The sequence below is a fragment of the Argiope bruennichi genome, chromosome 5 (assembly GCF_947563725.1).
Source record: "Argiope bruennichi chromosome 5, qqArgBrue1.1, whole genome shotgun sequence".
NCBI lineage: Eukaryota > Metazoa > Arthropoda > Arachnida > Araneae > Araneidae > Argiope > Argiope bruennichi.
Genome location: NC_079155.1, coordinates 68,935,860 through 69,080,038, shown reverse-complemented (window position 1 = coordinate 69,080,038; position 144,179 = coordinate 68,935,860). Strand labels below are relative to the sequence as shown.

The window sequence follows — 144,179 nt, the reverse complement described above, 5'->3', positions numbered from 1 at the left end:
TTTGTTCCGCAAAAAAAGACATCATTATTTATTTACTTCCTTAGAAAAATGGATCATTTTAATGCAAATGATTCCAGTGATTAATTAATATTTATAAAATAAAATTGTCAATCGAACACCCTTTCCATCCTATATTATCATTACCATATGCCGTTATAATCACAATAAAATCAGTTTTGATTTCCAAAAATGATTAATTTGTCATGGATGGAGTCATTAAAACTGGATAATTTTTTTTCTCATATTTTAGAAATATTTTCATGAAGAATAAAAAACATTATAAATTATTTATTTTATCTTATTTTTTTCTCTAAAAGAAAATTCGTTTATTTTATCATTGGATCATTTCATTAAAATATATTAAAAATCTTAACCTTATGAAATTGCTCTTACATCATTTAAAACTTTACAACCCAGTTATAAAATTTAATAATAATACACATGACACTCATACATACTTTAATACACTCGATATTCATTAATGGCAAATAAAAAGAAATTATAACCTCGCAGACAGGGAAGAATGTCATTAAAACTGGATAATTTTTTTTTTCACATTTTAGAAATATTTTCATGAAGAATAAAAAAAATTACAAATTATTTGTTTTATCTTATTTTTTTCTCTAAAAGAAAATTCGTTTATTTTATCATTGGATCATTTCATTAAAATATATTAAAAATCTTAACCTTATGAAATTGCTCTTACATCATTTAAAACTTTACAACCCAGTTATAAAATTTAATAATAATACACATGACACTCATACATACTTTAATACACTCGATATTCATTAATGGCAAATAAAAAGAAATTATAACCTCGCAGACAGGGAAGAATGTCATTAAAACTGGATAATTTTTTTTTCAAATTTTAGAAATATTTTCATGAAGAATAAAAAAAATTACAAATTATTTGTTTTATCTTATTTTTTTCTCTAAAAGAAAATTCGTTTATTTTATCATTGGATCATTTCATTAAAATATATTAAAAATCTTAACCTTATGAAATTGCTCTTACATCATTTAAAACTTTACAACCCAGTTATAAAATTTAATAATAATACACATGACACTCATACATACTTTAATACACTCGATATTCATTAATGGCAAATAAAAAGAAATTATAACCTCGCAGACAGGGAAGAATGTCATTAAAACTGGATAATTTTTTTTTTCACATTTTAGAAATATTTTCATGAAGAATAAAAAAAATTACAAATTATTTGTTTTATCTTATTTTTTTCTCTAAAAGAAAATTCGTTTATTTTATCATTGGATCATTTCATTAAAATATATTAAAAATCTTAACCTTATGAAATTGCTCTTACATCATTTAAAACTTTATAACCCAGTCATAAAATTTAATAATAATACACATGACACTCATACATACTTTAATACACTCGATATTCATTAATTTCAAATAAAAAGAAATTATAACCTCGCCGACAGGAAAGAAAGAAAAAACTTACTTTTTCCCCTGAAAGAAATATCATCACTTTCCGACTTAATTCAAATATTGATTCATACATTACAAATTATTCACATCTTAGAACTAAATTGATTTAAAATATTTGAAACATATAAAAGATATTCAAACAAATGATATCTTCAGAAAGATAAAATACGAAAAGTAATAACTGCAAATGAAAAAGAAAAATAAGAAATTCAATATTTGAGAGCATTTAACTTCATTATGATTCCCTTTGAACGACATTAAAGGAAAGGAAAATCAATTTTATTCATTGCAAACTCTTTAATTTCATTTTATAGATGGATTGTGCAAACAATTTTGGAATAAATATATTGCTTTACGAGGATTAAAACGAAATGTTTGAATAAAATATTTACTTTCTGTCAGAGGGTAAAAGTAATTGCTCAAACGACAATGTTTGGTTATAATTATATATTAAAATGATCAGAAGATGGTATACTATCTGTAAATTGTGGAACATATAATTTAAAAATCATTAAAAGTGCTCTGTGGAATAAGCATTCTACAGAGATTACAAATTTGGAATGTAGCTCTTCTTATTTACAGGTACTCACAGTGCGAAGTTATTAAATTTTACAGCCATAGGCAGCGCACATTATAAAGCATTTTGCTTTCGAATTTGGTCAGTTTAGTTGCATATTTCAATACGATTATATTAACCCACACTTTAATTATGTTGTATTATTTAATTACATTATTATTAATTACATTTTAACTACCTATAATTAAATTACATTTTAACATAAAAATGATCAGAAGATGGCATGGCATACTTTTTATAAATTGTGGCATATATAATTAGATATAGCTCAAAATGGTTTGCGGGATAAACCTCACAGTAACAAATGGAAATGTAGCTTTTCTTATTTACAGGTGCTCATAGTACGAAATTATTAATTTTACTGCCATAAGCAGCTCTCATTATAAGGCATTTCGCTGAATGCCTTGATTAGTTAGTTTCCCATTTCAATAAAGTCTTATATTACTCTATATTTCAATTATTTTATGGATGTTGTTTTTTTTTACTTTAATAACAGCAAAAATCCATATTTATTTATTTTTTATTACGAATAATGACTTTTCAGTATGCAAGTTTGTACCTGATATTATTTAAGGAATATTTTATAAATAATATTGTTTATAGATAATACTATTTTTAGAATTATTTGTAGGCATTAGTGCTCAGAATTACTGTAATAACTAACTGTTATTGAAGACTGTAATAACAGTTAGAGGATGGATTAACCTATACTTAGTACTCTTATAATTATTCCAATATTCATTAATTTTTAGAATTTAAATTTTTTTCGCAGCCATCTAATTGTTAAATATTTTAATAAAAAAATTTTACTGTCTTCTTCAATTCAAATCTTTAAGAAGCAGATGAAACCTACCCTGTCGAATATCCATCATTAAATGTTAATTAAAAAAGTGCTAATAAAAATTTTAAATTTTTTCGCAATAACTTCAGAACTATGCAGTGCTTTTAAGTATATTTTATAGCTATTATTTTCATTTTTTTCTAGCTGTTTTTATAATCTCGCACTTTGAGTAAATATTTAAACATTTCTTGTGTGCACGCTGTTGCTGTTAATGAGTTTTAATATTTTTTTTATTAAAGTAAAATATCTATTTCATTTCACAAGAAATTATGTTTTCAAAATATTCTATATATATATATATATATATATATATATATATATATATATATATATATATATATATATATATATATATATATATATATATATATATATATATATATATATATATATATATATATATATATATATATATATATATATATATATATATATATATATATATATATATATATATATATGAAATTCTAAAATGTTGCTATAATTTGAATAGAAAATTAGATATATGAATTACGCAAAAGTTACCATAGTTTGGATATAAAATTAGATATGATTTGAAAAAAAAAAAAATATTTGCAATTCGGAAAAGTTAGATGGAAAATAATAATTTAGAATTAATATAATAGAAACAATAATTTAGATGGAAAATCAGATATGATTTGAAAAAAAAATGTATGACTATGCCAAAAGCAATGAGAACCGAAGCTAAATATGAAATAAATACGCAAAATGTAGCTTACAAATGGTTTTGATTTTCTGAACCCTTTAATGTATTTTAATGACATTATAATCAAATAGCACTTATCAAAGACCTGCAGTAATTAACGACGGTGACATTTTATAAAAGAGAATAAGCTTGTTTTAATAATTTAAAAGTTAACCCTTATTATTCACAGAATATGTAATTATATGGTTCATATCTCAATAAATGCATTGACAATTACATAATTGTTATCTCTACTTATGTTGTAATTAACAATAAATTCACAAAAATATTTATCGAATGTTTAATGTTGGCAATATTCTTAATAAACTCATATGAAATAAAAATACAAATAAAAATACAAATTAAATTAAAATTTATCTAATTTTAGATACAGAAGCTATAAATATTCATCCTTATCTATAATCTAGGTGAATATGTTACTGTCATCCATTGCAACTTTGAATGTTATTCCTTATTCTAAAGAACATGTATAATAAGTTAATTGGCGAAGCTTGGCACGTTTTATTTTTTTCATAGCCATGCAAGGACTTTACAACAATAAAAGCATTTTAATCAGAATATATTCATTACAACTTGAATTATAGGTTGGGTCCATTTATGTGAATATATCTTTAAGGCAGCAAAGTGAATGTAAAAAGATTGAAATGACCTTATTAGCTTTACAAATTTAAATATGAATACCAGAAACATTACGAAAATGTTAATCTTTAATTATGACGATTTTCTTGTTTATTAATACTTTTAAAATTTATCATTTAATTCTAAAATATTATAGGGTAAAATATCAAATTATATTGATTTAACATAAGTACACATATTTTACTTTACATATCCCTAATGTAAATTTCAAATTTTTATTATCAAGTTTATTAAAAGTTTGGTTTTATGAACCTTTAATATTTATATAACTACTTTATAATTTTCATATAACCTTAATATTTTTCATAACATCATCCGATAACTTCTTTTCTCATTGTCTTATACGGAATACCTGAACAACAAGCATTGTACTTATGAATTTTTAACAATTACGATTAATATCTTAGATAGTTATTCATATTTAATATGCTATGTTTAAATTTTAATTTAATTAAATTTGATAAAGTTAATTTTAATTTAAAATTTTAATCCAATATTTTCAATAATTTCAAATTTTTAAAAAAATTAAAATTAGAAATATTTCACAATTTTAGAAAATGCTTCAAAATTTTGGAAATCGTTTCAACATTTTGAAAAATATTTCAAAATTTTCGGAAATATTTCAAAATTTTAGAAAACATTTCAAAATTTTAGAAAACATTTCAAAATTTTAGAAAATATTTCAAAATTATAAATATATTTCAAAATTATAAATATATTTCAAAATTTTAGAAAATATTTCAAAAATTGAAATATATTTCCAAAATTTAAATATATTTCAAAATCTTAGAAAATATTTCAAAATTTTCAAAAAAAATTAATAAAAAACTTTTGGAAGATTTTGATTTTAAAATATTAAGGAATTGTCAAAATATAATCTTCTTACTTATTAAAGTATTATAAAATTCTTTATATTGGGACGCAAATTTACTTAAAAGTAACAAACATGTTGTCAGTATAAAACCGCAAGTATCCTGATTAAATGCCTAGAAGCGCGTTATGAATAGAGCTAATAAAGTTCTGAATGTTTGTAGAAAAGCAACTGTGATTTAATTTATGCGCCCGACCTGTCTATATGCCTGTTTGAGCTGGATTCATTGGCAATTCTGTACTTTTCTGTTGTTGCACAGCTAAGATCATTGACACCGCTCATCTTGACACGTTCCTAGTTTTGAAGGTTGATTAATTATTGATTTCCTGACCAAATTCTTGGTTATTTGTAAATAACACTTCGTTATGAATCCTACAACTACATTTTTTATATAAGAATAATAATGAGATTAACATCTTGATGTGTGAAACAGTTTTGAATACTCAATAATTAGATGCTAATAAATTCAACTCTTCTTTCGTATATATTATTCTACTTTAGAATTTTAAAGTAACTAAAAAAAGAATAAATAACTGAGATATTAAGATTACATTAATGAGAATTACAATAGCTGATCTTAAATTTATTCGTAATTTATAATTTACAAATTTAATAAAAACAATTTAATGTTATTAAATTTACTTTAACTTTAAGGAAGTTGAATAGTTATTCATCTACGCATGAAATTACGTTGTAATTTAAAGCTATTGATGAATTAATCTTTCGGAAATAATCACCCCCAAGTGAATTTTATTATCCTACAAAACAATAGGCTATTAGATAGAATTTCAAAAATATAGAAATTCTCAACATTTTTGAGATTTATCCATTCTAAATACATACGACAAACAATGGATTGTAATTGTTATATAAAGTTATTGTGCATGCAAAATACAAAGTAAACGTTATCTTTGTTCACCTAACAAGTAGTTTAGAATAATAATAGCATATGATTAAAAGCGCAATTGTTTTTAAAGAAAATGCGTTTAAGTACTTTATTGTCTCTTTCAGGTATCAAAGCTCAGCTATTCTATGAAATCAATTTGTCTAATATTAGAAGAATTTTATTCTTAAATATTAATGTTTAGGTGATGCTTTCATTGCGGAATATCTTTTCAGTCTGAATTTGTTATAAAATCTAAACAACAGAACTAGTTAGATTTCGGTGATATTATACCGAAATTTATTTCGTTTAAAATTTACTTCCTTTTTCTTTAACAATTTACAGCTTTATCATATCTTATTGAGCTCATTGTTTTCTAATCGAATCTGTTATAAAATTTTAGTCAGAAACAACTTTATTGTTTCTCAGATTACAACACTGAATTTATATCATTAAGTCTTCTTGATGAGCATAAATGTTTATCTTTGTATAATATTTGTAAATATAATGTTTATCCTTATTAAATATGCTACATTAGCGCGTTTAATGCGATTTAAAAATTCTTTTATAATTAATGCTGTTATTTATTAATTCACTAAGCGACCGAATTAGCAATTGTCGTTTTCCATATTAAATTCAATGTCAGATAATTCATGAGTATAAATTCATCTGGTAAACATAAAGATATTAGGAATGTTATTGAATAAAAAATGGTTTAGTCACTTTAAAAACTAATTTTTAAAATCTTAAAACTATTATATAAAAAAGAAACTGAGTAGCAACCGTACCAAGAGAAAGGGAAGTTGTATAAATGAGTAAATTTCCAATTACCTTGGTGGAATAATAATGGGACTGTAATTGACTAAGAATCCTATCACCAATGACATACTATATCTCATTTAAATGATAGAACGCATGTAACTTTTGTCTATTCTGTGTGTTTTACAGAATTCATATTATTGTGAATATAGATATGGACTTTTAACAGCATCGTGTTTTCAAAGAAAGTAGAGATGTTTTACTATTGCCACCTATTACATTGATTACATATTTGAATTTTTATCAAATAGGGCACCAAGTAAATTACATAATTTGATAATTCGTATCTTTTATTAGGGAAAAGTTCCCGAAATAGGAGTGTTTTATATATATGTTACGGCCAAAGCCAGAAATCGGCCAGTTCACGAATTGGCCAACGGTGCTGTAAACTTACTGGCTAATGTCCGATCTTTTCTTGATTTCGGCCAATTCGCGAAGTGGCTTGGGACGATCGGCCAAAGTAGGAAGAAAGAAATCAAGAGCAGATTATTTTACACACTGTTAAAAATGAAGTATTTAAAAGTGAGTACTTCTGTGTACTGTTTTGGTTTTTTTAGTACAATTATTTCAGAAATGAGTTCAAATATAACTGACACCTCTGAGTTAGAAATATGATCTCGTGTTATTCTGTTCTTATATTAAAGCCATAATAAAAATTATTCGGTGAACGTATATGCTGTAACAACGTGATACCGTGAAGAAGATTAGATTTGCGCCCTTCAAAATGACGAATTATATATTGAACGAATGCAATATGTATGAATACAAAGGCAAATTGAGAACTCAATTTGTCAACTACCTTTAAGGGCGATCCTTAGTCTTTTTTTGCTCCATAGACCTAATATTAAAGATCCCAGATCACATTGCCTCACGAAATATCGCTTCAAAAAATACGAAATTTTTTCAAAGGCAAATAGCAAATATAATGGCTAATTAAAATAAATATGAAGGAAAAATAGTTTTGTTAATATTATTTAAAGACATTTCTATGTGGGTGCCATCTGTCGAATTTCGCCTACAACATGTCATTATTAATATTTTATACATAAATGTCATTATATTTATTTTAATTTACTTTTAATATTGTTTTTTCCTTTGTCTACCAAGCCAGCCAAAGTAGAATATACAATATTAATTGCAAGTACTTCGAGCCTTGGCCAAAACGCGAATCGGCCAGCCATTTCGCGAACTGGCCGAACTTCGGGTTTTGGCAGTAATATATATAAAAACCAATTCAAATGGGCTAATATGTAAACTATTTTCCGAAGGGCCTCGTAACTCTGAAACACGGCCATATGATGAGAACTACACCTGAGCTGATTATCCCTCCTCTAGATTCTGTACCACATCAGCAGGATGTCATTTATCCGCAATGGATTTAACGTGTACTTGAATCATTTACATGGCGGTGTTTTGGGTGGAATGAGGTCTGAAACTTGCAATTAACCCTCTAGTCATGAAGACGAGACATTACCACCTTGCCATCGCGGCTAATCTTTCCGAGAAGTTTCAGTTTAGGAAGTATAATTCGTAGATGTATATATTGTCATCTGCGACTTCATATTAAGGGGCACCCATTCTAGATATTCATTCATTTCCTTGTGGACCGGTTTAGAGATGAGAATGAAAAATCTTCCGAAATAATGAACCAATCTCTTACACTTGAGCACGTGTGCGTCAGTGCGTGTAAGTGTAGGTATGTGTGCGTGTGTATGCGCGTGAGTGTGAGTGTGTGTGCCTATGTATGTGTGCGTATGTGTCTGATTGTGCTGATTTTTTGGAGCAATGTAAAAATATGTATCTCAAATAGTTTAGTCAAACTAATTAAATCAGTATTGAAATATTGAATCCGTTTCGAATCCAGATCCATTAATTTATTTGATAGTTGCGGAGATGCATATCTTTAGCAAAAAAACACATGCTATCTCAGAAAGCAGTTACTCATGTAGCATTTAGAGTTTATGTGTAAAAGTAACAAATACGTAAAAAGCTAAGTTGTGTTTTCTTGCAGAGAGATCGAAAGCCTGTTGAGATAATGGATTTAAACTCATTTGGATTGTTTTCATTTTTTTCTACATATTTTTGTTCCTTCTGAAGTTGACTAAAGCACTTCGAATATGGTCACATTCATGTCGACCATAAATTAATTTTTTCATTAAACTTTTTTTATTAAAAAAATGACTATGAAATTATTAAAAATGATAATAATTGAGGGAGTTTTTTAATGAGAATGACTTCTTACGCATTTTTCACTTTTGTAAAAAATGTATACATAAAATATAAAAAAGAATAAAAATATAAAATAATGATAGCATTGATTAATATATCTATCTAAATATCATTCCATAAACTCTAATAAGAATCTTTAGATATCAATGTTAAATTCAAATTATTCTTCTAATACGAACACTAAAATGTTTTACCATATCTAATTAAAACTAGTATCTTCTGCTTATCAACATTATGATCGCATACAATTATTTTTAATACTCATGTGGGGGTAATTCGTAATTCTAAACAAGCATTCCTAATCCTAACAAATATCTAATTAAAACTACTGTCGCCTCTTGTAATGAATCATGAAAATAATACGAGATTAGAAACGTTATGATCACATACAGTTTATTTTTAGCACTCACGTTGGGTGAAATTCGTAATCCTAAACAAACAGAGAAATTTGTGGAGTTGTTCAACAACAAACTGCGCACAAATTTTCTGGCGTAACCTTGTGGTTAGCTCCGCAGCTAAGAAGAATGCGGGTGTTTTCCATGAAAAGCCACCCGCAGATGCACGTAAATAATTCCTGTTCGGACTTTTTGGAAGGCTGGTAAAGAAAACGGGAGAAATTAGTATGTGAGATATCTGCAGGTGGTTTAAATCATTAAGCTTCGAAAACAGAATATAGCTGAGTATATTTTAGATTTATTTTAGTTTTTGTCACTTTTTTGGATTGTCTCTAGCTTGATGCTCGAAAAAAGTGTAAGTTATTTGCAGGAAAAAGTTTCAGAATTTACCGTAAATGGTTCCAGAACATTTTAAATTTAGTTAATCAATGTTTACTTGCTTAAGGTCACTATGTCAATATATGGCATATAAGAGAAGTAACGTTAAAAACGTATTTACTGTATCCTAATTTCAAAAATCGCAAATTGTTTAATACATTCAATAATTTTAAATACAGTACGAATTCAAATTAAAGTTTAAAGAAACTCAAACAGTTTTACTAATTTACAAGAGTTGGTTAACTTTTTAAAATATGTATATAAAGCGTTTTAATATAAAAATTTGAAATAATAATGAAATTAATAAATATCTGAAAACATATGTAAAACTTTTTGATTTGGTTAATTTGTAAATGAAACCTTATCTACAGCAACTGAATTTAAAAAGCTTTATATTGTTTCAAAAATTTAAAATACAACACAAATTCAAAGGTGTTCTTTTTTCTAGTTTGCAAGAGTTGTTTAACTTTTTAAAAATGTATGAATAGCTTTTTTATATAAAAATTTTAAATATGATGATGAATAAATAAACTTCTAAAAACATATGTAAAACATTTTGAATTATCAAAATTTTTTATGTAAAAATTTGAACAATGTAACAAATGATTTGATTTGATTTCATAAAAAATGTTAAAATTTAAAGATTTTTTTTTTTTTTTTTTTTTTTTTTTTTTTTGCATTTTGAAAAGATTTGCTTTGTGATGATCCTAGTGATTCTAGTGAGTTGAAAAAGACTAAATGATGCCATTTCTACTGATTCCATATAAGGTGTTTACGATTATCAATAATGGTTTGAAATCACTGCAATAAAAATGTAAGGTATATGATATATTTGTATATTCTGTATTACGCTACTTTGCTATAGAAATTGCTTCCCGTCATGCGGAGAAAAGGCGCAACTCTAAACTAAGAATAATGCTAATTTGATCGACTTTTTTAACAAAAATTGTTGCATTAAATTGTTTTATTTAAATATGTGACTTAAATGCAAATGGAAATCGACGCCGAATTATAGATCGCATACATTAGTGCGTTAATAAACTCATCGATATTCCATATATATTTTTAAGGAGAAACATGAAATAGATAAAAATTAATTTATCCAAAGATTACACACTGTAAAGGAAATTAAATGAAATGTTAAAAAAAAAGAGAAAGACAAAATAAATTACTTTGCTTCAAGAAAAGAAAGAGAGAGAGAGAGAAAATTAAAAAGCCACAAAATGAAATTCCTCTCGAAATCACCTGCATGTTACGATCCCTCATCGGAAAAAAAAAAAAAAAATGCCTTTACTGAGCGCTTTACGGACATAATGTACCCTGAAACACAAGGTCACTAATGGACGACGGCGACGTTTCAAAAGAGACCGTCCTGCAGTTAACATCAGGCATAAAAAAAAAAAACCACCGAAATGCCAACGAGAAATCTCTAATCAGCATTTTCAAGGCTCGTCGTTATACTCACTACGACATCTACCACACCCAAGCTCAGACGATAATGCGAATAATAAAACAAAGAACTCCTTGGAACAAACAGGCTTGTCACCCGCCTCAAAGCGTCCTCCCCGAAAGCCGCTTCCATCAAGCTGGCAGAAGACTTCGGGAACCTCCCCTTCTTAGAACGCCAGACCGACCCTTCCCCCAATACATATGCAGCACATTACCCGAATCGGCATACATACCCAATACCTTTAATCATACATTTATGCATGATACTCTTAGTAAGGCACCGAATTTAATGTTTACCCTAGATGCCATAACTTGCCTCTAATTGCCAGCTTTGCTCTACCGGCAGATGGTGAGGTAATGGAATCTTAAGGATAAATCACGAGTTATCTTTGTTTGTTAAGTTCTTTTTCGGACCTTAGAGTAAGGTTTTTATAACGTACCCTTGGGCCAGAGAACATAGTGTCGCCATGGTTTTTCTTCGGTGCTTTTATTAAGGCTTGGATGGTGTGGTACATCACATGTGCCCCTAAGATAGGTAATTACTATAAGCCAAGTCAGATTAATAAGGGGTTGTATACTAAGCTAAAGATACTCATAATAAATGGGTCAATGGATTTATTTCTGATATAGATAGTGCACACCATAAATGAATTTCAGTATAACTATGAAAAATTCTTCAGTTTGAAAATATTTGCGGAAAGGAATTATTTGCCTATTGGAATTGTTTCATATACATCTGTGTGTTTTTATTTTGAATTATAAATCAATTGTAAAAATCGGTTTTGTCATATTATAAATGTTGTAAAATAATTTATCAATGATAATTCTTCTGCTTTTGATGAGCAATTCAGAAATGTATAAATATTAGTTTCCTAAAATTTCAATTAAAAAACTTCCGTTAAAATTTAGAACAAATCCCCAGCTCCCGAGTCTATTCGTTAAAGAAGTTAAATCATTTTTAACGATAAAACAATGATAAATGTTCTATAATTATAATGGAATCTATTCATGATCATATGGAGAAAATTGGAAGCAACTTTGTTAAGCTATCTTTTGTATCTTTCATTAATTTTGGAATTTGTTTCGTGTTTTGAAGAAAGACAAAGGAACATGAATTTTACAACTATAAGGCAAAGTGTGATTAGATACCATACTCAGCGACCGTTGCCTTGTGACATTAATCGCGTGAATTTATTAATCTTTCTACTTGGATTCATTTATGAGTTCGGAAGACTGCAGTTAATTATAAATTATAAGATTATAGTATATATTTTTTTGCAAATAAAGAAATTCAGTATTTTGTGGGTAATACTGTTGCAATTAAAAGAAACCACATAAAGTAACTTGTATATACATAAATAAATACTTCTTTTTCAATCTTTCCTTGAATCAGACAAAGTGATAATCCAAAGTGATCTCCAATAAAAATCTTATCCTTTTCTCCTCGTATAAAATCCTGAACCTTGAATGAAACTATGAATGCCTTGCGTAACATTGAGAAAAACTGTTACGATATGCGAGTGTGTATTTTGGACTCATTTTTGCAAACCAAAATTTGACACAGAGTTGCAGTTATAGCCACAAGAAAACATGCCAAATTCCAATGATTTGAGTCATTGCATTTGATAAGTTATGCATTACATGTACGCGAAAATCCAGAACGGCAGACAGTAAACTTTTAATAGATACCGTTCTTAATTTGGAAAAAGTAAAATATTTTCATTTGTAATCCCAGCATTTGTTTTGAATAGCCACACATTTTCAGATCAATGTAATCAGTAATGATATTTCACAATTCAATATTATCTTTTATCATTTAGTAAGATACTAGATATCTAATTTTATCTTTAAATATCTTAGATATAGGAACAATGTTACTCTAGCTCGATGGCGACCGATCATTTAAGAAATGTTTCCAAGAAGATCAGACAAAAAGGACATCGATGTATCGATTTAAACTCAAGTACGGTCATGAAATCGTTACTAATCACATAAAACTGTTTTAAGAAATAATATATGCGATAACTTTTTTCCCTCTCTTTGTTAATTGTAGATCTTTCAGTTTAATTCAATGAACACGAACGAAAACTTTCTTTCCCGAAAACGAAGAAAAAAAGGCTCGGACAAATTCTTGAAAGGAAAAAATTATCTCTAAAAGGAAAAAGACCAGAAGAAACTTTTTTTCTGCAGGAAAAACTTTTCCACTAAAAGGCCGGTAGACAACTAGAAGAAGAAAAAAAATGGTGAGAATTTGTAGTGAAAGTCGGGAAACCCAACCAACCGATTAATTTTATTGAGGTCTATCCTAACCACAGATAGAAAGTATTAAAAAGCTTTTTTACTGCTCTTCTGGGTATTTCAGTGGCGAATCTGAAAGAGAAAGATTGCATTTTGTAACAAAGTTTGTACTTTGCAATTTGCGATTTTGTTACAGTCTAAGTATTTTGTATTGAGTTATCCACAATTAACTTTTTCATTATCGGATTTAGAAGGAATGAGATATTGAAGAAATTCAGCTGTATCGAAACTAGCATTAGTATTATAGTTACAGTGTATTAAAATGCAAAGATATAATAAAATTAAATATAATTATTCTTAATTAGAGATGCGTCTGGGGGGCATCACGAATACGTGATTGAAGGATAAGTAAGTGAGTAAGTCGGATAAGAAAACGAGTTCTGCCTTCCTCAGAGCGTATAGCAATGATGGTGAACAAGTCGCGCTATCTACATGGCGATGTTGGGTCATACTTCTTGCTGTTTGGTCCTGTTATGGTTATTTTGTAATCACCTTAGGACAGTGTTACAATTTTCAAAGTCAGGTCATTAACATGCATGCACCCGACTGCTCAAAACTAGGTTGCCATGCTATTTTTTTTTTTTTTTTTTTTGACTTACTGAAATAAAAAAAAAAAAAAATTATAACATGATGAGTCCATGGCATTTTAAAACTTTTAAAGTCTACTTCTAGCATTGATGGTTTTATTGCAAGAAAGCAAATAAAGTAAACTGTTTCCAAAAGGCTCTACAAATATTATACTGGTAAGACTTCTTAGATTTCCAGTTGGGACAATAAAGCTAATGCTTGAGGTTCAGACAGTAAAGGCATGAATCAGAAGAATGGAATGAATTGGATGAAGACGGTATCTACCATATCTATTCCCCCTCCACTCGTCTATCCTATGATGTCTATTATTTTACATTATTTTAGAGCCATTTGAAGTATGCGCGCTTCAGCAATTAATTGCTTGCTATATTCTGACTGTTCGTTACAAAAGTTTATGGTTTTTCTACCAAGCAAGCCATAAAACTGGATTAATTTTCATTTTAAATCCCCTACAATGGTAATCATTCCCTTTTTTTTTTTTTTTTTTTTGACCAACAGGAGATGTTAATCTATCCTTTTATCACAAGTCCATGATTAGAGAATTTGGTTAAAATCTACTTTTGACTGCTCTTTAACTTCTCCAAGGACGCCAACAACGCCAAATTGCCAAAATCATAAATCCAGGCGACTGACAATGATTGTTTTACAATATTGTTTATTTGTGCAGCCATCTGGATTGGCCAATCGACAATATTGTTATCCTTGATGAGATGAAGGAGCATCCTAAATTAGATCTCTACAAAGAATTTGGTCCTATTTGCTGTACAAAGATGATTGTAATCTATTGGAATAGCGACTAGGCAGCAAGGGGTGTACTGATGTCATGAGTGGCAGTCATAGGAGGAGCCAAGGTTAGTTCTTTCATTAGTGCGAAAATGTCTTACTTCAAAGAAAAATATAAGAAAAAGTCTAAAAAAATAATACCATGCGTTGGGCACCGCGTGCACTTGCAAAGTTACTTAAGAGGATTAGGAGCATAAAAGTCAATTTTCACCTCTGTTAGAACTCCTTTTCCTAACTACAATAGAACAACTAAGCCCTTAAAATTCTATTCTTCGCCTATATTTGATTTGTAGTTTCTAATAACATCCAAATTAATTTTACTCTTTTGTTTTCTTTTATAATGATACGAGCGATGAATGGGTTATTGTAAATCTATAATGGCAAACATAATTTTCTTCAAGAACGGATCAAAGCGACAAAAATCTTTTTTATGAACTTCTTGGGAAAAAGAAAAGAGAGCTATTTTCTATTTTTTGCCACAATTAGCAGCTTACGAATCAAAATTTTATATTTCGATCAAATCCTCTGTTTTAAAATCACTATTTTGTTCGAACTCCTATTTTGAAGAGACGAAATCTATTTTTAACTGGAAATTAACCAATTTTCCAAGAGTTAGCTATAATAAAAAAGAAAAAAATGTATATTTAATACATGCGTTAGATAATTTTTTTTGAATATTTAAATCATAACAAGTTTTTTTTTGTTACTTACTGTTTAATATAAGGATTGCAAAACAAATGGAAAGTCCAAAATTCGGCATTTAAATTAAATTTTAACATTTAAATAATTAACACATTTAATTGTTGTATAGATTTATTTAATGTTCAAAAGCCAGTCTACGCTTGCCATCTATCAATAGTAATAATTCAGTCATATCACATACAATTATAATCAAATCAACCAGCTGTTGATTTGATGATAACGAAATCACATAATTTTTATTTGATTTGATTTTGATTGATTAACGGCTTAAAGTGAATCTATCCACAGATTGATTTGGGACAGAAATAAGAATTTTGGGATATTTTTAAACAACATGGAGGACAGATAATGCAGTAATTCTTCAAAGTTCTAATACATACAATATAAAGTAATCTGACGTACGATGGTAGGATTGGTATGTGTGCTGCACAATAGACGAAATTTTATAATTTTCCATGAAATCGACTGTTAATTCCTTAAATTTCTGATTGTAGAACCGAAAATCAACCATCAACCTATCGAGGCCAAATTTATCTCACAGTAGTAATACTAATTTTTTTTTAAATGCAAAGTAAAAATTTGCAAACAGTTTTTCACAAAATAATTAATTTTAAAATTAAGTGAATTATTGTGAAAGAAATAAAATTAATACAGAAAAATTATAATTGTAGAACAAAATTTGTTTCAGGTGACCTCACGTGATATTTCCAAATATATTTGAGAAATGAGTTTAAATATATCCCACTGACCTTTAAATATTCTTAAACCTATTAAATGGCCAAACACTTTTTATTTTATTAATTCTTTATACTTATATTAATAATTTTTTTTATTTTGTTTTTCGTTGCAATTTGCAAGCCGATGATACCATATAAAAAAAAACGTCTCATTGAATATCGATCATCGAAGTAATGAACTGGAAAAATATTGATAAGATATATTAATTTGTATCTTTCTATACCTGTATTCGAATTCCGTTTTAATGATCGATGACTTAGGACAAAAAAAATGAATTCATAATTCAAGTTCTAAATTGTCACATAGTATTATACAGTGCTGCGAAGGATATCTAGTAGTTTATTTTTTTCTTCATTGTCCAATCGAATACTTCCTGTTGGAACAACATACTTCTAGACTAACATCTACGAAAGGGTCTAGTTTAAAAAAATAATAATAAAGAAAAGATGAAACATGCGCTTAGTTATCTCGACTGGCTTCTAGCGATCGATCGATCAATACCAATGAACATCCAAGAATGCGATCACTCATGAAATAATATGTTAATAATAATCACTACAGAAATAGAATCAAGTGACAGTTGTTTCAAAAACTAGTGGACTATTAATAATAATTCAATAATTTCAAATACTATTCTTTCTCATTCGCTGGATTTGTTTTAGTCTAATGATCATTGGAAATAACTTCGCAATTCAACCTAAATAAAGCATATTCCTTAGAAAAATTATTTCTCTAATGTTGTTTCATAATGCTTCTATTCGTGATACTTTTTAGTCGAAATATTTCTCTCAAACACCACCGTTGACAAATTTTATACGTAAATGTAGCGAACAATTTTAAGTATATTTCGTTTCAATATTCTAGAGAAGATATTTATTTACTCTATATTCTACAGCAGACTTATTTTCTCTATGGAATGATTATATATACAAAAAGGGTAATCAATGCTTCTTTTCATAACATTCTTTCTCCCGAACGTTTCTCTCTGATTTCATCGTTTACAAATAAATATGTAATTGTAACGTATTCAAAATAGCGTTGCAAATTTTAAGTACATTTCGTTTCAATATTCTGGAGAAAATATTTATGTACTCTATATTCTACAGCACACTTATTTTCTCTATGGAATGATTATATATACAAAAAGGGTAATCAATGCTTCTTTTCATAACATTCTTTCGCCCGAACGTTTCTCTCTGATTTCATCGTTTACAAATAAATATGTAATTGTAACGTATTCAAAATAGCGTTGCAAATTTTAAGTACATTTCGTTTCAATATTCTGGAGAAAATATTTATGTACTCTATATTCTACAGCACGCTTATTTACTCTATGGAATGATTATATATACAAAAATGGTAATCAATGCTTCTATTCATAACATTCTTTCTCCCGAACGTTTCTCTCTGATTTCATCGTTTACAAATAAATATGTAATTGTAACGTATTCAAAATAGCGTTGCAAATTTTAAGTACATTTCGTTTCAATATTCTGGAGAAAATATTTATGTACTCTATATTCTACAGCACACTTATTTTCTCTATGGAATGATTATATATACAAAAAGGGTAATAAATGCTTCTTTTCATAACATTCTTTCGCCCGAACGTTTCTCTCTGATTTCATCGTTTACAAATAAATATGTAATTGTAACGTATTCAAAATAGCGTTGCAAATTTTAAGTACATTTCGTTTCAATATTCTGGAGAAAATATTTATGTACTCTATATTCTACAGCACGCTTATTTACTCTATGGAATGATTATATATACAAAAATGGTAATCAATGCTTCTTTTCATAGCCTTCTTACGCCCGAACGTTTCTCTCTGATTCCATCGTTTACAAATAAATATGTAATTGTAACGTATTCAAAATAGCGTTGCAAATTTTAAGTACATTTCGTTTCAATATTCTGGAGAAAATATTTATTTACTCTATATTCTACAGCACACTTATTTACTCTATGGAAGGATTATATATATACAAAGGGTAACTGATTACATACCCCAAAAGTAAAAAAACAAATCATAGCTTTATGGTTTCTCAACATATGTTTTGTTAGAGTTTTTTCAAGAATCCATTTGAGGATTTCAGTGCCTAAAAAAGGAATCTTCGAACATCAGGGACAATGTTCGAATCCTTAAATATATATTCAATATGTCTCCAAATACGTGTAGTCTTTGACTGCCATTAGTTTCTTTTACTTCTGGTCCGCCTCTAAAAAGCATTCAAAAAATTAATTTATATAATTTTCTCACCTATTGGAATCTAATAACTGACTACTTTACAGTAACAAAGGTAGCTAAAAAACTTAAATAAAAATAATTATTAAATTGCTTTGATAATCTGTATTATTTTCTTTATTTTCAAGTATTAATGGCATGAAAGCAGAAAAAGCTGTGGGTATTTAAACAACTCGCTTTTTTTCTCTTCATAATCTCCCTCCATCCGCTGAATAAGAAGTTTTGCTTCAACCTTTTATTAGTTGTAGTCATTTTCAGTTATTTACTAGTTATAGCTATTTTGTATCATCATTTACTATGTATAATTATGAATGACAATCTATACAAAGCATTCAAATCAAATGTTCAGTTTTTATTTACTGTACCTAAATCACTCATTTCTATAACTTATTATTTAAAAATAAATCATTTTTGAGTGTATTATTTTATTTTCAAAATGTTTCAAAATTATTTCCATTTTTTTATAATTTTTTTGTAACAAAGACTGCGTAGAAATAATATCGGTATTTATTTTCTTGATTTCAGTCATTAATCAGTAATCTATGAAATAAATTCATTCTGTTAAATTATTAAAACTAAACCGCTTTATAATATATATAAAAAAAGAAAAAGAACTGAAACACAGTGATATGAGATTGTGATTTCCTACGTTTGATATTGGATGATAGAAATAGGAATTCTTCGATCATCATTCATAAAATTGTTTTTTTTTTTTAAGTGAGGCGAACAATTCCAATTTAATAGTTTAAAGTTTAATATAAGTTGGTAGATTCTAGAAGAATCAATATATCTTTGGAATCATCTGCTCATAATTTCAGTTTAATAATCATGTTTTCGCCATGAGTTTGAACAATAATTTAATTTTTTATTGAAGTTATTCATTTCTCATAACTTTGAATTTTATAAAAATCAAAATATATATTTTTTTTTTAAATTATTTTTCTACGAGTTCTAATTTTCTAGTATTACTATTTTTCACTAACGTCTCTTGTTTGGTATTTCGAAGAGCACAGGATAAATGAAACAGTTGCGGCTCCAGTTTCGCGCCTGAGTGACCTGAGTAATCTGCGAGTGACCTGAGTGACCTGCTGAGTGACCTTTTCTTTGGTGTTTTCCTACCAGATGGCTTGCTTTGGCATGGTCCAATTTTTCCCTTTTGGTTATGGCATGGGCAAATTTTGGAATTTGGATTTATTTGAAATTGATTCATGCAATAAAGTTAATATTTCTGGCAACTGAACGTACTCTCAATGGTCCGTAATAAAGTAGCTGTTGTTGAATTAATTTGTCCTTTAATAATGAAAATAAATACAGAACGCAACATTTTCTATCAAAAAACTACATTAAATAAAAAAGGAATTTAAATAATTATTTTGATTGAATTGACTAATTTGATTATTTTGATTGAATTGATTGAATGATTGTTTGATGAAATTGACTAATTTTTATTTTGATTGTTCGTATAATTTCTGGATTTTTCAATGATTTCATTATTGTGTTTCAAATTCATAAGCAAGATCCTTTTGCTGCGAATTTTGTCTATTCTTCTATTCTTTTCTTTAAGAAGTTGTTAGAGGATGTTGAAACTCATTTTATAGATTTTTTTCCTTATTTCAAACTTCAGATTAATGTAGATTTGGGAACATCAATGTCATGAGCTACTTGAAAAATCATCAGAAATTTTAATACTTATCCAATTTTAAGTAAAATTGGTTAAATATTTAAATGTTACATTATTAAATATTTTAAGAATGAGTAAAATGAAGGATTACTTTAAATCATGTCGTAATTCAGCAGAAAATAAGTCATTAGTAAAAAAAAAATATTTTTGCCAATTGAAAAGAAAACAGTTTATCAAAAACCTTAATATCTTTTTTAAAAATTATTATAATTATTATTATTTTGGTAAATATTAAAAAAATAATTATTATAATCCCCAGGGAAATGAGAAATTATTAAATGCCATAATTAAGTAAAAAATAATTCATTAATAAAAAATTATTTTTCCTTAGAAATAAAAGATATACTTTTATCCTCCTATAAAATAAAAAAAATTGATGTAGTAAGTGACATGAAATAAAAAGTAACAATTTTTGCTTCACCTATAAGCAATCCAGACTTATTTGCCTAAAAATTTTGCTGTGGAATAATTTGTTGATCAATAAATTGCACTTTTCTTATTTTTTAATCCCAAATGGGTAAATAGATGTAAATACATATTGTAAAAACAGTTTTTAATAATCAAAAAGACAGCAAATTTACATTTTTGATCCTTGATTTTAAAGACTAACTTGAACTCTTATTTTCTTATTTAATGGAATTATCTAGCATTTCATATTATTCTGCTATAATTAAGTGAATTTGTAAATTTTATTTCGAAATGATGGTTAATTCAATTGTAAAAACGCAAATAATAAATTAACGTTTTTATAACAAGCCTTATTAATTGCAGTATTAAGGCATCTGCGTATTTAAAATAATTTGAGATATTAAAAGAACAGCCCCATTCACTGATTTCATTTCGCCAATTTTCTATTTATACGAAACCTCATTCCTAGATGAGCTATCAGTTGCCATCCTTTTCGCATGAAAGCTCATGACTCCTAGGTAAGTCATCAAACGTCGCAACCATTCTATTTTCGACTGAAATCCCAAAGCTTGAACTATACATTCTCTTTGGGAAATAAAGCATCACAAGTTATCCAGTGCCAACCACCTCACCACTTTCGGCAGTTTTTTATTTCTTATTTATTTATTTTGGAATTTTATAACATCTAAATATATCACAAGTGGTCCTAAATATATTGCCATCATCTGTCCTTTTTTTTTAGAGATATCATATAACAAAAACTTGACGCAACGACCAGACTCAACAGCTGATAGCAATAAACTTTCATGCATAATTAAACAATCAGAATACTCTATGCTTACTGTTTTAAGGAATTTCATAAGGAATATTATTGAAATAATTAAAATATACTTTTATTTGGCGGTATTAGATGTAATTGATTGGCATTATTAAATTAATGCTATTAGAATTACTCATTTATTAAATTAAATAAATTATTAAATTATTCAAAGCTCATTTATTAAAATAAATTTATCCTTTATAGAATATGCTCCCATTTATATACTTCTATAAACAGCATCCTACAACGCAAAATGATGAACGGATTACAACGAAATTTGGTGTATAGACTATACACGAGATACACTCACAGAATTTCGGGGAAAAAAAATAGTTCCAAAATTTCCACCAGAGGACGCCTTTTCCGGAAAAACATTAATTTTAACACAATAAACGATCAAAACGGAATGCAGAAACAATTTTAACCTTTATTGACTAGTTTCTGATCACTTTGTCATCGAACCATATAAAATAAAGGTAAGAAAAAAGATAACAGTACGCTGTTTGATAATAACAGTTCAATTTGCAGAAACAGGAACAGATTAGAACGAAATTGAACAAGATGAGCAGTTGTTACTCATGCCCAGGACGATGTAGGGAAAGGTGCTCCATGTGACCACCCTCATTCACCTGCAAAATTTCAAATCGATGGATAATGTGTTCAACAGCAGATCGTAACTGATCAGTTGTGATGCTTCGCACATAAAGTCATAAACGTCGCAACAAGATACCGTCATCATTACAGCCGGAAACATTGACATAAAACATGACAACGACTGCTAACGTTTCTTACCCTAACCTGTTTTGCATAAAGCTTTCTCATCTTCAAAAGCATGCAAATCTCGACATTTTTTTCCTAGAACTGACAGCTTTTACCGCTTTTACATTTTATTACTCATAATTCTTGTTCTGGATTATTAATATTGTTTCTGTATACCGTTTTAGTAGTTGATTTTGTTAAATTAATGTTTTTCCTGAAAAGGCGCCCTCTGGTGGACAGTAGGAACCTTTTTTTCCGAAATTCCATGAGCGTATTTCGTGTATAGTCTATACACCAAATTTCGTTGCAATCCGTTCATCCATTTGCGTTGTAGGATGCTGTTTATAGGGGAAGTTTAATTATAACCACCCTGTATATAAATTATGCTATTTAGATACCGTATTCAAGACATTATGCCTGTACTGTAAATTTTCTTAGTTCATTATTATTATTTATTTTGCTTATGATTTTGTTTTCTTTTATCTTCTTGTCTTTTATTCATTTTTTCCCTTTTAATTTTCTGCGCATTTGTTTTCTCTTTCTTTCATGTATCATCGCATATTCATAAACAAATAACTTGTAAACCTATATATAGCAGAAAAAGATTAAATATGCTGTAAGTCATATTAATTATCCATTTGTAAAACTGAGCTTAGCCTAAAAATGAAAAAAAAATTTTAAAATGTTGTTGATATTGCTTTAAAAATTTACTTTTTATCTTAAAACTTCATTTAAAACAATCATTTGGCACTATAATGGTGAATCATAAATCGTACGCAAAACATCACTTAACAGTTGAGTATATTTCTCTAGGTTCAAAAGTTTCAAGCATTTTTCACAAACATTTAATCGACGCAATTTTGTGGGGAAGAATATTTATTAATAATGCTGCAAGGCAATGGTTATTAAAATATACAAATCTGCACCCCGTGGAATTTCGACACCCTCATAGGGAAACAAGGTATGAGAGATATTATACAAGAGCTGACTCTCAGAAAATTTAAATCCATTTAAAATTAACACATTTAAAATTTCTTATATGGACAAAACTGGAATTCTGGTAGAAATTGTCATATTATCAAAATATTGCATGAAAATCGATGTAGAAAAAGATATGATGTTGGTTATATCCAGTGTAATTGTAAGATTTGAGAAAATGTGTAGTAATCAGACGGCTCTTGTTGCCAATAATTATATTGTTTATTAAAATCTATCCAATAAGATTTAATGCGAATTAAAAAATGTGCCTTGTTCACTTTAATCTAATAAATATTAGATTCTCTATTTTGCAAACACTATTCTCAAGTGTTTTATATATGATACATAGGAAAAATCTGGGTTCTCGAGAACACGTCGAAAATCGAAAACTTTTGTATAAGCAAGCAATTTTTGGCAAGATAAATACTTTCCTTTCTTCTTTTGTTTATTTCAACGGAGGTTCGTACATTCCTATAAAATAATTTACTCTACTACTCTTTGAAGTTTTTCACATGAATTTTGGCTCATTCTGTATTTTCAGAAATATGTTTAGAACTATAATTCTCCTTTGTTCTCGTCATTGTTGAATTTTTTTTAATCAGTGGAACTAAGCACTATCTAAAGTTTATTTTAAAAAATCATGTTAGCAAATGGATATTTTTACCAAAATATACCTTGAATTCGTTGAATCTCTGAAATAAGAACTTAACATTGCAGTATTAAAATATGCCCTGAATTTGCCAAGACCTTAAAATTAAATTCAGCATAGAATATTGTTAACGAAATCAGCAAGGCAAACCAAGAAATTATTAAAATATATTACAAATTAGCTAAAGTTTTTTAACAAAGTAAGATTAAGTTTGTAAGAAAACGAGTTAACCAAATCAGATTGGCAAAAATGAGACAGTCCCTGATCCCTGCAATCGGTGACACAGAGCTATTCTGGAAGAGGCCAGCCCATGCATTGCCTGCAGCGTCGGAAGTTGCCAGGTTCTAAATGAAAATGCTTTATTCGCAACCCAAACACGCAATGCCTCTTATATGAAAACGATCCATTCAAACCACCGTCAATCCCTGGACATCTGCCTCATTTAAAAAAGGAACCATTAGTTATTTTTTTAACCTCTCTCGTCGTAATTTTATTTCCTTTGCTGATTTTTTAAGATCGCTTTCTGAGCAGGTACAAACGACGCTTTTTATCGTGCCTCAACTGATTGTTAAAACTTTACGAGTTTTCATTTTCATTGTTTTTAGTGCGCGAAGCAATTATGTGCTGGAAACTATGAATATCCGAAAGATGATTTTTCTTTTTGATTACGTTCAATCTTCGGAAGCGCACGGGGGGGGGGTAGTATTATAAATCTTTAGATCAGATTTTCAACAGTAGAGTTTTAGTTGTTTAGTTTGAATTTAACCTTGAAGTTAGTGTAGGCTAATGACGTAATCTGGATTAATCTTAGAGCATTTTCAAGGGCAAAGGGAAGTTATTCTTTTGTTAATTGTTATCGTCCACCTGCTACTTTCACTTTTTAGCGATTTATTCTATTCTTACTTGTTTATATTTTACCATTTAAGTTATAAATAGGATGCGTTTACTTATTTTAATATCTTATAATTCATTCAGATACAAAATATGTGAGTATCCTTTGTATACATAATGAATTAAATTCCTATTGTGTATTGTTTTCGCTACTCATTGAGGTAAATAAGGATTCTTATTTTAGGTAAATTTAATGACCCTACAGTATTGATTCTTATTTTTAATGACCCTACAGCATTGATAATTATAAGTTTAATATAATTTATTACTGTTATTAAACTGAACTGTTATGTGTAGAAACCAGCAATTTAACATTCATTTATATCAAATAATGAACTGATTTCTGTTTTTATTTATCTTGAAATCTGAAATGTTGGAAAAAATAGGACCTGAAAGGATTCCATCAAATGTTAAGGAACTTCAACAGAACAATTCAGTCTCAAGAAATAATACATCAATGGAAATGCCGTGTGCACGCAGTCAGCATTAACCCTTTGGATAAACATTTATTTGAAAATATTTTTTAGATTCGGAATACAGCTAATTTTTTGAGTATATCATAAATTTATTACTTCGACCTACCTTAAGGCACACGGGAAAAAAAACTCAATGACCGGACCGCCGTTACAGCAACACTGGTAGGAACTATTGTTGAGTTCTAAGGGCCATCACCGACCACGGTACAACCCTTCCCGTCAGAAAGAGATGAAGGGCTTCCCGTTATCGATAGGGGATAGCCACCCTCACCATTTCTGTACCCATCAGGGTGTCGAGAATCAACTACCATACTGGAAGCTTCTCATCCTCATCTCTATATTACCACTGGTGGGATTTTTTTTCGAGCATTTAAAAGCAGTAGATTTTAGGCAATACTTTTATTTCATATTATTTATAATATATATTCCTACTTGAAATTATGATAATTAAAGGCAATTACAGTTACAAAAAAAATTCAAACCAATACATTTAAATAAATACGAGACACTCTGATACATCAAAATACTTCTAAATGATCCCCCCCCCCTTCTGAGAAATATAAATCTAAAAAAATCTCATCTTCGACTAACAATACTGTATTTACATTTTTAAAAAAAGACTCATATAAAAATATACCTTAAAAATAATATCAAGTAATTCTTAGAACAATTTACATAATATTAATACCTACATAAACAACAACAAATGCACTGCTTTACAATAGATATCATAAAATAAATTCAAGAAAAATAAATTTTTTGGGGGGGAGAATAAAATTTCTAAACGCAATCCTGTCCTACCATAAATTGTTTACGCTTGCTCAGAAGACTGTCTAAGATTGGGACACTAACCAATAGTAGTTACTGTAGACAAGTACCACTTGCAATATTTTGTATTTATTCATTAATAATTACGCAATTTTTAGAGCAATTTACATAACATTAACACCACATAAACAATAACAAAATTAACACTTATATAAACAACATTGCACTGCTTTACAATAGATATCGCAAAATAAATTCGTGAAAAATATGGGGACTGGATAAAATTTCCAGAGTCTAGCCCTACCATAAATTGCTTACGCTTGCCCAGAAGATTGTCTAAGATTGGGGCACTAACCAATAGTAATTACTGTAGACGAGGATCACTTGCAATTTTTTGTATTTATTCATTAATAATTACTCAATTTTTAGAGCAATTTATATAACATTAACACCTACATAAACAGCAACAGCATTAACACTTACATAAAAAACAATGCATTGCTTTACAATAGATATCACAAAACAAATTCATGAAAAATATGGGAGCTGGATAAAATTTCCAGAGTCTAGCCCTATCATAAATTGCTTACGCTTGCGCAGAAATCATTTTTTAAGGTTGGGACATTAACCAATAGCAGTAACTGCAGACGAGTACCACTTGTAATAATTATATTTATTGATTAATAAATTTTCCAGGAAGTTAGGTCTACGATATCTAAAATTATTATTCCATGCACAAATTCATGACGATTTTTACATTTGTTTTCCTATGCAAAATTGGTTTAATTAGGTTTGTCTGATCTGTCTCTTCGTGGTTAAGTGTTGCTAAGGGCATTTAGAATATTATTTTATGAGGGTAACTTTATTATTAGTTAATATTAATCCAAAATGACTCTAGAGAGTAGACTAGAAAAAAAATATTGGCATATTTTTAGAATGTTTTATTTGAAATCAGATCGGCAATAATTCTTTCATCATGAAGAAACACATTAATTGTTGAATCAATTTATTTGTTTATCATGTAACATGAGATTTCAATCAAATGCAAGCTTACAAGTTTTATTACTTTTAAATCTTAAAAAAAAAATGGAATTGTCTTAAAAAGTAATTTATTTTTAATTGGTTGTTAGAAAAAGAGGCTAATTAAAATATTAGCATGCCTTTCATTCACTGATTTTATAAATAATAGTTTATACTTATATAACTTGATTGTTTTAATAGTAAATGTATTTAGAAAATCATTTATTAAGAGATTTCAAAAATAAAAACTGATGTATATCTATTGTTAAAAAGGTTTTTAACCTTCATTCAGTCATGTTTTGATTTCAGTTCTGAAACATTTCTTATTTCTATTGAGCTCAAAGGATCTAAATATCTTCTGCAATATCCATTAATTTAAATTATATATTATAGATAATTATTTAATTAACAAAATGTGAAATTTTGGAAAAGTTTTGAAAAAGATAGTTGTAAAAATAGTTCATCTATTGATTCAATTTTTTTCTAATTTTTTCAATTTTTTGTTTACAATAATAATAATTCAAATACAATTTTTTTCTTTAATTCTTATACATTCAAAGCGATAATTTATTTCAAATATCTTCACTTTTAACATGAAATTGCACATAATAACTTATGTAATAAGTTAGTTTATGTATAAGTTATGTTTAGTTATGTATAAGTTGTTAATATGTTAGATTAATAACATTTTAAGAGTTGAAATCCTAAAAAATTCCAATTTTAACATTTTGAACAGTATTCAAAGCACGATTGCTAATGTACAGCAATTCTATTCTATAGATCTGCATCAAACAGGTATTTACTACAGTTAAAAACTATTTTTAATTAAATTACAATGAATCAATAGGTAAAAATAAAATTAAAATATCATCTTTTTGTGTAACATTCATAGTGGGAACTCAATCCCTTACTTCTTCTGGTTTACCAAATGCAAACACATACTAAAAATGCATGCTTTCAGAAAACAGTACTTTAAGAAAATTATTTGCTTTCAGATATGCAAAATTTATGAAGAGTTAATATTGAATTCCTCAAAGAGTTGAAATTCCCCCCCCCAATAAAAAACATTGTGGAAAATATGCATTTTTTGTAAATATAATGACTTACTCTATTAGCCTTAAAAACCCAAAATTATTGCTGTAACAACGTTACAATATCGAAATATCGAAGTGAAGATATCGTATAATATTTTATGCTAAAAAGGTGAAAATCGGAGTGACAAGCAAGAATAAAATGTGATATGTGATTTCACCGTCATAAACTTAGATTAATATCAATTTTGGACAAAACCTTTATTGTGAAATATCTCTATTTGCATGCATGTGATCACGAAAAGGAACCTTGACCTTGGAAGATAACATTTTACTTATGTTTTTATCAATAATATAATAATATTACTAGTAAGCGATAATTATTATTTACCAATAGTACAATAATTAGGGTATGTATAACCAATATTAATGTTTCTATTTTTGTATAAATTTAAACCTAATTTAACAATTAATTACTAATCTTTTACATGCATGTGATCACGAAAAGGAACCTTGAACTTGGAAGGTAACATTTGGCATATGTTTTTACCAATACCTTGAAGCAATCTAATCGTTTATACGGGAGTACGAGAGATAAATTTCAGTATGTGATCTCACTGTCCAAATTGCAGATCTATGCCAGAATTTGGTCATACCTAGTTACAGAGAAGAATTAAAAATGTTTGTTCAATGATAATTACTTTACAAAAACGTTTTTTTTAATTATTATTTGAAAAAACATGCCACATTCTAAAGATACTTAAAAATATTGAGGAGACATTACACTAGATGTTTTCATTGATTATTAAATTAAAATTAGACTTATTTTTGCAACGAAATATTTATTTGTTAGTACTTGCTAATATTCAGAATCGTTGCAGTATTTTAGTAGCATTCACTGGTAGCAAACCAGTGGTTCATCGTTGCATTGTACAGGCCGCGGTGGCCTGGTGGTAAGGTCTCGGCTCTTGAGCCGTTAAGTTTCAGGTTGGAGACCCGATTCCACCGAAGAACCGTCGTGTAAGGGGGTCTGTTGCACGCTAAATCCATCAGGCCAAACGTCCTCCCGCTGGTGTGGTGTGGTGTGGTGTGGTGTGGTGTGGAGAAGGGGGTGCCAGCTCAGGTGTCGTTCTTGTCATCTGACCGTGGTTCAAAATTACGAGGTCCGTCCCTAAATAGCCCTAGTGTTGCTTTACAACGGGGCATTAATATAACTAAACTAAATTTGCATTATATCGATTCCATACGCGACATTTAACCACACTTCATTCTACGCCATGCTTTGACATAATGTCTTTATTTTTTGTAAGAAGGATAAAAGATTCCATAATAATTATTGTGCATTTGAAGCAAATTAAATCCATAGTTGCTTAAGAACATCGAAACCGTAATCAAATATCGATATCTCTATTTCAGACGATTTTAGGCCATTTCAAAAGCCACTTTGAAAAAGAATAGATAATGAATGCCTGCATTTCCTCTATGTGGATATTGATTGATTTCAAATAATTTAATTCGAAGCTTCATAACTCAGTCAGCTTTTATCTCAAGATTAAGGAGGAAACCCTGAAAATTTCATTGTTGTTCATTTTTCAATCCTATTCTGATTTCATATAAGCATATATGCAAGATATAATTTTTGGAGTTATAAGCAGATGCGAAAATTTCTTTAAATCATAGCTTTCCATTCGCCATTAGATTTCCATTTCCATTTGTCACTACATTCAAATTGCATAACGTTCCATTTTTAAGCAGCTTTAGAAAATTCCTTGTAAAATCTTGACTGGAGAGTTAAATGGCACTCAGAAATCATAAAAATAAAAAAACAATATATGGAAACATTCAGATCTTATATATTTTCAAGAAGGAAATTAAAAGGAATTTGGCCAAGTATTTATTTTAATCGCGTTAGTTTCACATGATATTGTAGCTTAAAAACTAGGAGTTACAAATACAAAAATTAGACGCTGAAAAGCGAAAATAAATCAGAAATCCGCACAATTCTGAAATTGAAATAAAGTTTGAATTCGGATAATTAGAAAATGATTAATTTTTAGAGCCCAGTCATCTGTATATAATTTCTAAATTACTTTTTTTTAAATTTCTTCAAATTTCTTATAAATTTTAAGAGAGTATTTATGTATTTTTCTTTGTTGCATTTCCTTTTTATACTAGATGAAAAAAGTTATTCAAATGAAATTCATGACTTAGAGAATAATTTTGTAGGCGAGGCAAAGATTAAGTAAAAGAATACGAAGTTCTTATGCAAAGTTCTGGGATTTTTTTAGTTAGTCATTCATTTCAAAGAGAAATTCTTGATTATTTTAAATCTAAATAGTTTTAAGTAAGGCACGCCCGTCTTCAAGTATATTCATTTTTTTTTTTCTCTCTCTCTCTTTCAACATAAGATCAACATCATGGTGAATGATGACAAATGTAAAGTCAATACAACTGGAAGGAACAAAAATATAGAAGGAGTGTTTCGCATTTAAGAAAAATTATTATTAATAAAAAAATTATTTTATGCTAAATAGTAAAAATTATTTAATGATGATGAATAGGATCTAAATGTGATAAATAAAATAGATGACGAATGCAGAAGAAATAATTGATATAAGATTTCTCATAATGAAATATTTCCTGACTCCTGTTTTAAAATTAATCATTGGATCATCCGCGGTAGAAACAGTCAGTGATGAACTGATAAATATCTTTTAATGATGATTGATACACATTTAGAATGATAAATATCAAGATAATTAGAAGAAGCGATGAAGATAGGTCAAAGAGTTATGGAAGAAATATGTCATATAAATATCTTTTATGAAGAGGGAAAAAAGTTTCGTTAAATTTTTCCAGATCATGCACAAAATTGGACCACTTTAATGATTTTTTTTAATATTTTTTTTAACATAGAGAAATTTTGCAATTATATTTTCATCTAATTTTTTTCCTAGCAAAAACAAAAAAACTATTTCAAAAAACGAAATTAGAAAATTGAAAATTAATCAGTGATGAACGATGAAAACAGATGACGTCGAAGAGTTAAAAATAATTTTCCGTTATTTAACAATAGGAAATGTTGATCCCGGTGAATAAATAAAATCATTTAATAGTAACAGGATGGATTTTTCCAACATCATGTACGGAGAAATGCAGCTCAGAGCAATCGTTCCTCTAGAGTTTTACTTTGAGATCTCACTTAGAGTTGCGATCTATAGCAACCGAAACTTTGCACAAAGTGCTGAAATTACAATTCTCAGTAGCAGATACTAGAATTTGAGAGGGAAAAATTAATTAATTAATTAATAATAAAAACAGGAAGATTTATTTTTAAAAATAAAAATGAAAAGCTAAACTTTTCAAACGTGAAATGAAGTATAGAGTTTAAAACGTCATAATAAAACTGAAACAATAATAAGCAAGTACAAGCAATAACATGCTTTAATATAAATAATGAAAATCAACAAAACTCATTGAAGGAGAGTTAAAAATAATAAAACTCATTTAAAAAGTTTCAATTAAAATTATTTTCTGAAGTTAAATAAAAATTTGAGAACTGTTAAAAATACTTTTCATTTGTGTAAGTCAACAAAAAGAATAAAACGGAAGGTTTTGATTTGTATAACAGAGTTTTCATGTAACACTTGCCACAAAATAAATATTTAAAAATTCTATTTTTTTTTCAAAACATTTTAAATATTGCTCTGAAATTAGATAAATTCATGCTATTGCATTAAATAAATTTTGATACCGATCATTTAAATTTTCATTATCAGTTTTATTTTCGGAGAATTCAAAAATCGCCAGTGGTTCTAAAATAAATGATACAAAAATTAACATAACAAGTTGTTGACAATTTTTATAATAAATTTTGTTATAGATAATTAATTAAAAGAATAAGAAGGAATATTTTGATCTCTAATACACTGTTTATTCCATAAGCCCAACTAAAAAAAAAAAAAAAATCGAAACTGTATAGAAACTAAAAGAATTCTAAATTTCACAGGCAAAAATATGTTAATGCATACGATATTCATATGAATTTTATAATAACGGGAAATAAAAAAAAAATCATCCCAAACAGGCCTGAATATTACAATATCATTAAAAAGGCTCGAATATTACAATATCATTAAAAAGGCCTAAATATTACAATATCATTAAACAGGCCTAAATATTACAATATCATTAAAAAGGGCCGAATATTACAATATCATTAAACTGTGTGTCTGAATATTACAATATCATTAAACAGGCCTGAATATTACAATATCATTAAAAAGGGCCGAATATTACAATATCATTAAACTGTGGGACTGAATATTACAATATCATTAAAAAGGCCCGAATATTACAATATCATTAAAAAGGGCCGAATATTACAATATCATTAAACTGTGGGACTGAATATTACAATATCATTAAAAAGGCCCGAATATTACAATATCATTAAAAAGAGGTGCAACTAGAATTACTTAATATATTTGATTATTAAATATTGAGACAATTGACCTGACATTTAATTCCTATCACTTATTCAAAAAATAAAGCGAAAAGCTCCTATTATATATATATATATATATATATATATATATATATATATATCGGAAAAACACAACGCCATATTTCCAGTGGGTCAAGCCCCCACCCCTCCCAACACATCCCATAACAACCCTCACACACCTTTCGTTTGCGGCAAGAATGAGAAGAAAAAAAGGAAGCGAAGAAAAACAGTAAAAGAAAACCGAAAAGAAGAAATAAAAGAAAAACCGAGGAAAAACAAAAAAGAAAACTTGGGCACGTAAAAAGAAAAAGAAGAGACCGGCTACTGCTCCATCTCTACACGCGAGCGACAAAGACGGACCAACGAGAGCATCCCGCCACGCCCCTCCCTCGGTAGACCTCTGGCCACTAGCGCCACCTGGTGGGGAGGCACCTGTTGAACAAGGTGTTGCTACAGCCTGAGTGAAGGATAGGTAGCTGGCAGGGGGGAGGAGAAGAGGAACGACAGAATGAAGAGAAACAGTTTTCGGGATGGCCTGTAAACTGTTCAGTAAGAAGTTTAATGAAGGGAAGGAAAGCACGTGTTCTAGAGGTGCTCTCATCACAGCCCATCGGGGGTAGATAGCCCTGCATTTGATTTTTTTTGAACATCGATTTTTTTTCATTAGGACTTCGAGTTTTGACTAATTTTGTGTCTGAGCTACAGGCAAATTGTTACTTTTTGACTATTTTGGATGATTTTTGATAAATGAGATTTTTCGGCATGGCAAGAAAAAAGTTTGTTTGGATTTCTTAATGATTAAAGTTTACCGATTTGGACATAAGTAACTTTTGGTTGGTGTATCAAACGATATATTAGAGAACTGTCTTTATTTCTTCTTCTTCAGAGATAAAGTTTTCTTTAAATTATTTGAAACAAAAAAGATTTAAAAGAAGAGACTCTAAGAAAAAAAATTCGTATTTTGAGGACTATATAAATCTATGGTTTCTTTTTACATATTGGAATGTTCGAATAATATAAAGAACTTTGGATATTTTTAAACAAAATACCAAAAGTCATCAAATATGAATTAAATTTCATCCTTTACCTGCTCAAAATTTTAATTCCCTAAAACATTTGGTCTTAAATCAGCAGTTTCCACAAACGAAAAGAATTGAATACAAACGTTAATTTTGCATTCTGTATTGAATCAAAAGGTGTGCCTTATGGACTGAAAGCAGTGTAGAAGACAATGTGATTTACCTGATATGTATTTTTATAAACACACTTCAATCAAAGTTTTTGACGATAAAATTGAAAGTCAATCAATTAAGCAATACATTCAATCAAAATCTTCAAGCTTCTTGGAGCAGCATCCAATGGAATGCAATTTTGCAAACTACTGAATATCAGTCAGTACCCTAAAAACTAGTCATATGCTTCAAAAATAGGACTTGTTAAATTATTTGTTGAACAGTTCTGATACCGAACAGCTATGGAGACCTGTGTTTTGATTCCTGCTGAAATGAGCTTAGTTTTGACAACATCTCCAACAGCAAAGAAACCATATACTGGTGCGTCAGTTTATGCAAATCAAAGAATACCCAGAGGATCACGATTTTTGCCATTCCAAGGAACAGTGAGGTTGGACAAGCTAGAAATCTATTCCAATTTGGATGACAATGATGTGAGTATCTATTTTTAAGTCATCATTGAACCTAACGATGTTTAAAACTTTAAAATTAAATTTAAAAGTTTAACTTTCGAATTTTTAACCATTTAAGACGGCGAATATTTACTTTTTATGAACAAGCGAATTAAAGTAAAGAAGTTCGAATGCCGATACATAAATTAGGTAAACTGAACACTCATTCATAATTCAGTCTCAAAATTCTTTGATAGAAATTTAAAGGAGAATTTTTGAAAAATGACTCATGGAATAATTTTTAAGGTTAATGCCAAAAGTTTAATGTCAAAATACAATGCAAATCATTTAAAAATACTGTTAAAATTCAGTGACATTAAGTTATTGACTTATTCATAGTATTTTAACATTCAGATAACTCTTTCCTTAAAATAAATATGATAAGTATATCAGCACAGATAATGTCGAAACTAATAATTGTTCATGGAAGTTAATTTGGAAATTGTATAAAATATTTTAAACTTTACTCACAGTAAATTGGAGAACATTATCTGAGAAGTATTTTATTCTTTTCAAGGAAACGTTTTAATAAGATTTCATGCAAATTTTACTAAAACTTATTCATTAATAATTTGCTCTAATTTATATTAAATTAAACTCATTCAAAAACTAACTTTATTCGAAACTATTTTAAATTCCTATTTATTTATTTTTCAAATTCTAGCATAAGTTAATTAGTGTTACCTGCATCAAATTTTCACATGATTGCTTTGAAATATTAATTCAGTTCAGTTTAATATATTCAAATAAATTTATTACAATTTTATTTTAAAAGACTGCTGAATAGAAAATACTAGATTGATTTTTTAATGAGGCATTTTATGGTATTTCCTCATTTTCTTTGGCATGCCTTTTTTATGGTAAAACCTAAGATAATTTTATAACAAGAATACACTTTCCATATAAGAATAATATATAATAAAAATGTTTGACAAAGATTACTTTAAGATAAAAAATCTTTTCGAATTATCATTATGCAAGGCAGATCTTATTTCAATACATATTGAAATGGTTTAATCTTCAAATTTTAAAAACTGACAGATCTATTAGAGCTTTATAATCGTATTTTCTAAAATAAACCTCGATTTATTGAGTCTTAACTCTCGAACTCTTAAGTTTATTTTTTATTCAATCAGTACTACTAATAATTCTAATGTGATAAAAAATACTGAAAAACGTTGGAATAATTTGCGATTCTAAGTAATACTTAAAAAAGATTATGTATTATCATCATAATATATATAAGATATATTTAAACATTTTCATCCTATAAACTTCATATCTCCATACTATTTTAATGCCATTGCTACGTATTTTATCCTAAACACACATTGTTATTTTTATAATTAATAAATAATAAGTGTTTAAAGTTAATTAATAATATATATTTAAAATTAATTAATTAAATATTTAAAATCAATTATTCGAGACTCTGTAAAGTTTCTAAGAATTAAAAAATAAACTTTAAAATGATGTATAGGCAAATGATACAATGTTTTGGAAGTTTGAAAGAATTTATTTAATTTTTTTTCAGAAACAAGTTAGTGAAATAATTATGGTTAGCATTAGTATAAAAATATTTAGAAGTTAAATAAGAATTATTTAATTCATAGCAAATTGCGATTCATTATTTATTCAATTCTCGATTCTGTGCACTAGAACTGAAGTTCTGTCTTCATGCGCAGAACAGATTTTAATTATTACTATATAAAAATAGAAAATAAGAAAAGCCATCTTTGTATGCTGTAACGTTCTGCTTTCTAATTTGTTTATTTTTGCCTGCTTTTTTTATATTATGGAGAACCTGATTCCGAATTACTCAATAAATTTCTGTTATTTTTATTTATTTATTTATTTATTTGCTAGTTAATGCTTAATGCGTATATTATTTTTAATTACTTAACGCTTTTAAGTTCCATTCTTTTAAAAAGCGCATACGATTAATTTAAAAATCAATACTCATAATTCTTAGTTCCCTTTATTTTACTTTATTAATAAACTGTTTTAAGACATTATAAATATTGCTTTTGAAATTTATAAGTACATTTTTAAATTAAATGATTAAATGATTTTGATTGTCTATAAGGAAGTGCAAGTAAATGAAATAGGCGAGTTAACATAATTATTACTATTACGTGCTAGACATTAAATAAAATATATGAAAAATTCTAAAAGTCAAACTTGAAAATTTTAAAATTTATAACTAAAATACCTATTATGTATTGTTTTTTAAATATATATTTCACGAAGATATTTATCTTAAGAACGCGTTTAACACAAAATACACTTAAAAACAGATAATTATTATAGTATGATTTTTTCAAAACAAGATATAAATCTTATTTATATTTTCAAAGTTGGAAACCACTTCATGCATAGGTAATGAGGTGGTTTTGAACCTTATGCCCTGTTACTGAAATCCTTCGTTGTTGCAATACCACACCCTTATTCTATGCTCAAAGAAACAAAAAAAGAAAACTTTTATTTCTAAGATTATTGGAAATAAGAAAAAAAAAACTGATCGAATAAAATTGTCAGTATTTCACTTGTCACGCTTGCCTACGCAGTGTGCATAATTAACCTTCATAATGATCACAACTCTCGATTTTTACCAAACTAGACTAGTCAGGTAATATTGAGTTCGTTTTAATTAAACTAACCTTGGCAATGTCACATGAAATAAACCTATCTATGATGTCAATTTTTGATTTGTTTTGGCATAGTTTTGATAAGGAACTTCATCATTTTCCATAAAGTAGTCAAATGGGTTCGGTGGGTTTCAAGTTGGGTCATCAATAACATTTCTTTTATTTCGGTTGATGAATTTTTGTGTTTCTTAATGATCTCTTTATCAGATTTGAAGCATTATTGGTCACTAGTTGCGGTAATTAAGTTGTTTATTGGCTCCAAAATTCATTTGCATACGCCAAGAGATTAGAATCGTCGCGAGTTTCGACGGTTGAAATGCCGTGAAAATGTAATTATGTAATTAGTATCTGGAGAAAAAATAATCAGGATTTCAGCAGTAGTTATTTTAAAAGTCATTTGTTTCATTTCAAGTCTAGAACTGAGTCTTTTTTTTATTATTATATTTCTTTAAACCAATAACCATCAAGGAATTATTCGTTCTCATTTATGTTAAAATAAATACAAGCGAAGTAACTACAATACTTAGTTATTTTAAAAGTCATTTGTTTCATTTCAAGTCTAGAACTGAGTCTTTTTTTTATTATTATATTTCTTTAAACCAATAACCATCAAGGAATTATTCGTTCTCATTTATGTTACAATAAATACACGCGAAGTAACTAAAATAATTAAATATAATAAACCAATTATTGGAAGCAAAAAAAAAAAAAAAAAAGAGGAAAGCATTCCGCTAGTTTAAGAATAAGGTGAATATTTTAAAATATATATATTATTTAAGTGTTATAGGATGATAAAGTTCAAAAATATTACACTTTTCTGTCACTTCAAAATTTCAATTAAAATGCACATAAATATCATTTTAGATTTATTAACCCTCTGACTGCGTAATATTTTAAAATCATTATTTAGATGCGTTGTTTGCAAATAAGCTCAAATATTTTTCAAAGTATATGTTACAAGATAATAATATGTTGTAATAAAACTCTGTAATCTTAAAAACAAATACACAAAACTGAGAAAAACGTTGGATGCGATAGAAAATGGACTGATTGCCAACCCGCGGAAATCGCGGAATAAATAGCTGAAGAGTTAAAATTTTTAACGAAGACTTACTTTAACGTCTTAAAATCATTTCTCAGTCTTCACTTAGATGTTTGTCTGATTGATATGCATCAGATCAGAGATTCAGGAATTGGTCTGTCGCATCTGATCAGAGATTCAGAAAATTGTTTGGCGCATCAGGTCACAGATTCAGAAAATTGTTTGGAGCATCAGGTCAAAGATTCAGAAATTTGTTTGGAGCATTAAAACCAGATTTGGCTCTTCCACTACAAAAAAAAAAATATTAATGACTGAAAAAATTTTTAAATTCAATTGAAGATAGGGAAAAAATACAGTAAATGAGTACAATTTAAATCACGAATTTTGTACAGCAACACATTAAAAAAACTTCTTTATTTCAGATAATAAGGCCTCGCTTTAAAAGAAAAAAAAGCAACTTTTCTTTCTAAGATATAATTATCGTTTGGATTGCAAAAGTTAAAGTTTTGACTCATATTAAATAACTATTAGTCCTTTTTATAATATATATATATAGCTTATTAAGTTTTGATAAACTTTCAGAACACGAGGATGATGGCATTATAACGAGCGGAAAGATCTTTTTTTTTTTTCGGAAAAAATCAAATACCGCGTGATAGTATTTTAATGAATAACTTATATGTATGTTATAAAGTTATTTGCATTTTCAATATTCGCTTCTAAAGTCGCTTAAAAGACGTAGAGATTTTAATATTTCACCTTCAAAAAATAAAATAATTATAACATGCATAAAAATAAGCGGAATTTAAGCATAAAAAGAAATGCGTAGAGACTGATCTAAAGTTTCTTTTTTATGCAATTAATTGTGCTATTTCTCATTATTCTGGATTTTTAAAGTTCATGTTAATTTATTTAAAATTATTTGATAAAAGAAATTTCCTTTCACAAATTTTAAATTCTTAAATTTCTTTTTTATTAAACAATACTGGTTACCAATTTAGAGCTTTCAGCTCCGATTAAAGTCAATTTTCGGTTTATAATTTGCGACTTTTAATTTTTAATTTTTTTTGAATTTGTAGTCTTAAATTTTAAATTGTACTAGATTCTTTTTATCACATATTATGATTTCCAATAATTGCTAATGCTCAATCCTGTTTATACTGCTTCTGCGGGATGATCAGCTGTACACAAGTAGAAGAAGAAGAATTATTAATGTATTTGAAGAATTTTATCAATGTCTGTATCGAAACGAAAGAATCACTGTTTAACTATGCTTTCAAAAATTTACTATCTACTTTCAAAAAAAAAATTACTGCCATTTTATTGTTGTAGGAAATGAATGTAATTTTCTAAATTGTCTATTGTGGTCTTCATATTGAAATCCATTTGTAATGTTCCAAATAAAATAATTTAATTTCAAAATATCTAATCAAGAATCCCATTCCCACTTAATCATAGCATTTCTATTTATTCATAGCTATTTGAAACTGCATCATTACCATTTCTATAATGACATTCAGACACTCTGTCTGTGGCAATTATTGTGAAGATATATTATAAAAAAGGGATATACGAAATAAGATTGAAATCATCACTCCAAAAATACTTTAATTTAGGATCCTTCGTACCAAACTTTTGTCTCACAGTATTCATAAAATGAGCACAAATTTTAATCTGCATTTGCATTTATGACTATTTTTAATGATTTGGTGATGTTGTTGGGGTTTGTGAAGAAATCCGCGCATCTGGATCCAACAGCTGCAAAGGAAATATTCTAATTTTATTTTTATTTTTAAATTTCCTTTATAAACTAGAAGTGGGCAATTAGAGAATAATGGCGGAATTTCTAATAAAGTTAAAATGATAACGATAAAACGTGAATCAATACTTTACTCTCTAAGCTGCCGAGCTTATCAGTGTCAGTTTGCTTCATTCAAAACCGGTGACAATTTTTATGAGTGCCCTTTATTAGACAATAATGAGTTTGTGGATCTGTGGTTCTAAATTCTCTACTGACTGTATCTTAAACCCTTATCTTAAAACGCAGAGAGCAAATTGGCCAAGACGGCCTTAACTTCTCCTCCTTATTTCTGCATATTAGAATACGAAGCAGAAGGATTAATAAAAATTGTATACAGAATAAAAATTGTAATATAGAATTATTACGATCTAAATCTCGCTTAAAAAGGGAGGAAGATGCCACCGATCTTTTACTAGTATTTTCCTCTCTTTCTGTGTTCTTTTATTATTCTTGTATCATTAATCTATCATTTCTATTCCCCCTTGAATTGGTATCCAGATGTTATATCAGGGTACGTTTCTTCCATTCTGCAAAAGAAGTTTGTATCATTTCTGCATCACTTAGACATCGGTGTCTTATTCCTCTCTCGCATTGAAATTATGGTTCTCTAATATCTTATTTATAATCTCATTCCTGTCTCCAATGTCTCAAAAAACTTGTGAAGATTAGGTCTCTAACCAATGGGAGCGGACTAAAATAATTCAGCGAAGGTGAATAGTAAAATACATTGAAGAACATTCTACTTTCTACATCTCTAAGACATCAGAGTTTTACTCCTGTCTCGCATCGAAATCATGGTCTCTAATATCTTGTTTATAATTATGGTTTTTATAGTTCTCTAATATCTTATTTATAATCTCATTCCTGCCTCCAATGTCTCGCAAAATTTGTGAAGATTAGGTCTCTAACCAATGGAAGCGGACTAAAGTAATTCAGCGACGGTGAATAGTAAAAGACATCGAAGAACATTCTACTTTCTACATCTCTAAGACATCAGAGTTTTACTACTGTCTCGCATCGAAATCGTGGTCTCTAATATCTTGTTTATAATTTTATTCATGTCTCCAATGTCTCACAAAATTTGTGAAGATATAGTCTCTGACTAATTGAAAAAAACTAAAGTAACTCAGTTACAGAGAAAAGCAAAAGACATCCACTGACATAAAAACGGGAAAATTCTCTTCCTATTTCTATGAAGAAATCCTTATTATAAAAATATGTTAAAGAATCCGATTGCTCGCAATATCAAGATTTAAGGGTTTCATTAAATTCGTTAATTTAAGAATTTATTTAAAGTCTTAATTAAATATTTTATTCCACGAGGAATATTTATTATTGTTTAATCCAGATATAAAAGTAACAAATGTATCAGCCTAAAAGATTTTTGTCTTTTAAATTTTTATTCTAAATTGAAAACGCAAAAATACATACTACAAATATCCTACATAAATTAGACACGTCATTATGGGCAAAGAAGTTAACATGTAGATTGCTCATGTATCATTGAGTAATTTTGATTACCAACCAACGAAAGTTACCAAACTTTTGAAAAAATATATACATTTCCAATTTTTTAAAAGAATGTTACTCTGCAGAAAAAAAAATCGAAGTAAGAAACTAACTTGATTATGTTTAAATGAAATTTTCACATCTATGTAATATTGAATTAGTATTTATTATAAATATATATAAGTCAAAGAAATTACAATTATTTGAGATAGAAACAGTAATTTATTCGTTTAAAGCACTTCATTATCATTTTCTGGTTGACAATCATGAACTTCCTCACTCCATAAGGTGTCCAAAGTACTGATTTTTAATTAAGAAAGCCCTCTCCTGACTCTTAAATAATTATCGGAAAACGATTAATGGACCACAAAGAAATGATGAATTAATAACAGATTGACAACTCCCATTCTTGAATTCCGCCGCGTTATTATTATGATAGATTAATTAAGAAATTTGATCCTAATCCAGTGATGATCATTTATTTCATTATTGTGGTTCTGATGTTTCCCATAATTTGTTTGTTCGGTACCAAAGTGCTGTCGACAGTAGCATCTCGAGTTCTAATTTGTAGATTTGTTATATTGATGACTAGATGAAATGATTTGATATTTTAATTTGATGTGAGCTTCAAATGATACATGCAGTATAAATTTATTAAAGGTATGGAGTTTGTTTGTTTTTTGCGAAATTCTTTGAGGAAATTCGGATAAGTTAAATAGTTGATAAGGAGAGCAAACATAATAACTATGATATAATATTGATATGCCTTTTTATTTAATTACATAATTTCATAAATGTCTAACTTCTATTTAAAATAATAATTTTTAAAGACTAGCGCACGAACTGTGAAGTGCGACAGGAATTGTAAAAAGTCCTTGAAAACGATCTACAAAGCCAAGTCTAGACTGTTGAATCTAGAGCTAACGAATTTGGTACGTAGTTATTTCTTGAGTAGCAAATGTTCATTAAAATGTTGCTTCCGAAATTTCAAAAGAAATTTTTACCAAGCATTAATTGAATTTTTAACATATTCCTTTGAGAATTTTAAAACATTTTATTCTAAAACAAATTTTACATCACATTAGTACTTTTTTTAAGAAATTTTCTCCGTTATACTAGTTTTATTTCCGCTTTTCTCTGATTTTCATGATATTTTAAGGTTTCTAACTATATTTTACAACAATACTTTTTAGATGTATTATAACGCACGTTGCAATTATATGAAATAATTTGTTGTGCTTACGTTATCACTATTGTAAAAGCCTTTCAGATTACTTTTTTTCCATTAAACTTGATTGCATTTCATTTTTTTAAATAAATTTATTATTTTCCACTCACGTTTAGAACGCTAAAAACTCGTACAGATAGCATTGAACTTATTTCAAATCGAAAATAGCATATGAAATTGCGTCTTATCTACTGAGATATCTAAGGTAAATCAAAATATTGGTTACAGAAATTTTCTTATATTTTATGTGTTCAATTCATTCTTTTCATAGGCATATTTCTGGGAAAGGACCATAGCTAATTTGATTGATTAACAATTCGTTTCGTAGCTATAAAATCGCAATGGAGATAAATACAATTCAAAGACTATCAAATAAGGAGATAAATTTCGTTAAGACGCATTTGACTGAAGCTTCACTTAAGCTTGCTCTGAAGCAACTTGAACGGATAACATAGACTTTAAAGAAAGGCAAGCAACTTTGACGTAAAAGTCATATTTATGTATTAATTATGAGTTAAATGTTACAATCAACAAGCTATATTTTATGATTCGTCAGTTCCATAGAGGTGAAAATTTGATCCACAGTGCAAATTTTTGTGCCTAATCATTAATATCTTAAGCTTGAGCCTAAAGGTTCAAGGATTATACGGTTGAAATGTGATTCCACACACATTAGCAGTATGTGTTTGAACCTAGCGCAGAATTGTATTTACCATCATAGGTCAAATGCTATCATTTTGGTATGGCTTGAATGAAAAGACAGACGTCGCTAAAATTATTTCTTGCCGCATGTTTATGCTTCGAAGTTACAAAATTCATTTGAAAATAACTTTAATATTGCTTGAAAATGATATATTAACATAACAAATGCATTCATGAAACCCTAAAACCCATTTCAACGCAATAAAAACAAAGGAGGATTTTAAAACAATTGCCATGAGCAAAAATGCTGAATTTTATTTCAATTATTGAAAATCTTTAAAGTTAGCAAAAAATGCTCATCTCCAACTGTGGTGTAGATACGGGTTGTCAGGTGCTTTGCGTATTAAGTATCTACGCAGTTAGGTTCGGTTATAAGAAAGATGTGCTGTTCTTAAAATCAGAAGTCAAAAGTGCCCTACTTAAAGTTATTTTTGATTAAAAAATTGTTGATATTGCATGTTTTATTTCTTTACTTTTTCGTATATAAATGTACAGAGAAATTATTGTAATCGTCAAAAATTTGAACTCGAGACTTTGAAGAGTCTTTACATTTCAGATCTTTCTGAGTCCGAAAAGCACATTTTAGTATTGTCTGCCTGTGAAACGATAACTCAAAAACGCTTTATTATAGATATCAAATATTTTGTATAAGGAATTAGGTCGAAATTTGTAGATTTCTGCCAAATTTTGAACGAAATATATTCATGGGAAGTCAGTCATTCTGACTGTTTGAGTACAAGGCATTTCAGTAACAACAAGATGAAAAGAACTAGCTAAAATTTTGTACACAAGTTTAGTGTCTAAAATATAGATACTTTCCTAATTTTTGAACCACATTAATCAAAGGGTTGAATGTCTATCTGTCTTTACTTTCGCATGCATGTAAACGCTAGCACTTGAAACAATGAAATTATCGGTATGTTATCTTGTAACTATGTGTGTAGCTTTGTCTCAGATTTTGGTATCAATTGGTCTTCAAAATGGCATCAAATATACAATTCTAGCGATTGGTTTAATGCTAGATAAACGCTAAAGATCTATATTTCGTAATTATCATTTACCAATGCCATGTTATGTAGTTGCGACTTCACTAAGGTCCACAATTTTCTGCGAACAAATTGAGATAAGATATTTATGAGAGAATATGGTAGAAAATTTCGGAGACTTTCTGTTTTTGGACCGCTTTGATAACTGGAAGATTTAGTAAGTTCTACAGTTTTTGTAACGCATTACCAAGATGTTCTAGAAAGAACAAAGTCAAAACGTTTTGGCTGATGCTGCTCTAGCTTCATAAGTTCCAAAGTATATGGTTCAACTGAATTCTTTTCATTGCTTTTTGCTCTATTATCTCATAACAGCACTAGAAAATCTTAACTTTTGATTCTTTTTCCTTATTTCATCAAAGCACCCAACCAACGTTGAAAACCTTCGCATTTCTCTCAGTTTAACGAAGTTAAGGTGAAGAGGGCGATCCCTAAGTAAGATTTGCAGATGGCAATAAAACAGGCATTTAGGCAGACATACTAAAACCAGTTGCATGCTTTCCAATTATTTGTATGCTAATGCGCCACTACCGCATAGACCACCTGCCCCAAGCTTATTTTATAATGCCTTCTTCATAAATTTATAACCCGGACACGGAGTTTTTAGTTTCATATTTGTGCGCAAAACTAAAGGGGAGATAATGAAAAGATTTCTTGTTAAAAGAGCCTGGGGCAAAGTTAAAGACAGTAGCCGTGAAGGATGATTTTTCATCATTAAAAGTGTTAGCGGAGTCGTGATTTTGAGCAAAAAGAATCGTGGTCGCACAAAAGAACCATTCGCAGAATCCAGTAGCGCTCTTGACTGGTGAAGTAATTGCCTTCTTTTTAAAAGGGGAAGGAAATATTATTTGTTCATTTGCATAAGGATGTGTTTAGTCTTTTATTGTCAAGGTTTATGTTAATTATTTTGTCTAGGGCCTTTTGAATACGGTAGCATTAATACTTCTGCCGTTTCATTCAGAAAGTTTGTGGTTGTTATTGTAACATAAAAGTTTTATTCACTTTTCCACATTCAGTTTCTCATTAGTTGAAGTTGATGTCTTAAGTTTAAGGCAAGCATTCTTTTATGGCTGGTTGGTTTTGCTACGTTTCGTGGAACAAGAGTTAAATGTGAATATACTATATAAAGCATATGATTTGAAAAGATTTCTTTTAAAAAGTGCAGTGAGTGATTTAGAAGGCAAAAATCTGTAACGTTTTTCTTTGATTTTTAAAGTGAATATAATTTTTAACAAACAATTATTAATTTGCATTGATGGAAAATCATGTATGGAAAGTTTTAGATATAATTATTTTTTATCGTCAATATAACTAACATATAATATACTCTGTTGGTAGCCATATACGGAAAGGTTTTTGATGCATTAATTTTTTATCATTTGTTTGTCGCCAACATAATTAACATATAATATATTACAATCACAGCTATGTACAATATTATCATATAGATTTGAATTAACTACCAACACATAAGTGAAAATGCTTCATATGGTAGCAAATGAAAATATATATCAATATTTCTTTCTGAAAACTTTTGATATATTCTTAATATTTTGTTTTACTTTTACTTTTTCTAGAATACAAATCAATGTCAAATAATTCTGTTTCGAAATTTTGATGATATTGGGGTTTTAAATGTCTATGATTTCGTAAAAAATTGTGTTATACAAGTTGAGAAAAACGCAAAATTTATTTCATAAATTTAATTAATAAAAAAATTTAAAGTAAATTAATTAATTTCTAAATATCAGACATTTTTATTTTAATTATTTTCTACTTTTAGTATAAGATGTAAGGGCTTTTTTTCCAAATTCGACAGAGGTGGCGCCACTGGTACGGAAAAGAAATTTAATTTCTTTATTGATCAACGGATAATTGCTCTGAAAATTATAAAATAACGTTTTGCCTTTGAATAAGTAGAAGTTTACAAAACTTCAATCTGATAGAAAGATAGATTAATACGACATATCAATGTGATAGAAAGTGAGTAATTGCAATAGTTCAATTCACAACATGAAACAAGTCAAATTAAAGAAATGATATTAAAAATAAAATCAGGCTGACTAATGAAATAGGGTTTCGTGTCTTCACACGAAAATTGAAGTTATTTTTATTAATTCTGGAAGAATTCATTTAAGGGAATTTCGTCCATGTGTCCGTGGAGTGAAAAATTCAAGTACAAAAAGTAACTAGGTAAATTATTGAAATCGAAATTTTTTTATTAATAAATTCATAAATATTCTTTTAACTTTCACACTAAATTCGTTTATTGGTTGAGTGTCTGTTGATATGCATATTCGTGCTTGATTGAAAACAATAATTAAAAAATGTAATCCAGATCAATAAAATTTGATATGCCATCTTGATATTAAAATTTTAGATTTATATGAAATTTCACATTCAAAAGAAAGAAAACCAAAATGAATACTTATTTTTCGTTACTAATCAACGAAATTAATCATAAGATGTAAAATAAAATGGAAATAAAATAAAGAAATAAACTCTTCTGCTATTTTTTTTATTTATTATATTAAGAAAAATGGCACATTATCAGGGATGTACTGTAAGAAAAAAGGGATTTTTTTATGATATTTTCAAAAGAAATTAATCATTTCAAAGTTCGATGAAATTTAACAACGGCGAAATAAAAAATAATTTTCAAAAGATTGGCTTGTTCCAATTTTTCCTTTTAAAAGCAAATAAAAAATTATAAATTACATATAAATCAAATTTAATGATTGCGCACCGATTAACAGATAATTGAAACAACCCTAAAGATACAGAAATTCGCAATGTCAAAAATTATATCTATTAATTTTCATTACGCGCTTGGAGGTAATAAATCTCCACAGATGCTCTATAGGACTTTTAACCTAAAGTACATTTCCAAGGATCATTTGTAATAAAGTCAGGCTGGATATTACCCCTTGGCAAACTCCTTTGCTAAAATATTCTGTCATCATTTTGTGTCTAAAACTGTTCTGCTTGTTTGACACAATGACGATGGAGAACTAGCAATTAAAACCTAATGAGAATGGATAAACATGCTTATTATACACTAGGAAACAAGATTTACAATTAATAAACATAACAGATTCATATTTCACTGTAACCTTATTTTCTTACGAATTCCACTCCACCTTAAAAAGCCCGGTTTTAAGACGGACTACAACAGGGTGGCTGAGACTGACGTGATTGGAAATCATAGAGCATTCCAACTGGCGTTAGCCCCATTACGATTCTGAATGAATTTTTTTTAAAGTGATGTATATTGTCGAAAGAAAAGCTTTTAAGTGATTACTGTTCGCGTTTCTCTGTGACAAATGATTGAATTATTGCTTAAATGTAAAAAGTAAACTTGTTATTTTGACAATCAAAAACGAGTTTTGATCAATGTTGTTCGGAAGTCTTTAGTGTTTATTTTTATATTTAACCTTCTATTTATTTATTGCTAACTCCAGTTGTGAAATATTTAATGGTGTTTTTAAAACTACTAGATCTTCTGTGTAACATAATAGAGCTTTTCCTGGTATAGATGATTGCAAAAAGCATGCATTAAACTAAAATGGTATTCTCAGAACCTACAACACGGTTATGGTTTATTTTTTAAGAGCAATTTATTTAGTCGTAACTGATTAATAACATTTTTCATAAGCTCCTTGTTTCTAAAGCTCCTATAATGATGTTTAATATCGGCATAATTTTTCAAATTTCTTTAAATTCAAACATGAATTTCAGTATTTTTTGAAAATTATTTGCTCTTTAACAAAAACGTGTAATCATTCTGAATCATGAATTTAAACATTATGAAATATATGATCAGGAATTTTAGTTATAGGAAATATTTTTATTAAATGCAATTTTAAAATAAAGTTTATATTTTTCATCATTGCTATTTTGACTCGGTGCAGAATTATGTAATTTATAATTTTGGATAGAGTCTGGGTCTTGCTTTCTTAACGAACAGTACATGTTTACTGGGTTTCAATTTCTTGTGCCTTTGAAATTCAAATTGCATCAAATATTTTCGAAAATATAATATAACTTCAATTTGATTCTCACATTTCTGTGAGAAAGCAAAATAGCTCTTTTAGCTTTTACTATAAAAGAAAAATGCATTAAAATAAACTTCATGTAAATGTTATTTTACTTTTTGTATCATAAATAACATAGCAATTAATTCTTTTTTAAAAGTATTTTGTTGTGTTCATAGTTGCATATATTTAATCAGTGATCTTATGCTTTGGTTGCGCCCTCCTATACTATGTACGAGTTAAATAAAAGTTACATCAGATTCATAAGAAAAAGACAAAACTCTTATAAAAATTATAAATAAAGTCAACTACTTAAAAGAGGACGCATTTATTTCATTTAAATATTAAATGATGGTGTTGGTTGGACTAAATTCAGTATTTGGGCTGGCATATTAAATGTCTTTGAATCCATATACTTTACAAAATAGATGAAATGCAAAGTACCTGACGTAGCCGATTCAGGGAAGAATTGAGTATTCAAAAGAAGATATTAGGGATGGAAGGCATTGTAATAATTTACTTTAGTTCAGCTAGTTATATTAAAGGTATGCTTTGGAGCAACTCTTGGGATACTTTGGAATGAATCTCTCGATTTTTAACCGCGATCAAATAACCTGAAGAACAACGTCAATGAGCTCCAAACTTCAATCCCACGTGAGTGGATGGACATTTTGATATGCTGATTGGATGCAATATATATATATAACGAGTTTGATGTGTATCATTTTCAAAATTCCTTTAAAAGCCAGAGAAACGAGAAACTAAGCAGAATTTTGCTGGAATAGGTATGAAAAGACTGTTTATAACCGTTGAAGCATGTATAATTGCTTGCCAAATGAATTCAGTTTAATTCAATACAAATAAAAATAAATAAATAATAATAATAAATATAGAGCTAAGTTTGTTTAGAGTATCCGAGAATTTCCAGAAATTCTTTTTTAAAAATGTTAATATTTCCTTCCTACATCAGTAATCGCCAAATTGATCAAATTTCAGATACCGCCAGAAAATCACTTATATGTAAACAATAAAGAGCACGATCAACTAGATAATAGCATACAGGCGATTAAAATACCAGGTGTCGTTTTCCTATTAATTAATAACCTTCATACCGCTGACATGATAAATTGCACGGCTCGAATAACAATAGCTCAACAACAAATCGATATCTTATGCTAGGCTAGGTCATAGCAATATTTAACAAGTTTTTAAGAAAGATATACTCTTTATTGACTTTGATGGTTGTGTTGAGACGTGGCGTTACACCCATCATAATTGTTATTTATTAGTAAAGAATTTTTTTGCTTGTTATTCGTTTCACATATTGCTCGAGTATTTTTTGATGATATTTTGTTGGCAATATTACTTCCCACACAAAAAGTAATGTACTGTTGATAAGTAATTTGGCTAAAATCAATTTGAGAAAAGAGCCGATGAAATAGACATTTGTTTTGAGTAATTTTGTTGACGGTTTACTCAGTTCAGTTTATTGACATGATTACTTGTTAATGACACTTTGTTGTTGACTAATATATGCAGAAGTTGATTAAACTGCTATCCGTAACTACACCTATTATGAAGTGTGCAAAAAAAATGATTGTTTATGTTTACATTTTTTTTTCTAAGTATGATTTATTGAAGAGTTGATTTTTAAAAATTGTGACATTATTGTATATTTTAATTACTAATCTTTTAAATTAAATAAATTAATTAAATAAATCGGGGAACTAAAAGATTTATAAATGTTAAAATTATGCAAAATTATTCTTATTTAAAAAATGTATAAATTAAATCGTTTCAAAGAAACTGGAACAATCTTTGATTTCTTCTTTAAGATGGCTTAAATTATTTTTGTAAGAAATTTTTATTTATTTATACAAATTAGAAATTGCAAAGCTTTTATTTTTCTTTGTTGAGGTCAATGAGAAAAAAAAATCACTGGCATGACCAAATGCAATTTTGTCAGAATTCATTTTGTGCATTTAAAATATTAAAAATTCAAGTATTTCCAAAATTTAATTTTTTTTTTCATTTTTATACTCATTTATCTAATTTAGTAATAAATTATTCCCATTGCAACCAAGTTATCTACTTCAGTATATATTTATGATTTGTAATGGATTAAAAGATTGTGTCCTATTAAGAAACTAAGTAAACATATAACCTCTTATAATTACGCAGTTCCGAGATTGTATATCTTGGAAAATAATATGCAATCTCATCTCCTTTAATTTGAATTAGTTATTTAAACTTTTTCTAAATAATCGTTAAAAATAGCTACTTAATCAGTTTAAGAAGTAACATTTTGATAACGAGATATAAGATTCTGAATTAGTATTATTAACAAAACTACCTTGAAGAAAATGAAGTTTTCCTTAATATACACTAATATTGTAATCAATGAATCAAAATATATTAAAATACTATTTTCTACATCTCTGTTTTATCTTTTTCATTATTGATTACAATAACCAATATATTTTTCCACAGTCTTATTGGGCATAAAGAAATCACTACATTAAGGGCATATTTAGAGTGATCACATATCTCTTTAAACGCTGTTACTAAAATAACCAAAATTCGTTAAAACTATTAATCAACCTCTGCTTTACCTTTTACGTAATTGATCATAGATAGCCCTGTCAAAATCGTCAAAAAAGTCTTTCATATTCCTACCGGAACTTCATAAAGATAAATTTATTATTATGTAGATGGAATTAGAATCACCATCTGTCCCTGAAGCATACTGATTCTTCTTCGTAACCACCGGTAACCGACAACTGCGGAAACCCTGAACGAATCGGTGTCTTCCATATCTTGTATTATGAAGGACTGGTAGGAGGGAACAAAGGAAAAATCTTGCATCTGCCATGGAGAAAATATGTAATGACAGAATATCATACAATCGCAGCGGGAAATCGGTCATTAATACTTATTCCATAACCATGTTTTTCCAGCAGGTGTGAATTGCCCATACGCCAAGCCCTGTTTCGGAATAAATAGATGCAATGTTCCATCCTAAATATCCAGCTGATAAATTATGCTGTATAGAACGTACGAGAAACCTTAATTAAACTTTAAAAAAAACTATATATTTATGGATTAATATAACCAGTAGTGAAATGATGAAGTTTTAGGAAATTAATGATTCATAATAGAAGGGAAATTGTTTTTGAAAATTGAAACACAATTCTTTTTTTAGAAGCAACTATGAGATATTCATAACCTGAACGTTTCTATCATTTTGAATCATGAATTATAATAATGAACATTATTTTTGAGATGTTGAATGCGGTTAGCATTAGCATGCGGTATTGCTTCCATAAAATTTTACATTTCATTTATTTTCAATTAATTATGATATTATTCATTGATTAAAATATATTTCGGGGAGATATATTTGAGATTTTATACTTCATCGAATATGAAGATAATTGAGGCAGTTTCATGTCATTAATTTTTTTTAATCTTTTTCTTATAGACTTTAGAGGAATTCATAAAAAGAAGTATCGAAAGTAAATTAATAATGAACATTTTTCCCCGAAAAACGATACATTAGCATTTATAAATAAATAACGATAAAAGTACATTAGCATTTTATAAGCGGAATACATATCTATCTGTAACTTTTGTGTCATACCTTTTGAATGAATTACGAGATTCCTGCCTGCGTCCTGGCATAAGGGAAGCGCGTCTTTTTTTGTGATCTGGACGTTTCGGGTTCGAGTCGTGGTTCGGGCATGGTTGTTTCTCATGTTGTTGTTGAGGTATGTGAATGTGCATCCCCCCTCATGTAAAAAGGGGCTGTGCAAGCGAATGTGAAACGTGAAGTAACTAAGTCATGCTCTTGGTCCTAGTTTGCGATGCTGAAGAAACAAGAGGCACACATTCGGCTTATATCGCTGACAGATAACTGTCAGTGGGCTTGTAAAGTGACATGCGTCACGACAACGCAACAGTAAAATTCGAATTTAAATGAACAATTAAATCTAAGCAGAGCATTGTATTTTTTTTTTTTGGTTAAAATATCGTATGTTAGCCAACTATATTTTTTTAATATTAAAATTTGAATTACATACCAAAACTTGAATAAGCTGATTAGAATTCAATGTATAAAAAATACTTCAAATTTGCCAATCATTGAATACTTTTTTTGATACGATTCTGAATTGCTTCGAGTTCAAAAGCCAATACAGAATATGTTCAATGATTCTATTCTTCGAGTTCACAAAGCTCCATTTTTGTCCATTAAATTACCATTATTAAAAACATTCTCTTTCAATTACCCTATCAGTCAAAAAAAATCAGCCATACAAAAAGAACAATTTAAATAACACCTGACTGAATAGATTCTCTTTCTATTTCGACTCGCTTGGATTCCTTCACTGGCATAAACTGCCCCTTGTTTCTGAATAGCAAGTCTGTACATCATTACTTAATTATGTATTGAACGACTCCTTTCATTTACGCTCCCTTTATCAATTTGGCGACGTGCGCAATCGCCAAAACGAAACACAATTACTCTCTCCCTTCATCGAAATGTAATCTGCAATGTACGAAAACCATTTACAGATCACAAAGGATTCGCCACAATGGAAAACGCACGCTCTACCAACTATGAAATGGGGCCTTTTTGTCCGCCGTCCAAGCATGTCCGTGACAATAGTTCAAGGGCCAACACCATGTCAGACACGCGACCAGCAATATCCCAATTGACCGGCCACCACCAACAGTTGAAAAGCCAAGTATCCGTGACGGTCGGCAATGATCTTGAAAATGCTGTTTGGTGCAACGTGAGATGCTATCACTTGAGAGAAAGAAGATTATTGGTTCGAAAAGGAATAATAAATCATGTCATTAAGAGCTATTTGTAACTCGACATTTTTGTCCTCAAGTCAGGTTGAAACGTTTTTCAGAGGTTAAATTGTAGATAAGTGACCAGATGGTTTCCGGTGTTGATCTCAAGATTGATCAAGCTTGGCTTATCTACTCTTGAACTCGAAATTTCATTGATGCAGAAAGTCTTTGTTAATGAACGGATCTTTGTTACTTTGTTGCCACGGGCAAAAACTGGAAGCTGTGATTTTTCAAGAGATCAATGAATCCATTTCTAGATTAGTTAAGAATTCTAACATTCAGCAAACGTTTTGTTCATTGAAAAAAATTTCTAGTAATCAACTTAATTGGGGTTTTTTTTTTCTCGCAATAAATGCATATTTGCTTCATTGCTCCAAAGACATGTTCTTGCTTATTTACTTTCAGTTGGTTCATTCGCACGATAAGGCTCAATATCTTACAAAGATTAAAAATGTAAAATTAAAAGAATATTTTAATTCCTTCGTATTTTGAATGCAAAAAGGTTCAAATTATGTTATTATTAAAATAAATTTTGTGGCTTTCGCATTCTTTCTTCAACATCCATTAAAAATATCGATTATCTTTGAATAGCAGTAATGGATGGCTAATTAGCAGCGTATTACAAAAACAATATCAATTTCCAAAGAATTGAAATCAGTCTTACCGCAAAAGTAGTGAAGTAAAATTTTAAAGATAATAAATGAAAGCAATCTCATTTGTTTTTCGAGCTTCTTTATTTTTCAAATAATTATTTGATAAAATAAATTTCCATTTTCTTTTTTAAATTATAAATTTTATCAAGAATTTATTTTCGGTCATAATAAAATCAACTACTACACAATTCCTTTTTCTCAGTAAGAAAAATATTTTTCAAAAACAAATTAAAAAAAGCAGTGATCCTATGATCATCACAGACAAGATCAACAACAACAATACTTTAGTGTTTTCAGTATTTAAGTGAGAATTCTATTACTAGATACTAATATATGTATAGAGAGTGTAATGACATTCCGATAATTATATATAACTCATGTAAACGCTACAGAGCATCTTAAGACCTGAACCACGTTTTTTCAATTAATTCTCTAAGTCTCTTAATATCTGTAATATGATACTGTTTTTTCATTTTGTAAAAATATAAGTGTTAAAGATTTAATATTGCCAAACTTAAAAACATAATAATAATTACTCAAATTTCTTATTGTCATTCACCGGACAACTATTCTGTGTAAATAATATATAAATAAAAGTACTGATAATGAATTCAGGTAGTCGTTAAAAGCAGTTTAGTTGATGCAATGGAAATTTTAAAAGTCGTTAATAATATCAAAACCGTTAACACTTAATGTTTAATAGCAGTTACACATTTTTCCCAAGTTTTTCTTTAAATAAACGTTGCAAAATATCAATGACGTATGTTTATACTTCCGTCACCAGACAACAATCAAGCTGGCAACGACTACTTTAACGGTTTTCGCGAAAATATTTTCCCATGCCAGGAAAGTGACGCTCAAATCATTTAGATTAATCTCCAACAATGCCAATGAAGCCCGTTAGAACTAATGTATTCTAATGAACCGTTATATAAGGAATGTTACAACGTTATTAGAAGTATGTAATTCCGACCAGCCAACCATGGAAAAAGATGATTCGGAACGTGTTGATTCGTGTTTAACCTTCGCATAACTTAACGCCATCTAAACGTGGGAAACCAAAATTTGCCGCTCATGGAATGCTTTGTTTTATTCACTGATTAAACATAAGAATTGAAATCAGTTATGTTTGATGATTAGAGGGACATCTAGAAATTACCCATGCTATGTAAATTGCCTAGTCTTTGACCAAAAGTCATTGGAAAGCCATAGGCTAAGAGGAACAATTAATTTGCGTTGTGGAAAAAATTCTAGCGAACTTAAATTTTCATCTTACTGAAAAAAAAATTGTGTATGAATCTATTCATGAATCTTGCATGTGTTTTCATTTATGGGCAATCTGATTGAAGGTTTCATTGGGAATGTACAAAATAGAGCTGTTTGCCTTATCCATCTATAGAAAATTGGCACATAAATGGGAACATTAATAATGAATTATAAATAAGAGTTTGTTTGTTTGTTTTGAAAAGCCGTTAAAATTGTCTTCACTAGCTTTATCGTTGTCTGGTAACGTAAGTATAAACGAATTAAAAATGTCCATGTCCACTTCTTTTACTTCAAAATTTATGTCTCTTTTGAAATCCAATTAAAAAAATCTGGTTATGAGATTTATTCTCAAAATTATTTAACTATTTATATACATATATATTTAATTTTTCTAGTATTAACAGATCCTCCCTTTCTACAGTTTGCATTCGTCTATCCAAAAACCATTCTTTAATTTAATAAACAGATCCTCCCTTTATACAGTCTGTATTCGTATATTCAAAAACCATTCTTTAATTTAATGAATTTATACCATTTGTTCTTCACAAATGGATGCACTATTGTATCTTCAACGTTTTCTTTTCATGTTTCAACAGAGTAAATCTTGAGTCAAACGAAATATATTATTCAAAACTTAAGCATACATATAATATACGGATATATTTTCATATATAATAATTTTCATATATTTCATATATAATAATATCGTCATTCAAAACTTTCATACATAATATGCATATACATATAATTCATGAAAGATATTAATTAATCGTATTATTAACCATGTACTTTAGCAAATTTAATCTTTTAGACAAATTTAATATGCCTAATAACGTATTGTAACTTTTCTGTTTAATATATCCCAAGTAATATTAAGAATGTGTTAAAACTCGTTTGTTGCTTTAATACAAGTATGCGAATGATTTTAAAATTTAATCTTAAATCAATCAATATCATATTTTACATTGTTTGTCATATCTTTTCAACTTTCTTTTGATGTTGCTAGTTTAAAAATTGCTGTTTGAAGACTAACGTTCAACTAAATATTGTTCACAGCTTCTTTAATCATCATATTCTTAACCACCACAGACAGATGGATAGAAATCTATTTTTTTTAATACAACGCTATGAATATTTGATATTAATTATGATGAAAAATAAATGTATATCTATTAATTTGATATATATCAATTTTCTAACCTTTATAATGTGCTAAAGAGTGTCCCAAAATTAACGCAAGATTTGAATTTCCCACCATTCGTGCAATAAAGTGCTGGTAACCCTATTAAAAAAACTATTACCGGCGTCCTGGCATAGGGGTAGCGCGTCTTCCCCGTGTCCTGGGTTCGAGTCCCGGTTCGGGCATGGTTATTCTTCCTGTTCTATCGGTTAGAGGTGTGAATGTGCCCCCCTGTTGTTTTTAGTAGCTCCAAAAGGGTTGTGCAAGCGAATGTGATGCGTGAGTAGCTAAGATGTACTCTTGGCCCTAGTTGGCGCTACTAAAACAAGAGACGCTCCCTTGGCTTAAAATTACTGACTTCGTCAGCGAGCTTGTCTATGGCAAGTGCCATTATAAACAACAACAACAAAAAACTATTTGACAGCTGCTAGTTTGGAGTTAGTGAAAATAGAGTTTTACACGATAGAACAGCATATTCACATACGACTTGAATTGATCAATAAAAAAGATAGTTCTCTTTTCCTTTAAATTGTTATATTTTTGTTGAATTGTGAAGCACACAGGATAGGGTTATATATAGAATAACACATAAGGCAAATGGCCTCCACGGTTTTGCTGGCACATGCGCGCTCTTCTGTTGAAATTTTCCATGATCATTATGCATAAATGCAGCTGAATTTCGTTGATGCAGAGTTGAATTTCTTCTTCAATGCATGTGTGCTTGTTGGGCTTGTTGGCATTGACCTTTGGCTTCAAATGCCTCCATAAAAAGCAATACAATGGTGTTAAATTACACTATCTAGGTGCCCAATTCTCCAAGTTCCGAACTGTGGCCGCCAGACTTTCATTCTTTTTGAAATATTGTTCAAGAATTAAAAACTTTGCTCTATCGTGAAACGCTCTGCTTTTACTAACTCTAAACTACTAATTGTCAAATGTTTTTTTTCAACTCTTTACTGCATCTTGCGTTAATTTTGGTACACCCTTTACATGCAGAAATTTTATAAACAAGTTTTATAAGAGTTTTTATGAGTTTGTAATTAGTTTATTGGTATTATTTTAATTACATCTCTTCAATTCATAAAATGATGGCAAAGGATGGTAATCAGGTTTTACATTGCACTTTGATTTGACAAATACATTTTTTTATATGCAGTTTAGCACAGCTTTAAATAAACTTATTCCATCAGTGATGAAATGAATTCTTTTTCGCTTTAAATTACTTATTCCAAATTAGGTTAATACTTTTTTTTTCATCTGAGTTCAAAATATTTAAAAATTTTAATTTTTGTTTAAAATAAATTAATCGCGTTTAATTCTGAAAATGAAAAATCACACTGGGTATGTTTTGACCATCAGCAAATGGATATTATCTTTTTTCTTACCTCAGAATGAACAAAAAATCTGACCTATCATTAGTGCTACTCATCCGTGTACATTTAAAGGTCACTAACAAGTAAAAAAAGAATTCCCCTTTGTACCCTTTCCGTGAAAACGAAACAATAATACACTCGAGGGTACGTGTAAGTGCCAATCTTTATCACGCTATTAAAACTCATCTAGCCCCCTTTTTAAGTTTCAACAAAGTTGACCTCGACTACAACGGATACGAATACTTTACAGTTGTCAAAAACGACATACCTTGCCACCAAGGCGGAACCCACCTAATTAAACCCACCTTTGGATATAACTACCCCTAAGAGCACGGAAGACAAAAAAATAACACATCTCAACTCATCTCATAATTTACGTCACGGAAAGACGAGCACGATGTCTTGCCGACGATACAAAGATACAAATGTCTAATGGGATAATAGTGTGGCAAGCCTCTTGCAACTCAACTCTTACGGAAAAGGAACGTCCCATTATTTTAATTCCTAGCCATTGATGCGGTTAAAAAGGAGGGGGGAAGATGAGTATTAGCGCAAAGGAAATGGGGGATAGTGGACAGTAATGTCGTGTGCGTGTCGAGCGTCTGAGCTGTGATTGGGATTCACAATGTGATGGTTTTTTAATCTTGACATTTTTTTGTTCCGTTCATACAGCAAATGCCTCGTGGCGATTACAGATAATATATACGAAAGGGAGTGGATCTATTATGGGTGAAATAGATGACTTATCTGATTTTTGGGACATCTTCCTCTTAATTTCTTTTGTTTTATTGGCTTTTTTTTCTTCCTCCATCCTTTTTCCCTTTCGTTCTGAGGGGTCGAGTAGAAGAGTATCGCAACGTTCGGCTGAATTTCTGAAAAGGTAGCTCACCCATTTCCTGTTCCATAATTATTTCCGATGATTTCTAAGCTTGTGACTTGGTTCATTAACATAATATAATCTTATCCACGCCTTTCTTTTCATTTTTTAAGCTGTTGCCTAAATGCAAAAGTAAAAAAGTTGATTTAATCTATTGGCAGATCTACGTAACCAAGAGGGGAAATTGCTTCGATTAAACCAGATATATTTTACTAATGTCTCAGTTTCAGATTTATTTTCTTCGATTTTTTTTATTCGTAAAAGTCGATTGCATTATTCATATATGTGCTACTAAGCACTACAATTATGTTTCTATTAAAAAATTATTATTGTCAATCGAGTAAATTTAAATTGAAAGTATATATGCATTTAAAGTAATTACATTGTCTGGTAAGCACCCAAAATATATCTGTATTTCTTAACACTCATGAAAGACACAAAAAAAAATCTCAAAATGATATCAAACTCCTTTATCTAGATTACTTTTTTATATTTTATTTGATAGTTGCGTTTTTTTATTTGCCACTCTTCCTGTTCCACATAATTCTTTGGGGCATTTTTAAAGTCTGTTTATAAATGATAATTATACTCAATTGTCATATAATAAAAATTCTTTTTAATTCATTAATGATATAAAATTATTCTAATTTCTTTTATTCTTTATATCTTATGTTAATTTTTTTGGAAATTAAATTAATGTTGATTGAAGATCATAAAAGTTATGATAATATTTAGTTGTGCATCCCCACACGCCATTTCTATATCTCTAGTAGCCTACTTCACGCTGGGGCTTCTCCTCCCCGATGGACAGTTAATACTCTTACAAATTTGCGCTGATTATCTGGATGCTGAAAACGAAACGTTATATAATCTGCACTTATAGACTTGAGTCTTTATAATGAAATGTCAAACAATCAAGCTAACTGTTTAAAAATTGATATTATAAAAGTGAAGACTATAAATATTATGAATAACAATAGACACTTTTTCAAATTTTCAATCTAAATATATTTAATTGACAAAATTTGGAATTTTGGATTGAGATTCACTTACAAAATTTCTTTAATATAAAAGATAAAATTCCCGCCAAAATTTTATAAAAAAACCCCTTAGAACTATTGATTATATGTATATTCACCCATGTATATCCCTCCATTATATATCCCTCCATAATTACAGATACGTATTAATTCGAAGCCATGAAGCGACAAAGATTCCACGATTCCAACTTCATTTAAGGAATCTGTCCGGTAAACAACTATTCCCTTAAATAAGGATTCTCTTGTCATTAAATAGACGGTCCCTGTCGCCCCTTCATCAAACACGCGACGGTCAGTAGCGTGGAACCGTTTTTCCGGTTCAGGTGATGCAATAGACCCGGGAGAGGCAATCTGCGCACTTTATCTTTACCACCTTAACTCCAAGAAGATAGTGATCGCTCTTTACTGTACCTGCTATCGAACAAAAGGGATTCTCGTCCCTAATGACTACCATTAAACTGGCCTTTCCACCTTCTTTGCCTTCCTTTTTTTATCATTTTCTTCCTCCATGATCATCATCTTTTGTTTTTTCCCCGGATTCTCCTTTCCCGTAGAGAAAATGTTTCTTATTCGGTTGACAGATTCGGAGCTATGTCGGATAGGTTATAGATGAAGATCTGAAGCGAATGTAACGAAGAGATTTTTTTTTTCAGTACAAAGATAAGTTTTGGGCAGGAAACTTTTTGCTTTATTAAGAAGTCCGTGGTGTATTTGGTTAATAAATATGTCGGGGGATTAAAATTATCTATAAATAAATTTGTGTTTAGCGTGAAAATCCGTTTAGATTATATGCCTATCTAAGTTTGTCTTGTCATTATTGAAACAAAATAATACAATGTTTATTATTTTTTATTCCTAAATGGTGGTATTCCAGTGGTATAAGATGATAAGTGGCGCCTTAAGTTAATTATTTTTCCCTTTCCTTGAGATTAAAAATACACAAAAAATAGTCTGCAATGTTTTATCTTTATTATGTCCCAACAAAACTGGCCACAGGAACATCAACATCGGCCATGCTACTCCATTGCATAAAAATAAGATAATTGAAATTAATTATTCATTTTAATTATTTATCCGTAAAAGAAATCAATCATGCATTACTTTGTTAGCATTCAAAAAGTTATATACTGGATTAAAAAGAACCATCGCAAGATACTTTCTGAAACAGTTCATATTAAAAACGCATTAATATTCTGCAATTAAAATTATAGCATTAGGAATAGATTTTTTATCAATTTATATTAATACTACTTTTAAAAAATTTAAAAAAAAATTATTTGGTGCTTTTGTAGATCCAACAAACATTCAATCAATTGTTGGACTTCTCTGTAATAATTTTCAATGAAATAACTTTGTAATGTTTCATGCCTTTTATCATTGATTTTATTTTACTATTAGAACTAAGCCTATTCTTTCACACAATTAAAGTGAGAATAATTCTGTTATTTTATTATCAGAAATATATTCATTCTAAGATATATTCTAAATATATTCATTTTATTATTAAATCTAATTATATTCTTTAATTCTTTTTGTTAAACATCTTTCATTTTATGGAAAACAACATTTTTTTTTCTTTTACCTGTTATATCGCGCAAGATCTTCAGGAATTTAACCAGTTTTTCTAAATAATTTTAATTAAATTCATTTTATTTATAAGGTAAGCTGAAAATGATTTTTCGCTATTCGCTTGTAAAATTCAATACCGCTGATAAAAGGTTGAGATGACTCATCAGAGATCGCCAATTAAAAATTATCCATCAATCATAGCTGAAAATGTGCACGATTTTGGGGGGGAAAAACATGTTAGCTTTAAATCTAAAATAAGAACTCTTTCGTCACTCATCCCTTTCCCGTCAATTCAAGTCTCTTATCAATAGAATCTATAAACACCTGGCATAATTACCCGCAAGATTAAACATTACACTTCGATTGTTTTGACGGCGATCGTGAAACGGCCAAAGTGCACGGGATGAAAAGAACATCACTTGGAAGTATCCGCCTGGAGCATTGAAACAATTAAACGTTCTTATCTGTCATAAAACCGATTTCTTCACTTCTTCCAGTTCGCAGACACTTCGTGCATCATGATAACGTACATACACCCTTCCTACAAAGGAGCCTCCACAAACTTTCTGACCCAACTTGATGCCCGAAGAAACAAAACCACAGTATTAAGTAAAAGCGTCACGTTAAAGCTGAAATGAAACAGAGGAAACTAAGTGATGGGAAAAGAAGAAAAGAAAAAAAAGGAAGGAAAACGAATAAGAAAGGAAAAAGCTGCTGTGAAAAGAGTTAAGCAAGGAAGAAAGAACATCCACTGTCTAGGTCGTGAGTCCTTAACGGTAGTAGGAAATGGCACAATATGTACCCAACCACCTCGAGTTTTCTCCCTCATGTGGTATTTATTTTTCACTGTCAACAAAAAACGAAAAGTATCTTCGTTTTTTTTTTTTAAATGAAGAAAAACTGCTTTTGCTTTTTGATGAATTCCCTTAGAACTTTATGAACTTAAAAGAATAGGTCGTTGTTGAACGTTTCTTTTAGAACTCCATTGAGACCTCCTACAGTATAAAATACTTTTGTTCGAGAAACATCTAGAGGAAAAGTTGTCAGCAAATCAGGATGCAGCTCTATTGTTTCCGCTTTCATTTCTACTTATTATTATTAAAGTTTCCTCGAGTTAAATCTCAACGTATGCTCTGCTTTCTTCAATTATGAAAAACTATTGTTTTCTGACTCGTTTAATGTATGAGTGTTTACTAGTAAAGTAATGAGGCTCTAATTATCTTAAATCTTAACATAAAATAGTATTTTAATATTTTAAAATAAATTATTAAAAGCTTGTCATGACTCACTCTATTAATTTAAAACCATTTGATGTGATAACAGATTCGTTTTAGTTCTTTTACCTGTCAAAATGTTGCTGAGACCCATTAGTGATACGGGTTAGAGGTATAAAATAAAAATATAGTGATATATTCCTGCCTCAATAGTTCTCGAATAATGCCCTTCAAATTTGTTGCCAATCTTCAAACTTTGTAATGCTGATGTGATATGGAATTGCTGATGCAGTCAATCCTTCATATCATCTGATTATATTTTGTTCACAATACGAAATTCTTCTCTAAATAACACTTTTGTTGCATCGCAAAAAAGGGGGAAAATATTTAACTAGTTAAAAGTAGAATCGTTGGTTATCCCATCGGTCAATTATATCTTATTGCTTGTGTTGATTCTTTTTAACATCGAATTCCATTAAAGGATAGAAATTGACTGTTACCGTAATAAAGTATTCTCAAAATTAAAAATGCTACATATTTTAACTTTCCAAACTGTAGTAGATACAATTGCCAAAAATCAATTTTTACTGGAAAATTAATTTTGATATTACATTTAAAATAAACTGAAGGTCATTAGCCTGGAATATGAAAATCTCCGTTTTCAAATGCTAACCTCATCCAAAATTATAATACTGTAATAAATTCAATCAGGATACTTTGCATTTAATCCACATCGTTCTTCGATGTTATAGTTAAAGCACTGTGTTTAATCGACATCGTTCTTCGATGTTATAGTTAAAGCATTGTGTTTAATCGACATCGTTTTTCGATGTTATAGTTAACGCATTATGTTTAACTCACATCCTTCTTCGATGTTATTGTTAAAGCATTATGTTTAATCCACATCGTTGTTCGATGTTATAGTTAAAGATTCTTTTTTATTTTTTAAATGGAAGAAAATAAAATGAACTTTAAAGTTTTTTCCGATTTTTTTTAAAAAGATGTATCATCCTTTAATCTCTCCTTATTTTCTTTAATTTTAGGTACGGCACAGGTTTGGATGCTATGACGAAATACAAAAAATAGATTGCCGAAGAGTTCGCCACTGTAATTGGATCCGATTTCTGAAGAGTTCGCCAACACTCAGCAATGAAGTTAATCTCCTAGGATCCCTAGTTAAGGGAGAGCCGATATTTGAAGCTATTAGAACTATTCCTTCAAACACAGAACTTGTAGTATATTTGGAAAATAGTGGCGAGACTGATGATTCGTCCTTACATTCCCAAATGTCCCTGATGGCTTGCAGAAGTCTCACGGCGGCTCATTACAGACACGCAATGGGGTTAATTTTGGAAGGTAAGGAAACATTTTATTTAATTGTTATATATTTTCATCGTGCGTCAGTCTATTGAGACATCTCATTTAACATTAAATTGTTTAAAGAAACTTTTGAACTCAAAATTTTTGAAGAAAAGTCTTACTTTATTTAATTAATGTGTTTTTAGAATGTAGATTTAGAATAGATTTTATCGTAAAATTCAATTCAGGAATCATTCAGTTGCAGTTAAAGAAAGGAATTAAATAAATCGAGGACTTTGATATTCTTGATCGAAAAAAATCAAATCAAGTAAAGAAGTTTCGACGAGCTTTGATTTGGAATAACTTCTAGTATGAGAGTATGCTCTAAATATTAGAAATTCTGACTAATGGTTGGGGGAAAATTATGAGAAACTATTATTTAAATTGGGTTTTCTTTTCATTTTAAAGAAGCATAATCGGAGATCTTTGTAAATTTAAATTATTTTATCTAACTTCTATACATCTATAAACTTTCATGTTTGAAAGTGGCATTAAAAAAAGACATTTTACTACAGAAAAACTAATATATTTTTGGTGCCTGATGTTTATTTTTGAGACAAAAAAAACTTTAAATTTTCGTGGTTTGTTTAGAAACTGTGGGAGATTTAATTTAACGAGTATCCCAACAATTGATTAACCTTTTCTAGGACCATGGGAAGTACGCTTCTTACCAAATTTATCAATATTTGTATGAAGTTATGTAGATTGACTTAAGTTTTGACAAGTTTTTCAATAAGACATATGCTTTGATATTTCAACTCCTTATCTCAGACAAAATGACTTGTCTTGATTTGTTACTTAATTATTAATTAATGAAATTAAATTTATCTAATAAGCTAAATGAATCCCTTCTCTTAAGTCAATCACAACCTTAAAAAACTGTAATATATCGTAGCTAGAAAAAGATCACATTTTAAAGGGTTAAAATTCATATTTGCTATCAGTATAGAAGAATTAACTAAACGCCAAAATCTGTAGAAATTTACTAAAAATTAATGCATTAATTGTTATTAAAATTATTATATTAACTATTTACTTATAGAAATATCAACGGCGAAAAGCTAAGAGAGGTGAAAGGGGACGTCATGTGTGCGTGTTTTCATTTTTCAATAATTCATTATTAGTAATTGGACATCTTATGAGATACGAAACGGGTTTTAAAAAGATTGGCAGTCGATCACAGAAAGCTTTGCTTTTTCTAGACAGAATTATTCTAAAGGCATGAACGTAATGGAGATATAATCAAAATAAGGCAATGAATAAATAACATAATCAATCAATTCAAATTTACGTATACTTAATAAAGCACTTTTTCTTTTTACTTAATAAAAAAAATCTTTTTACTTAATAAAACAATACAGTCGAATGCAGAAAACTTTTTTCAAAACAGAATAATTCTAAAGGCATGAACGTGATGGATAAATAATCAAAATAAAACAATGAGTAAATAAAAGAATCAATTAATTCAGATGTGCTTGTACTTAATAAAACAATAATTTTTCTCTTTATTTAATAAAGCAATTTTTCTTTTTCTTTTTACTTAATAAAATAATTTTTCTCTTTTCTTGAGGAAGTATTTTCAAAAAAATCTTTGACATATCTTGGATTCCATTTAGAACGGCTGATATTACACTATAATTCTCAACTGGCAATGCTGAAGGCCTTAGCTCTATCTTTGACTGCCAGCTGATTTCATGTCTTATGCGCTGGTGGTAGCCCAGACGTCAAGTATCATTTAAAAGAGTTCCTCAAATTGAAGGGGATAACCTGACTCGTCTCAATTTTCATATCAACTTACACGAGAGATGTTATCTCCCTCTATCATTATTTTGACTCTCCAGTTGGCATCGATGCGTCTTTGAAAGGAATATTATATGTGTATGATATCAACAGTAAATATTCAGGAATAAATAAGGAATAATAATAAATAAGGAATGAAGACATTCTTGTCCATGCATCCAGTGTCTTCAGGTCAATCAACTGTAGACCCACCTTACCCCGAAGGGAAGAACATTTCAGAAAATCCATCCTCTCTTATTTATGTTGTTGAAAAAAGCTTTTTTCGTGGAACAGATTGTGCCCTCAATTGAAATATACCATACATATTTCTGAATTTTTTATAGCGAGGTTGCTGGGTTTTAGGCTTGTTAGATAGCCGATTCCGCCAAAAGAAATATCGCCAAACTGCGAACATGCTATATTTAAAAAGAACGTTGGCTCCAAAAATGTATTTCATATATTTTAAAAAATATATGATATGTCAAAGTTTCATAATAGAAAACATAACATTCAAAAGTATTTTTGAAATAAATGAACTATTTTAACTCTTAAACTGTTTGACCTTTAATCATAGCCTTTAATGAGCCTTAACCGCAACCTGTTAGTTTATTTAGCGCATATTTGGTAATCAAAATACAATACTCGAATATTTATTAATTATTTTATTATTATGTCCAATTCTCTTTTTGTGTATTCATTCAAAAACAAACATGATGACAATAGTGACATATGTATCTAAATGTATTTTAAAAAAAGTGAAAAATATATCTGCAAATTAATCAATTTATACCCAAAACAAATTGTTTAAAATATATAATTATCTTTAAATTAGTCAAGACATTATAATTAAGACAAAAATTTGACTTTGCATGGGTAACATTATGTTGCATTAAAATTATGATTTTGAATCTACATCATATAGAAAAAAAATCACATTTAAAGGTGATAAACAAACCAATAAGGTAGTCCTCACAGGTACGATATGTCACTCTTGGCGCCTACAGAGAGATTCACGCCAAACAGCAATTCTAAGTGCTGTCAAAATCGGCGACTTTGGATTTCCGAGTGACGAAGAAAAGCGGTCTTTACCGTTGCAACGAGGAGTCTAATTATGAAATCTTCTTAAAGGATCTCCCAGATTGATCGACAGATTGCTAAAGTGTATGGGAGTGTAGAAGAAATTTTATGTTTTTTTTTTCATTCTTTTTACCTTTACTAGTTGATGTGAAAAATTTCAATTGCACCGCCTTTCAAAGGTATATATTCCAATTTTAGAATTTGTTTATTGTGTTTGATGCATACGAAAAAAAAATTATTTTGAATGTGTTATAGATGGTTTTAGTAAAAATATTTTTTGGAATGTAATAGTTTGTCACGTAAATAGAAAAAAAATGTGATAGAAAAGTCACAGAAAAGGAAGGAGTAATGCGGCTAATAAGAAATTTTTTTGCACATGTTTTAAAGTCTTATGAATATAAAAACATTCACTTCAATTAGTTAAGGAAAGAATGAGTAGATTTCCTCCATAAGCTCGCTCGTAAAAATTATGCTTTATTTTTATTTATTTATTTTTGAAAATAAAAGAAATGTCGAATAGAAATTCTGATTGAAAGAAACTTTATGAATGGAAATAAAATAAATTGATTTAAATAAAAGTTTCACATTTGAATTTCATCGGAGAAGACAAAAAAGGAATTCGTAATAAACTAACCTTATATTATTATGCTCTAAACTAAGCTTATATAGTTAATATTTGCTTAGCTTAGCTATAAAATAAGCTCATTACGCCCATCAACTACTGTTGTCTAAATCATTAAAAGAATGTAAATAATAAATAAAATTTCAAGAAAAGTTGATTTGAAAGGCTTAAATAAATTTAATTAATTGGGGAGTTTTTTTTTATAAAAGTATTCCTACACCAAATAATTTATATTGTTACTAAAATTATAAATGATTCGAAATTAATTTTTAAAAGAAAAAAAAAGCCTCCCGAATATATGTTATTACGGAATAAAAAACTGACAATAAAATAAAATTGCTTAAAATAATGTGATAAGTTCTCAATTTGCTTCGAAAATTAATTCAATATTAAACTTTACATAGCATCAACATTCACGATTTCTAAACATTTTGTACATGAAATTAAGAAAGATGAAAATATTTATACTAGCTTTCAGAAGATTTAAGTATAATGGAATAAGCAAAATTGAATAAATATTTAATTAGTTAGAATTCCCGTGATTATATTATAATTTGAGATTTAAAAAAAAGTCAGAGTTGAAACAGAAATGTGCAGAATACATCACTGTTTATTTTTTCACTTTCAACTCAGTACAATAAAATTTGTCATAAAATAATTAATTGCAAACTTTTTTTTAAAAAAAATCACCATTTAGAAAACTGTTTAAAATTATTCAAATATAATTTAATGCAGTTCTTGAGCAAACGATAACAGCAAACAATTTTATTTTTTTAAATGCAAGATATAAAAATGTAATCATAACCAGTCTTCAAAAATTGCGAAAGGCTTTGTTTGTGATTTTCCAAGAACTAAATTAAAATAAAATTTATGATAGACATTTTTCGGCAGAAACTATTTTAGGTCTTTTTAAAAGAAGTAGATAATCGATCAGATCACAATGCATCTCAAATACTCTGCATGACAAACATTAAAATAACATTAGACATTTTTCTTGATTTTCATAAATAACATTTCATTTCCATAAAGGTTCAAAAAATTTCTTCTGCTATTATATTTCATTTCAGTAAACCTCCACTATTCTATAAAATCACATGCATAAATATTTATTTTGTTTCCAATTCATAAACATGGATATTTTCAATATTAAAGATAAAATAACAAATCGTAACATCCATAAAATAGCACTTATTACCGCTAATGTATACAATTTACTATATTCTGCTTCAGCGTCTAATTATATATTTTGTTTGTTATTCTAAGGAGTAATATTTTTTATAAGACAGCTGAAATCTTTCGGAATTGTAAATATTTATATTTATGCGTTATAAGATCTGAAATTGGCTTCAAAATTGGTTGTTGCCCTTTTTTACGATTTCGAATAAAATCATATTCTTCTAAAAAACAAGAAAACTAAGCGTAAACAAAGGAATAATAAACCAGTTATAGCATTTATTGACAAATATTTTCATGAATATAGGATATTTTTCTGGTTTGGGTAAAATATGTAACGGTATAAATAGTTTCCTTAATTGAGAATTGCGTAAAAATAGGCTATTTTCCTCTGTAAAATTGATATCAATCACAGTATTTGTTGCTAGTCCTAGAAGGCAACATCACATTTCGATAAAATAGAAATAGGAAAGAAAGTAAGAATTGAACGAAAAAAGCGTCCAGACAAAAATTAAACAATAGGAATGTATAATTGAAACAGAAAAATTTCTTTAAAAATATCGCATTTTATACAATTTAAAAACACTAAGAATTCGTTTACATTCCTTTAAAAAAAATACATATTATATTCCTCTTTATATATCAGATGTAAGTGTTTCAATGGATTACTCACGTTTCTTTACCCGATTATTACCGATTACCCGATTATTAAGTGATGGCTTAATGTTAAGATACCTGAAGCAGATGGAGTAGTCTTCCCTAAACTTTCTCGCATACTTTCTAATAAATTTGTCATGCCAAAGAATACATACACTGGTGCACTATAGTTACGAAATACTAACTTTTGACTCGAATTTAGAATTTTTACTGAATCTATCTTGTCATCCTTGGCGAGTTATTTAGAGATTAATCCTTGGCATGCGTTAATAGTATCAAAAAATCGAACTTATGTTTTAAACGCATTTTTCTCAATCAATTGAAACAAAAAATTTGGCACAAAACTACTGTAGTCACAAAATCCCATATCAAATTTGATATATTTAAGTCATTGCGATTTTGAATTATTACGTTTACATGTTTCTGAAAGCACAGACCGGCAGTCAATCAACCCGTGATTGGTTTTGGCTCAGACTTTAACAGATGTCTACACTACTGATGTTAAATATGTGTACCGAATTTTATCTCTCTAACCTTCTTCGTTTTGTAATTCTCATGTTAACGTATATTAAAACAGCCGGACATTCTCCGAACAGATTTTACTCAAAATTTGCTAGAAATTGGCAAGATTAGTGTAAACACCGTATAATAAATTTCAGTTGCTTAGCTCAAAACGTTTTTGAGTCGTAGACGGACAGACGGTTATTTTTTAAATGTTTTTCGAAATAAGGGAGGTCTAAATTTTTTGACGATTACTATACTTTCTCTATACTGCGTGTACAATTAAGTCAAAAACTATAGAAACAATAAAGAAAGCATATTCTGTGATAAATAAACATATATTTATATTTACAGATTCTTTAAAGCTATAAATAATAAATCGAAAGAATATTTTATCTTATTGATTGAGAATAGTTATTTACAATGTATGAATTTTATACAGATATGTGTCGAGTAAATTTTCTAACATAGCTGTTACATGGATTCACAGTTCTGTTTCTTTGGGATTTAGGTCTCTGTTAAATTACATAACTTACTTCTTGTCGTCTGCATACAAAAGAGTTTTGTCACATGAATATGACCTGCATGTCATCCACATGGGTGCGAACATAACAAGCAAAATCAGGCTAATTAGTAGGCAGAGTGAAAATATTTCAATTATGGGGGAAAAAATGTACTGTCTTCCATTGTTTCGAACAGCTGTAACGAAACAAAACTTCTTGAGGCAATCGTTAAGCAAAATCATGGAACATATTCTAAATCTCTTTTGATACACCCTGAAGAACCTCAGAACGATTAAGTCTTCCAACCGAATATCGACAAAAGCTGTCTGTCTGTCTTCAGGAGGAACCTCCCCTGAACCTAGACAAAAAGCTGTTGTCTAGACAAACATTGTAGTAGAATAAGATACTACAATCGGCCTATTTCTTTTCTTCAGCGATGACATTTCTTGGAAAATAGAATATCAATACCGAGAAGGCGAACCATTTCATCTAAATTACATTGCTCTGCCATCTGCGCTGATATAATTGGAGTAAGCACAGTAGTTGTTTATGCATTAAAAAAGAAAGGCAGATGCTCAACACCCACAAAGCCACGCGGCTTTGTTAAATAATAAGAGTTCGCTAAATGTCGATGATTTGCATAAATGAATACGTAATTGGGCGTGTATATCTTTCTAAAAGAACTAAGAGAGATTTATTCGAGAACTACGCATCAGTTTTAAATACAGCCCTTTCTATGTCAAAATTGCAAGAAGATGAAAAATGCATAGGAATTGTTGCTAATAGCTTTGCACTCAAAACTCTCATCATTATGTTCATCACATAATAGGAACTATATCTTATTGCACATTACTTATCATTTATGTTATGTTAGATTAATCTTAACTAATTTTATATAAAAAGCTCATGTTTTTTTATAAAATAAAAATTGAATTTTAAATTCCGATGACTCTTTTAAAACGGCGGGAATCTTACAAAGAAAAAAGACCACAGATTGAAGAACTGATTTATTATTATTTTTAAATGATATAAAATTATATAAAGTTACAGATAAAATTTTCAATGAAATGGTGATTATTTAATAATTGGTTTGGAAAATTTTCCACCATATACATAAATGTAACAGCAAACCTATAATAATAGGCTTTATCAGCATAAAGGTTCCACGTCAAAGAAAAGTACTTCTTCACTTTTATATACTCTAGACGAAGTTTGAATTCATTCTTCAAGATAAGTCACTGTTATTTAAATTTATAAAAGGTTAGCACCTTTTTAAGAGAGAAAATTATGATGGATTCACTCTATACTTAAAAGAATATATTGAATGAATTATACTACCATAAGGTGCTAAAAGTTTGAATAAATTATATCATATAGAAAAGTAGATGAACTTTATTTAATTTTTGCCAAAATTTTGAATCCAACCGAACTAGTAAAATGAGGTTTTAGCTTCATAATGTATTTATAATTTTTGAAAGTCGCTTCTTTTCCTTTAAACGGACAATATATTGTGGATTCTTTTCAAAAATGCCTATCGACAATTATTTTACATAAATTGTGGATTCTATTTGAGGAATAATATGTGAAATATCAAATATTTACTTCATCTTACATATAAAAGAATAAATAATATAAAATTATTAACTTACCTTTCACTCAGAAATAAGTACTTCACTATCCGTAATTTAATGTCTACAAAAAATTAATTGTAAATGATTTATTTCAATAATCCCCTATATGTTATTGACATAAATCTAGAGGAAGTTTAATTATTTACCTCATAAAATTAATTGGAAGAGAAATAAATTCTGAAAATATCATTAAAAAAATGCCCATAAATTACAACGAATAGAAAGTAATGAAACTACATAAAAAAAGATTTACAATAACTATCTCTTTCATTAATCCAAGCCTACACTTTTGCTGAATATCATCAAATAGGTATATTAGCTTTTTTTTTATCCCAAAGAGATATAGTTATACCAAGCTACAGTCGCATCCGCAGTAATTGATAATAAATATTGATTTAGCTTTAAGCGAAGAATCTTTCGATAACACCAGATACGTGTGACATGAATACTGCTCTCACCAGTGGAACCTTCACAACGACACCTTAACCGGCTATTTGCATGAGCAAATAGACCCTCTGGCATTTCCAATATCAAAGACGAAGGAAGAATCGAACGGCCTTGTTTTCTTTCTTGTTGCTTTTGGTTTTTATCATTCTTAGATCGTCCATTTGAATGAAAGAAAAAAAAATGATATGATCACATTGACACTGTCAGACCAGAGAGACTTGTTGACTATTTGGCTTAAAGTTCCAGTCCCCGTCTCTGAAGGGAGTTTCTGTGGAAAAATTTAGATGCTGATGCTGAAATATAAATAAAGATGGTTGGTGCTTCACTGCATGCAAAATAGAATCGTAGAATTGGTTTCTATTGAGAGTTTGAATAATTCAGTAGTAGTTTTTTGCATAGTAGTGTGCTGTTATGAGGATGAATGAAAATATCGTTTAGGGTTGAAATGAAAATGATAAAAAGGGACAACTTGGTTATCTATGAATGCAAAAAAAATGAAAACTCTTATTTGGATTATTTGAAAAATCACGGATAGATTTTTACGATATATTTTCGAAAGGTATTAATCATTCTGGAAGATCTTATTAATATTCTAACATTAAGATCTTCCAGAACGTCCATTTGAATGAAAGAAAAAAAAACTGATGTGATCGCATTTACACTGTCAGACCAAAAAGACTTGTTGACGATTTGGTTTAAAGTTCCCGTCCCAGTCACTGTGGGGAGTTTCTGTGGTGAAATTTAGATGCTGAAGGTGAAATATCAATAAAGATGGTTGGTGCTTCAGTGCATGCAAAATGGAATCGTAAAAATGGTTTCTGTTGAGTTTGAATAATTCAGTAGTTTTTTTTTTTAACTTTATTTAGTGGTGTGCTATTATGAGGCTTAAAGAAAATATGTTGTTAATGTTTGAAATGATAAAAAGAGATAACTTGGCCATCTCTTAGTTGGATACATTTGAAAAATCACGGAAAGATTTTCGTTATCTATTATCGAAAGTTATTAAATATTTTGAGAGATCTAATTGATATTTCAACATTTGAATTTATATTAATTTCTTGGTTTTTAGATTATATATTTCCATCAAAAGTTTGAAACCCCGCGTTTATATTTTAGAAAACACCAAATTTAATAGATGCTTTCAGATTTAGCTCTATATTGCCATAAACCAAAAAATATGATCAAGAAATCCATATTCTTACAATATAAAAATGAAACTTAAATAAATATGAATATCGTGGTTAATAATAATTATTAATATGCAACTGGAAGGTTTTAAGCGTTCAATACTATTAACAGATATATATAAAATAATATGCTAATGCGTCACAGAATAGCACTCGGAATTTTATTAAAAAGGAAATTCATAAAGCCCAGCAAGGCTTTAATTTAACAAACCATACGGTACAAATCTATACTACTTATAATGGCATGGTGTCAACTTTTTCTATTTTGAATTATTTTCAGACAGAAACCGTCATGCTAATAACTATGCACATATATTTCAATTTTCATTTAAACTGATTATTGCAATCACCAATCAATAAATGATAGTCCTCAACTAATCATTGATATGATGCCATTGATTTATTAAATTGTTATTTAATTTATTTATTTTTTTGTCATTGAAATTTTTATTAGCATTTAAAAGTCATTTCTTAACAGAAATAAGGTTAATAAAATTATAATCAACTATCACTTGATTATAACATCAGGATTGCTTTGTCTATAAAGGTAATGATTTGTCGACACCTTATTGTAAAGGATATCTTTTATTAAATATTAAAATTATAATTTTTCAGATACGCCACTTGACTTATCGCGGTCCTTGCTATCTTCCCGTGTTCCCGTTATGACCTTGGATGTTTCTCCACCCACCAGAACGCTGATGACACCACCTTCAGAACCAGAAGAAAGGAGATCAGTGTCCAGTGATGGCCTTTCGCCTAGTGACGAGGTGAGAAAGATATTATTAGTAACAAGAAATATGCATATCGGACGAGACATGTGCATTCAAAAGTATTACAGCTTTAAGTGAGAAAAATTGTATGAAAACTGAAAAATCTATCTTTTCGAAAAGGATAAGGCATTTTACAATATACCAGGTTCCAGTTAAACAGGAATGTTTTAAGACTATAGATTTCATTGCAATAAATCACGTTTTTTGTTTTGCCGATATTACGATATCCAATTGCTCTTATAGAAATTTGTGAAATAGATTTATTTTTAAGAACAACAGAACAACCAAACATTGAAAAAAATTCTATCCTAGAAAATTATAGTTTTCATACAGTGATAGTGTAAAATAGTATCTGAGGCATGGTACAACTTTATTGACCTCGCATCATTCTAATGTTAAAAACTAAAATAAATGTACGAAGACTGATAAGTAAGGCATCTATAATTCATTCCTTTTTCTGCGCCATTACTTCAATTTAGATCACCCACAGTTCTTTTAAGTAAATAAAGAAATTCAGATCTTTATCAAAAAATTGCACAATCTCTTGTCCAATACTTCAAAATATCTAATAAAAAAAGCAGACCAAATTTTCATAATCACTTATTAAAATATGTGCACAAATACATTTTTGTATAATACGACGGCATTTTTATTTTTAGTCATTAAATTGTGAAATCCGACCAACAGTGGTGAAAAAGGGAAGAGAGAGGACACTGCTGCCTTGTGAAGTATGTGGAAAAGCTTTCGATCGACCCTCTCTCCTAAGAAGACACATGCGAACTCACACAGGTATGTATCTCACATTGCTTCATTTTTTTTTCAAAGCACTATGAAAAATAGAATTTGTAACTGTTAAACAACGAAGACTCGTTTAGAGCACATTCAAATACTACTCAGCTTTATTGGAATAGTAAGATTGTTTACATGATAAATCGATCCTATGATATATAGAAATAATTAATTAGATCCGTTCATCTGAACATATTACTCACCAAATGCATTATGGTTACTTTAATTTTGAAATTCATTTCCCATTTTTCATGCCGATCACATATAAACAAAAATTACATTTGAATTTTTGAAATTTTGAATTTGATTTTTGCTTTAAAGCCACATCTTGTACATCACATTGCAACATAAGACATCTTGCAGCAACAATGTTAAATGAATAATTTGACGAATTATATGTATTAGAATAAAGTACCAATTTCCTTTTTAATTAAAAATTCAAAAAAAAAATATGGAGCAATTCAGTCAGTTTAAACATTTATTTCCAATTCAGAGATAATTTTTAAATAAAAAAAGAAAGAACAGTGGAAAATCACGAATTTTTGGATGAAATTATCATTAGATTCAAGTTTCTTGAATATACATTATCACTGAATATTCATTGGAATTGAATATTAGAACTTCTTTAGCTTAAAATTCCTACTTTATGTAATATAATAATATAAGCTACGTAAGAATAAAATTTTATCAATATCTTTTACCATTATATTTGCATTAATTAAAGCTTCCTTTTCTTTTTTCTCTCATTACAGGAGAGAAGCCACACGTATGTGATGTGTGTGGTAAAGGGTTCAGCACTTCCAGTTCCCTCAATACCCACAGACGGATACATTCAGGAGAAAAGCCACATCAATGCCATGTATGTGGTAAACGCTTCACTGCAAGCTCGAACCTCTATTACCACAGAATGACGCACAGCAAAGTAAGTTTGAATTTTATAGATTTCAATAACGTTGCATAATCAGCATAAGTTTATTTTTACTAGAATTAAATTACAAGTTTATTTAATTGAAATGAATTGATTATTAAAAACTAAGGCCAGGGGGAAAAAAAGGAAATTTTTGAAGCTCTGCAAGATTTTATCCTTACAGGCTATGCAACGGACAGTGGTGGACTCATATAACGATTTCTGTTTCACATTAGGAAGGTCGAAGATTCAATACCCGGTTCCACGCTATATTTAAGATGATTCTCGATTAATACTAACTTCACGAACGATCGATTTTCTTTAGTGAGATATATACAAATTCAAATATAATCTTTTTCTTCTGATCATAATTCAAAATTATGAAGTCTACATTAAAATAGTCACAATGTGTCTTCGGTTAAAAATATTGATATAACTAAAACTAAACTCAACTACGATAGCGAAAATCAGTCGCTCAAAACCAGCTATGATGTGTTTCAGCAGAAATTCTGATCCCTCTTCTTAATAAATAAGTTCTCCTGACGAATAAATTCTGTACCATGAAAGTACTTTCATTGTGACCAAATTAGAACACGCAAAATAAATGAACAGCTCAACTTATCGTATATTATAGGATGCCACGCTATCGGGGCAGTTAACATTGGATTGATAAAATCAAAGGATTGTAAATAGACATCAAAAGGAAGAAGAAAAATGGTGTTGTAAGCTACGTTAAGATGATGAAAATGGCGAAAACGAGTGCATTTTCTGTAACCAGAAGTAATGACAACGCACATACATGTGATGGGGGATTCTCATATCAATGCACCGTGATAATCTCAACAAAGTTTTGGTATGAATGAATGGTTAGAAATTCTTGTTGATTATCTTTTGGCAGTTTACTTGCTGCCCAAATGCCTGAATGGAGCAACGTATTTTGTTTTCCTGCAACATGTCCTCCCGGAAATGTTGCAACGCTGGCTACAGTTCAACGAAGTATGTGGTTTACGCATATTTTTCCCGCGACTTGCGCAATAATCTCTTTGGTACATATCCAAGGATGTGTATTGCAGGGGCCAAATGCTTGACCTCCACGTTAACCTATCTCAATTCGTATGGCTTATTCCCATGGGGTCATTTTAGATCTTTTGTTGATGCAACGCTTATAGACATAATGGAAGATCTCATAGAGCGTACTGTCGTTGCTGCTTCAGACATCACAAGCATATCTGGCATCCTCGAGATCACCCGGCAATCGTTTTTACATCATCATAGACTGTGCAAAGGCATCAGCCACCGAAACTTCCAACAAGTTTTGTAATAATTAGTGAAATATTCTTTGTACCTATTATTGTACTTCTTTTCGCGCCAGCGTGACGTCAGCACTTTCGTGATTTTCACCTTCTTAACATGGTAGAAATTTTTGTTCCTCTTAATATCTACTAACACTTTTCCGAGTCTGTCGATTCCAGTATTAGAACACTGACTCTTAGGAATATAAAAATAAAATATTCCAAACGCAGGTTATAGCTGTTTTTTCATTCCAATTCAAAATATGAGTAAATTCGAACTACCAGAATTTTATGTTACTTAAAACGCACTTTCTTTATGAAATTCTATTTGCTCCTTTACCTTCTTGTTAATATATAGAAACTATAATCTTGTAAGTGTCAAGTTCTTTTCAGTTATTCCCTTCTAAAACCTATTTGAAATTGAAATTCAGTTTACAGCTGCAAAGAACAAAGAACATGGACATACGCATAGTTAAAAACAAATTCCACGATCTTTCTGAATAAGATGTGACGAATTCGAAATGATTATGTAACGATACCATCTTAATTATAATGTACATTTGTACAACTACTTATAATTTACACAGAAGAAATATTGTAATAAAAAGCAAAGAACTAAAATTAAACGATAAGCAAAAAAAACGGACTGAAGATTTTAAAATTATAATTAAAATCATTTTATGATCCACATAAAAAATTCGTATTGGAAAACCATTTTTAAATCCATCAAGTACTATCATTACCTGATGTGTTATACTTCCAGCTATCAATTATACCTTTCGCAAAAATAAGTCGATGACAGAAAATGTGCATGATTAACTTTAATCACATTTGAAAATACAGAGAAAAAATATTTTTTATTCTTGTTATAATAATCCTGATTTTCATCTTAGAACGCATCAAAATATGAATGTGATGGATTTGTCTAATCAAGATATAGCTGAAAATGATGTGTGAGCAAAATTTTCATCGTTTCGTAAATTACAGATTACTTGAAAAGAAAATATTCAGAATGATCGCCTGCTAAAAAACTTTTGTCAGCGGTAATATATTAAAAATGAGAATGCCCTCAGATTGAATGATGAGAACGATTAAAAAAACTCAGGCGGAAATTATTTTAAAATTATGAAGTAAGTTATTTTAAACAGAATAGATCATCAAGACGAGAAGATGTATGAGGCATAAATGACATTATTGATCGATTAAAGTAGTTAATGAGGTAGATAGACGTTGTCTTTAAAAAAATTGCTTTTATTTTCTCTAATATACTAAAGCTGCTTGTACACTTTTTAAAACATAATTTGCTCTATACACGTTTTTTTTTGGAAAGAATATTGTTAACTTTCCTTTCTGACAAAAGTTTTAAAATGTTGAAGAAATGGAAGTTATTAAAAAAACTGTCATTTCATTAATTTTACTTTCATAAAATTAATCTTTAATTGGACCAGAAATGATTTTGTGCTGTCTTACACTTATTAATCAGTAATTGGTTATAAATTTTATCAGGCACTTACTGGGCTAATAAAATTTATAATAACTCTTAGGCCTCTACTGCCATTAACTGACATCTAATCTTTGTTTTAAATATATCATAAAAATGTCTTTATAATTTTAATTATTTTATTTAGAATTAAAAAGCGGCATCTAGTATGAATTCCAAGTGAAAGAATATTCTTTTTAATTTGTTTAAGCATGATTTCATTTATAAATATTTAATGTAAATCACATAAAATATTTCTATCTAAAAGACAGACTGTTTTCATATTTCATTGTATTCAGGTTTAGCAATTGAAGATCTTTTCCCTTTCGAATTGAAAATCAGGATTTTTTTATATAATCTAATTTTCAGATCTTCAAGTTGTGATTTTCGAATCATTATTGTTCTATTGTTATTCCAATCAATCAATCTTTTACATCAAAATATGGAAAAAAAAATGATTCGCATAATGTAATTTCTTTTTATTTTCGCATTAAAAAAATTCTAACTATTAATTATTAGGGCGTTTTAATGCGTTTCTCATTAATCAGTTTTCTGTGTTTGGAATGAAATCTTTTTATCAAGCATTCGAATCCGTTTATTTTATTTAACCAAAACATTTATTATCAACTGCAAGTTAATTACCATTATATCTTATTGTTTGTACCATTTAATTAGTCTTTCAAATCATTCTTGGAAGTAATTTATTCTGTTTTTGGAATTTAAAAACTTTTGATTTTGATAGACTTTTAGTTAATTGTTTGTTTTACATCTCGTAAAAAAAAACAGACTACTGACTAGTAGTTAATTATTAGTCAGGTTTTTTTATTATTCTGCAATCTTTCCTGGTCTACTTGAATTACTTTTGTGAATTTTTCTAATTTGCTTTTGAACTTGAAGCTATTTGTTTCTGATCTTTAGTAAAGGCTGGCTGCTAACTATTAGCTTACTACTGGCATCGACCTTCCAATTACCAAAGATTATTGTACTTTTCAGGATCTATTAAATCTAATTGAAAAAACAAAGCTATAAGAAACAATTGCTGGTAGTCCAATAAAGAATTCCAAGTATACACCCTCTTTTCAACCAACAATCTACGAGTGAACATACAATGTCAACTACATAAACCCTGTTTGGGAAACAAGAAAAATTAAAAGTGAACTATTGATAAATGTTTTCACAGCAATGTTAATCAAGCTGCCCGAGGCTTTGCACTGACCTGGCCATTTGGTAGGCTCGTATGCTAATGCAGAAAGTTGCTACACTGTTGATATCAACGTGAGCATAAGTCACTTTTGACTGTTATCCTACAGGGTTATCAATCAGAACAGCTTTTTATAAAAGATATGTTAGAAATGATTTGTTTAGTTATTATCGATGTGTTATTTTTCCTTCCTTGTTTGACTCCCTGCAACGAGGATTAAATATATCGATGTCAGACCCTGAATGGACAATGGAGGGTTCCATTTCGATTTTCTTTCGCGGATGGTGTAGTGATAAATAGATTCCAATGAATTATACGACGGGACGATTTAGTAGAGTATTGAAATACTGTTTGATGGAGCTTTTATAAACTTCCCGGGCTGCTTCTTTATTCCCTATGATTTAAAGATCTTCAGTGGAACACCTGAAGCTTAATGGAATTGAATTAGCATAGAGTAAGCAATCACACAATCGTATAAATAATAATATAACCCCCATTTTTTAAATAATTTTTTTCAGTTCAAAATATAAGGTAATGATGGTTTTGTACGGTTAAACATCCGGTCTCCAGAGATTACTTTTATATGTGAATACTTTTTTCGATGCAAATTTCTTCCAACTGTTGTTAAGCGTTTCTTTGGTGTGCAGTTTTCTCCGTTACTGTAAAAATTTTCGAAATGCTTGCATGATTTTTTTCCCTTGGCGTTTTTCAACTTGCGTTCGATACAATTGATATAAGCCCGCGTCCCGTATTCTGGCATGGTTGTTCTCTAGACTGTATTTTATCTGTGAGATGTGTGAAAGAGACCCCGTGTAAAAGGTGTTCTGCATGCGGATGTGTGAGTGTCATCTTCATATGAGCTAGAAGTCAGACTTCTGCCTCGTGTGCTGAGGGGCCTTTTTACTTATTGCACAAACTCAGCTTAAAGTGGCTGACTTTATCAGTGGACTTGTCAAGGGCAAATACCATTAGTAACAACAATTGCTATAATAAGCTCTATGATTTTTATAACGATATTTATAGCATTGCTTTGCAATAAAAATGAAACGAAAAAAAATTCAAAAGACTTCAGTCTTTCAATACAATTCTATAATCATAATTATTAAATACCTGATCTGTTTCAATTTCTTATATGAAACATATCGATAAAAGAAAATAGTGGATGATTGTTTCCTATTCTTTATTTCCTTATTATTGTATTATAAATAGTCAAAAGATGAATGATTAACATTAAGTCTACGCCGATAGAGAACTCTTTGTCAAAATCACTTTAATGGAATTGCCGATATTGAAACGAGCGTGATTCTACTAAAATCTTAACTAAAATTTGGCTCCATAAAAAAGGGAAATCTTTGAAAACCCTAAAAAACAAAATAAATACCATAATATGTTTAAATAAATATTTTTAATAACTACTTTTTACATATTAAATAGTAATAGCCGATAAACAATTGTAAATATGAATTTTACGTTTTAAGAATAATCCTGAGTTTTGAAATAAAAGTTACAACTTTCAGATAAGTGATTCAATTTTTAATCGGTCCAATCGCTTCAAAATGCTACTTGATTAACTTTGACCTAATTTAGAACTGGATGTAAACCTGACTGACTTGAAATATTATCTCCAAGTAATTAATAAAGATTATCACTCATTAATAACTCGAAGATGCCTGATTATTAAGATGTTCGATAACCATAAATAATAAATCCGATATTAAGTCGTTATTATTTATTGATGATGATCATGATAATTATTTGTGATAATGATATACATTAATAGAAAGTTCTGATTAAATCTAATCAATAATATAAATTTCATATCTTTCAAATATTCAGTATTCGTTAATAGAAAACTTTTTTCACGGAAGTGAAGAAAGTATTTCTTTTTTTATTCAGAATTTTCCTGCACTTGAAGCAAAGCAAAATTAATTAATTCTAAGAATTACGGATTACTGAAAATGTTTCTGTTCTTGATTGTTGAGGTAGAAAAATATTCCATTCGCTTCTACAATGAAAGGATATGTGATAAAAAGAAATCTTTACGAATTACAAGTAAAGTACTGAAATTTACATTACATGAAATTTACTATACTGAAATTTACATTCATTATTTAACAAACATTCATTAACTGCTGGCGTTTATGATGTTATCATTGTTTAATTATGATGTTGTTATAAAGCGTATGAGCGGCATACTCTTCAAACATAAAATATGTGCTCCAAATTAAGTTTCTATTGAAATCGGAGAACCACTTTTACAATAAATGTTGTTTTATATATCACTTTCTCATATTTATGCAAATTATGCAACGTAACATTATTTAAAGTATAATTTAAACTTATCCAACAAAAGTCAAATTCTGACATAGACTAAGAAGCTATTTACTCAACTGCAGATTTTTTATTTAATTATTTTTTTCGGGATCCCGAATATTATATAGATTATTTATTTCATTCTCTCAAATAATTATTAGATTAATTTTAGCTTTTATTCCGTTCTTTATGTTGTGCTTAATATAATGTTAATTATTTTCTTTTATAAAATTTTTAAAAAATCAAAAAGTGCCAAATGGCTACTTAATGAATTAAACAATATTCTACTGACAGAAATCACTCTGTAGCAGTTTTGCAATAAAAATAAAAGTCCATTTTTGCTAATTTATCTTTTATAGTGCAAAAAACATATTTCAAAGTATCTTTAATGGTAGAATTATTCATACATTTTGATATTTTTCCAAGTCACCTGTTTAAATCTAATCCTAATATTCCTACTGTCATATTTTAATCTTTCCTACAAATGTTTATCAAAAAGCATATAAAAAAAAGATTTGTTATACTCATTGTTGCTTTTTGGAACAGACTTATAAATCGAAATAAAAACGTGCACCCAAATTGCTACACGTTACACTGAAGGTTTAGTTTTAAGCGTAATGTAATGTTAATATTGCACAAAATTCGATAGAAAGATATGTAACATATGCTGAGTTATTATAGAACCGAAGAGCTATTTATGCTACGACAGATACTTTATGTTTTTATTTTCACAACAGCTTCTTATTTTCCATCCCACTTTAATCTTTACAAATGAGAAAAATCACTGCACTCGGCATGATATAATACACCATTGAAAAGTTACAAGTCGTTTCGCCGCTTTCCTTTTGTGCAAGTTAAGTACGAAAGAATTAAAGAGGTTGAATTTATAGGTCATTCACAGATCATCTGCTCAACATTGTTATCTTCTCTCTTACATAGCGTAGATCAACCTGTCAACCGAGTAATTAATATTCAGCTACAGTCAATGCTTTTTCTTTGAACTTAAAGATACAAAAGAAGGTATTTTCATTCTGTCAGTGCGAGTCAAGAAGGTTATGATAAGAAACATGCTTCAGGAGTATGGAAGAAAGTCGTTTGTGACATAAAAATCAGATAAAAATACTATTTAAATGGAGTTGTCTTGAATTTATATAAGATAGCGTTATAGAGGAAACTTTTGCATATATGCAAATACAGTTAAGAGTTTTGCGTGTTTTTCTTAAAAATCTAAATGAATTTTGATTGCTGCCGTACGATATGGTTTCGCTTACTAAATTAAATCGAATTTCATAAAGACCGACTTCACTTTTATCTAAGCGACAATTTGTTCGAACGTTTTGAGTTTTCTGCTTCTTTGCTTGAAGGATTTAAACCTCTTGATTTGGATTCATTTTCGCCGTAATGGTATCTGTTTGAATATTTGTACAAAAAATAATAACATAACATTACACATAACAGCACATCAATAACATTTATTGATGTGCTGTACGAGTATACAGTATAACATCGCATTTACGTCCCCATCCTTTACGTTTTTCTATCGTTCACAATACTTTTTGTTGGTATCATACGATTCTCAATGCAATTTTACCTGTGAAATTGATTTTCTCCTATTTATTATATCTTTTGGAAAAATTAAAATTATCAAATTGTGTACCATCAGATTTTACAAACGTGGGAAGAAAGAATTGTTTAAAAAGCCATTTTAATTAGAAAAAAAGAAATAACAAATGTTTCCCAGATGCATATAACTTAGCATTTTTTTTTATACATATCTCAATCTTCTATTTGACTTTATCAATTATGTGTCGCTTGGGATTGCATAAAATGTTCTTTTATTTGATGGAATTTCAAATATTTCTTTAATCGTTGGGGACTCGAAAGATTTTCTATTAATTAAAGAACCCGAGGAAAATTTTGTAAACAGTATACGGTCTTGAATTAGTGATATTAAAGAAGTGATATGAGTGATATTAAAAAAAAAATACCTGGTTTCCCGACAGTGTGTTCTTGTGTGTATTTACGTAAACTAAATTACTGAATATTGTACAGGATTAAGTGTATGGTTATATTAGTAGAAAAATGAAGTAGTCTCTACAGTGTAAGTGATCATGATTTCCCTTCTAAATCCCCAATACAATTGTATTCGGTATCAAAATCTCAAAAGAGGCCAAATCTTCCTTTTAGAATAACATATACGTTACATATACATTTAGAATAGCATATATGTTACATTTACATTTGGAATAGCATATACAGTAGCGTTTTGGAATAACATATGCTTTGGGGATCTCGGAAGATTTTATTTAGAAACTGAGATTGGTTTTGAAAGAGGTTGAGAAAACAATGTTCATAAACCCTATTCAAAATTTATCCTGACTTTCCAAAAAAAAGTATTATTATATTTGAACATATTTGAGTATCGAGGACAGGATGAGGGACTAAGTATACAGGACAAGATGTAGAGGTACATTTACAAAAAATGAAGGCGTCTGTACAGCATAAGTCGTTATTGATGTTCCGTCTGCCATTCCGAAGAAGGTGCATTCTGTGTCGCAACCTCCAAAGAGTTGCTTCTTCGTACCTCATGACCCACCTCTCGACCTCATTAACTGGCAATTAGTGCCTGATTTTTGATTCCGTCTTCTTCTTATACAGAGCCGCCTCCTATTTCCGGCATTTAATGATTCGTGAGACTGTTCTTGTGCAAGCTCACCATTTCCACCTCATAAAAAAAGGGTTCAAAGGCTACACCTTCTTCATCAGAATCAGGCCTTTAGTTCAGAATTCTATTTTAGGTTTATCGCAGTTGGACTGTTCATGCAGTTCAGTAGTAAAAAATTCTGGTTGGATGTGCCTGGCTTGTAGTACTGAAGCAAATTTTCCTTTGCCAGTAAACCGTCAATTATGACGGTTATTTTCAAAACTGTCATAATTGGAGAGAAAATATTAATAGTGCCAACATTTTGCGTATACCCAAATATCCGTATACTCCTTTCAGTTTAACAAAAGCTAATTAGGAAAAATAATAGAATTTATCCATTTCTATGAAAACAAAGATCATTACAATCTTCTGGGGATGTTTTATTTTTAATAATTTGTTTATTCTAAAGTAGATTAATAGCAGGTTTCAATTGAAATGATGTATTAGGTAATTCTAGCAATGAAAAGAAAAAACGTAGGTGCTTAGTTTCCAATTAAGGAATTGTCATTACGTTAAAGATAGAATGATAATTTAATTACCATTATCATTACCTTACTTTTAACTTTAAATACTTTTAATCATCTTCATAATGCATTGCTCTAATTTCACAATGCATTATAATTTTAAAGCTCATTCTTTTATGATCTAAATTCTAATTAAAGTATATTTTCGTTCCTCTTCAAATTCTCGGAATAAGATGCGGAAGAAATTATGCACAAAGCGGTATAAATTTTGGAAAATAAATATGAATTTGAAAATCAAGAACATTTGGCAGTTTTACATTACATCATTTAATAGATTTTAATTAAATTCAAAAATTCAAATTAGGCATTTGAAAATAAAGATATAAATAAGAATATTTTATTTCAGGAATTTATTTATAATTCAGAATTCTGAATAATATAATTTACCAAAAGTTTATGACTAAATTGTGTAGTTAATTAGATCCAATTAGCTATTAAGTAGTTTTTAATATTATTATCTCCCTAAAGTTATAAAATCTGAGTGGCTAATTTGTAAAAACTTGCTAGAAAGAAAAAATAAAATTTACAGTTAAATAATATATTTTTAAATGGCCATTAAATAGTGGAATTTAATTTTATACGTTCGAAGTTTTCATGTCTTCTTTAAATAATGCTTTAAGAAAGTCTTAATTGATAATGAATTAAATATAAACATTTGATTGAAAATTATCTATATATAGCCTTTTATCTTTAAATATAACTTTTACGTTCTAATCTACTTCCGTTTCAGTTAGTTTCCTACTGACGAAATGCCACAATGTCTTTTCCCATGATTCTATTGCGTGTTTCTTTTTAAACTGAGATCTTCAAATCTATCACGTTTTCTAGGTTTAGGTGTATTTCCTTCCGTGGTTAAAAAAAAAATCATATTGTCGAGAGGCATCAAACTACTCATTAAACGTCGAGTGTCCGTGGCCGGAAATGTTTGCGCAACTTTTTGATTGTCAGAAAAATAGAAGAAAAAATTCTTACTGCTACTATAAAAAAGTGGATTCCTTCGTGACAAGAATTTTTAAGATCTGCAGATGGCAGATTTCGCAGGATGACGCTACATTTAAATCATAGCCCCCTAATGTTTTTCAATAATACCGACAGCTTCCTTTTTAATGTGATTTCGCCCATTCTTTAGGACGTTCATTATTTCTTTAGACAAGTAAATTAATATTATTTTAATTTATTCATTTTCGAAAATAAGCAACAAATAAATGAAATAGTTTTGGGGGTTGAGTTTTGAAAACAAAAATTAAAAATTTTTTATTGAAAATAAATATTTCAATAAAAAAAAATAAAGGTCGCAATGACGTCCAGATCAAGACCGGTATTTCCAAGTTTGAAATCAAGTAATGACAAATATATGTATGTGGGACTGGTGCATGCTAAATAATGAGATTTATTACAACATGTCCTCCTATTGGTGAAGTGCCGAAGTTAAGAAAGGGGAACCAGTCGGATGTTCTCGGATCGGCGTTTGAAATTATGAAAATCATCCAAAAATTTTTCTTGTTTTGTTGTTGTCATTTGTTTGCAATGCATTTTTTAAATGGGACATAAGCTGCACTTAGGAAATTTTGATATTCCAAAAATCCGTTTCCATACATCTAGGAAGTAAGAAGACAAAAATTTTCATTTTTTTTTAAGTATCATCATTCTGATAAAATATTTCTTTAAATGATGCCATTATTATGTTCTTTGTTTTATATTGTACGGAATATAATGTATCTAAATACTACATTATTTGATTTAAGTTACTATTTCAAGAAATGAACTTTCATCATAAGAAACAAACAATGGAGTGTGCCCTTACTGAGAGGGTTTCAGTGAGGATACTGAGTTCAGTTCAAAGAGGGTACTGAGAGGGTTTCAGTGTTAATTATTTGTTCCTAAAGTAAGCTTAAATATAAAAAAATAAAATTAAACTTAATAAAAGCTATAATTTTTTTTACATAAAAAGCTTTATAAAAATGGATCCATCTAAATATCATAAATTTTAATTCATAAATACATTAAAAAGTTAGTGTTTGATGTTTAGAGGGTATTTATAGTTCATCCTTATCCAATATGGAAAAACATTTAAAATTTGTTGATTCTTCATAGAAATTAATCAAAACGTTAAGAAATAACCTTAATTTAACAAAATATGCAATAAATGCATTCGAATTGTTTTCATGCCTTCTTTGTAAATGCCTTTAATGTGTTTCACTGAATAAAACTATAATGTTCCCACGTCAATTCTATAGTTCTGACTCAGAAGTATTCATTAAGTAAGAGTGAATAAAACATATGGAGGCAGACGACATAACAAGTCTTTACCCTTCAGTATGGTTGCTTGAACTTCCAGCATCTTTTCTGGTAACAATTTAAATTTTACGATTTCCGATCAGTGGTCGGACATATCTTGCCTATAAAACACGTACTTTATAGAGCTAAGCAGAAGTTTCGCGTACCCGCTGGCTGGGCATAACTAATGAGAAGAAAGCCTTTTGACAAGCAAAAGACATTGCAAATGATACCCTCAGAGAACAGTAGTTCGCTTTCACTTACTTATTCAGTAATTCTAACGGTTCGGCCCGCACCAATTTGCGAAAAGAGGTAGGGCACTGTAGTAGACTTTAAAATGCAACTGTTCCCTTGATCATAATAAGACGGAGCTCATCAAATAAATTATCTCCTAAACCAACATAAACGTCGATTTCAAGGAGCAGTAGTGTAAGTTACTGTATGTGGGCAACTCCCGCATATGGATAGTAATACTTACCGAACGATAATGGTGATTTTTCTTTCTAAGCACTGTTAAGAAAATTATCTTAAGTACTTAGCTGTGAGTGTTACTTTGTGGTAAATTATTTCCACTTTCGATAGAAATATTTCGGCGAAAAGTTTTAAAACAGAAAAGATTGAAAATTTTAGAGAAAGATATGAATTCCTGGTACCGATATGTTTAACTATTTGAATATCATTAAAGATTTTTATAATTTAAGTTTAAAAAAGCGTTTTTAATGATTTTATAGCGATATTAGGAATTAAAATTTATTTATAGAGATTCTTATATACAATTACCAGATTTATATATTTATTTTTATTAATTAGAGGCATACGAACTAATGATCCAACTGCAATTAAAACTTACAAAAGAAGTCTCACATAAAAAATCTTTTCTAATAAAATTTTATCGAAATTCTTTTGAAAATTTAACAGTTTCAAACAAAATGTATTCATTGAATTAAAACTTATCCACATAAACAAAGTTCAATGAACATGAGGTGAAGCTTAGCCAAAACTTGGCACTTGCACCAATAAAATACAACAAACCAATCAACTAATGAACATGGAGAATTCATAAGAGTAATATAATTATACGTTTTATATTAATTATTATCACATTTACAAGCGCAATCGTCTGGATATTTATACTTTTTAGAAACGAACCTCAGGAATGATTTCGATGCATATACCTGCGTCATTCAATAAACAAAATTGTGTACAAAAATATTCTTTGCTGTTTAAAATATTAAATAAAGTTGTTTTGTAAATGGATTTTATCATTCTTTTAAATATTTCTTCTCTTAAAATGCATTCAAGATCCAATATTTATCTTAATAATTTATCACTTCATTTCTTATTTTTACTAATAAAAAAATATATCTGATTTAGGAAGTTCCCTGCTTAGCAATCAGGCCGCAGAACAAAAGAATAGCATTTCAGACTAGGAATCTGATAGCGTTATTAATCCGAAGTACTGAGTTAAATTGGGCAGTTTTCCGCTCTTGTCCGATAGATGAGGTACATAAAAACTAGAAAACATCTGCCCGCCAGCCAATTTAGAGATTGTTTAGTTGCAACTTCCCACTGGGATCGATGAAGTTCCAAATGACCAGTGAACGGCAGGTGTATCTGTCTACCAACTACTGGTGTTGCTTTCAGAACCCAGGCGAAAAAGCCAACCCCCAGATCTTCAATCTTCTTTCACCAGAATTACACGTACCCTCACTTACAGAAACTGGTAGTTAAAATGTGGAAAAGCACCTACGTACTGTAATTTCCGTTCTAGCAAAAGATAGGGAAAGAAAAAGAAAAAAAAAAAAAGAGAGAGAGAGAGAAAACTCTTCAGCTGCTCTCTTTTTCCTCACAATCTACTTGCCTCAGGGATATCGATGCAGGTGGTTCTGTGTTGAGTAGTGTTCTTGTCCCCTTAGAAGACAGAAAAAGTGTTCCACCAGAAATCCGTTGATGGCTAGAACCTGCGCAAAATAAAGGCACGTGTTGGTCACAGATTATGTAGGAAAGGAGGAGTAGAGAGAAAAAAAAAAAGTTTAACGACCGATAGCAACTATCCTTTTTACGTATTCCTTATTGGCATCACCTGCTCTATCCAGAAGGCTGATGCAAAACGATTTGATTGGAAATAAATTTTGTTAGGTTAAATCTCATGTGGCTGAATATTCCGTTGCATGAATATGCATAAATATTCCTGTAAAACAGACATAAATGCACGACGTTTCCTTTCTTTTTTTTTCTGTCGTTATTATGAAAAGCACACGCGCACGTGTTATCACTTGCATAGTAAAATATCTCAAAAAGTTTATAAAGGAAAGGATATTTCTGTATTTATTTGCATGTTATTTGCCATTCCCAAAATAGCATTTTGTGAACAATTATAAATTAGAAAATAGACTGCCAAGAATCTATTATGAGTGAAAAAGATAGTAGGAAAAGAGCGATAACTAATATCCTGTTCAGTTATTTCATAGTAACTGAATTATTGATAGAAAGATAGTTAAAATATAGCTAAACACAAAATTTTCAGTTCATAGTAAATTAAATCGCAAGATATTTTTAGCATATATATATATACTATAATTTTCAACCAAAAAACGTGTAGTACCAAAATTGAAAAATAAAACAAATAATTTTTGATATAGACCGAAATTTTTTCATGACATTGAAACCATATTACTAATCGATAAAAATAAATAATTTTCAAAATCAAAAGCAAAACAAAAAATTAAAAAGTAACAAATCAAACCATTTATCCCATCAGATATGAAAATAAGAAAGTGATTTAAATTAATTTTAATCAGGTAGTAATATATAATTAAATTAAAATAACCAGAATTTAAATCATTTCCTTGTTACTTGAAAGTGCCTCAATCTCTACAGAATTTCCTTTAATATTAAAATATTTTATGCCACTGTCAACACTCAGCGATTGTGACCATATCTCGTATTAAATATTCATATAAACAAATTAACCATTCATATATTCACAAGCAAAAATCCAAAACGGAATGCAAATTAATCTAATTTTATTTCCTGCAGCCCACGATGAAAACCGTTACAAGCGTAAATTCCAACCAACGAAGCCACGTGCAAATCTGGATACCTAACATCAAAGCACATTGCGCAAAACTTCTTTCTAATTAGGCTATATTGGGCTTACCACCCGACAGGTCCGTCGATGCACCTGCATCAACAGAAGCTGCAGAAACAAAACATGGTAATCTTAGCCAGAACCACCCTGAATGAGGATATCTACCATTTTTTTTCCCGCCCGTAACACACCAATGTTCCTTGTCACAGACAAAGAAAGAAAGAAAGAAATCAAGGCATTCCCTGCTCACCAACGCATGTGATAATATTTTGATAAAGGGAAGGAGGATATATCTTCATATTGAAATTTCCATGCAGCATTACTGTTGTAATCCGCGTGTCTTTTCTTAAGAATGTGAGGGTCAAGTGTAGGCCACCATTAACCGAAAGTTAAGGCATTCAAGTAAATATAGTAGCGGGACGAAATTTTTTTATGATGTGTTTATGTTTTTATACGATTATGTCAAGATTTTTATCGTATCACCTGTGAAAATTATAGATCCTTATTTACTAGACATTTAGAGTATTATTTAATACTATGACATCACAAATTAGGATATTTAATCAAAAATTTATAAAAAACAAGTTGAATTCTACTTTTTTACGGTGGCTACTAATTTCCTTTTAGATAAATTAGATTATTTTAACTACCTATACAAATTACATTATTAGTGTGTTTTGTCATTTAATATTTAAATAAGTTGATTAAAAAAATTCTGTGGCATTAAAGTGGAGGAAAATATCATTTATTTTTAAGGGTATAAATTTTTAATATCACCCACATTTAACACCTAAATTTTAGTTTAGAAAAAGAAAGTACAAGTCTATGCAATTCATTATCCGATCATAGTAAAAAATTATGAAATACGGCCAGATAATTTTGAAGAAATTAGTTTCAAGGAATTTAAAACAAATAACTAAAAATAATCTCCTAGTTTTCAAAACATTTGAATTTTTTCCCCCTTTTAAAAGGTTGAAGAAAAACTGAAATTTGGCAAGTAACAGATACTGCTAATGAAACAATAAAAAATATGCATGTATGAGAAAAATAATTTTTTTTTTTTGTATTTTATGCTAATGATAGTTTATTCTAAAATACAATGGAAAAAAAAAGAAACAATAGAAAGTTAAAATGACATATTTATCGGATTTTTATTTTTTATTTTTTTTAATCCAATCTTTTTTCTTCGGCGTTTTTCGAACAAATGTATATATCATGTACGTCAATTTCAAAAAGGTATATATCATTTAATATTTCAGGCAAACTACTTTTAAAGAATTTTTCAAAATTAGAGTTTTAAAATTTTCTAAAAGAATTTTCTGAAATTAGAATTTAAAAATTTTCGAATAGAATTTTCCGAAATAAAAGTTTAAAAAATATATCAACGATATAAATTTTATTTAAAATTTCCCTCTAAACACGGAAGAAAAATGACCAAAATTCTATCATCTCGATATATTTTTCAAACAAATGTTTGATCTGGCTTTTAATATTGTAAACAAACTACTAAAATTGCATATTAAAAGTATTTCAAATTTTCCATCGTCTGAAGTGAAAGTATTTTTAAAAAAATATTAACCTTATTGGTTTCAATTAATGCCTTCCTCTAAACAAATAAATATAAAAAGAAAAAAGAAAGAAAGAAAAGGAAAAGGAAAGAAAGAAAATTCACCAAAATACCATCACCCGTTTCCGCATTTTCTCCCCCTGCTGTTAACGAGATAAGGTGATGCCACTAACTGCCGAAAAGCACAAGGGCGTTTACTCTTTTCTCTTTCTTTATCAGACATATGATGCTCCACAGCAGACCCTTTAAAATTATTATGCTTATGAGAAAATTGCTCTCAAGCAATTTGGCCTTTGGAAAAGAACAGGTTAAAAAAAGAATGGATTCCATCGTGTTCGGAATCCAGTAGCCTTTCGCGATTTCACACAGTGATTTCTTCCTCCGATGTCACGATTTGTCAATTTCGTTACCAACCAAAGAAAACAAATGTCATCGCCGACTCAGATTAATCAGAATAAGCTGCTTTTCCATCCATCGATTCTTATTACCATTGCCTAGTAGAAGAAATGAAAAACAGCAGCCCCACTAGTTGTAGTTATAATAATTAGAGTGTCAAAAACTACAAAGTAGATGTTCACGATTTTCGCTGTAGCACGGCCACCACTGACGTGATCTACCTTAAAAGAAGCGTGTGTTACAGATCTTTTCGTATTTAATGATGGCAATAAGGGTTTTTTTGTTTTGTTTTTACCCTTATTGCGCAGGTGCAATATCACGACGTTTCTTAAGGCCAAGACATACCGCCGCCAAAAAAAGCTCATTAATTCTTGCACCCTGCCATACTGCTACTTTCATTTAATGAGCTACTGAAGATTTCGAGATATTATCTGGATGATACTGATGCAAGGTCTTCGTAATTTGCACACTCCGCCTACTTCATTTCCAGTGGCGTTACAGATGTAATGTAAGAGAAGCGAACACCACTCCCCCTTTGAAACAAATTTTTGTTCCTTTACCGTGAAAATGATAATTTTGGTACTAAGAACAAACTGAGAATATAATTTTTAATTATATAATTAGTATCTAGATATTTTGTATTTATCTTAGAGTTCAGTGCGGGTTTTGAATTTTATGATTTCGTTTAAATTAATATCGATTTGAATCATAGGTTGCTAAATAAAGCTTTTGATCCACAAATTGATCATGAGTTCAGATCGCGGAAATTTTTAAATTTTTGTAAATTTAATAAAAATTTTAAAGCAAAAATTAATTAATAATTTTAATTACCGTAATGCTTAATAATAAAATTTAGAATAACATAGTGACATTGTCATGAATAAAAACCAAATTAAACACACCGGATATCATCTTGTATTTTGACCAAATACAAATATATCTTGTATTTATACCAAATCAATTTTTTTTTCATGCATGGAATTGTAAATTATTGTCAATGATATTATATACATATGAACAAGTGACATCTATGAAAAAAGTGGATTTTCTTGCTCATTATCAAAATGAAACCCTTTTGATTTTCAATACGTTTAGAAATGTGCAAATAATATTAGTTTTTTTTTTTTTTTTTTTTTTTTTTTTTTACTTTTGTAACAATTATAGATTTTTAATTTTGGCTATATGCCGTTATATATAGTTCATTGAATAATTCTAAAATGCCTCTTCTTTTGAATTTTTTAATTGGTTAGGTCAAAAATTTTAAAAGTTAAAATTTTTGATTTTGAACAAAATTTATATTTGCTGTAATATGTATATTGCAAAAGTTATATTTGCTGTAATTCAACTTCACTTAAACAAAAAAAAAAAAAAAAAAAAAAATGGGTATTTCAGCAATGCGAATTATTTTTTCCGTTATCTCTTTTACTTTAAACTTACTTATCTTGTAAGGGATTCTATTTAAATACAATTTTTAAAGTAAATAATATACGTTGGAATTGTCCTAGTTTTAAGCTGATTTTGTTTTTCAAAGATTTGTATTTCGAGGCCAATACATATGCTTTCAAAAATCTATAAGTATTGATGCTATTCCAGTATAAATCTTCTGTCATAGATTTTTTTTTTTAGATGCCGGGCTATGTTGTTTGCTTTAGTGCAATTTTAATCAACGTCAAATATTTCATTCAACAGTAAATCATCTAATTTTGTTCATCCATATTCTAAAAAAGAAGTATAATGTCAAAATTTTAATACAATTTTGTAGACACATTCGTAAGTAGGAAAAAAAAATGTCGATTTTATTAAAAATTCATAATTAATACATTCTAATTAATTTTAAAGAACTGATTTGATTTAGCGAAATGACACATTTTTAAAAGACGAAAACTGAAAAATCAGCATTGTTTGTACTTTCTCGTCTATAAAGTTTACAGAAAGTATTGTAATCTTCAAAAAAAATTGAACTCAAAAGTTTAAAATGGCTTTATGTTTCAGACCTCCTTGGAGTCAAAAAGTACATATTTAAAATTATGGCTGTATCTGAATACGATAATGCAAAAACGATTCGAGTTAAACGGATGAAATTTGGTATATAGTCTTTACCTCAAATTTGTAGTTTTCTATCAAATTTTGAGCGAAATCCATTTGAATATATATATATATATATATATATACATTTTTGCTAAGCTGTCAAAACATAAATTAACACAATAATTACAAAATCAAGAGGGATAAAATTTGGATAAATAAAATTTAGTACATAAATTTAACATCTTATGGATAGCTACCTATTAAATTTGTAACCAAATCCGTCAAGAAGCCAACAGTCCGTCGCCAACATTTCCGCCTGCATGTAAATGTAGTAAATCAAAAACAAAATCATTCAAATCAATATAAATCTGCATGTGTCTACAATTCTAGTTCTGCATAAAATTTTGGTTTCAGTTGGTTGGGAAAACATGTGTCTAAAAAAATAAATTCAATTTTCGGGTTGCTAACCCGAAAAATATCGCCAAAGGTCACACGATAGATTCAGTAAAATTACTAAATTCACTCCTAATATCAATATTTCATTACTGTTATTCATCAGCGACATGCAAAGCATTCATGGTCTTATCCAAGGTCTACAATTTTATGTGGACAGAGAAAGATAATTAGTCCTTTATTAGAGAGAACACGAGAAAGTTTTCGGGGGGACTCTCTGCCTGGTTTATATATGTTAAAACATTCATTATTATTTGCTGAAATGTTTAATTCATTAAAAACGAAAGATCTCCGCTAAATCGTGAACAATATTTGAAGATGGAATCATGATTAATAAAAAAAAGTCGCTATCATTAACGAATTCTTATCAGCAATCGTTTAGGTCGTGCTTTGTTTGCCGCATTTGCTCTTGGACTTGATTCCAATAAGAGCGATCGTTACGTTTTTCTGTGAACTTTCTTCCTCCTTCGTCCTTTCAGAAACAGGTCTGTAAGATATATCTGGCAGTCAAGTTATCGGTAAATGCAAAGATATTTTTGTTTTGTTCTTTTTCCTTTGTGAATTGATAATTAAAAGGCAATCAACTGACAAACAAATAACTCTTAATGATATCGATCGTCTGCTCGTTTACTTTTTCCCTAAGTACGTTTTTGATTTTCCGATTCTTTCAACAATTGATTGGTTGCATTTATCCTCTGGGTGATATATCGACCTTTTGTTTGTTTGTTTTTTAATATGCAAACTTAGTTTCTAATGACTAGAAAAACTTGAAAATGTTGCTTTTATTGCTTCGTGAGCAAATAAGGTGAAATATAATCGATGAAAGTAAACTTTAATAATCCAGCCAGTAAAGATGTTCTTCAAATTATACGAACCGTGTTGTGGAATAAGTGGAAATTGATATAAAAAGATTGATTTATTTTATAATCGTATGAAAGTAGGTCTCAAAGCTTTGCTCATAAATAATGTCTTTTTCTTTTCCTGTTAACAATGATAATTTTTCTTAATGTCTTTTTCTTTTCCTGTTAATAATGATAATTTTTTATAATGTCTTTCGTCCAAAATAATAATAGAAATATTAACCGTTTGAGAGTTTAGAGAAAATGTTATTTTGCTTATATTAAGTGATGAGTGATATTTTACTTCTAACTTGACAATACTGAATGCTTTTATCCGTGTGATTCCTCTACTTTATGCACTTTGTAAGCTAATCTTACAAAGGAGAATCTGGGAATTAGTTGGCAATACTGAATGCTTTTTGCCGTGTGGTTTCTCTACTGTATGCACTTTGTAATCTAATCTTGTTGGAATCAGTTTGAATTTTGATTGAAGGTTCATTTGATCTTTCAGAATAACCAAAAAAAATGTTCTTTTGAAGATTATTTAAAGTGGCATAAATTTCTAGAGAAAACGTATATGAAAAATCTAATGCATATTATAGTTAACCATGGAATAATGAATATAAAATCGAAAGATACTTGTTTTATTTTAAATTTTTCAAGATTTTCTTCTACGTTTGGATTAAATCATAAATCTGTTGCAATATTTCACAAACAAAATGAAGGGAACAATTTTTGAAATATTTTATTCCATTGTTGGTTTTGAGATTAACTTTATTACATAACAAGAGCTTTGCAATACAATGCTTTTCATTACGCTAAATATTTAACTTCAGAAGTATTCTGTCAAAAATAAAATTCATACTTATCAAATGCAAAGGCTATATACTCTGTCTCTTCATTTAAAAATATTAACATTTTTTAATTCAACTTTATAAAAATTTACCTATTTTTCAGATTTACATTACATATATATTTAATGTTATATTATTAACATTAAATATATTTAATTTATATTTCTTTTTTTATAAAGTTAATCTTGAATAATTTAGTAGTCAATTTTACCTATGTTATTTAATTAAATATATAAGATGATAAATCCGCAGTTAAACTATTCATAACTATCCATAGCATCTGAACTCTTCGAGATTTTAAAAAGGTTAAATGTTTCGCATTGCAATAAAGGTAATATGAACCAGCTTTGATCCGTTTTTTTTTTAATTTATTGTATTCCTGTCATGTAAAGGATAGGAAGTTTTGCATTTGAATACTGTTATGATCCACCTATTATCCTATGTTAAATATATGAGAAAAAAATTTCAAAGGATTTTATAAAGAAGACAAGTAAAACTAAAGATTATGAAGAAAGGAATTATAAGAGCATAACTTAGGTCAGCTTGTTTAGCTTGACATAAGACCAATCATAAACAACTCATTCTTTATCCTCGGCATGATGAGTTTGTCCCCTCCTTTTGATCCTCTTTAAATAAGTACCTTGTCATTAGGACTTAAACACCTATTTACAAGGCAATGTGTATGCTAATACAGCAATGTAAACCAGTTTGATTAGGCAACACAAGGAGGTAGTAGTATCGGCTGTTGTACCAAAGCAACTTCTTGCACATCGGATAACGCCATCGCCAACGAAGAAAAATAAATAATAAATACCCAAGTAGTGCAAAAGCCTTTAAATGCAGCGGTCGATGAAAAGCAAAACTTAATAATCTGCCCTGGAAGGAAGCGAAGAAAAATTGGCGAATATATGGGTGTGCGCGTGGTTCATCAACCGCTCCTTTTGGAACATTACCGAGATGGTACCAACACGGGTAGGGTTGGCATAGGGTGCCCCCTAATCCAAATACTAAGGTATTATAGCCTCTTAATTTGAGGTGTGGTACCGGCAGAATAGAACTGCTAAACACGTGAGTATTTTGTACAATACCACAGACGCTGCTGCTAGCCTTAAGCTATGGGCGCGGATGAAAAAACTTCCAGCACAGAGTAAAAAGTACGCGGCGTTTCATCAAGATCACACCAGTAGATAGGACGAGATACTTGATGGTAACAGGAGGTGATATACTGAAGCTGCCCACAGTCGAGATCTGGTTGACACTTGGTCCTCTGTGTGTTGTGATAAAGATCCTAGAATTTTAGTTTGTGTTGTTGGGTCTTTATCCTCTTGTTGAATGGAGTGGGAGTGGGTTGAAGAGAAGATTTTGGACTCGGGTGAATATTATGTGAATATTATATGTATTATTCATCGACCTACACTTAAAATAGTCTAAACAGCATAGGCTTAAAGGATGATAAAAACTTTTGATGGCTTAATCATCCTATCAGGCCTATAAAGATTGAAAAATATGCTTATCTAGATTAATGAAGCAAATAGGAAATTCATAAGATTGTGTATGTAATTCTAATTTCAAGATTTGATTTATTATCTTTACTTCTCTTTTTACCTTATTTACGTAATCTAAAACATTGAAAAGAAATATGGCGCATTTTTTAATGATTCATTCATCCATCTTAATTTGAATTATTTATCTCATGAATAGCTAAAATTTATAACCTATATTACAAATATTTATAATTCATACGGCAAAATATTTAGTTTACAGTCATAAATAAAACCAAAATAACTTCTAATTAGCTGGAAAATTTCATAACAAATTATGCTTACAAGGAATCGTATAAGCGCTGTTTATAATTACTCGGGCCCTTTCATCTTCTTATTTCCTGTATAAACATAAAAAAAATTAAGCAAGCGGATTCTTTATCTAATATTACTTAAAATACTTTAGTTTAATTAAAATTAAAATTAATAGTAATCTGAAACGAAAATTCCCATCTTTTCAATCAGAAATCCGTAATAAGGTAATCCCCAGAAATTCAAAGTCGAATTCCGGGGTTTTCCTACATTTCACAAATGCGCAATCATTCCTTCAGATCATTCATAAAGTAAACTTACATTTAAAAACTTCTAATGTATTCTTTAATCATTCCGCTATTTCGCTTTTAGCGGCATTTCAGATGTTTTAAATATGTTCACGGATTTACTTCCAAATTTCCAATTATCTCTTTAATGACCTTAATTTTTTTTAAAATGTGCGCAGCAATTTTTATTTGTAAAAATAGAATCCTCGTTCTATAAATGTAATTAATATAATGTTTTTTTATACAGAAAAGTTATGTACGTGAAATTCATTTCAAAGTCCTTTCTGAATTTAGATATAATAACTATGTCAAAAATATAAGAGTTATACGTATCCTTTTATAATTTTAGAAGTTATGCATAATTGTTTATCTATTTGCTTTTTCAGGAAAAACCGCACAAATGCAATCTATGCTCCAAATCCTTCCCAACACCTGGCGACCTGAAAAGTCATATGTATGTCCACAACGGCTCTTGGCCCTACAAATGTCACATTTGCAACAGAGGTTTCAGCAAACAAACCAATTTAAGAAACCACCTTTTCCTTCATACAGGTAATTAAAATATATAAATTCTTAAGGTATTAATTCTATTCACATTTTCAAGTACAGAATTTGTTTTGCAGAATATAAGTAAAGCCAGGCATACTGACTTTCCTCTTTTTGAAGGAAATTATAATTACAATAAAATTGAATGCAACATATCAAATTAATTTACAATGAACCAAATTAGGTTTTACATGGCTACGGCAGATTTTATTATCAGTACTGATTAAGGTTCCTGTTTCTTAATAGCTCAAGGAAACATAAGCAAAATATTAATAAATACTTTGACGGCAAAATGCGATTTTAATAATCAAATTAACTATCGAATAATTATTATTGCATCATACTATTCCAATGCTTAAAGCCGAAGAAACGACTGCCATCAGTTCCGCATTATTTTCCGATAGAAAGGAAACTTTCTTATCTTAATATTATAAAGAAATTATAATATTAAGATAAGAAAGCTAATTTTAATATTATAAATATATTTCTTCTTATCTTAAACTTTGAAGAAATATTTTTATTATCAATTGCTTATTAATTACTCGAGCTCATTATCAAATAAAATTTATTTTATCTAAAAAGAAAGAAGATTTTTTTTTTACTTAATTACTTTCTTTGATTTAATCTGAAACCAATAATATTTTAATTTTCCTGTACTAAAAAAGATTATCCTATAAAGGCATAATGGATTATATAAAGTGTTCTTCTCCTCCTAACAAGGTATATAGTTTCTGTTCAACAGAAATATTTTCTTGGATGTTTAAATCTATAAATATATCAAAATGATTTACAATAAAAACCTTGGACAATATTCTTGGTTTTATTTTAGATATAGTTCTTAATTTTATCATTAATCTGCTAACCGGATAGTTAACTTTCATTCAAGTCCTTTCGCATTTAAATATTTCGTCACATCCGGTTAACAGGTTAATTTTATTTTCAGTGTTTAACAGTTTTCTGGAAGGAAGCTTATTAATGCATTATAATAAACTCGTGCTTACTAAAATAAGTAGACACAACAGAATGAGAAGAAATGTTACTTCCAATTTAAAAAAGAGGAAATGAGTAGCATAATTTTTTAATTGTGTGCTTTGTTCTAGGAACTAAAACTCTTTTTCAATGCCTAGTGTAATGTGAGAGAGTGCTAATTATTTTAAATGAAATAAATAAATTGTTTTCGAAAACAGATACTTATGCAAAATAAGAGAATTACCTTTGGTGTAAACGATTGAAATATTTAATGGAAGTAAAGGAAATACTTCCTCTTTCAACAAGAATACTTTTAATATTCAGACAAAACAATTTATAAAAATAAATGTTTTGCAAATTTTTAGATTCTGAATCTTTACATTAAAAAGAAATAGCTGTATTTCATGTGAAATTTGGCGGGCATGCATTTCTTAATGATTACCTTACTAAATAAATGTCAATTTAAACTCCTTTGAAATAATTTGCTGTTCAAATCAAATCATTTAACATATTTTAATATAAACTTAATCATATTATTGTAATAAATATTTCAACTCAATGAGATAAAATGAGCAATTCTGTGACCAAGTGCTAGAAAATTCATTAGTTTTCATTAATATATCTTTTAATAAATATATCTGGAAAACGCTATAACCTTAACTGCCGTCACGGATGGTAAGACGCGATCGTATGGCATATGCTGTTGACATCGACGATGTCTGGTCTTCGTGCAACCTTTGTTTAAGGCGGGAAAAAAACCATTTCTACTTTTTGTCCTGACGAAACCGCAGAGCAGCTGGTGTTCTTTGTCGAGAAGCGAAATAATAGAATAAATAAACCACCCGAGTCAATTATGATACTTTATCGAATGGCCGCGGGCCATTCGAATTTCTAGAAAAGTTGTCGTAGTAGAAGATGACTACAAGTGAAAAAAAGATGGCATCCGGTTGATTTTTGTCTGACCACCAGGTGACTGTGATATGGGACTGACAAAAGCTGCTGATGGGACGTGATGAGTTATACATATAACTCACTTATTGTTCAGAGAGGGACTTCCCTCTAAGTTCTCGTTTCATATAACAAATTGCGGGATGTTATACAAATTCGTGTTCCTTTACTCTATTTTATTAAATGGCTTATGGAATATTTTTGGCTTACGAAATATTCCTCAGAATTAAGATTCCAAAACTATTTAATTATTATTGCAATGTATAAACTTTAGTTTTTGACCGCATAAAGATATCATATTCTCGTAAATGTAAAAATTTCTATATTTTCATTAACGAAGCTGAAATAATTTAAATAAAGACTTTTATGATAAAAAATAATAAAGTGCAGCCAAGAGATCGCAGAATTGATGGATAATTTATATATTAATGATTTCGCTGATGTCTAAAGATGATTATTGATTTACATTAAAAGATTTGTAATGATCTCATTACTTTTATACGCAATATTGCATTTATGCTTCTATTTATTATCAAAATTTAAACTGTAAACTAATTCATTCATACTAATGTCTTTAAAAGTAGTATTGTATATTTCTTTGTTTGTAATATTTAGATTGCGAATATTAATGTTTCAAAGAATTCTCATTAGAAACCTGCACTAGCATATGTTAAAAAATCATTTCTCCAATTTAAGTAAAAATAAGATCAACCACAAATAAAAATTATATTTATATTTGACAATTTAAGTTAAACCTTTTTATTACAATCAATGGCAATAACATAAAAATCTGTATTAAATTAATCCTCCAATGAATATTCTTTAATGCATATGCATTGCATACAAAAAAATGCCAACAAACCTCGAAATGCTATAAATAAAATTACAGGAATATTCTTTGATAACAAATTACCAATTCGTTAATAATAATTGATAATAAATTTACAATTCGTTAGTAGCAATTAATAATAAATTAACTATTCGTTAATAACAATTAATAATAAATTTACAATTCGTTAGTAGCAATTGATAATAAATTAACTATTCGTTAATAACAATTAATAATAAATTTACAATTCGTTAGTAGCAATTAATAATAAATTAACCATTCGTTAATAACAATTAATAATAAATTAACAATTCGTTAATGACAAATAACTTTAATCACAAATAAAAGGACATATTCTGAGAAAATAGTATTTACAAAAATAAAATAAGTCTTCTTCCGCCATTTCTCTCAATATGGAGTTGCTCCCCTAAGAACCTGCAAATCCCGTCCTTTTTCACGGCGTAACGCACCTTCATTCAACAGGTGTCTGTTAATAGTTGTAGGCGGATTCCGTTGACCATATGCTCTACAGAAGAGGGAACGCGGAACAAGGTCGCTACAACCTCCCCCATCCTAACATCCAAGTTGAGATAATTAATTCCGCATCATCCCTCTGGATGGTCAATCCTGTCGTAATTGGGCAGCCTGTTTTGGCAACACTCCCACCCTCCACCCCCAACCCCCTTCACACATGCTGTAATCGGTTTTTATTGAAGCGGGTGCGGGCGCCTTGAGGTGTTTTCAATCTGGACCATTTTGCCGGTCCTGCTTGTTTTATAAATTGCGCGGTCACTTGCTTGTTGCCTCTTATTATTTTTATTTCCGCTTTTTGCTATAGGAAGATAATATTTTTTCCCTGAAATAATAAGGCATGGCTTTTGTTTTTGTTTTATGGATGGTATAAAATAAGGCAATTTCGAAAAGATTCTGCAGTCATTAATAAGGTGCAGTACCTCCTCCATATAACGGAAAGGAAAAATAAATTGCCTTAAACATTGGCAATATTGTTTATAGTGGGTAATACCTTGATAAAGTAATTACCAAAAAAAACTGCTTAATTTTTTTTTTTCAAGTTTTCATAAGCTGTTTCTGTGGTAAAATGTGTTTTATGTTTTTACCCGAGATATTTTTATTTTTTTTTTATTTTAACACATATTTTTAAAATCTTTTTTTCAATATTAATATAATTAAATTTTTGTAAGAACTGAAACGATTTTCTGTTTCATCATATTTATTAAATGGTTATTTAATGGGCATCAAAATTATGGTAGGACATTAATCAAACAGTAATTAAGTACAATTTTAATTAAATTAAGCCGTATATAATGAGTTCTGAGGATGATGACTTTTGACTGAAATCATATGTTCTTATTTTCCCGTCTAATAAAAAGTTTCAAAGTTTAAATCGTAGAACAAAAAAAAAAAAAAAAAAAAAAAATCAGAGAAGCATATAGTTAATTGCTCTAAAAAGGAGAAATTTATACATGCTGGTAAGTAAATATTATTTTTCAAAACAGCGGTGGAATGTGTTTCAAGTTTAATGTATTTTTTTTTTTTTTTTCAAAAATTGGAAAAATGCTGTATCGGTATTTTTTCTTTCTTTTTTCAATACAGGTTGATATAAATTATGTACCACAAAATTGTTAGGATTTCATCTTTTCTACAAAACTTAAACTCTAATATCTGTATAAGAATTTTAATTACTAAATTTTAATATATTATCTTATGTATAGAGGTTAGAATAACATTTTTTAAAAAATCGAATGGAATCACAAATGCTGTTTTTAGAGTAATTTAAAATTATTATCTGGTTTGTTTGTTTTTTCACAAATTTTCTCATTTAAATGCAGTATTTTGGTTTTGCCTTCCTACCATCCTTGTTTGCAAAAACTTTTTGTTGGTGTTCTTCGGATTAAGTAGTAATTAATGATAGCCGTTTCCGTAATTTAACACTTTAATCCGGATTATATGTTACTTCTCTGATCCGTTGGAAAGCGAAGAGTTAGGGTAACACTGAATTATTTTCAATTAGTAAGAACTTTCAAACAGTACCATTGAATACATAATGGATGAAACAATATTTATCTTCCTCAATGAAACATAAATGAAATAATTTTCTTATTTTTCCAATTTTTTAAAATCAATATTTATGTTCTAGAATTATATCTTGATTTCATCATCGTCTTTTATTTCATAATGATTTCACTTACATATAATATGTACATTTCATTTTAGAAAGTTTAGCATCATTTTATTTTTTCAGTAAACTGAATGAATATCATTTTCATTATTTGTTGAAACATTGTAATATAGTTATTCAGAATGAAATTGCGTTTTAAAGGTTGATTATTCATTCCCAATATGTAAAATATTAATGGAACGTTTTAAAAGTTAATTATTCATGTCCAGTATGTAAAGTATTAATTAAAAGTTTTAAAGGTTGATTATTCATTTCCAGTATGTAAAATACTAATGGAACGTTTTAAAAGTTAATTATTCATTTCCAATATGTAAAGTATTAATTGAATGTTTCTAAAGTCGATTATTCATGTCCAGTATGTAAAGTATTAATTGAAAGTTTTAAAGGTTGATTATTCATTTCCAGTATGTAAAATATTAATTGAAAAGGCACAAAATTGAGGACGCGGAGATTCTTTCACCGAAAATTAAGTATCTTTTTGTTTCATTTTCTTACTGATTACGACCGAAATTCAATATCTGAAGCATCTCGTCCCCATTCTTTGACCTTGGTTACCTTGAATGCTAAATTGGATCAACATTTGAACTGGTAAATCCCTACCAAATTCGTATTGAATATCCTTCAATTTTCTTCAACAATACGAGCAATTCCACAACAAAAATGGATAGGTTAGAAGTTTTTACTTGTAAAAAAAACCACACCCCGTTTCAGAAATACGTAGAAGGTGAAAGGTACTTAGCATACAATTTAAAGTTATTTGTATGCGTAGGGTAATATGTAAGACTTCGAATAATAATAAGAAAAATAATCGTTTGGTCGAATTCTCTGGGATTTTTTTCCGCTTATTTTTCTTTTATTTGCTGGTACTTCCAATCCATTTCATTATTATAATCGATGGCCTATTTTTTAATATTTTTTAAATCACTGTTTGACACTTTCCTTGATTTGGATGGAAAATTGTTAGTAAAAAGACGAGACTCCTCTAGTTAATGGATTCGCGATCTTATTTGCATGCTGACTTTGAGCATACCCGTTTGGCAACAGTGTTTCATATTTTCAGTCCAATTCCTCGACAACTTGGTGCCACAATAGGAATTTTAATATCATAAGATGAATTTGGAGATCTTCTTGCAGTGATAAGACGACACATAATACAAAAACTTAAAGAATTTGTGCACTGTTAAAAAATTGTTACAAGCTGATTCATGAATATGTAGAATGGAATAAACAAGTTTGCATTTCATTTAGGTATAATTTCCTTTCCTTTCTGTAGTTGTCAGAAAGGAATTAGAGTGATTCATGTATTTAAAAATAGGTCAAATTTCGTCTATTGAAAAAAAAATTAATACTCAGATTGTAGAATTTGATAGATAGAGTTGTAGATACTCATAAGCATTGTTTTATCAGATCATATATTTCGATTTTTCTTATCGCCTAATAGGGTCTTAAAATGCACAGATCTTTTTAATATCTAGCATTAGATTGTAAATCTGTTTATCCATATTCACTTACAATAGTGAAAATATAAAATCGTTTAATGTTATATCAGTATTGCTTATTTTGCATTGACATTCTACATTTCAGAACAGCTTTAAAGGGACATTATTGAATACTTTCATTAAAAATAAATAAAATTGAATTATTCTGCAATTTTTGCTTCTCTTATTTGACTCCTATTTTTTTAAAAAATAGTTTTCAGTGAAAATGTCTCACTATAAACTTTGTCCTGCTATATCTATAGTTATTTTCTAAGCATTTTGTGATAGCATCTCTATCGCTTTTAATCTTATGAAAGAATCTGCATCATTTTTTTTTAATTAGATGGAATTTCCAGTTTCTTTTTAAATATTCAGCTAAAGAGTCAGTTACAACTTTTTAAGTAGTTTTTTTCTCTTCATAAATTTCCTAAAGACTCGATGTATTTAAATCTTTGGCATATTGCCATAAAGATCAGTTGTTGTGTCACTATGCTCGAGTTTTGCCACCAACCAAGAATATAACATCGATGGTAAGCAACGAGTTAATTCGTTCTTCTTGTAGGTTAATAAAGTTGTAGATACTCAAAAGAGTCTCTCTTGATAGAATGTATGAGCTAATAAAATAATATGTGAAGACTGCAATTCTATTACAATAAGTAATCAGAGTTTCATTTCTTTAAAAAAAATAATGTTGTATGAAATACAGAGAACAATAGATAGTTCTTATTAATTTAATTTATATATATAAAAAAAACTGGAAAGGTCATAGATCAGCCGACCTCCATCTAACGGATGGGCATCACCGGTACGGCCCAAAATGCGGGGGCAATCTCACTCCAAACGCCCTGGTTGCATTCCTTAGGGCGGAATCCCCCCGTCAGTGCATTTTTGGGCGGTTTGGGGAGAACGCCCAGGTGGCATTAGGCAATATTCTTTCATTTCTGTTTTTGTTTCTGGCTCTTTATTTTATTTTGCTTCGCGTCGTCTTTTCTGCGTCTAGCACCTGCGTAGCGTTGATTTGTGCGACAATCGTGATGACTCCCTTTAAGTTGATGGTGACGCGATTTCTTTTTCTTCAAACTAGTATGCATTTTTTTCCACCTACCCGCCTCTCTTGTCGCTTCTGGTGGGTTGGGAGTCCTCATTGTGCAGTGTGACATTGTCGTGGGGCTGTTAAAGTTTTTGCATATCGATCCTTGACGGGGAAAAATTTTTTCTAAACAACTTTCCTTCCGTACCTGGAATTCCTTTATATAAGGTATATTAATAAAAATATTGATATGAAAAGTAATATAATATACATCCAATAATTATTAAAATTTATATATCCAAATAATCTTAAATATATATCCAATAATGACACAACTTATAACATGTATATATTTTTTATCAAACCATTCATCAGAAATTTACAATATTATTGCATAGCATGTTCCTTTATGATATTTTTAGACTTATTTTCATATGTAGCCATCCAAGAAAATAGAATTAGACCCCAATTGTATGAGATAATCTTGATATTTTTCGACATATTCATATGTAGCTATCCAAAAAAAAGAAAGAAAAAATAGAATTAGCCCTCAATTGTGTGAGATAATCTTTTGTAAAGCCGGCTTCCTGGTCTCGAGTTAACGCGTCTTTCCCAGGTTCGAGTCCGGGTTTGGGCATGGTTGCTCTTTACCCTGTGTTCTGGGAGATGTGTGAAAGAGCCCCCCTATAAAAAGAAGTTGTGCAAGCAAGCGTGTGAGTGTCATCATATGAGCTTGAAGTCAGACTTCTGCCCTCCGGGGTCTTTTCCTTCTGAAACTACTGTATCCCCCTTTCAATGTAACACAGGCACGACATCATTATCAATCATTTGTAAAGCAGAAAGATATTTAACCAAAGGAAAGAAAATATAATTGTAGTGAATATATTATGATAACATAGCAATTAAAAATGTTTGAACTCGAAACAGTTTGTAAGCAATCCTTCTCAGTGATTTATTTTAAAATATATATAAATAGCAAAACTATGTGAAATGAATGTTTTAAAATTTTGACAATTTTTTTAAAGATTTCTTAAGAGCTTTTACAGTTTTATTCAAAGTTTAGTGGAGCATTCTGAGATTAAGGATAGTTGTAAGTCTGCAGCTTCTGTGATTTATTTTCTAAAAAACATCTTGCCATTTATTTTCTTATTATATTAACTTGCCCTGCATTGCGCATGAAATATGTTCGAAATATTGCTTAATCTCTTGTAAAACATTGAAAAGGAAACAACTTTTTCCGTAATTCAAGAAAAGAATACCAAGCTACCGGTTCTTTCTCGTTTTTTTTTTTCTTTTTTTTTTTTTCTCTTAACTATTCAAAATGAGAATTTCTCTCTTTAATCCTTTTGTTTCCAGGGGCACATTTCTTTTTTCTTTTTTTTTAGTTTACAACATTTGTTCGGCTGACAAATTTATCATATAGATTTCGCTGTACTACGTTTCACATCCTTCACCGAAAAAATCAGTCCTTCCAAAACCGGCAACTTGTCTAACTGACCATTGTTTTCCCTTGATTAATAACGCCAGCTGATGCGAACCCTTACAATGTGATACATTCAGAGAAGCTGCCCACCCTTACGCATCATTATGCAAACCACGCGGTCAGTCGCTTGGGTTGGTCAGCCTTCACTGGAAAAAACCTCATTATTTTTAAAACATTTTTTCCTCGCTGCCATGCTTTTGTTTTTTCTCCTATCTTCCCGTATCAAGAGCATAAAGGCACCACAATATCAGGAAACAAAAATAATTAGGCATACACTTCAAAGGCGAAAACATAGAATAAAAAAAATAGAATGGTAGACAAGGATTTTTAACCACATAACTTTGTTAGGATGTGTCTGTTTTTTTAACTTTTCGCAAAATCCAGAAGGGGTTCATTTTTTCTTCTTCGTGGAATCTGCAGTAACTGCAACCTGCTTAAAAGTTGATGAAAGAGTTTCAGGTAGAAGAGATTCGATTATCTTTGCGCCACATGTAAAGCGATTGCTTGTGATCGGTTTAGATAGAAATCTCGTCTGAAACTTCTTTTTTTTTTTTTTTTTTTTTTTTTGGCTGACCTATGTGATTAGGTAGTGGAGAAAAGATTTGTTCTTTTCTTGCAACATAAAAGGTCGAACGCAATTTGGTGTGAGATCATCAGAGATGCTGAATGGCTTTTAACGTGACGAGATTAATGTTATTTTTCTCAAAAGATAAAAGAAGACAGACAGATTTACGCCTTCATTACAGAAAAGACAAAAGTCATTCATGGAGACTGCAAGTTATGCAATTAACAAATTCTTTTTGGTACAAAAATTCGTTGATGTTATTTGGAAGTATCATTTATTTCGTTAATGAAATGCGATGAATGTATTTAAAACTACACAACAACAATAAATTTCCTGCTAAAAGTTGACAACTAAGTTTAATGCATATTTACAATTTACTGCTGACAAAAATTACGTTAATATGTGTTGCCACCCCATTATGTTTTAGCATTTGCATGAATCAAAATCTTTATTTTAATGATATCTTTAATATGATGATTATACTTAAGATTGTTCGAGATGAAATACTAAATAATGCAAATGTCAATGTTTATAGTACAGATGAATGAAAATTTAAAATGAATCTCAATTTAGAATTGATTTTAAAGTTTATCTATAGAAAGCACTGTTTTTCACAATAATGCAAATCAATTCATTTTATCTCCAACGTTAACCGATATTCATTTGAAACCCAAAATACCATAACCTTAAAGAATGCTTATCCATTTTTTTAAACAATTTTCTAATTACTGATAATATATAGAACTGCAATTTCAAAATAAAATATGCATATTTTATGAGAGATATATATTAGTTTTGGAACTATAATTTAAAAATAATCTGACTAATCGACGATTTTATTTAGGAGTCTTTTTGATAGATTTTTCATCTGATAATGAAACATCTGTCTTTTGTCGTCGTTGCATTTAGATAAAAATCGAAATTAAACGCATGGACATTTTATGATATGATATGATATATTTAGCTTTTTGTTCAAATCGATGATAATCACAATGAAAATTAATCATTTGAAATGATATCTTCACTAATATCTGTGTAAAATATAGCCTTGTAATTTTTCAATTCTAGTAGTGTGAAAATAATTTGACTATTCGACGATTTTATTTAGACAGTCTTTATGACAGATGTATCAGTTGATAACGAAACATCTGCCTTAGGATTGGATGTACAAAAGCGTTGCATTTAGATAAACATCGAAACTAAACACACGGACTTTTTTAGGATGTCATAATCAATATTCAGCTTTTTGTTCAAATCGGTGAATATCACAACGAAAATTAATTATTGAAAATTATGTCTTTAGTAATATCTGTGTAAAATGTAGCCTTTTAATTTTTTAAATCTCATAATTTTCATTCGCAATAATATATTATGGCTGTTTTTTCTTATGATATAAATTTAATGCATGAGTTCCCAAACATTTTGGCAAAAAAAAATAATTAAATTAAATTAAATTAAATTTTTGAAAAATGTAACAATATTCGTTCCTTAAATTCTATCTTTACGTAGAATTCTATGCATTCCTGCCAAAGAAGCAAATAATAAGAAGATGAAAACTATAATTTCTACCCGTCTTTCCACATAATTCTTGTTTTGCGACTCATATTTCTCATCTATCACCGCGAAAGAGTCACAGGAAACACACCACCCAATATGGGTGTCATTTCTCTATGAATGAGCGCACAGACAACAGAGGGTGGCTGTGCATCTTCTTTTTTTCAAGGTGATAATCTTATTCATTTATTATTTTTGTTTGGCAGAGTGACATTTTGCAACCGTGGCAGGAGAAAGCAGTCGTTACACGATATCGTGATGCATTATTAAGAAGTTCTTTCGGAGGGGGGAGGGCAATCAGCTAAAAGGTGTCTTTGAGCATATTGAGTCAGGAGTGTTTCTTTGATATGCAAATTTAGATAACTGTAGGAATGCTTATGACATTGGATATTCCTTTTCTACATTCCATATTTTCTGCGCAATACACCTGTTTTATGTAGATTTGATTTATAGATGAATATTTTGTAAGCGATGTTTGTGTAGCCTTTAATATGAATTTTATTAAAGAAACATGAATATTTCATATTTATCATTGCTAAATCATCTCAAATATTTCATATTTGCAATCAAAGTTGTTCTAATTTTGTTTTTAACTAAATAAACACAGACTGAAGACAAATTTTAATCGAACGAATAATTTAAAGAATCATTGCATCATTCTATAGTAAAAAGCCCGCCATATAAGTTGGCAGCTGTACATATTAATAATTATTGCCTAGCAAGTAATAATTTTTCACCGTGATTTATATATAACTATTTTATATCAGATTAATGAACCTATACTTTTAAACAGTTTTTTTTCAATATATTTCCGTAAATATATTTCAAATATATTTCCGTAAAACGATATTAGTATGAAAGAGCAAAAAAAAAAAAAAAAATGACTTCAAGTTAATGATAATTATCTAACACCCTTCCTCAAAACACCGGTTTAAAAGCGATAAATAGAATAAATAATATAATGTGGGGAATTTATTAAAATTTTAATTAAATATTTGTTAAAATAATTTATTAATATAATTTAATTTAAAATTTATTAAAGTGAAAAATAATAAAATTAGGTATCAATTTTTGATAAAAGCTTAAAAAGCTTGGAGAAACCTTAATACAAATAAATAATATGTAAAATAATATAATAAATAAATAATAAAATAAAATAAATAATTTTAATAAATAATAAAATAAAATAAAATAAATAAATTTAATAAATAATAAAATAAAATAAAATAAATAAATTTAATAAATAATATAATAAAATAAATGTAATAAAATTAAATATAATATAAAAAAATAAATAATTTGAAGCAATCTTGTTGGTTCCATACCTCTTTTAATGAAATTGTGCCATTAGAAAAAGAACTTAAAAGGTTTTTTTTTTTTTTTCTTCTTCTTTTTGTAGCTATATTTTTTACAGACATTGAACTATTTGAAAATGGGGTGTCGTTCATGTTCAAATGGCATTTTATTTATTTATTTATTTATTATTATTATTTACAAATCATATGAATTAAGTTGACTTCACGTATGAGTCAAACTGAACTGGATGAAAAGTCCCAGAGCCTCAGGAGAAATTTTTGAAAATAAATGGATTGAATTAATGTAAAAAGGGAAACTGGAGCATCACATTTGACATCTGGTTCATGAGTGCTCTCTTCAGCTGAAACTGGCTGAAATTATGTCACTAGAAAAAGAGCGTAAAAGTCCTTCTTCTAGTTATGTTGTCTACAGACCTTGAACTATTTGAAGACAGGGCGTCATTTGCCATCTCCAGTTCGGATGGTGGTTTTTCGAGTCATATGATTTAAATTGGCTTCATGTATGAATCGAAATGAGTCAAAGAAAAGAAGAAATTTCTGTTTTTGTAAGCGAGACTTTAAGAAATATGTAACGAATCACATAGGACAATTTTAAGTATTCATAAAGTGCATTCTCAAAATCAATTAATCCTTTGAATTCATGCTCTAAAAATGATCATTCAAATTGCTTTTTCAATCCAAGATTAAGAACTTCTGGGATAAACCAACAACATTATCTAGATATTTTCACATTTAAGAGAACCTGAACTTTTCTGGGGTCAAAAATTAGTTCTAGAAGTTAAAGCATCTGTGAACAAATGGCAAAGCAAAATAGATCATTAACCATTTCATATCCTCCAAATATTTAAAATGCCATTGAGAAAATTTACAAAACAAAAATTAACGAACGGCTGAAACTATTTGTTCCCAGCGTTAAAGTGCTATGACTTGAGTCTATGGAAGGGTGGTACGGGGAAAATAATTCAAAGAACAAAAAAAAAAATAATAAAACATTCCAAGACTCATACGGTTCCCAGCACGATTCAGCGTGCGTAATGAGAAGTTAGAAAACCCAGTGAGAAAAGTAAAGGGGGGACCTGGGGGGGGGGCTGCTCCCAATCCACTCTGCGTGATGCGTGATTTATCACGAAACATCGTGACAGATTTTGCCGCTCCCGCTTGATTAAGAACTAGCTACCGCCTCAGTTAATGAAGCCTACCCCCAGCGGTGGTTAGAGTAATCTTCTTTATTTCGAACTCCTGTTTTCGTATTTCAAACTCCTGTTGAGGCGTTGTTTTTGTTTTCTGCATTATTTTTCGGATATGGGCTGTGCTGTAGGTGAAAATGGGAGCTTGATGGGCTTCCGTTTGCTGTGTTGTTTTGGATCACGCGTGTTTGTTTTGCTGAATTGGAGCTGAATGAAATTGCGGGAAAAAATATCGGTAGTGGTTTCTTATGTTCAGTCATTTAAAAATTAGAGATCGCGTTAACACTGAACTGCTTAAATTCGGCATGTGCTTATTCCATGCTATTTGAGGGTCAGAAATCTATTTTCTGTTACATGCCGCGATTTTCAAATTTTATTCTATATATTCACGTAGTATGCATCCTATGCAGTCTTAATTTATTCCTCTAAGGGACATTTTTTCATTGAATTATTTAGGCTCAATATTTACAAACAAGCTCAAATATCTATTAATAAAAAGAATCATTATTTATAAGCTACTGTGACTGCTTTTCAGTAGTTTTTCCCCCTTTTATACTTTAATAGTAGAATGTTGAATTATATTATGCTAGTATAGGGTAGTTTATAGTTAACAATTCTTCGCATTTTTAAAATATTTGAATTTGCTTTTTAGACATTGCGTCTAAATAATTATTTAAAAATTTGACACTTAGAAGAGTATATTTCAAATCCTGACTACAAAGGATGCCTAGTACATGAATTTTAGGTACCCAAAAAGCCTGTATGAGAAGTCTTCTGTTTGATTATTTTATATTAGCATTTTAAAAACTTGTCTTGAATTGAAAATATGCTTTAAATTATTCATAGGATCCCAGTTAAATTAATTTTTGAATTATGTGTTCGGCCCAGTTTTGGAATCCAAAATAAAGTATCATTTTGTGAATGGTGAATTTAATATTTTAAAATTCGGAGTGCACGGTGTAAAGTTCCTTGGCAGTTTCGGAAACATGGCGAGCCTTTCTCCTACAGTTTTTAAGAGCATTTTTTAGTTCCGTTAATTAGCTAATCGATGCGTTGAATTAAGTACAACTAATAAAACATGCAATGAAACAATACGGTGATTTCGTTGCATTTGATTCTTGCCATAATACAATAATTAATAGGACTTACGGGCCACGTACTTTTATTTTGAATAAATAGCTGCATTCGTTTGTTAATTTGTGAATTCTGGTTCATTACTTTAAAATGTGCCTAAAAGTGTGTTGTTTATGACGTAAAACTGAATCTAATAAATATACAATAGACTATTTATATACAATGATAAGATGTAAATAGTTAAAAAAAATTATATATTATCACATAGATCTCACAACGGTGCATTTCTGGGCAATCGATTTCTTCACTATTGTCAGCAATATGCTGATTCAAATGCAACAACAATGAACGAAGGACGAATGGTCAATCTCAGTAATATTAGTGGTGGGAGAGATACAAAAAAAATGCTTGTGAGCTGAGAATATTTATCGGTTGCTTATCCTTACAAATTAGAAAATACTTATTAAGTTTAACTTTAATAAAATAAAACTGAATAGCACAAAAATCGGCATTTTTAACAAAAAAATCTTAATCAATATTGATAAATACTAAAATCAATAAATAATTCATACTTTTTTCGTTATTTGTTTGTATAATAAGAACCTTAATTGTTTCTTAATGAATGAAATCAGTTTATCTAATGGAAAATCAAAAATCACCTTTGCATTAAACTTAATAAATCAACTTCATTTCATCTTTGCTTACGCTCAAATTATTTTACAATGATCTTACCAATTTAAACTTAATAATAATTTTAATAATAAAAAAATAAATAGATATATATATTTAAAAAAATCAAGTAATAATTGCTTTAATCTCAAATTTATTAATTGAAACTATCGAATTAAAAAAATATTAATGACTGCTTATAATTATCATTTTTTATTTGATCTGGTAAGAAGAGGAGAGAATTTCCAAAATCTGAAAATAAAGAAAAAATAGTCTCTTTTACCCCAAAGCAAATAGTGAATGGAGCTAATCTTACGTTCATTCATAAAATGTGTAATTCTAGAGCTTCCTGAATTAATTAAACTGGTTTTGAGAAGAGGGTTCGCAACCCTTAGTCAACTTAGTAATTCTAGCGCAGCATGAGCGAGAAATAATGAATTCCCGTAAATTCCTGCTCAATGACTTTATTCAATGCAGTTTTAAAATGCTTATGTTGCCTAAACAAGCATGAAATTTTCGATTTAAAAAAAAATGTTTTTTAAAAGTTTTAATCGTGAAAAATGTGTATAAGCTGTTTTAAATGAAATTGTTGAGACGTTAATATTCTGTCAAATTATATATATCATAGATGTGAGCTATAAGAGAAATAATCCGTATGACTTTTGATTATATGTTTAATTCAATATTTTCTTTTCGTTTATTTATTTCAAGATTTTCAAATTTTACGATAAGGGTCTTTTTTTTTTTTTTTTTTGTCTTTATTTGTTTACCTTTTCTGAATGCCTTAATTTAAAACTCTATAATAAATTAATTATTTAAGTATAGCATGAATAAGTAGGTCTCTAACCTCTTGAAAATATTTTTTTAAAATTGTAATTAGAAAAAAAAATCAAAGAATTAATTAACTTGAAGTAATGAAGAATTTTACTGTTCAATTCAAAAGAAATATATTTAAACAATGAACAAAGGAAAATTTATTAAATATTCATAATTTTTAAATAAAAATCTAATTTTCTTTTAATTTTCTGTAAACACCTTGAATAAATAGTTATTGCTGCCTCTTAAATTCTTTCATAATTTGTATGTAATTCCAAGACATCTTGTATCTTCTTTAAAAAAATAAGTCAGCAAATAATCTAATTTTAAGTTTGAGATTTATTAATGCATTTGTATAAAATTAAATGATTTTTATTTAATTATTTTTGATTCATAATATTAGAATATTAAATTCTGATATTCTAAAACTAGGCTAATATGCACTAATATAATTATATATTTGAACAATAACGGTTATTTTGTCACAACTTTGATGGTTTTGATCCCTTTCTAAATCCAAAGCATACTACAACCACAACCAATGAGCATCACTCAACCTAAACATTCCTTAACACATCAGTCAGAAAAAGTTTCAAATTCCAAGTAGACGAATTTATGAAAAGAACGGAAATCATATTCCATTTATCTCAATGACCGCACTATTATTATGCCGCACATTCCATTTGATAGAGAGCACCGGAGGACCTTCGTAATGTTTTCTAAAAATATATGGATCCAACTGCACACCTGATTCAAAGATATATTCCTTCTTTGTTAGCATGTTCCATAAACCATCCAAGAAAACGAACGATATCTCTATAACACGACAGTTCTTTTCTAACACTCATTTTTTTTTGTGGTACCCAAATCGTGATGCTTCACCATATTGTGGAATGCGTCAGCCAGCCATAAAAACACGCCAACTCTAACCTTAAGGACGGGGGTGGGGGGAAAGCAAAGCAAAAAATAATAAATATCACTGAAAAAGAAAGACCTTAAAATCTTCCTTGGCGGCTTGCGACAGACTTAGACACGGGGAGCTTTATTCACACCCCCTAAGATGCATGCCTGGATTGTGTCAAGTGTGATTTACCCCTCTGAACCTACTTCACAAACTAGTAACAAGTAATACCGTTGCCAATAAAGACCGATTCTCCCTTTGCTATTGTGGTGATACTTCGTGGTCATGTTATATCCCGGAGAGAACATGCATTCCTCGGGGCATATACAATAGAACTCGGTGATAAACTAGAGCTCTCTTGAGCCATCCTTATTTTTTTTATAGTCCTGGGAATTCTTGAAAGGATTTGTGCAACGTGGTATGCTGATGATTATCGATAGGTTGTTGTTTGTTGGTTTCCTTAAGGAACTCGTGCTTGTTCTTTATAATCTTCGGTTGTAAGTTCAAAGTGGGTTGTTAAAAGCGAGTGTTAGTTGAAATTTAGAATGGTATGGAAGCCATTATTTTCAACTTAAAGCCGCATTATGGATATAAAGTTTATTAATTAAATCCAAAATTATACTTCAAAATGAAAGGCCGCTAAAATTTAATTCTCATATCTATATTGATATTTTGAAATACAATGTACTTATATTACCAGAGGAATCAAATTGACTGAAGAAATAATTGTTCAAAATTTATTTCTCTCTTAAAAGTATTTTGTATAATTAATTTTTTTTCATTGTATCTGACTGTTTTTCCCAGAAAAGATTTGTTTAAATGATCTGCTATCAAATACATTTCACACGGTGAAAATTAAATATAATTCTTAAGTGATTCATCGCCTCTAAATATTAATTAAGTGAGAAATATGTTGCTAGTATTTATTAAAAAATATTTGAAAGAAATATTTAATTTGAGAATTGGAAATACGTATCTGTACCGAAATAAATTATCAATTCAAGATGGATGCTGACTTGTAACCTATTCTTGAATATTTAATACAAAAATCCATTATTGTATTTGAAGAATGTGATTTCATTAGAGTGAAAAATTTTCATAAATGATTGCAATATTTTTTTGTTAAATTTTTTTAACTAATTTTTTTTTTTTTGAAAATTTAAAAAAAATCCAGATTTTTGTATTTTTTAAATACAAAAATCCATTGTGGTATTTGAAGAATGTGATTTCATTAGAGTGAAAAAATTTCACAAATGATTTCAATATTCTACTGCTAAATTTAATTAACTATAAATGTTTTTTTAAATCAAAAAAATATTATAGATACATTAATGATGTGATAGAATTGAAATCAGTTAATCCAAATCAAAAGAAATATCTAAATCTCATAAATTTAATTAAGACATTTTTCTTAACATTTTAAATACAATATAAGTAGAAATTCATATTTAAAAATAGTCTCGTTGACTATACGTTATACATTTTTTTTTAAATTCAGAATTATTTTCAAAAATTGGTCAAATTTCTTTATATCAATATAGAAAGAAAAACAGGTTTTGTAAATGATGAACATCAATATGTGTAAAGAAAAAAAAAAGAAAGAAAAGAAAAGAAATTCCACGTAAATAGATCTTCCAGACGGAAAAATTACTAGCCAGATTAAAGAAGTTCTTATCATATTTATCAAAATTATTATTTAGATTACCTTCATAGCTTTCTTTGTAAAATGTCCATACCCATGACATGAAAACTCCTCTTCTTCGCATTTTATTTAAAACATAATTAAATGTTCTTTTAAACCATACCATAGATAATTATGAATACCACAGCAGACCACTACTAATCTTTTTTTTTTTTTTTTAATATGTTCTCAAACACCTCAAAGCAATGAAACCTAAATTACCCGAGCAGACAGGTGGGACACATGAAACGACGTATCTGAAACTTTATACGTCACTATCCTTAAAAAAAGAAGCTCGATAATATTTAGGGCAAAAACTAAATTCCCCCATCGACTAATGCAGATGAGATGCAAAAAGGAGTTTTTCCATATCCTTAATCGGATGATGCATAGTGGATGTCAGATAGGTTTCAAAGAAACAGATGCTTTGTCGGTCTTGTAGTTGACAAGTGAAGCTTCTGATAGAAGCGTGGGTAAAAGATGTGTTGACTCCTCATGTGTCTAAAAGTTAGAACGCATGTATAATAAGCAATCATGGTGGCCTGTCATGAGCAATTGGAGTGGCAAACTGAAAAAGTACGTGATTACTAAATTGGTAGCTATAGGTTGAATATGTTAAGTAATTGATGTAAATGTCAAATGCACAGTTCCCACAGATTGTCTAAAGGTTGTGACAGTTGATTTTTTTTTTTTTCATGCAGAAACTAAGGTTTAATAATGCGTATGTTCTTTAGGGATAGATAATGTCGTTTGTTATTTTAACAATACGAATACTCGGTTATGTACTTAAAATTAAGTATTTTTCTAAAATTATTTCAATTTTAGGCAACTTATTTTCTCTACTGTTAATATTTCTTTCCGTAGCTTTTGTAAATAAATAAATAGAAAAAAAAGTATAAAAATAAGTGAACTTATATGTGAAAGAAATACTTTTTTACGATACAATGATTTTTATATCGTCTTTACTAGCAGTTAGTGTTTACTTTCTTTTCATTAAAGTTTTTATTCAAATTTAATTTTTAGAAACGCATAGAAGAATTTCCATGTACATTAATATGCAGAAGTATAGATTTGCATAGCGTAAACAATAATTGTCTGAAGTACCTTATTAAGTTGTTGCTGAAAGGGAAAAAAATTAAATTTCGGTGGTAAAATTCAAAATTAAATTGATTACTTCTCTATAATTTTACACTCAAATAAAATCATTACGCTTTATATTCATATAGGTATTATGTCTCTTAAAATCGTAAATATATATATATATATATATATATATATAAACACCTCATTATTTCGATGCATATCATCTCAGTTCTATAATTTTATAATCTCGCAATCCTTTTTCAGATGAAATTAATGCTGACTTGGCTTTAATTTCATAAGTTTAAATTTTTATGAAAACGTGAGATTCTAATAGAAAATGAGTAAAGAAATATTATTTGAAAATTCATATATGTCAAATCGCCGAATCAGGGCCCTTAGTGGGCATTTTAAATATTAGAGTCTCCTGAAAAATTTCCATTTTTCTATTTACATAGTTTTGAAATTACACCGACGATTAATTATCATGATTTCATTTTGGTTTAAGGTTTTCTGATGCCATTCCACATAATTAAAAATGTAACATCAATTGATTTAAAATAATTATTGGGCAGATTTTGAAAAGGATATTTTAAATCGTCATAATGATTTTCTCAGTGATCGAAAATGATGAAAAAAAGAAGCTGGACAAGTGTTCTCGATCTTCACTAATGTTATACGCACCCCAAACGCCCATTGTTGCATTAAAAAAAAGTTGCTGAAATATTTCCCGTGAAGAGTTTACCTACCAGAAGGACTTCCTGAATCTAAAGTTTCATTGATTCCAGCTTATCATAACTAAAGGTACAATTACACTCACATAGATTCTCGTCACATTGAATCCATATAGAAAAGATAATAGCTGGTTAAGCAAAATAATCATTAGTGGCAAAGAGGTTTACCTATCAATTTGGGATCAGTTTATCTCAAGATTCTTTCAAATACATTCACCACCTGTCCGTAGAATTCAACGAAAGATTTTGAAATGGTCAGAAAATATTTTCCTCGCAGAATGATTTACGAAAAAAAAAAAAAAAAAGGAAAACAAGAAAGAAAAACAAAAAAAGTTTGTCATGACATGAAAGGCCGTAAATAATTTCTCCAGAAAAACTCTAAACTGTGTCGAATATGACATGATCTTTAATACGTTTCTAAGCCTGGGGGCAAAGTTGGCATTGCTTTGGCAAAGAAGAGTTTGTCTTCCTGGTCTAGTCAATTGCGAAAGATTCGTCTATGCGGGGCGTGGAGCTATGCTTTACCGACTGGGTAAATTGTTATTTTATTTATAAACTAGAAAGGCGTCATATTTTGACCGTGATACGGATAAAAACACCCGCCAAAACAGCAAAACATCTACGCAGTGAATGGAGTTGGCTTCTTATGGCGTAATTCAGTGTATGGAAGATAGCACATCTAATTGGATTGGGTTCTTCATCGATTGCGAAATTATTTGTGAGCGTTAAATTTTTTACCCCGTTCATCAAAAATATTGCCGTCAGCTGTGACATGATATTGCTGCTGGAAAGATAGTGAGCAATCTGATTTATACCCGAATTGGTGTTTTTTATGTCGTTTTTATCACTTTCATTTTGTCGGTTGAGGTTATCGTTAATTGCTATCTTTGATTAGATTTCGAAAAAAAAGTACAGTAACAAACAGACCACACATTTCGTGTAAGATTGTGTAAAGTTTCAATTCATCTCGAAGAATTTTGATCCGCTTTGTTGCTGAAATAACAATAGTTATGTAATATAAAGATCATTGGTAAAAGGTACAAGAAAATTTTCTAGATCATTGAATTTATCATCAGGAAATTATTTAAGGTGTGTGCCAATGGAGATTAATTTCTTTAGATGTTTTTTGCGGACTTAAAAATAATTTGAGATTTTAACAAAGGATTGTAAATTGTTTATATGATTTATTTTTTATCGTTAATAGCTTGGTATGTTTGTCAGAAATTTCATCAATAGCTAAAACGTATAAACATATCTGAAAAAAATTCAGGGCATTTTGATTCATATCTATGTCAGTGTATACAATGTCTTTTGTAACAGCAGATGTTGCAATCATAAATTACTTCACATTTTTTTATTTCATTTTAAAAACACACAAGAAATTAGATCTTTCTTGATAAAATACCATACTTACTTTTATTTCTCGAAATTAAAACTATGTCTTTTTAATTTTTTGATTATTTGCGGGGAGTTTCGTTGACTCACTTTTGAATGACAATATTAGTAGGAAAAAAAATTGAGCTCCAGATCAATTGAAATAAAATTGATCGGATATAGCCCCAGACATTTCACTAGTTAATGACTCTCATTAATATAAAAATAATTATTTTAATTATTAACTAATGTTTATGAATTATTTTTTTGTAGGTGACAAACCACATTCCTGCAAACATTGTCACAAGAGATTTGCATTAGCTTGCAATTTGAGAGCACATTTGAAAACCCACGAAGGTAAGTTGTGTTTGAAATGTAAATTACTATAGTATCTTATTTTAGTAGAATCTTCTAAATTTTCCAAGTAAATTTTTGCACTAAATATTAGAATGATGTAATATATTTTATTGTTTTAATAGTTCTGTTCTAAAAGAACTTTTAAACCCCCTTTTTAAATGCCAATGACAAGCATTTCTGCCATCTTTCATGAGAGATATTATCGCTTAATAATTTTCGAATTCACAAGAATATTAATAAACACTTGGATCACATAATGGGATTTTAACAATTCAAGTAACTATCAAAAAATTGTTATTACTTTGAGCTGATAATATTCAAAATCTAATTCAGAAAAAAAGGTTGGCATAAGCTCTGTCTCAAACCACAAGGGAATACATTGATGTTTTAATTACTTATTATTTTTCTTATTAATTAGTAAATAAATTTAATATCCTCCATGAATATTTATCTTTTATTACAAAAATGGCTCTTCATCCTTTGAAGTTCTATAAAAAGAAAAACTGAAAAGAAGTATTCATTGCCTTCCATGAAGAATTTTTATTTAATGGCTGAGTAAAAATTCATTTTCATTTCGAGTTGGATGGACCTTTTTTTTATTGCTATATACAAATCATTTCTGGCATAAATTTAATTTTCAATGAGGCTTGGCTGGCTGAACTATTTATTGACTTAAGCCTGGAAGGTTGAATCCTGGAAGAACTAGAACAAGATTTAAGGATGAGTCTTCAGACAATTAGGGCTACCGTCAGCATAATTTCTTTCTAAACAACCTTGAATAATCGATCCTGCAGCTGATCTAGAAGAAAGGGTTAAGGGGAAGGGGTAAAAAAACAGTAAAAGAAGTGATAAATTCGATGACCCCGAACCTGATAATTAACAACCTGTGGAATGAACCCAATCATCGCATCTGGACAGACGGAGGATTTTGGAAACTCCCCTTCAACTTATTAGAGATCAGAATTCTTTATAAGTAATTTAGAATGGCTCAAGTCATCCGCTTTAAACTAGGATGCATATAACAAATAAATAAGTAAATAAATAATCAATGCTTCGATCATTTTTTTTTCAACCTATCTTAAACTGAGTTCTCGGGGAAAAGAATTAAGAGTGCTAATTTTGACTGTGATAAATAAAATGAATTTTAAAGTACTGAGTGCATTTTGAGAGAGGCGTAACAAAGTAGACGTTGAATAATCGATGAATTTTAAACTATAATCTATATTTCTTAAGAAATCTCAACAAGTCGAAGATCTTTAATATGCAATATAGTTATTTGTAATTATCTTTAGAAAACCTGTATCAGTGCTATTTTTAATTATTTCTGACGAACTGCCATTGATTAATAGCCAAAATTATATTCATTTAAATTACTTCCGCTAGTTTATTTTTTTTTAAATTGGTTTGACGAAAACTGTTTATTATTCTTTGAAAAAGGAGCTGCAATTCTAAATTCAGCATTGTATACTTTTTAGGAAAGAATTGCATATTTCATTGATCAGGGCATTTTTGTAGGTGATTAATCGTTTTCTGATTGTTCTATGATTTATTATTTTAAGTCATTTCTTAAGAAATATAAATGCAATATCTTCAATGAGAAAAAGTTATTTTATATACAACTTTTCATTAACAGTTTTTATAGTATTGAGATTCCAATTAATAGCTCGAGAAAACGAATTATGATATATTTCTTAAATAATGAAAAGGTGACAAATGTATTGAGTTACTCTTCCTTTTTAGCGCCATATTAGTTTTCTTAGAACACTTCGATTTATATTTTATTCTTTTTTCCTGAATATGCTTAATTTTTTATTCGTCAATTATCCAAAATAATTTATTGAATAAAAAGAGGAATAATTCGTCTCTTAAAGGTTTTTATTTATTTGCCATATTAAGGTTTTAACTATATGAGTTGACAATGTTTTTTTATTTGTAATTCTATGTTTGTTAATATGTTGTTGAAAACAAACTTTCTATAAATTTAGTCAAATTATCGTTTGCTTTTCTATACATATTTATTCACTGCATCACACTTCTTTATTTTTTTCAAACCAAACGATTTATTCTAAAAAAAAATTATGTCATGATTAATACAAAACTGCGTGTAATATTGTTTTATATCATTTAATGAGTTTCTGTTCTGTAGCGTTTAAAAAAAGCCAGTCTTATTATTTCGCTGATTTGCAAAATTTCTATTTATAATATGTGTTCGTACCTAAAAACTATGTTTCTCTCAAATCATAATCGTTACGACAATTACCAAAAATAGTAAATTAAATAGATAATATATTTAATATAAACGATTTCAAATGCCAGTTATATGAAAGGGCATGCCATGTTCATTGAGTAAGAATTAAGATGACTAGCCATATTAAGTTTCGAAATCGTCATATATTACAAACCCAGACGACATGGCAATCTATTTCGAATCGAGTATCATTTACCGGGATAACTAAAATTAAATCTACTTTTGGCATCATTAAGCATTTTCCAGTAGCCAATCTTGTCTCGTTCCTCACTAGTGTCCAATCCAAATCTACTTACGCTCGGCCCTCACTCTTAAATTAGTTTCACTTCGTTATATTTTCACTCAAACGTGTACCTTTAATTGCCATTCCCTGTCTGATAATCAGTTCTTGGATCGGGCGTATTGCTTATCCGCTGGGGAAATAGACTTGAAATCTGAATAAAGTGGACGCTGAATAATGAATTAACGATCCTAAGACCCCCGGAGGGTTAACAAAGATAGGATTGGACTTTTGACAGGAGTTGTAAATTTATTCCTGATACGACTGGTAATGGAAATGGAACTGGAATGAGATTCCCTCCTTTGGCCTCGCCCTATCAATCGCCGGGGTTGATAGATACCCCACACCCCCTTACCTATTAATATTATTGCTGGTTTTCCAACACCTCCTGAAGAATTTATTTTTATACCCACATATGTATATTCACCTGATTTAGATCGCGTTATGGAATTAATTATGGGAAGGATTGGATTTTTCGTGGGTCATATCCTTATTTTTTTCCGATTCGCAAGATTGGAGATGATGTGATCGACGAGAGTTGATCGGATTCATGATAGAGGGTGTGGTTGAAATCATTGATTATTTCAGCTGTCACCACGATTTTATTATTATTTTTACTTGTGGCATTTTCAAAGTCATGGGCAGCCAATCGTATGATATTATTACATTGAGGATGAGTTGTTTTTATTTGTATCTTTTTATGATAAATCACATAATCCTTTTTTTTTTCTAAATTACAAATATTGATTATGTGAATATATGAATTTGAAATGAAGTAACAAATGCTATCTTAGAAATGTGTATCTAATCCGTATTCATCTAAATGCAGATTCAATTAAATTCCGAATAAATTCATTGCTTTGCATGATAAAGTATAGGCACGATAAAGTTAGATTTCAAAAATAATATCTAATTAATATGACATTTTTTATTATGAGTAATTCCACACACACACACACACATACATATATTGAGAGAGATATACAATAGTTGGTTTTTAAACGGAAAAATAAGTACAGTCGACTCCTTATATCTAATTACCATTTATTGACAGTCTCTACATATTGAACTTTTGCAGGATTCTAAGATTTACATTAGGGAAACAATTTCTGTATATTGAATTTTTTTTATAACGAGCAAACACTTGGTATAAATAATTAGCCATATCTATTATAGTCAAAAAGCACCCATAAATTTATTTCATAAGAAAGAATTCAAATAAAAAAGAAGCTAACAAACAAAAAATATTTTTAAACTTCAATTCTTCTAAAATAGAATGTCACACGTGACCTAAAGGTTATTTTTGGAAATGCAATAAACACCTGATATTCAGCCAAATATTACGATTAGTTCTTGTTCTTTTACATTTTTGTAGAGATATGGTTGCAGTTTAACTTTAAATTGCGCATAGTAATAATATCCCCTGAGCTAAAATTTTGAAGTGTTAAAAAAATCTTCAGCTGAATAAACGATGTTAAAAATAGATTGAAACGTAATGAATTGAATAATGAAAAAAAGGATAATAATGAGTTATAAAAAGAACGACAACAAATGTGACATTTCGACAAATACGATACAAACAATTTTAAAAAGCTTGCTTCATTGTTAAAGTTGTTTGAAGCATTGAAGAAGATCGTTGAAGGTAATTTTAGTTCAAATATGATACTAATTAATATATTTTTTTCATTGTATATTTTACTGATTCTAATTTTTTTTTAGAATTTCATTAATCTTAAAAATTAATTGTACGAAATTAAGAAAATTTTGAAAAAATTACAATATACCTTTTTAAATGCCGAATTTTTTCTGTATAAGTTACTCCCTCCCTTCCTCAAGAGTAATTAAGTTCGATACAGAGATGTTCGACAGAGTTTAATTTTTTTCAGAATGTTTATTAAATTAATAAAAATTCGTAATTAAACAAATGGACCAATATGTAATTTTTTCCAATGAATCTCAATGTTAAGTCCTCTTCGAATTATATTTCAAAATATCAGCGTAAAAATTTCCAATACATTTCCTCAATTCAATAAGAAGAGATAGAAATATCTTTCAACGTTTTTTTTTTTTTTTTTAGTTTCCCGTTTCTCCTTTTCTTTTGTCTTATTCACGCTTCACATTTCTTTACGTTATTAGTCATGTATGCAACTGATAAAAACCAAAAATTATAATATCCATTTTTTTTTTCGTTTAGGTGGTTTTAATAAAAATTAAAATCGTTAAAATTCATTAAAAATCTAATTGTATTCATTTTTCCAATGACTATTTATAGGATATATAATGTTTGCAAATAATATTAGAAAAGGGGTGTCACACGAAAACATTTAATCTGAAAAAAAAATTATTTTATGATCATCAAATGAATGAAACTCTTGCTATAGGTAAATTTTATCATCAATGATATTATGCCAAATTTTGTAGAATCTATTTTCATTATAAAACTATATTGTTAAATCGTATGAATAATTTATTTAGTTTTTATAAATAATACAATGGTATTAAAAGTAAATAAATTTATACGAATATTTTCTTAATTATATATTTTATAAGCCACCGTCTTTCATGTTCCACATCATAATTTATGATTAATTTTTTTCTTAAGCAATTAATCTCATGAATTGAATTGAGTTCATTTGCATTTCAATCTTATTCGCAATTCCCTATATTACTAATTTGATATATTCATTCTTTTTTATTAAGTTTTGTTAAATAAACACTCGATTGGTTTCCTAAGATCATTAACCTCACCGAAAACACTTTAACCAGAACACAACAATACTTGAACTTCACCTTGTTTAACTGTTATCAAAAGTTACGGCTTCATTTATATGTCGAGTTACCATTAGCGTGACGGCATCGAAAATTAAAACGTATCTGTCGGCAACCGAACCATTAAACGTTCACCCAATTTGAATATCACAGCCACTTGTTGATATTTATCCGTTACCGTACCAGTTGACTACAGGTACTCATAACACTCATTGCCAGTTCACGACTTGAAAGAAAAAATCCATATACCACCTCGACCTTTAACTGTTATTTACATAATAACCGGTTTCCAGCTGCTGCTAGTAGACATGTTCCCTCGGAGTTGAAGTAATAGGATGTTTGCTTTACAAGGTAGGGGATGATACCATCGCACCCCCCCTTGCCCCTACATCTAACAAAACAACCATATATATAGTTTTTTTCTCTTTCTTTCTCTTTCCTTTCTGTCTTTCGCTCTGTTGCAGCTGAAATTTTGTTTCGCTTTGTTAAAATAAAATTATGACGAACTGTTTATGGAAAAAATAATAATAGCCGAACGTTGGACAAGTGTTGAGCAAACTATGGGTTTCTGCTTCAGATGGTATTGTGCACAGAAATTTTGTGATCGTGAAAATATTAATGCCAAATTCTTCTGATGTCAGGTTCATTGATTTTGGAAATGAAAAATAATCAAACCTATCTTGATTTTTTTTTTTTTAAATCATTGACATATTAAAGTCGAAAATTATATAAAAAATATTACAACACATATCATTTTTCTATCGATAATTAATACTTTGTTCAGTAAATTTATTTATCTAAGTTTTCTGTCATTAATATACAAAATGAAATAACAAAATGTGGAAATATAGAACTAAAAAAGGAACTATTTATTTAATTATATTAATACTGTGTAATCCTTAGATAATATCTGTAAAACTAAATATTTGTAACTAAATAATATTTGCAACTAAATAAAATTTTGTTTTTTATTATAAAATTATATTTTTATTATAACATTTTGCTTTTGGCATTTATTATGAAAAATATCATTTCGATGTTTTTTCTCTTAAAACTCATCAAAATTTCATTATATTACTTTTATTTAAAACTATTCTTAATTTTGTGACATCATCCACACACATCCCTTATCAGTAGTAAATTTGATTAAATACAGATAACTCAGAACTACTAACACAATATATTTTTTAGTTTAATCATTTTAATTCAACAGAACTTATATTAAACTCCCCTTTATTATAACTTTATGTTTCACTGAAATTCGGCAGAAGGAAAAAAGTTTGGGAATTACAATTCATAGTCAATCAGCGTAGTTACATAGCATAACATCTTAGTTTTTAAAAAAATATAAATTGAATTGCCAATGATTTAATTTTTATTCTAAAGCAAACGCAATAATAATCGAAAATAGGTGATTTTTTTTTTGACACACAGTTAAAAATCTCAAAATTTATTTGTAAACTTTTTCCTAACAGAAAAATTATTGCAATACAAAATTCTGCAATTCGCTTTTTTTCTCAGCTCCTATCCATTGTAAAATAATGATCTACAATATAGCAATATGTCCAATAATAAAAATTACATGTCCTGTTAGAAAAATGAAAGAAAATAGGAAAATCTATAGTGGGTTTTTCTCAATGTTTTTGCAGAAGTATAATTTTTATCATTACGTTATTTTGAATTATCCAGAAAGACGTTAAATTTTAAAATATCCAAAAATGTTATTAAAATTGTTAGAAGTTCGAACATGATAATCTATTAAAATTAACATTAAATTTTATTGAGAAATAGAATTTATACCAGTATATTATACACTTTTGTAGTTCGTAGCATTTTAACCAAGATTCGTTGAATTCGCTATTGCGCCATTTTGAAGCAGACCCTTAAACGACATATTGAAGATATTCAATTGTAATTGAAAAAAAATATATTATGCGTTATTTTTTGTATTCTACAGAATCCTTTTAAGCTTGAAAAATCCTATTTTTCTTTATTGTTTTTTATTTAATTAATTATTTATCTTTTTCTTCAAAGAGTTTGAGCCTACATCAAAACAATTTGTACGAGCTTTCAAAAAAAAATTCATTATTTTTTTAAACGCTAATATCCACCTACAGTTTAAAAATCAAGCAACATCATGAAGATCTTATCGCTATATTACGGTGAATACTGACCCAATTTTTTTCCTCATCTGGTGTAGCAAAGAAATCTCATTCCGTTTCTTCCACACCTTTCCCTTGTTTTTTTAAGCATTTAATTTTTTTAACCTCTGTTCAAGAACATTTAATTCTTTTTTCTTTTTTTCCTAGTTTGCACTTCTTCGGTTTCTTCTGTATCTGAAAATTCAACCCACGTTTTTCTCAATAAATAGTGAACATGTTTCTATGGCTAAACACACCATGAAAAATGCGACTGTAGGGGAAATAATTTGGCATAATTGCAGCTCTTTGTTGCCAGTGTGTCCTATTGGACAGATATATTTCGAAAGAATACGGCGCTTGCTGCGTTTAGTTGTATTTCGTCTGTCATTGAAGAAAGGCAGAAATCAAATAGCTTCTGTTCAAGAACAAGAACAGTTTTGAATAAAACATGAAGTTATTTCTCAAACTTCGCTTCCGATACAGGCCTTGATATTTCACATTGCCTAACTGTGGACTATATAGGATATGGAAAAGAAATACAATTATCTTTTTGACACTTCTTTGGTCATTGAAAAATTGATAGGGTGAGAGATGAAAGTGCACTTATATAGAAATAAATCACTTCTGGTAAAAGATGGCGATTTGATAACTGTTGGTGGTTTGAAACTTCGGTATAAAAACACGACATTTTATCTTAGCAATTTGCTATAAGTTTAATATTGTAAAGATGTTAATTGATATATGCCCTTTATTTGAAATTTCAAAGCATCTCTATGATCATTGTAGAACTGTATTATACTATTGGCTAGCTGGCTTTTATGGCATTGCATGAATGGAATATTAAATCAGTGAAAATTATGATATTTATCACGTTTATTTAAAACATATTTGGTGTCAAATATTAAACCCAGTTTCTAGTTATTTTATTATATTAAAGTTATGGCTTAGCTGTTAGCAACATATTTCCCAAATTTCTTTAAGATAATTCGGCAGGCCATGATCCACACCTATGATTTGAATCCTCTATCAAATTGGATGATTCCTTTTTAATTATTTCTTAGTTATAGAAAAAAATTGGTTCATCTAAATGGTTAGTAAGCATGAATCACAGGTGACTCAAGTCACTGCCAATAAGCTATTTATCATTATTCTTTTAATTTGAAACAGCACATCACTTTCCAACAGAATTATTCATGAGTTATAAACAGCAGTCTGAGGTTGAAACCGTTCAAATATACTATAGATTTCTTTGAACTGATAAAAAAACTAGCAACTGCATTTTTTCAAAATCAGAATGCCCTCAATTTATTCCAGTTATTTATTGATAGTAATTTCTAATTCGAAATTCTAAAAAATTATTAGGAAATTATACATCTCCCGTAATTTCAGATTTCTTCACATTTTTTTTAATTAAAAAAGTTAAAAAAGGTTTATTAAAATTAAAAAAACAACTTCAAAATTTTATTTCAGTTTAGTTACATTTAGCGATTTTTGCCCCTATTGTTTTTTTCAAGTGCAACACTGTAAGTTTTTAAAAATTTGATTAAATTAAGAATAATAAAATAAGTTATATATAAAATTTAAATGTTTGTTTAGAAAAAAATAAAAGAAAAAAAATCATTGCAAAAGTATATTAGGGAAAAAAGAAACGCATAATTACAATAGCATAATTAGTAAATAATTAATAAATTAATTACTAAGATTTTAATATTAATAATTTCATAATTACTAAATAATAATAAGCATAATTAATAAATAGGTGAATGAATAAATAGGATGAAGTAATAAATAGGATGAAGTAATAAATAGAGTAAAGTAATAAGTAGAGTAAAATAATAATTATAGAAATTATATAAATAATAAATTAATGAATAAGTGTGTAATAATAATAAATAAAATTAAACAAACAATCGAAAGCAAAAGGAATAAAATAGAAAAGTATATAAATTAATAATGAGATGATCAACATACTAACATCTCCAATTTACTACATAATTCCTCAGTATATTGCATTAAGTTAAAACTGAAAAATTCGAAATGTAACTTTCTGCGATACAAAATAATAATAATTATAATATTCCAGCATTAATACATTTTTAATAAATACATTTCATTGTTCGCTTCACAACAAGTTTATACATACGTTAACACAATAAGTTATTTAAACCCCTCTGAAACCATTGTTTATTAATTATTAGGTTTTATGAATGATTAATAGAAATTATCTCAAGATATTAATGACTGAAGATATTAATAGAAGATATTAGAAGATAAGAAGCACAATATCCAATTTTTCTCGAACAGCTTGCAATATTTCAATTCAAGCGTCTTAAAAAAATCTTATCTTTATTAAATAAATCAGTAAACATCTATTAAAATTATTATTCAACCTAGATTAGAATAATTAGTTATGTAATTATTTTTCAAATTACCGCAGGCTTGTTTTGAATTTAATCATTGGCACGCTAGAGCCTTTTTTTGAATCGGGTAAAACGGCCTTCATCTAATTATCTTTGAAAAATGTGATGTTAATTGGATTAAGGTGAGATCAATTCATAAATAGAATCAGAACTTATAAAATTTTTCACTGGTTAATTGATAAGATTTTTGAATTGGTTTCATGTGTGATAAATAAGAAACAAGTAATTTTTAAGACCATAATCATCAAAGGAATTTATAGGTAATTAATTCCCAAATAAGTTAGTATATTAAATACGTCTCTACAATAATTACAATTTTCAAATGAAAAAAATAATGTAAGAATGCTTAAATAAGTTTAGAATATGTGTTTGCGCGCATGCTCACATCAAATCCGGAATCAAAAAAATTCCAAATCAAATCCGGTGTTTGTTTGTTTTTTGAAGTTTTGAATTTATTTATTGGAATTAACTTTATATAAGGCTTGTAGTTGCATATATAGCATAAAACAAATAGAACGCATAGAAAAAAGTGAAGAATTTCCAAAATTTCGTATTTCAAAAATTCTGGGCTTCTTATTATGCATGTATTTATACATTTTACAATCCAACGAAGAACAATTTTAATACATTGAGAAGTATACATTGATTCCAATTAAAAGCTTACATAATCTTACTTTCTTCCTATAATATTTGAAGTTTCTTATTAACGGTGAAGCAAATACGATATTACCCATATATAATTGTTATGAAAATACCGTTTTATGAAATTAAAACTCTTTTTAATTTCAATATATTGGTTTAAACTAGAAAAACCTAATAAAATAATCATTCCATTATTGATATGTATTCAATTGCTTTTATGAATGATATTTTATATTTAAAATTTAATGCTAAATATTTACATCATTTAACTTGAAAATTATTAATTTACAGAAGAAAAATTTAAGCTCTTTTTGTCAGTGATGCGAATTGAAATCCCAGAAATAAGCTGAAAATAGAACAATTGAATACATTTGAAAAAAGAAATTATTCACACATTTCCTTTTGAATGCTTTTCAATCAATCTTCATCATTATTTTAATTAATCTCAATGATGTTAAAGTTTATAATTGCATAGTCACCATAGATTACATTGAATAGTTTCTAAATGTAAAATATCTGAGTTTCCAATCAATCATCCCTTTCAAATCTAGTAACATTGATATGCGATGATTAAAAAAACTTATGAATAATATAGTCAAAAATGTGTGTTTTCTTTTTAAAACTTAAATTCTTCATGCTATAGTTTTAATTAAATTCCAGTTTATCTACAATCAGATCAACGAATGTAAGGTCACATTCTATAAAAAGTATCTACTAAACAAACTCATGTAGAATTTTAAACACTCCTGCATGTATGTATTCTAAAACTAGATAGCTTGCTCTCTATAATTAAAAAATGTCAATAGCTTTCCTGCTTTCCCAATTACATGCATGTACATATCCGAATAAAATTATTCCATACACTCTGAGAAAATTTTCCGCCTGATTTTATATTCTCATCGCATTTTTTTCTCGTTTGCGAAAGGCGTGTACCCTGACGATTCAATGTCAAATCATCAAGCTGGCATCTTGTAGGCGCTCCTTAGTCCCTGTAAGAGGTGAAGATGAAGAAAAAAAATATATGATTATTTTTTTTCTTATTCGCTTGGCACAGATAGCCATAAGCAACCTTGATCCACATTCAGAAGAAATAGCCCGGAAAATTAAATATTTTTTTTTTGTTTCTTTTTCTTCTTCATTTTTTAACGTTAGAAATAGGATGGTTTCTGAGAAGACGCATAATTTCAAAGACATGAAAATCAATCTATCAAGTGACTTTAATGACTGTTATTGTCTGGTATAGTAGATCGATCCACATTGTCATGAAAATGTTAATGTCTTTCTCTTATTTCATCTGTCTCCAAGGCGAAAAATTCTCTATTCGTTTTAATTATTTAGATGTTTTTTGATTCATTTATTTAAATTCCATATGTTATCGAAATAGGCCTATACAAGAAAGTTGAAATCACTTATACGCTTCGCTTAAAACGCGAAAATTTCTTTATTCCATTAAATTCATGTGTGAATATTTAGTAATTCTAACTTATAATCTATACCTAGCTTCTAATTTTTTATGCAATGCCAATAATCAAGCAAAAGAATGCATTTTATTTCCAATAGTTTGAATAATCATCTTTAAGGAGACCATAATTATTTGTATGGATTTAAAACTGATAATTATACAGTAACACGATTAAAATATTTTCATAATATCACTTACATCTTCTGACTTATATCGTTAATTACGTCTTTTGACGTTCTATTTTTATAAAATTAATTTTAATGTTTTACTACTTCAATTTTTGGAATAATATTTTGTCTTATTTACATATTTAATATTTGCTTTTCAAAATATTTATTAAAATAAATATAAAGTTATATATTTAAATAAAGTAATTTTTACATGTGTTTCAAAGTGTTATATACTTTCGAAATAAGGAATATTTGTATTTCAGTTTCATTTTTTTTTTCGTGTTTTCATTTAAAATGATAAATAATTCCCTCAATTCGTACATTTATTCTAAGTGATAAGTAATTATTTTTAAAAAAATTCTTAAATTATTTCTTAAATCACGCTTTCCAAATATATTAAAAGCATAGAAATACATATTAAATTTTTTTAGCAAGAATTATAATCTTTAAATATATTTTTTCCTACCGAAAATTCAATCATTGTTTTGACTCTTGATTCTAACCTAGTCTAATACAACAAAAACATTCTTACAAGAGATCCTATAATAGAAACCTTTTTTTAACACTGATGTTATTAATCATATCATGGCTAAAGTATTTTATACTATAAGAGAGGGAAACTACTGTCCTTTTCTTAAAAGAATGGAAATTCTTTGTAAAGAGAAATATTTTTAAGCCAGAAGTCAGGAATCTAACTTATAATATATTGATAGATTTAACTTTCAATTTCTTATAAAATTAATCAGTAAACCATAAATGAAAATAATTAAAATATTGTTTAAATTCCTGTGTATTTCGACTATTTCTCTTATTCTTTATTTTTGTTTTCTTTTTACAGGCGAACATCATGAGAAATGCACCCAATGTGGCAAAGTTTTCCCAACATCTGCGAAAAAATTGACACATGGTTACTGTCAACCTTGCTATCAAAGCAGTAACGGTATTGCCCTCACAAAGAAATTTCCTAGTCCAACCCACGACAGTGAAAGAGATGATGCCTCATCACCCAGCAAAGAATCATCGTCAGATCATCACTCTGCCATTAAACGAGAAGTAACTCCAACCACTGAGTTGTCAAATGGCAATTCACCACCACCTCCACCTCCCATGCTACTAGGTATGCTTGATGAAGTGATGTTGCGCTACAGGGAAGCTGGGGGTCTTCTGCCACCGTCATTGTCTGCCTTGAGATTTTTAGAAGGGAGTATGCCTGTGCTGTCTCAGAGAAATTAAAACTGGTATTGCTTCAAGTTTGTTGTTAGCAAGGATTGTTTAATTCGAATTCACGATGGTATTAATGATCTTAAAGACAATGGCCATCACCAGCACCTGACATTTTGCTCTAAATTGCTCAAATCGATCCATTGCCATGCCTTTCTGAATAATGTGACTGTGAATCTACAGTAATCATGTATTTTGAAGTTTATGGTGATGCTCATAGCATTCATTGGAGAGATACACTATGAACTCTAATTCAACCTTCGATTCTTAGAACTCAGCAATTGTTGATTCTAATTGGCAAATGTGGACCTTGGAAGAATAATGGATATATTTTAAGAGATATTTGGTTTATATTAGATTAGATCTTATTACATTTTCTAATAAGAAAAAACAATTTAATGAAAGTGGTTCTGCAATTGTTATTTTGATTATAAAAACCAGATATTTTAGCGACTGATTCACCCGAATTTTCAGACTTGAACCGTAGCAACAAATCATTCAGACCTTTTGTTTATGTGTTCTATGTAAGTCATCATGTACATAAAACGTTTATGTTAATACTTAAATGATATTCCCAATGTAATTTTTAATTTATTGAGGAATAATAGTATTTCACTTTTGTTTCTACTACAGCTAACTACATTTTTGAAAGAATGTTATAGTATAATGGTTAGCTTTATCTTCAAGCACACCTATGCATACTTTTGAATCACTGCTACATTTGCCTATTTTTGATATTTTCAACGTTGTTCTTGTATTACAAATCTTTTGATGTTGGTCATGAAACAGAATGCCGAGCTTATACATTGATATTTAAATGTTAAATATTAAGTATTAGATAATTTGCAGTCTTTATTTATTAATAAGTAAAAACTGCTATTAAATATTTTTTGACGACAAATGTTATTAGATACCGTTTGATTTAAATAAATTATTTTGATGAATTCTATTGAAGAAATATCCGATTTCTCACATAGTAAGAAGAAATAAATAACAATCTGAACAAATATTCTGTCAGTTCTTTACTCTGACTGCAATTAACGCTTTTTTTTTCAAATAAAGATTTGTAGATGTTATCAGTACTTTTCAACAAAGAATATTATAAATTTAAAGGCCAGCCTAGTTTGTAAGAACATAATAACGAGTTTCATTCATTATATTGATTGATGTATGATGTGATATTATAAAACAAGTGCTGTTTTTTAAAAACAATTTTCAAGTTTGCAGTCATATTTTATTAAATAAATTTTAAAGCATAAAATCAAAATCAGCAATCTGAATTTGACTGCTGTATGAAAAAATATTCAAGCCATTTTAACTAATATTTAAAAACCTTCTATTTATGAAAATATTCTAAAATATTATCATATAATAAAGTATTTCAAAGAATGTAGCTTCCAAAAAAAATTGTTTATTTCAATTTCAAAAAAATGCCAATGTTAATAGTATTAGAATAAATTTTGTATTATGTATTATACTTTTACAATAACAAATTAACCTTTTTACAATATCTATTTGTAATTGTGTGAATGTAAAATGTAGTGACACACTGTTATCGCATATAAAACAGGAAGAAAATGCAACATTCCGTCCTTGTAGATAGAATGAAATACATAACATTTATACACCAATTTTTATTGTATTTATGAAAAATATATGATACAACAAATCGCAGTTTCCTCTATATTGATAAAAGTGATTAAGTCATCATGGTATTTATACTGGTTTTTTAAAACAGTTTTACTATTGTAACAATATTCCGAGCTTATGCTATACTTGCGTATATTTTTCTAAGCAACTATTTTGAGGTATATTGAAAACAAAATTTGTACAAAGATAATTTGTGCCATTTATATTTTATACATGTTCTTCTGGTTGCATTACAGTTAATCAAATTTAGCAGTAGTAATAAAGAATGTTGTTAGATTCCAGTCATATTTTATTAAATAAATTTTATAGCATAAAATCAAAATCAGCAATCTGAATTTGACTGCTGTATGAAGATCAAAAGTTATTTCTGCTTATCAAATCTGATGCGGGCTTCCTTTGTATTTTTAACAAATCACAAACGAAATAGCGGATAAAAAAAGCAGTATTCAGAAAAATGTTATATATATTCTTGTAAATAGTATAATTTGGATATTTTGGTGATAATGAAGTATTGATTGATATATATAATCAAAAATCAAAATATCAACTGTATTGAAAATTTTTCATTCTATTCAGTGTTTTCTTATGTAATAGTAATATATCATCTTTTGTCTAGTCAGCATCAAGTTGTTCCAAATGTAATGTATTTTTTTTATTCTGAATTTCTGTAATGATTGTAATAAAACTGCTGCTATTAAAATCTTGTCTTGATTTTTTTCAAATTATTTTGATTGTTACTATTTTTAATTTCTTAATGTTCCTTTAACTTTGGTGTACGTATTAAAAAGTTTGGATTTCCAGAATGGCATGGTTTCCAGAATCCTAAGTACAGACTGGGCTCCATTTATAATCCATCATGTGCACATTAATATTCCAGAATCTCATGCACAGACTGGGCTCCATTTATAATCCATCATGTGCACATTAATATTCCAGAATCTCATGCACAGACTGGGCTCCATTTATAATCCATCATGTGCACATTAATATTCCAGAATCTCATGCACAGACTGGGCTCCATTTATAATCCATCATGCGCACATAAATATTTCAGAATCTCATGTACAGACTGGGCTCCATTTATAGTCCATCATGCGCACATTAATATTCCAGAATATGCACAGACTGGGCTCCATTTATAATCCATCATGCGCACATTAATATTTCAGAATCTCATGTACAGACTGGGCTCCATTTATAATCCATCATGCGCACATTAATATTCCAGAATATCATGTACAGACTGGGCTCCATTTATAATCCACCATGAGCACAGACCATCATGCGCACATTAAATCCATCGTGGGTCACTTATTTACTTAAACTGAAGTGTTAAGGAAGTTTATAGAAGTCATGCCCAATTTGAAGTCGCCTTCTATTATCATTTGAGCATAGCTCAAAAAAATTAATCCCTAAAGAAATGCTCAGTTTCTTATGTCGCTTTTAAATTTCCCGTAAATCTAAATAAACAAGCTGTTAATTATGAAAGGGCAAAGAAGTAATGAAATATCAATAAAATCGGTACGAGAAAGAAAGAATGGGCTTAAAATGTGCCAATCTTGAAAACTTGAAGCATCCATAAAGCTATAAGTTTGTTAGTTTACCCACTTTTTAAAACCAAATATAATGATAATGTGAAAAAAAAATCCAAGTCAAATAAAATTCCCATCCAGAGAATGCAAATACTCCGGATGCCAGTCTTAAAGAATATCCAGACCAGAGTTTGGTACACTTATCCACTTTTTAAATAACCCACTTATAACGAAAAGAATAATGCCTTTCATCGACTACTATTTTCCTTTGCTATGCCATTGATCATATAAATACCTTCCGTAAATAAAAAAATAATATGATATTTATAAAAACACTTAACTTCATAGGAACATTTAGTTAATGCATAAAATTATAATAAATCCTTTTTACTTTCCTTCAAAAAGCCAAATGATAAAGCAACTTAATATTTTTATCTGTTTATTTGTTATAAAATATGGTTCAAATAAAAGGACCATTTTTAATAAGTGGTAACGGCAATGCACTGCATTGCTGATATTCGAGGGGATTACATACCCGTGCAGCTCACCTGTGCTGGTGGGGAAAGGGTTTTGGTTGCTTTCTTTCATGTATTCCAAATCTTAACCAAATGTGCAGGCGGACATTAGTGCAAAAATGCCCACATAATGTTGATGATACCCTGGGAATTGTACATTGGACAATTAATTAGTTAGTAAAAATTAAGTATTTATTGACATATTTTCCTAACCATAACTCTAACTGGATACAGATTGCAGATTTGTTTTGCCAGATGGTCTAAACATTTATACGTCCGTCCAGTATGCACTCAGCCGGGAAATGTGCAATGTTTTTAACTCCCTGAATGTGATAAATCTATACCTGGGAAATATAAATAATACTTTTGAATTTTACTTAAATAAGCATTGATTCTATATTTAATAGCTGGACGTGCTATTGATTCTAGAACTGACTCCCACATCTTCTGGCTACGTTACAGTAAATTTTGTTGCTGGTAATTTCTTACTAGAAAAATACTGCTAAAATTTTGAGAGAAATAACATAATTAATAAATCATAAATGTATTAAAATTCTGATAATTATCGATAAAATTGCCATTTTTAATTTAATAATATTTATAAATTGGCCTTTATCCAAAAGCTGCATAATTCGGCCAAATTAAAATTCATACAATATGCTCTACAGGACAAACCATTGACTAACAAAAAAATGTTGATATAACAGACAAATCATTGGCTGGAGCTGCCAAATGTCAAGGAGTGACTTATTACATAGTAGGTATTCAATAAGAAAATATTTTTAAAAATGTATCGAAAAATAAAGTGTTTTTATTCATAAATATTTCTTTATTTTGATATTTTGAAATATATTATTGCACAAAAAGTATATAATTTTAAAATTCAGTTAATGAACTCTCCGGGCATATACATTATTTCCTTGCACACTTTTTTCTTTTATTAAGTACATTTTTCAAAATACTTTTAAATACAATTTACAAGATTACTTAGCATTACTTTAGTAATTACATTCATACAAACAGGCATTGAGCCGATATTCAAATTATTTTTGTGTATATATTATTACTTCCTTAAGCATAAGTAGATTTAATAATTAATAAAAAATAACAAGGAATAAAGAAACATTCGTAAACTATAATGAGTCATTAATGATTCGACAACCAGTTATAATCTCTCTTAATGTCATTTTCCACTCGGCAAATATTTCACTAAAAAATTTTTAAAAAAATTCCTATTATAGAATTATTGAAGGAATCTAACTGTTTGAAAGTTTTATTTCAAAATTTGTTACGAAATTTCATAAAGATAATTTATGGTGACAAAATAATAAGTATTTTTAGTTGTCAGTGAAATATGTAAATTAAAGATTCTATTTAATTCTCTTTTATCGTTATCACAAAAGGAATAAAAATTGGCTTTATATTCTTTATTAATTTCACCAAAACAGAAAGATTCACTTATTATTGAATTTCTGTTGCTTCTCTTTCATCAAAGCTTATTACACGAGAGAGAACAGCCGAATGCTTATTCAACTATTCATTCAGTGTACGGAAAAACTTGTTTACAAAAGGTTTTGAAGAATGAATAAAAAATTATAAATAACATTAAAGCGAAATATAATTGAAGAAGGTAAGAAAAAAGAGAACCAGATGACAAATTATGCAATTATTTTTTCTTTCAGAATGCTTCCATTCCACCAAGAAATGGCATTAGAATGGTATGATATAAATTAATACAGATTCAAACATATCATGAAAGGTATTCTTTTCTTATTATTCTTAAACGGTAAAGAATGGAATATCTTAGACGAAAAATAATATCAATGGTTTATCGTTTCTCAAAATGTCTTGATCAAGAATCAAATTATTTTAAAACGCACAGAAACATGATACTATATGCATGTCACTTGAGCGAAATATTAAAGATAATGCTAAATCAAATTACAATTAAAAATATGATTTTAAAAAATAGATAAAATGGAGTAGATGGCAAAACTAAATGACAAATTGTTATACAAAATTCCATCAAGAATTGCCAGCAGAAAGATATGGCAAAAACAAATGAATTCTGATTCAACAAAGAAGAGAATAATTCGAAGATAATTCTCCTCTATTGATCTGTTTAACGAATATTTTAGTCAAAAAATATTTTGGTCATTATTAGATTAATGGACTGTGGCTTCATAAATTAAGTTGGTCAAAATCCAATAAATTAAGTGCAAAATTAAATTATTTCATGTTTATGTTCCCTGTTTCATGTTATGTTATTTCAATTTGAAACAAAATAATGTTAAAACAAACGACAATAAAGCAACATATGAATCGAAGAAGTGCATAAAAGAGAGTAAACCACAGAACTAAATGACAAATTATCATACAAGAAATCCGTATAGAAATGGTGGCAGAAAGGTATGACATAAACAAACAAAGGACACGGAAGAAGAGAATGATCATGAAAGAACAGGTTGTGCATTCTTTTCTGATTTTTGTTACTGCAGAATGAAAGGGGAAAGATATCTTGGCTCATAAAAATAAGATCACTGGATTGTCGCTTCATAAATTACGTTGATTAAGAATCGAATAAATTTGAAAAGCAGAGCAACATGATTCCACACACATGTCGCCTTGACGATATTCTAATGAGAACAACTTAATCATCAGGTATAAACAGAAGCAATCAGTTCCATCAAGAGGAAGTGATCCCCAGTGTGTTTTTTTCATCCCAAACTCGTCCCAATCCGCTATTTTTTTAATGCGGCATCATTAAGAGCTTAGCAAAAAAATGTGGAAAGAAAACACCGACCTTAACACTTTCCTCTACATTTTCAGCTTCCAAGGTTCTCCTCTGCAGTGACCACTCCCAAACAGAATTTGCGAAGACAGCCAACATCCAGAATAGCTCCAAGAAGCGTACTGTAGACGCCAAGGTCGGAATACCTGTTTACAAGTGTCCAGTCGAGGAACAAGGCCAACAAAAATTTCGTTCTCATATTAAAACATAGCCATCGATCTCTTACGGAATATACCTTGAGGTGTGCCCACTTCTGAAGATATCACACGAGTATCGTGTGAATAATACATTTTTTTCTTTATTCTTTGGTATCAAAAATGAATCTCTATTATCTTAAATGCAATCAGGATTCATATTTCTTCGGTAAGCTATCAGATGTGGAGTTAAATTTCGCGCCTTTACTAGTGAAATGTTTAAGATAAAAATCAAGAAAACAATCTTTTGGGAATGAATAGGGTGAAAAATGCCGATTTCTAAAGACAAATTTTCCCATTCATAGTTTAAAGCGGCTTTTTTAAAGAAATATTGATGTACTTGAAAGAGATCCGCGGCTTTAAAGTTCAAACAAAGCTCCATTGTGAATTAGCCTTCAATTTCTTATTTTCAAGGCTGTAAATAAAATGAAAATTTAATCTAAGTAATATTACATAAATATAAAGAGTGTTGCATTATTTCAAAAGTTTTATATCCAATCAAATGAAATTTCGTTTCCAATATATAAATTCTTTTGAAGTAATTAATATTAGTTTATAAAGAAAACACATTCTTAAATATTTTTATTAATTGCAAAAATTATAACTAATTGAAGATATTTACTTTTAAAGACAATTAAACTCAATTAATATCATCAATAAAAAAGAATATAAAAAACTTTTTTATGCACTAGAGATTTCATATTAGAGCAAATTTTACATAACTTTTTCCCAAAATCACAAATAAGTTTTGTGACGCCTTATGTAAGTGTATTGTTTTAAATAAAGTATCATGAAAATATCAAAAAAATATTCCATGCATTTTTATTAATAAAAATACACTTTTAATTGAATTCTTATCATTTTTTTTAAAATTAAGAAATAATTTAAAGCAAAATTCTCGATGAAAAAACGTATTTAGTTCCAAAATGATTTAATTGCATTTAAAAAAAGGTTTTAGGATTTTATTAGTAAGCTTTCAATAATTTAAGTAAAATAGTCATTTCTGAGTTTCCACAACCGAGAAGAAGTTACTAATCTGAAAATGTTATATTTTTGAACATTTCGTTGACGTTCAATCATACTCCCATGCATCTTTGAAAAGATTTTTAGAAACCTCACCTATCTTTCGGCACTGCTTTCACTAAAGTTATTTATATTTGAACATTAACTCCTCCTCCTCCTCATGCACACCAAATATAGAACACGTGACATACAAAAATAAGTATTAAAACAATTAAATCTTGTACAAAACAATTCATATTCAAAAGTTAAAACACAACAAAAAGCAAAACAGTAGAAATGGATGAAATTAATCAAATTAGAATAAGATATGCATAGACATATAAGACTTAGATATACAAACAATTAATATTAAAAACAAAACAAATACCACACATAAACAGAAAAGCACATAGCACTTCTAGGAACGAAATTCCAATGAAAATTAAAAATCAAAACTTCAATTTTGGAAATAACATTTCAAAGGAATAAGCTGTAATGTAAGGGAAAAAATTGAAAAATAAAAAACAATATACGCACATAAAAACTAAGACTGAAAAAAATTAATAAAAGGGGAAAAATAAATAAAAGACAAAAGACAAAAATAAAAATTTAAATTTAAAGACATGCTGAGTGAATAGTATATCACTAAATGCGGAAGCCATTCTGTAATGTAACTAAACTGCTGAGCGTGTGCTTGTATGAAACAATATACTTTGCTGTTTCAATTTATTATTTTTTACTTATTAGTTTTATACCTAAAATATTCACATTTCTGGTTAGTTTTTTTTAAAGTAAAAAAATGGAAGTTCTGAAATAATGTTTTCAAAATTCCATGTAAGCTTCAATAGCAAATATCGATCAAGTATAAATTGGAAGGCCACATTAAAAAAATGTCATTCTGCTCAGCTATTTATTTCTGTGATATTTAACATAGAATTGAGTGATCCAAAGGATTTTACTTAAAAACCTTCATGTTTTTTTAATAACATACAATTAACACAACCGAGCCTCAAATATTCAAACCTTAAATTTAAATAATCTTTTTCTTCTCAAAATTTTGTATAATTGTATGATTTTACATCACAATTAATACTGAATTGAAAAACAATATGTCTTCTGTAAGAACTCAACGAGAATCTTTCAATTTACATTAATATTTTGAATATTTAATTAAAACATGAGTGAAATCTAAATTTAAGCATGAAATTTATGGCAAAATGCATAAACTTCGATATGGTACGTTTCTTAAAAAAAAAATTAATATTATACGAAACCGCAATATTTTCTAATAATTTCACCGCGAAAAAAGGATGAATTATCCACAGTATATCTTTCAGAAACTAAACTGATTTTTTTTAACTTTTTACCAATTGCAAAAGCTTACACAATGAAGTAGCCTCGACATTATGATGATATAAGATTTTCTAAGTACCTGCCTCACAGCGTGTAATTTAGAAATAAACGGTCCAATGCCTTTGAAAAGAATTAAAAGCCTCAAACAACTTAACACAATA

The 144,179-nt window shown here is 28.9% G+C and overlaps 1 protein-coding gene across 1 annotated transcript; it reads left to right on the top strand.

Annotated features, from left to right (window-relative positions):
* The first annotated feature begins 33,139 nt into the window (after positions 1–33,139).
* LOC129969520 (zinc finger protein 70-like) lies at positions 33,140–137,246 on the top strand. The gene is made up of 8 exons (XM_056084127.1): positions 33,140–34,279; positions 63,377–63,689; positions 73,885–74,039; positions 74,702–74,831; positions 75,584–75,753; positions 99,224–99,389; positions 121,545–121,628; positions 134,599–137,246. Exons 1-8 carry the CDS (start codon positions 34,088–34,090, stop codon positions 134,991–134,993), a joined length of 1,605 nt encoding a protein of 534 aa, XP_055940102.1. The 5' UTR covers positions 33,140–34,087; the 3' UTR covers positions 134,994–137,246.
* The last annotated feature ends 6,933 nt before the right edge of the window (positions 137,247–144,179 follow it).

Coding starts and splice junctions, on each gene's coding strand:
- LOC129969520 (XM_056084127.1), top strand. CDS start 34,088: ATGGAGACCTGTGTTTTGATTCCTGCTGAAATGAGCTTAGTTTTGACA. Junction 34,280..63,376: donor CCAATTTGGATGACAATGAT/GTGAGTATCTAT, acceptor CTTTAATTTTAG/GTACGGCACAGGTTTGGATG. Junction 121,629..134,598: donor ACATTTGAAAACCCACGAAG/GTAAGTTGTGTT, acceptor TTCTTTTTACAG/GCGAACATCATGAGAAATGC.